The 144,179-nt window shown below is 40.9% G+C and overlaps 2 protein-coding genes across 2 annotated transcripts; one reads left to right on the forward strand and one right to left on the reverse strand.

Moving 5' to 3' along the window:
* Nucleotides 1–5,208: 5,208 nt before the first annotated feature.
* Nucleotides 5,209–95,721, reverse strand: MAP3K2 (mitogen-activated protein kinase kinase kinase 2). Its single transcript, XM_068545300.1, has 17 exons — nucleotides 95,233–95,721; nucleotides 42,794–42,862; nucleotides 38,191–38,309; nucleotides 37,478–37,518; nucleotides 35,860–35,959; nucleotides 30,645–30,758; nucleotides 30,383–30,470; nucleotides 26,896–27,026; nucleotides 25,884–25,963; nucleotides 24,528–24,595; nucleotides 24,258–24,350; nucleotides 23,335–23,541; nucleotides 21,755–21,903; nucleotides 21,241–21,372; nucleotides 16,744–16,873; nucleotides 12,023–12,200; nucleotides 5,209–8,667 (listed from the first exon to the last, which is right to left on the reverse strand). Exons 2-17 carry the CDS (start codon nucleotides 42,798–42,800, stop codon nucleotides 8,442–8,444), a joined length of 1,863 nt encoding a protein of 620 aa, XP_068401401.1. The 5' UTR covers nucleotides 42,801–42,862; nucleotides 95,233–95,721; the 3' UTR covers nucleotides 5,209–8,441.
* A 29,306-nt stretch (nucleotides 95,722–125,027) lies between these two features.
* On the forward strand, nucleotides 125,028–134,898 carry PROC (protein C, inactivator of coagulation factors Va and VIIIa). Its single transcript, XM_068544017.1, is given in 9 exon segments — nucleotides 125,028–125,073; nucleotides 126,423–126,509; nucleotides 127,876–128,042; nucleotides 129,457–129,481; nucleotides 129,601–129,836; nucleotides 129,838–129,979; nucleotides 131,912–132,060; nucleotides 132,956–133,073; nucleotides 134,220–134,898. Coding segments are annotated over 9 exon segments (1,548 nt in total). The 3' UTR covers nucleotides 134,798–134,898.
* The last annotated feature ends 9,281 nt before the right edge of the window (nucleotides 134,899–144,179 follow it).

A 144,179-nucleotide genomic window follows, 5' to 3' on the forward strand; every position in this document is an offset into this window, starting at 1 on the left:
AAGCACAATTTTGAATGAACACAAAGTCAAAATGTGCATGAAATGTGGCACACACCACACTGTATCTGGCTTCTGGTAGGTTTTTCTAATCATATCGGCTCCTTGTAACATAATAAGCTTAGTGACATTCAACTTCAACAGTGGACTTTATTCCTAACTTAAGTAATTTTACATGGTACCACATATTAAAAACAAGGTTTTCCTTAAGCACAACAACATTGTCAGATTGGAACTTTAATTCCCAGTTCTTTTTCTGCCACTTACTTAAAATACACAGTACGGTATAAAGACACAATGTATGTTTGGACATTTCTAAACCAATTTATAGTCAATTACAGAGAATCAGAATTTGTCAATATATTGTTTTATGAATGAGGTCTGACCTTGCCCAGTAAGAAAAAAACTGAAAGTTGAAATCTTTGGGGTAGAATAAAGGAAATATTCAAAAACAACAGTAGGACAGGCCAACAGCAACTGGAGATATAAAAACCTTGACATCTCTTCAAAATAATTTAGTTTCTCACATTTTTTCATAGTTCTGAGAATTCAAAGACTGTTTTAGTGGACAGTGTTTTTGCTACTGCTTAAAACCTATTTTTTTCTCTTAATTTGCATTTCATAGAATTCTCAGAGAGAATTCAATGTTGTTCTTTGCAAGAGTATTTTAATTGATAGATATCTAAGTAAATCTGCATCCAATTGTGGAAATACAAATACATTTTGAATGGTTAAAAACAAAATTAAAAAAATATTTTTGATCAGCCAGCTGAAAATATATTCATATAGTAAATAATCTCTCAGAAAGCTTTATATATATTTAATTATTCTAACTAAACAGTACCCTTATAAAACAAGTTCATAAAAATGTAGAAGTGAAAATAAGAAATTACTGGGATATATACATGTACCTACAGACAGAAAAAGACATCTCCACACACACATCCCCTGAAACACAGAGTTACAAGCATACTTTCCACTTAGTCATGGATTTTAGAATACACATAAAATCAGAAAGTGATGTTGAACTCCTGAGTTCTTCAACAAAGATAGAACCATAGATAAGTATACTTTGTAAAAGCAAGAAAGTCCATTTAAGTCAGTAATAGCAGTGCAGTTACTGACGGCTACATCTTGAAAGAAGTTTAAACGTAGAGACACAGACAGTAGTTCAATGCACGCATTCATGATGCTCATACACCCATCAACAATTATTGGTCAGAGTAGTAAATCAGTGTACAAATTAAACATTTCCAAAAATGTGCAAAAAAGTCAACCTTGATAGGAAAAGAACACCTTTGTACATAATTATAAACTGCCCAGCATTCAACTGAGGTTAAAAACGTTTACAGAGAGAAACTAATGGATTAAATATAGAGAATTTAATGGCTACATTTAAAAATGTACATTAGGTCAAAGGGTAAATTTACAAATTGATAATCATAGTTTGCAACAATTAAAAGTTTATTCTCAGATTTATCCAAGTTTGCTTTTATTTACAATGATATTTGAATAAAAAGAACCATGTGAAATGTAAGAGATGTCAGACATTAAAAGTTATTTTTGGTATTAACTCTTTTATAATGTTTCAGAATGCAGGGTAGCAAATTTTAAAACCAACAGCAATAGAAAAAATGTAAACCTTTTACTTACTAATTAAGATTGTATTAAAAACAACTGTTTGTTTTTAAAGAAGTATTCTTATCCTTAGACACTGTACTTTCACTTGAACAGGGTATATTGCAAGGGTTTGGCCCACTTTTTTTTTTTGCCCATAAACCTTTCCAGCTCAAATGTTTCCACTAGTTCTCTCTTCATATTCCAGGTGGAAAAAAGTCTTTGGAAAAAATGAGAACATGACAAATCCATTTTGGAGCCTAAGTATCTAATAGAGTTAGGATGTAATTTTGTTACTTATCTCTCCCCTCCAAGTAATGCTAATGCTAAAGTCACCAATTGTTAGTTACATAAATAAGTGAACACAAAAGTGCTTTTCAGTATAGTCACCAACTTTACTGTTCTCAGCTGGCATGAAGGACTCAGAAACCCTACCTGGGGACAAATTCTGCATGTATGCTGGAGAGCAGACTCGTCCTTACGTTCCAAAGTGTCTATGGCACAAAAAGTCCATAACCTACTTTTCTTCACAGCTTTCCTGAAATGCCCCTCAAGTCAAACACAAGTTCATAAATGCTAAGACATTAGGAAGAAAGTACGCCACCAACCTGAGGCATCATATGTCAATGTACATGCGTTTATGGTCAAGTGACATTAATAAGATTGGCACGTGTACAAACTCAAGCTCGTAATGTCTATATAGTTCCATAATAGTTGAAGTAAATTCCTGCGTGTCTAAATGCAAACACTGAGCACCTGTCTTTAACTTGAAGGATAGATTGAGATACAAATTCTACTAGTACCTGTTTTATCGTTTTTATACTATTAGCTTACAGGTGGGCAGAAGTAACAGTGCTAATCATTTTGGCTGTGTGTGCAGAGAATATAAAAGCTTTGGTTTAAAGTGATTCTGATAATACAGATTGTAAATACAAACAAGAAGTCATCAGGCATAGGGAATAATAGTACTCACTGATTTAATGCCTTTGCTGTTATTAACAAAAATATCATTACTGTCAATTAAAATGCACAATTATGAAAAATATGAAGAATTACATAAGAGACTGTATACAGGCAACAGGTAAAATTTATTCTTTTCTTTACGATAGCTACGACTCCTCCCTCGACCTTCTGAAACGAAACCATGTCTGCTCTCACTATAACCTAGAGAAGGTTCTCTAGACTCCCCTGAGAGCTCACTACCATCTACAGCTCTGAAAGGTGAGTACAGAGAGATGGTTGGCCCTGATACTTTCACACCTATTATGGCATCCTGTCCAGACTGTGGCAGAAGTTAAAGCAAAGCTAAAGACGACTATGAAGTAGGAACAGTGGCTTCACAGCACGCCTTCCCTAGCCAACCAAAAAAGAGGTAAAATTTCCTTTTGAACACTTGGTAAGCTAAGGAAGCTTGTTTTGATAATGTCTGGCAGAATTTCTATTCCAAAGAGCTCACGAAGAACTATGCAAAACCAATTACTTTCTACTTAAGAATTATATATAAGCTATTATACACACATACAAATTCAATTTTAATCTACTTTTAGCAACCAAGAGCTTGGCAATTTACAATAAATACCTTTATTAAACAACCGTTTGTACTAGCTACTTGTGGAAAATGTGCTGGCATTCCATCATCAGTAGGTCACACACATTTGAGCTGTTCTTCCAAGAACAGAGACTAATCTAACTGGACATTCACACCTTTCCTTCCTTCCCACCCCTGCCCCAACTCCAAACACACACACACACACACACACACGCACACGCACGCACACACACTTCACAGAAAAGTAAGGTGGAGTGAGTTTTAGTCAAAATGTTAGTTAGAAAGTAAGGATTAGAATTTGCTATCCCTGGATTTCTTGCTCATTGCCCTAAGTCTCATTGCCTTAACATCTGTAAACCACTTAAACGACCTCTTCAGGACAAAAGCCACCTTTCTAGTTCTGCTTTGAAAATCATAACTGAACCATGACATACAAAGAATTTGGACAGTGCCAGTGTGATTGAAAATCAAGTCATCAACCTGGAAAACAATTCACTATGTCTCTTTAGAATTAGAATACCTCTTTCTATCCTTATCTTAGGAATTTGTGTCTAGCAAAACTGCAATGTGTCTATCACAGAACAATGCTAATGTTTCTCTTCTAACATATTAAAAAAAAAAAAAAAAGAGGTAGAAAAGGGTAGGAGGAAGAAGCAGGCGTTAAGAAACATTTAAGGGCCAATACACAGTCTAAGGCCAAATCAAGTCTTGAAGCCTACTGATTTTGGAAAAACCTTCATTTCGGTGGGTAACTTGAATTATTATTGATATAAAACAAAATTAAGGCATACAGAGAAAAAGGCACTACAAAAAATTAACAATTAAATTGCTTTCCGTTGACATTTTAACCAATGTTAAAATTCAAATAAATATGAACAGTGCATTTGGAACTAAGGCCAAACTTCATATAAAACAATAAGATCTCAAGAAATTTTCCTGATCTTAGTATAAATAACACTGTTGACAGAATTCAATTTCTATCAAATGTTTTGGGTATTTTAACAATTTAGACCAAAAGAAAATATTTTTTTCTTTAAAGGAAAAAGCAGGAAAAAAGACTATGTAATGGAATAAATGCCCCCCATCACTGGAACTGTTTGAGCAGAGGCTGGGTTTTGTAAGAGGGAGTCCTGAGAGAGAGGCTGCTTGACCTACGTGGATCCCTCCAATTTGGGGATACTTTTAATTGCTGTTGTTAATGACATTTTAGTTTATAATAGCCAATGGTTACCCAAAATTGCTTTCCCTCACTTCATAAGAAATAACATTTTAAAACATCATTGCTGAACTTTCAGATTCAGGATATGCCATAAAAATAAGTAACTGTTTGCCCATTTTTCCTCCTAGACTGTGACCTCCTTAAGGATAAGTTAATTTAGTACCCGACATAATAAGCCACAATACTGAATAAGCAAATGAAAAGGATTCACCATATTAAAAAAAAAAAAAATCAATAGATTCCTATACTTGGTTGACACCAGGTGATTTTATATCACGCTATTGGTCCCAAAAGAAATCAGTGACAAAGAATTCTGCTGTGGGCCAAGGAGTTTGCATCTGGCGAACATCTTGGCTTTTGCACCCAAGCTTAGTTGTCCTATAAACTATTCAGATTTGATTTTCTCAACGATTTCATGTATCTTATAACAACTCCCTCTCAGAGATACGACACACCAGACCTGACATATATAAGAGCTGAAGTAGCGAAGAAAGCTACTCTAAAGAAATAGTTTCCTCTTTTTAACGTAGCTTCTACTGGGAATAAGATAAAGACTCCTTCAAGTGAAAGCCAATTCAATTTACTATGAAATAAGTTTTTTCTTTTATAGTTCAGCCTGTGCGTTAACATTCCAATCTCTTATATAAATTATGTAAGGTTGACTGTGCCTTTGAAAACTTTCTAAGGCAGTAGTCTTTCACCATTTTTCAGGTTAGAAACATGTTTTGTAAATGAGGAAAATTAAAGATAGTCATACTGAAAATTTCAAAGTCTGTATATTTTTAAATACATTTTAAAGAATTATCATCAAAACTTCCATTAGTCATTATGATATTTTTCAACCCTTTTATTCAATACACTTTGTTTGCAATGTAAAAGATCTTATATTTGGTCCAAGCCTAAATCATGCCATTTTGAATCTCTCAAGGCCTAAGTAGAAAGATATTTCCTGAAAAGCACATACAAGACTGCTAGTGAATCTTCTCCAGCACCAAAAAGTCTGCCACTATCAAAGCAGAATGCATTTTAAAGGCACAAAGTTAGCAGTCTGGTCATTTTCCAGCCTCAGCAAAGAAACATTACAGTATAGAAGAATCAGTTGTGCATTTAAAAAACAAAATACATTTAGAGTCATCTTAAAAAGTTCAAATTTCATTTGTTGATCCATACCATTATTAGAAAGAAAAAATTGGAGTGTTATTTTAACTGCCCCTGATAGAGGTGGTTCCTTTGAAAATTTTCTGTTTTAAATTTAATTTTGGTCTTTCATACCTCACCCCACTTTAAGCTTTTTTGTTCTAGTAGTTTTTATATATATTAACTTTTACTGTGGTTTTTGGTACCTTTACAACTTGTCTGAAATAAATTCACATCACATTTTTATATAACTCTGTAAACTATTAGTCTATTCTTAAGTCTTTACAATAAAGAACAATACTTTTCCATAGCTAATAATATTTTTTCTTATAAAACAAAGGTCTTGTGCAGCAGTGTTAAAGTAGTAGTTTCTTTTCAGGTGATTTTATTTTCTATAGCATTTCAAAAAGAAAAAGAAGACTGGAAAAAAAAGCAAACAATTTTGCTTTGGGTTTCACAGTCTCCCAAGATTTCTCTTTAAAGAGCATCTGTCTCATATTTTGCACTGCTGATTACCCTGACAGACCAAAAATGAGCCAAAAGGAAATCACAACCACACAATACAAAGAAACAAAGGAAAAGCCCACTGGTCCAGATACCATGATCTTGCTCAAGTAGAAGAGATGCCTTCACTCATAAAAGATAAAGAAATTATAATAGATCCACATCCTTGGGGACTATGTTTATAGCACAAGATTTGGCAGTTGATTTCCCAGGGGGGAGGAGGCCAGTAATTCACGTTCTTCCTTGCAAGCTGCTTCCTTTCGTTATAAGGGTAAGCGAGAAGCTTTAACAACTATATTTGTGCTTTGACTTCTTCTCAGACTAGCTAATGGAATTTCAAATATTCCTACAGGGAATGCCAGATAGGACCTTGATACAGTAAACCAAGATCTACTTAACTTCAGAAACAAAGTATTTTAAAAGAGTTCCTAAATGAGCATACCTTTTAGCAGAAAACAAAATACCTGAGTCCCTTATGAATCCCATGAAAGGCATCACAGTTAGGGCCTCCAAGAAGAATACTATTTTCTAGACCTTTAAAAATAAAGTACTTAGCATTTGCTTTAATACGTTGAAAAAAATTGCAAGTGGCCAAATTACTGATGTCATTCATGTTTTTCAGTAGCACAAGTCCCATCAGAGACAGTGGGAGTTTCCCAGCTGTCTCGTTCGCTTAATGTCCTTGTTCTTATACTAGAAATACCTGGCAGTTTTTAACCTTCCTATAAAGTAGCTAATACTTTGTTTTAATATGCCTTTCTTTTCCCACAATTATGAATTGACTTTTGAGGAAAGAATACACACAGATGACTGAGTTCAATAGGCTCCGTGTTTAAGTTCATTTTGTGTCTAAAATGGAAGTTACTGATTTGGGTGCAATATGCAGCTGGAAGGGAAAGGATTGTTACTGGCTGTCTGTTGAGACCTTTCACCCTCGACTTGAAGTAGTGGTATCTTCTCTTGTAAAACCCTCATTATGCATTACATCACTCTCTGAAACTTACTTTTTGCAAGGAACCTGCTTTGTAAACGGCCATTTTCGTTTATAACTGGGGCTGGTATGTATATCAGGGTTTCTCAACTTCGGCACTTTTCACATTTGGGGCAGGATAATTCTTTGTCGGGGGGCTGGACGCGCTGTTCTTGTATATTTTACTTTCTTTAGCAGCATCCCTGGCCTCTAACCACTAGATGCCTCTAGCATCCTCCTGGTTGTGACAACCAAAAATGTTTCCAGGCATTGCCACATGCCAAGCAAAACTATCCTCACCCCAGCTATGAAAACCACTGTTTTACATGCTAACTGTTTTTTGAGGTGCTTTAGTAGTCTGTGATCCAAAGAACAAGAACAAGGGTTTCATATCATGACGCTAGCTTTTAACACATGGCTACTCCAGGTTAAACTCTTACTTCCTAAACAATGTTATCTATGGGGAATCAGGAGCTAGAAACAGAAGGATATAGTATACATGATTTTGATTATTTCTCCTTCCCCTTGATTTTTGGGACTTTCCGCCTCGGGTAAAGAACACAGTTTAAAATACACTAAACAACACTTAGTTCTTCTTTTCATTATTTCTGTTGACTGGCAAATGTGGTCTCTTCTACTGCTTACACATTTAATTAGAGCAATCTCCTTTTGTCTTTTAATTTGGATTTGCTTATTGACTTCCCATATCTGTTTTAAAATAAAACAATATCTTTTCTTTTTTTAAGCAGAAAGCTATCCCTCAAGGTTTATAGATTCCAGTAACATGGATCTATTATAGTGTATTTGCTTATTATACTGGTTAGGATTAACAAACAAACATACCTCCTAGAGATTCATATTTTCTATCAAGAGTCCTACTGAGCAAAAAGCTTGGTAGACAGAGGTTAGGATCTAAAGAATACAGATACAAGAAGGAACCTATATTCTTTAAGCTGAGTACCTATCCTAAACTCAAGTTTAGGGCTCAACCCCACAAACAAGAATCTATTTTAAATACTATCACTAAAAACTACAAATTATACATCATTTTCTTCTCCTTGTTTTCCATGTCTCCCCATCACTGCCAATCTGTCAGTGACACAGGGAAAGACTCTACAATCTTTAGGTATTCCAAATGATCTTTTTGTACTAAAAAGAGTGACTATGTACTAAAGTGCTTTATGTCTCTGAACCACATCAGTACATTATAAAAATTAAAAAAAAAAAAAAAGTTTCAAGTTCTTGTAAGGGAAAAAAAGATTAAATATAAAAACTTTAGGATACTATTATTATTAATCAAATTTAACCAAGAATCAAGAGAAACACTTTCCCTCTTGTCTGTTTTTTCTCCCCCATCTCTCTTTTTTATAAAAAAGAAAAGTGCAGTCAGAGAGAAGGTGAACGAACAGATGGGAGCCGGGAAGAGGCACGGCAGAGGCTACTGGCTGCTAGTGATAGTGCACGAACATGTGCCTTAAAAGTTCGTCAGCGGAAGGTCTCAGTTTGGCCTCTACAAAGATCCGCTTGAGGAAGTCTCGAGTGTGGTCTGAGACGTGGGGTGGCAGCTTCGGGTTCGTTGGCTGAGTGGCGATTTTAAAGATGGCAGCCATTGCTTCAAATTCCGCCCAAGGAGGCTTCTCCGTTAGCATTTCCACCACAGTGCAGCCCACGCTCCTACGAAGAAATAAAAGAAAGACCTTACACAAACAGTATCATCATGAGGTCAGCTAACTAACTACAAAATGAGAAACAGGCGTGGAGTCCATATACATTTAAATACGACTTGGTTTCAAATGTAAAGTTTCGTTAAAAGGCTGTAAAAATTGAGCTCTACGGAGCCTCTGCGGCCGGGGTCGGGGTCGGGGTCCGGGGCCGGGGGTCGGGGCCGGGGCCGGGGCCGGGGCCGAGGGTCGGGGTCGGGGCCGGAGCCGGGCGGGCCACACGCCTCGGCAGCGGCGCCCTCGCCTCACTTCCGAGTTGCCGAGGCGCCGCCGCCGCCGCCGCCGCCGCCGCCGCCGCCGCCGCCGCCGCAACCCGGGCAGCCCCGCGGGGGTCCCCGGGCCGCCGCAAAGCGCCAAAAAGACGCAGGGGTGCCCGAGGCTTCGGCGGGCCCGGCCCGCAGCGCGGCCAGCACCCGACGGCGGGGACACCTGCCCCGCGCCCCGCGCCCCGCGCCCCCTCCCGGCACTGGAGGAGAATCCCCTCCGCTCCTGGCGTCGGGCGGACACTGAGGGCGCGAATGCAGACAACCTGAGAGAAGGCTTCGCGGCAGGAATGAGGCGATTAAAGATCGACTGACACGGAGACCTGACAGAAAGGGCTGGAGAAACGGGGTTTCCTGAATTTGAGGAGACATCTTTAAGTGAATTTATGTATTCTTAAGGACAAAATATGTCCACACTTGATGTGGTATCATTCCCACACCTGACAGATGAGGAAAGTCTGTTTTAAAGCTAAATATGCCTGCAGACACTACTGGACCTCCCAACAGGGATTTGTCAAGGGCAGAGGGCACTCAGAGGGGAAGCATTTCACGTATGCAGCCTTGAAGAAAAATTTATGTTTGCAGTCTAGACTTCCATGAATTCTGACAGTTGTAGAAGCAGATGGGAAACACTCAAATATTCCTCTTGTTGCACAGAAAAGTTAATTTGTGGTACCGGAAATTAATATTGTTTTATAATAACTGTTATTATTGAAATACTTCCTAGTGCATTTTATTGACTCTTCTTACTTCAACAGTTTAAACACCTATGCAAACTTAAAATGTGCTTTTCTTTCTGAAAGCTGGTATTGTTTTGAAAGAGCTTTGTAAATGTAAAGTAGTGAGAATTTCAATTTGGGTAAAATGTTTGCATAACTTCCAATATTTGAGGTTTGTTAAACTCAACTCTGGGCAATCAAAAATGAATAAAAAATAATGAGGAAATGAATAGGTGCTTCCCACCTTTTCCCAGGATAAGGGGAAAGAAATTTACCATATTTCTTTTTTTTAACTTCTTCTTTTGAATTGCTTTGAAGGCATGGTTTTTATTGCTTATTACTTTAGGCCTGTAGTTCTCAATCCTGACAATACTTCAAAAATCTTTGCCTGGGCCCCACTCTTGAGAGATCCTCATATAACTGTTCTGATATGGGCTTTGGGTATAGCTAGTTCTTAAGCACCAATCCTCCTCCTTCCCTCCATTCCTCAAACGTGTGGATAGGTTTGAGAACCGCTAGACTAACGGTGGTTTTTCCTGTTTAAAGAAGATAATCAATTTGAGCTTTGTTTTTATATTGCTCTGTTCATGGCTTTGTTACAACTGAATTAGTTATTACTCTTTCATTGTTAAATAAAGTAAGCAGGGCTTCCCTGGTGGTGCAGTGGTTAAGAATCCACCTGCCCATGCAGGGGACACGGGTTCAAGCCCTGGTCTGGGAAGATCCCATGTGCCACGGAGCAACTAAGCCCATGTGCCACAACTTCTGAGCCCGCACACCACAACTATTGAAGCCCGTGTGCGGAGAGCCCATGTTCCGCAACAAGAGAAGCCACCGCAATCAGAAGCCAGCATACCACAACGAAGAGTAGCACCCGCTCACTGCAAGTAGAGAAAGCCCGTGCGCAGCAATGAAGACCCAACAGAGCCAAAAATAAATAAATTTTAAAAAATAATAAAGTAAGCAGCCTGTGTTTGAGTTAAAAAAAAAAAAAAAAAAACAACCCTGTAGTTTAAACATAAAAATCAATGAAAATAAACTAAAATTTAAGCTCTCAAATTTGTTAGGCAAAGAATGTTATTCATTTTATAAATTTTGCTTTATATAATTCTCTAACCTGACATTGAATATAATTGTTTTTTGTCTTTATCTTACAAAGAATACAAATGCTAGAAATTCTTTGTCTTTAGGTGCCTAAAATGCATATCTCCCAAAAAAATTTCTCGGGGCTTCCCTGGTGGTGCAGTGGTTGGGAATCTGCCTGCCGTGCAGGGGACATGGGTTCAAGCCCTGGTCTGGGAAGATCCCACATGCCTTGGAGCAACTGGGCCCGTGCACCAGAGCTGCTGAGCCTGTGCTCTGGAGCCCATGAGCCACAACTACTGAGCCGGAATGCCGCAACTGCTGGGGCCTGTGCACCTAGAGCCCATGCTCCGCAGCGGGAGAGGCCACTACGATGAGAGGCCTGCACACTGCAGCGAAGAGTGGCCCCCCACTCGCCGCAACTAGAGAGAGCTCGTGTGCAGCAGCGAAGATCCAATGCAACCAAAAATAAATAAATTAAATAAATAAATTTAAAAAAAAATTTCTCAGTGGGAAGTAGGAAATGGCCATTTTATGTTCTAACTTAGAATTATTAAGTAATTAAAGGTTAACTGAATTATAAGACTAATAATAAAGATTAATTACTTTTAAAGTTCTTCAGGGAAATAAAATGAAGATAGCTTTCTAATGCTGAAATTTGCTCAAGAGGAAATCCTTCCTGGGACTTCCCTGGTGGCGCAGTGGTTAAGAATCTGCCTGCCAATGCAGGGGACATGGGTTCGATCCCTGGTCTGGGAAGATCCCACATGCCGTGGAGCAACTAAGCCCGTGTGCCACACCTACTGAAGCCCACGTGCCTAGAACCCATGTTCCGCAACAAGAGAAGCCACACCGCAGTGAGAGGCCCGTGCACTGCAACGAAGAGTAGCCCCCGCTTGCCACAGCTAGAGAAAGCCCGCACATAGCAAAGAAGATCCAACGCAACCAAAAATAAATGCATTAATTAATCAAAATAAATAAAAATAAAAATAAGTTGTCCTCTGTTTAAAAAAAAAAAAAAAAAGAGATCCTTCCTAAAGAATGGAAGACAGGTTCAAAAGCTCTATTTATTTAGTCACTTATTAAGCCTCAAACACACATAATTAAAATGATATTAATCCCTGTAATCCTGACATCCTATTTCAAAAGTACAAAAAATAAATTTACCTCAGTAAATTCCATCCTGGGTGGAAATATGTTAAGAAGGCATGTGCTTTCGGTCAAATCCCCCATCAAAACCTACCAGATATCTGCTTTTCTGCCATAGCCTTCTCCACTAATCACTTCAGGGCTCATCCAGTATGGTGTGCCTGTGACAGACTTCATTCCTGTCCCCGAAAGACAGATGGTTTGAAGCCGTTTGCTGGCCCCAAAATCTCCTAGTTTGACGTTGCCTGTTGAATCTCGCAGAATATTTGCGCCTAAAATAAGAAATATCCTCATTTCATTATTTTTATTGGCAATTTGGAATACAACATAAAAGAACGGCAGAAAATTACTTAGCAGACTCTTCAATCTGTCTCCAAAACCAGGCTGCTTTTCACCTTCCGAGCAGTACCTGGCATAATGCCAGTCATACAGTCAGTGTGCGTTAAAAATTTATTACATGAACACTGAATATTTAGAGTCACCTGTGTGATTCAAGACCTAAGAAGGTTCTCCCACCGAAAAGGACTGGTGCAAGTGGGAGGCGAGGATGAAAAAGAAGAGAAAGGGGGAAAGGACTACGAATGTGAAGTTCAGAGAAGGATGAAGAGAGCAGTAGCAGGCTCTTGGCCCCAATTTCTCTGTCATAAAGTAAGAAGCCCATGTCTATAGATTGTTTCCCTGAGGACCTAGCATCTCCTCAGAAACCTCTTAAGGGACCTTCATAATCAAAATTTTTTCATTCTTCATTCTCAATTTCTGTACAGTATATTTTAAATCTAATCTAAGCAAGCTTTGAGGTTTCTGTTTTAAAATTTCATTTACTTCTATAGTAAACTTTTAATTTTATTTATTATAAACTGACCTTGATAGCCTGGCTGAGGTGGTGTTTGCAGAGTCCTCCCCTGTAAAGTTACTCTTTCCCCTTTTTCCTACTTAGCTCTTTGGAAGAAGTTCACTATGTGTAAAGGAGTGAGAAGTTATGCTCCAGGCTTAGTAGTTACATATACTGGGAATTATTCTGCATGGGAGATTTGTCTCTTCTCTCCCATTTATTTATTCAACCATCCATTTCTATCAGTCTGAACACATGGATATTTATTTTATACTTTGGGTTATAATCCAATGACTTTTTGCTCAAGTTGTTCCAGCTTTGGTCATTGGGAGCTCTCTCTATTGGCTCCTGTGTCCCTCTGCTATACCTCAATCATTGTGTTCTTGCTTGATCTGATTTCTGGATTGTTTGTTTGTTTCTTAGTATCGTCTTACGTTCTGGTACTAGAGCATGCTCCAGGCTCACCTTGTGTATCTCCTGTACCACTTCTAGAATTCTACCACTTTCTCCAAGGAGCACTAGTTCCGTTTACTGAAGAATGGTATCAGAAACCAAGATCTAGGAGCTAGGTTCATGTACTTTTATTCTCTATTTCCCCCCCTTTATCATTCTTTAAACTCAATCTTTTTTCTGGGATTGTAAGTCTAGTTTCTTCATACATAAATTATTTCTATTCTCATTTTTAGCTTTTTCTATAAACTACCTGTTTTTAAATGAGCGGCGTATTAACTTATCTAATTTTAGTTTCTAAATTTTACCTCAATTATTTTTAAGTCTTCCTAACCTTAATCATATTTTATATTAAAAAAAAAAGATTCCCTATTTGTCCTTTTTTTTTTTTTTTTTTAATGGCCTCTAAGAAGGAGAGTGAACAGTGGAAAAGATCTGTATTATAGACGGGAGAGACTACAGACTGGCCATCCCCGCCATGAACTTCTGTACCTGTCTTTCTGTTCTCCCAGCAAATTTCCCAGTCTAGTCAATGAAGGCTTTCCAAAGCCTCTCTCCGGGGAGGGTTAAGGATCCATTCTCTGCATGCCATAAGCCTAAGTATGCCGTGGTACCAGTGACTCTCTAAGACAGCACTGCCTTTTTAACATCTCCTGCTGTCCAATTCTTAAAGAAGGACTCTGTCAAAAAAAGCCACCGTGTCTAAAATATTTAACCTGGGGAAGGACAAGAAACAAGCCAGTTTTTACTGGTTACCAGCTGGGAAGGAACAGGCCCAGGCAGGTCACAGACAGAGAGAGCTATCTCCGGGGAGTAATCACCAATGCTGAACCAACGGCCAACCATACAAAGGGCTGAGGAGAAAATGTATAGCCAGGTTCCCAATACAGTCATCTAATTTTTTAAAAACTTACTTTGGATATGTTAAAAGTAAGCTATGAAGGAGAGTTTTCAAATATACACAAAAGCAGACCGAACCGCATATGAACCCCTCACACAGCCCCAACCTCTTCCAGCCACTCCTCTTCCCCTCTCATACTATCTGAATCAGATGGAAGACGTCACGATCAATCAATAGTTCAGTCCATATCTTTAAAAGATAAAGACTCTTATCACACCTAAGAGAACAGACAGCAACTCCTTTAATATTATTAAATATACACTCAGTGGTTTTTTCAGTTTTTCTTTAAAAACAAAAAATCAGAATCCAAATAAGGTCCTTACATTGAGAATCACTAATACATCTTTTAAGTCTTTCCTAAAGTTCCCTCCAACCTTTTTTTTTTCCTTTGCAGTTTATGAAGAGTCTAAGCTGTCTGCCTATAGCTTTCTTATTGTCTAGATTTTGCTCAGTCCATCCCAAGGAGTCATTTAACATGTTCATCTGTTCTATATATATGTTCTATAATTCTCCAATTTGGTAGCTGAATCTAGAGGGTTGATCAGATTCAAGTTCAAAATTTTTTTTTTTGGCAAAACTACTTTGTAGATAATGATATAGTCTATGAATAGGAAGTATGTAATGATAGACTGTCTGTGTGAAGTGATGTTAACAGCTATTAATATTTAGTGCTTATGTCTACTAATCTGTTAGTCGTTGTAAAATGGTACTATTCTATCATTCCTGCTTCATTTGTTAGCCAAAATATTTTTATAAAGGTAAGTTTCCTTTCATCCACTATTTAGTCCTCAGCACAGTTCATAAAAGAAAGGTCCAATAAAGAAACCCTATTATGAAATAATGAGTTGGTTCCCTAGCAACAATGATCAATTAATTTTTACCCTAGGTTTCATTATGAACTCATAAGTCTAAACTTAAAAGGAATCAACTAGCTTTCCTTTGCCCTCGCCATTTAAAAACTGCTCATTATAAAAATTTAGGAAATACATAAAAAGTAAAAAGTATGCAGGAGAAAAACAACTATCACTCATTCTGCCACTTGGAAATAACCACTGTTAATCATGTAGAGATTGTTCTTCTAAGTCATACATTAATTTTACAAACTTGAGATCATACTGCTTTATCCAATTTTATACCTTACATTTTTCTTATCAATATATTTCCCCTATAATGATTTTAAATCAGCTTGTTTCCAACCTCCTCATTTTACTGGCAAGGTTAGAGGAGGATCCGCTTGGGGGGTAGTAGCTCCCCTCGGTTCCTTTACCTTATTATCAGGGGTAAAGAGAAACTGGCTTGAATAGATTATTCCTAATAGAATAATTCACAATCAAATCATTTTCCTATGTGTTTTTTTTTTTAATTGAAGTATGCTTGACCTACAACACTATGTTAGTTGCAAGGTGTACAACATTGTGATTCAATATTTCTGTACATTACAAAATGGTCACCACCTTATGTGGTTCTTTAAGCTTTCGGGTTTTGAACTTGATAGCTGAGGTCTGCCTAAGCTGGGTAGACCCTGAGGTGAAAGACAGGCTCCTGTTTCTTTCAGATCATGAGCCGTGCTGTCATCCCCTAAGACTCACTAGTAAGGTCCATTCGTTACATGTGATCTGGCTCAGGCATTCTGCAGCAGATCCCACTCTATGACCAGACACTGGTTAGGAATGTTCTCTTTAGCCTGAATATGGCCATATTCAGGGTGTGACATACCACAGAAAGGAAGTAAATTCCTGGTAGCTCATAAGAGCCCCTAGAAAGACCAATGAAAAAAAAAATTTCAATTTATTATTTATAAATGTGTGTTGTGTATTTGTTCATTATTCTCGTCAAATGATTGAATAAAGTGATCTTTATATTCGGGTCACAACCTGGTTTTTACAGAATGAAGCCTATCAGTGTGCTTTGCAGACAGAGTTTTATGACTCTCAAACTTATATACCTCCACCACTATTTTGTCTCACTTCATGCAGTTACCTTATGTAACTGATCCATGAAAACAGTTGAGTTTTTGAGTTTTAAAAAGTGAGCTTAACTGAGTTGCAGTTTATCAAAGCTCAGTCTTGGTCTCTCTTCTCATTCTCTCCCTTAGGTAATGAGGTCCATTCCCTCAGCTTTAAATATGATCTCAGCATAAAGTACGTCATCACCGTAACTAACTTTTGAGTGCTTTCTAGGTACCAAGAACGGTTTTAAGCATGTTATACGCATGAACTCATTTAATCCGTGTAAGAATCCTGTGAGCTGTTCACTATCATCACCCTCCTTAAAAATGAGGAACTGAGGCATAGAGAGATTGTCTCGTCTAAGGTCACACATCTGGTGATGGATAAAGCCTGAATCTGATTCAGGTCAAATTCAGAGCCCCTATTCTTAACCGCTATGTTCGAATGCCTGTGCGCTATGTGTGAAAACATGTCTCATTTTCATGCTCATTTGAACTTTACTGATTCTGTGAGCCCCAACAGGGGAGCTTCCCTCTTGTGGCGACCTGAACAACACGACTAGCTGGAACTGTTTTCCCCTGGTATTTTAAAGGTGCATGTATTAAATGTTGAATTTCTTAACCACAGCACATGTTTTGTTAAAAGAAAAGAACTGTGTACTTAAAAAATACCTCATTACTTACCTTTTATATCTCTATGAACAATCATATTACTGTGCAAATAATGGACTCCCTCCAGAATCTGACGGGTGTATTTCCTAGTCACATTCTCAGTAAGAGCTCCATATGCTTTTAGTTGGTCCTTAATTGAACCCTAGGATAAAAGAAAACGAAAGAAAACTATAGTATGGTTTGAAATGAAAACTATTAGTAAATCTTTATCTTTAAAGATGTGTACATGTATATTTATCTGTTATTCTTATCGACTGAATAAAGTGATCTTTATTTTATTTTTAACATCTTTATCGGAGTATAACTGCTTTACAATATTTTATTTATTTTTAATTGAAGTGTAGTTGACATACAATGTCATGTTAGCTTCAGGTGTATAACATAGTGATTCGACATTTAAATGCATTACAAAATGATCACCACGATGAGTCTGGTAACCATCTATCTCTGTACAAAGTTATTACAGTATTATTGACTATATTCCTTATGCTGTATATTACATTCCCATGACTTATTTATCTTAAAACTAGACATTTTAATTTGGAGAGTCCTAGTTCATGACTGGGAGGCTTTAATTGGAGAGCACAGGAATTCTCAGGAAGGACATTATATGCTATTAATTTAACATAAAACTCTACTATATTCCCTGACTAGAACTGTGGAAGGAAGCCTTTAAAACTATTCTTTGACTGATACCCTTGTTTCTATGACTATGCTGGTTCTATCTCCTGTTCCTTGCAACTGTATTTTTTAAAATTCTCCAGTACTTTTATCTTGCATTGCTTTTGCCCTGAATACATTTTTGATTTTCCTACTTGCTCTTCTATATACATCCTACTTTAATTTTATTTATTTTGTTCTTACTCTGTTTTTAAAACACAGTTTTATTGATACCTGCAAACTTACTTCTCAGGAGAAAGAATGGGTATGATTAGAAGATCTGAACACACGTGAGATTTTAAAGTTTTTCTTTTATATACTCACCATTTTAGTTCAAAACATGAGAAAAATATATTAAAAAGGAATTTCTAATTTTCTTACATGTTTTAGGCAGGATGAGGTACCATCTCTGAGAATAGGGAATCAATCTGAAGTGAGACATAGGCACTTGAATTTTGAAAAAGCTTCCCTGATGATTCCAATGTGCAAATTTGATAAATAATCACGACTTTAAAAGATGGAAATAAAATGCTTCCTGAGGGACAAAATCTTTTAGAGATAACATATCCGAATGTTCCTGTCTTTCCTTGAATTTTGGTAAACTGTGTACTTTGTCATATAAAAATAGATCCTTGGATTTTACAGGTTTAGCCATTTGCTGTTTCCACTATTCATGAGCAATCCCTGAAGGAACAGCAAGATGCAATTCTGCTGACCCCAACTTGCAAACACGTGTGGAAAGCCTTAGGCAGTGAGTGAACCCAGACAACCAGTCATACCTATAACTCAATGCGGCTTGTTCTTCAGTCAACTTATTATGTCTCTACTTGTAGTAATGCACAAAATAACACAGCTAGAACTGAGCTTTCCAAACCGTAAGCCCCCAGATACTTGTAGGCTGCAAATGAGTGTCAGACTTACAGATCCTCTGGGCCCTCAGGCAGCTGGGCCAGTGGCCCATGGTGCTAACAGCTCCATCAGTGTAGTCTGTTTACTGCTGTATAACATGAAAATATTATCTTCTTCAGTGTGAACAACTGGAATGGGCTGGAAAGCACTGTGTCAGATAAAAACAGTGTGTGTGTGTGTGTGTGTGTGTGTAAGAGTAACAGAGAGAAGTCAACTGCTAGGTCAGGTATTGGAAATAAAAGAAAGTTATGGTTCCGGTGTGAAAGTAGTTCTAGATAGACTAAGGAATGGAATGTTATGTTGGGAAAAACTGAAGAATGGAATGACAATTTTGGCAAAGCTTGAATCTAGGGCATAAAGGGGTCCATTATACCAAATTTAATGAAAGAAATTATATAGCATCATTTACAGACTTGGAGATTCACGGAAGTCTAGGAACATCTATGTCCATCCCATATATGCCATGGGCTTGCTGTACACATAATTCATTTAGATTGTCAGTGAACTATCATTAATTTAGTAACATGCTTTTCAAATTCAAGGAGTGATAACCTAGACTTTGAAAAGACAGCTGCCTTTACAAAACCTAATGAGAAACATGATCTAATGCCTTTTTCTGAATAGTCCTAGTTTAGTCTTAAGATTGCTAAATATATAAAGATTACCCATATCTCTATTTGCGATGTAAACTGGTTCTAACCAATGAGCCATTTTAATTAATTTTATCTTCAACAATCTGGGTCTCTATTCACATTTATTCATAGTTATTTCCTTATTTTTAATTTAAATATTTGTTGCACAAACAGTAATGGGAATCTGAATAAGAGAAAAGTCAATCACAATCCCAACATAATACATTTTCATTTTTCTAAATTTCTTCTGTTCTTGTCCAAATACAGATACTTTTAAAATATCATTACCAATATTAAAAAGCATCTTATATTCTTTTTCTCTAAGTACTTCCTCCAACTTTGCTACATGGGCTTCACAATTTTAATTTTTAATATATACTCTCTTGGACAATGCCATCATAATTTACTTCCACTGGGGGAACTGATATTTCCACTTTTTCCATCACAGATAGTACTAAAATAAAGGTTCACAGCTTTCTCCTTTTGGATTACTTCTGTAGACTAAATTTTTTTTTTTTTTTTTGTAGACTGAATTTTAAAAAACAATTTACACTGCCAACGTAATCTTTGAAAATAAAAAAGTAGCAATGATGAATATCAGTGGTGTCCCTATAAACAATTATTCATGAAGATAAAAATCAAAGTAAAATTTACTGTTGCTGTTGTAAGACCGAGGATGGTTTAAGACCATTACAATCAGCCTGTATTCGCAGGCCTCGCGTCTGGGGATTCAACCAACTGCTGACTGAAAATATCTGGAAAAAAAATTCCAGAAAGTTCCAAAAAGCAAAACTTGAATTTGCTGCACTGGCAACTATTTACATAGCATTTACATTGTAGTTGTAACTATTTACATGGCATTTACAGTGTATTAGTTATTATAAGTAATTAAGAGATGACAAAGTATATGGGAGGATATGCGTAGCTTATATGCAAATACTACACCATTATATAAAGGACTTAAGCATCTTTGGATTTTGATAGCCGTGGGAGGTCCTGGAACCAATTCCCTGGGGATACTGAGGGACAACTGTACTATGAGATACTGATCCACAGTTTTATTGATCCATAAGATTAAACTGCAACCTGTACATTCTACATACAATTCTAATAAGCTATTTCCTTAAAGACCCATAAATCAAGCCTTTTTCTAACATATACTGCCTATTATGAGAATGAATGTATTTTTAAGTGAGTAAATATACCACCATCTTGAAAATCATTAGTATTAGAATGTACTCTACAAATACTAAAAATAATGAAGAAGGAATGACAGAGTTTTTTGCAAATCACATTTTTCACCTCCCAATGAAATTACTGACTCAGGCAATGACTATCAATCTGTGTTAAAAACATTAGGTGGATGGTTGAAAAGGAACTGGATATTCCTATGTGCCACTGCTGTAAGCCCAGATTACTTTCTGGTCTTCAGGAAAAGACAAAACTTTACAATGGAAGAATCAGGACATCAATCACCCTAGTCAAGCAGTCAACCTTAGCATCACTACCAGTAGAACAACCAGAAACTGTATGTCTCCTAATGGGATGCACAGCATCATTTAGGATGCATGCGAATAAATGCTGAATTTGAATATAATTTAGATTTTAGATCTAACTTGGAGTTTACAGGAAATACGGGGGTAAACGAACAAACTAAACACCACCATGAGGATGCAAGGGGAGAAATCTATGAGATGAGACTGTCAACAGAACAACTAGTTTGGTCTCTTTCTTTTTTTTTTTCTTAACGTCTTTATTGGAGTATAATTGCTTTACAATGGTGTGTTAGTTTCCGCTTTATAACAAAGTGAATCAGCTATACCTATATGTATATCCCCATATCTCCTCCCTCTTGCGTCTTCCTCCCACCCTCTCTATCCCACCCCTCTAGGTGGTCACAAAGCACCAACAGCTTGGTCTCTTTGTCGAATCTGTCACCTAAAACTGTTCTAGATTAAAAGAGGAATAAGAGACATAGTAGCAAAATGTAATGTGTGGTCCTGGACTGAGTCCTGGTTTGGATAAGCCAGTTATTACAGGTTATCTTTAGGGCACTTAGGGAAATCTGAGTATAGACTGCTATGATGTCTGTAACCTATTTTAGTATACTTTAGTATTTTTAAAAACGAGTTAAAAAATACAAAGATAGATGAAGAAGACAGAAAATAAAATTATATTACCCATTTCTCATTTAAAACTCTTCCAAAATGTCCTTAACATTTTATAATCAAAGTTTTGTTGTTTTTCTTTATTCTCAACTAAGACTTTAAATAGAATATCTCTATTTTCAAAGGATGTACTAACTTACCCCTGGCATATATTCCATAAATATGGAAAGTGTTTTTTCTTGGGGATCCCTCAAACAGCCATAATACTGAACAATTCGCTCATGCAGCAAGTTTTTCAACAACTGAATTTCACACTCAAGTGCATTTACTTCCTGAAAGACAGAACTCACTGTTAAGTCTTTACAGCATGGCTAGTAAAAGCAAAAAAATTCTAACTTCATGGACCATCAAGGTGATTTCACTCTGAAATTTTCACTTCCCAAGGAATAAACATTTTAAAGTCTCTAAACAATAATAACTTTTGTAACAGTCCTTGATGGTATTGCTAAAGCAACACTAAATCACATTAGGAATATAACTGAGTACTAAAAGAGAAAAATCCATAGTACAAAGTAAACAAACATATCTAGTTATCTATTTTTTTTGCAAATAATTTGTATTGAGGAAAAACAAAAAATTCTATTATGTGTTATATTTATTTTAGTAAAAATGCTTCTTATAATGTGACAAAGTAGCTTATGCAGTGATTCTTACCTTGCTGGTCTCAGGGCTATCTGGGTCAAACTGAACTTGCTTAACAGCCAATTCTCTTCCTGTATCAACATCATAACAGAGGTAGACCCTGCCAAAGGCTCCCTGGCCAAGCAGTTTGCCCAATCTCCAGTTGGTTGGAGCACGAGGTGCTAAAAAAGAACATTTTCTTAAAATGGAATAGCCCAATGGCACACAATGGTTAAGGACTACTGCATTAGTGATATCCTTAATTGAATATGCTTGGATATTAAGGGAAAATCATGTTCATCCAAATTCATAACGATCATCATCTTTGAAAACTATAAGAACTCTAAACCCAAACAAGGTTCAGATCCCTATGACTAATTTTTTCCAGTGAGATTTTTTTTCACCTGATTATAAACGTAATAGCATTTTTCACTCAATTTAAGATGCCACTGATTAAGTAAGATGCACTACTTCTAATCTTTATTGCAGTAATATCTGTAATTAGTTTTTCAACTGCCTACAATGTAGAAAGCTGGAAAGACCATCGCTCTCATTCTAACAAGAGGAAATCTTGAAAGCAGCCAGCGGGGGGAAAAGCACACTATATACAGAGGAACAAAGATAAGAAATACAGCAGACTTCTCCTCAGAAAGTATACAAGCCAGAAGACAATGGAGAAATAACTTTAAAGTGCTGAAAGAAAAAAAACTGCCCAGAACTCTATACCCAGAAAAATATATCTTTCAAAAATAAAGGAGAAATATGAGTTTTTCAAACAAACAAAAGCTGAAAGAATTTATTACTAGTAGACTCGTACTACAAGAAAAGGTTAAAAACAATTCTTTGGGCAAAAGGAATTTGATACCTGACAGAATCTTGGATCTACATAAAGATCTACAGAAATAAACTGGAGGTATATTTAAAAGACATTCTTCTCCTATTTTTAATCACTTTAAAATACAGTTGTCTAAGGCAAAAATAGCAGCAATGTAGTGAGAGTCACAGATGTGAAAGTAAAATATGACAACACTAGCACAAAAGGGCGGAATTCAGAGTATAAAAATATTGCTGCAATAAATATCTTTGAGCATGAATCTTTTATACATTGCTTACATGATAAAGTTCAAATACTTCACAATCCGGCCTTAGTTACCATTCTAATTCTACTTCGACTGTTTCAAGTAAGATACCCTCTACTTCAGCCAAAAATGAACTATTCCCCATTTTCAGAATATATCATGGCCTCTTGCACATGTCACCTCCTTAACTGGTGAATTCCTATGCACATCATTCTCCCCATTAGATTACATCTTAGAGGCCATATTTGAAATCTCAGAGCTAAGCACTCAATAAGGATATGTGGAATGAATGAATGAATGACTTAATTGGTAACAATTTTCCAAATAAAAGCAAAGGACAGAATCATTTAAAGTAATAGCAGTAATACCATGCTTATACCTGACATTACAACCATCTTTAGAAATACCATTTTTACCTCTTTTGAGATTCTGGTCTCACCGTGAAGACTGGCTTGGTATTTATTCTTTTTTAATACTATAAAATTCTGCAAAGGCTCTGCTACACATTTCACTACGCCAATTTCTATTACTCACAGCGGCTGGGTGGGCTGATATCCATTACAGTCAAAGTAGGATTGTCTATGTCACTTCCCCTTCTTCTTATTCGACTCTCATCATACTCTGGGGTGAAGATACTGCTTCCACTACTAGTGCTTAAGGAGTGGTCTGTAGGACTGAAACTCACAGGAGACCGGAAGCTGGTCCCCTGGGTCCTTCTAGCTCTTGGAAAAGTTTTACGACCTACACAGTGAAAACAGAATTACCTTGCAACTTTTATTAATATATTATAATTAAAAGTATTTAAAATTTGTAACATGAGGAACAGAAATTTGTTCTGTGACTAGGCTAAGAAACTAAAACAGCAATTATTTGATTATATGTTTTAAACTTAAGAATAGTATTTTTTAAGAGTGCAAAGAAGTATCTTTGTTAACACTGAATCATGAAGTAAAAACTAAAAACACAAAGAAGAGAAAAGTGAAAGCAGAAATGAAAAGTGGGGAAAAAAGAAACAGAATCTGAATATAAATTCAAATAACCTCTTATGTTAACACACACACATTCATAAAAGCATAGAACTTCCTCAGTTTTGTATAAAAAGGAGAAAAAATATATTTTATTCTCATTTCCAATAATGATTTAAAATACAAAATAAAAATTGGAAAGTTTATAGGCAGCAATTTTTTTTTCCTTAAAAGGACAATGCAAGTAGGCATTTCAACATCAAGGAATAGTTTTCTAATTAATACCATTTTTAACTACTCCTTTTTTTTTCTAAGGGAAAGATAAGTATTATGAGGTAAGTTGGCATAAAGCTAAGATGTTATTGTCGTTTTAATTATGATCCAATATCTTTAAAAAAAGTTTTAAGCAGAAAACTAAGTGATATAGGAACAAGTTTATTTTTATTGTTTCTGAGATTTTTAACAAACTGTTCTTTGATCTAATAAACTTACCATCATTATAGTCTTGATGATGATATGAAACATGATACCTTCTTGGATATGTTCCTCCTTTTCCAAATTTCTCAAAGATAGGGTTATCATAGTCTATTAAGACACACAAGAAAGTTGTATACAAGTTATACAAAAGTCAAATATTTCCAATGATGAACAACACATTTACTCATTTTTATTTGATTTTTTTAAAAAAGTTCCCTCGCCCTCCCAGCCAAAAGATTATTCAATGACATAACATTTAAACATTTAGAATGTGAACAGTCTAACCTGAAAATTCCTGATGATTATCTGGGTAGCTCTGGGCCCTAGGCATTCGTGATTTTGGATAGCTCTCTCTAAAAGTAGAAAAAGTCTTGTTATTTCAAGACAAAATATTTAAGACATTTAAAAAAATCTTTATGCAATACCAATATCTATCTGTATGTATGTGTATATATACATACATATATAAAATAACATATATTTTTATATATACATACATACATACACACACACATACATATATATACACATATATACGCTCTCTCTGAAACATTAACTGAGAAAGGGGGAACTTCTTTTCAAACACTTATTTGGTACGTGCACCGCAAAAAGCCTGGCTTTTAAAATTAACCCACAGAGTACAGTGGTAAGAATACATTTTGGAATTACAGATGCATGGAAATACCTGTGTTTCAATCCTAGCTCTGCCACTTAAACTAGCTATTGCAACCTTGGCAAATCACCTTTCTGAGACTATTTCCGCATTTATAACAAGGAGATAATAATGTCTAACTCATCAATTTTATACTTATCTACCTCAGGACAGTGTCTTTCAAGTATTAAGTACTCAATATATAGCTTTCACAACACAATTTCCCTGAATTTCTTAAATGTTTTAAATATCTATCTTGAGATAGACATGGGCACAGACAAAGGTTTCATGTATATGGGTAACAAAAAATTAAGTGTAAAGTTCCATACAATATTAGTTATATTTTCCAAATTTGCTTTCATAAAGCAATTCCAGAGGAGATTAAATAGGTCATGATCTTAATAAAGATACTGACTTTACATGCTACAGGTGAACACTGTCCGATTGAGACCAAGAGAGAGGGAGCACTTGTAACCAAAAATTCACAGATGCAACTTGCCCCAGCTTATATTCCTGAACAGTTGTCTCACAAAAGTACTTAAACTTTAATTGACCAAAATACTGGGACATAATTATCAAGAATATATGTTATTTATAATTTGGTGCCAGAATGAACATAATCCTGAACAGGTGCAACAACTCAAGAATCTCCAAAACAAAACCTATTATGAAAAATTTGACAGCAGTTTCACCAACACAGGTTTAAAAGTAAACGTACATAAATTCTAAGTTTGCCTTTAGTTTCAAACACAATTTAGCAAGCAGGAAACTCAAAATATTATAATCAGATATCATTTTAACTAAAAAAGATACCGAGCCCATGAAGTTAAGAAATTTGTCCAAACTGAAAAAATCAATTTGCCGTAAGTATAGATGAGTAACAACTACATTGCTCTGAATGTAGCACAAAAGAGTTGATACTTCGACACGTTATATATATGCATATTTACCCATATATATTAAAAAACAAAAACTACAATCAACATTACCCATCCAGAGGGCTATCAAGTGATGGACAACTCCCTGAGCCAGAATTTTCAGGGCTGCTTAAAGATAATGGGTCCAGCATCTAGAAAAATAAATGGGTCCACCTTGAGTCTGCATGATATAACCAGAAGTTACTGTTTTTTAAAAACAGCTTTATTGAGATATAATTCATGTATCACAAAATTCACCCATTTAAAGCATACAGTGCAGTTCAGTGGTTAATATTGAGAATGTATAACCCTCACCATAATCTCAGAACACTTTCAGTACCCAAAAAAGAAACTCCATCTCCAACAGCAGTCATCCCCAGAGTTATTCATTTTTAAATGTTTTAAAAGTAGTTGTCCTTGTAGGTAGGCTACAACTTCAAAATTTACTAACAGAAAAATAGGAATTTTCTATCTCTTTCTCTCTGGATTATTATCTAAATAATTAAAAGCTAAAACACTTTACATAATTTTATTTACTGAAAACTGAACAAAGGGGCAACCCAAATGGAAACAAATGACACCATGACTGCTACATGATTAGAAAATGTAAACTCCTGCAATAATATAAGCAGCCAATGTAATGTTAAGAAAACAATAGCAAATCCATGAAAATACTTCAATACCACAAAACTTTAAAAAACATTTTTAAATGTTTTAGAAAGTAGACAAACCTCAGCTTCACAAAGTTAAATATTTATAGTTTTACTGTGTCTTTCAAATGTTAATTTAAAAAAATCCGAATGTTAATCTCAGGATTATAAACAAATGCATTCATTCACTTATGGATGAGCAACGTAAGAGAATCAGCCTCATTCCACCTTCTTTATACGTGAATGCACACAGACACATGTAAATTAGCGGGGTTTTCCTATAGTTCTACTACTTTGTTCGCTTATAAAGGAAGATATGGGATTGGAGAAGAGGTAAAACAAATACCCCCTCCTCCATATACCTGCCAAACCACACTATTCCCTGACAACATCCCTTTAAATGAAATTAAAAACCACATCCAAATTTTGCTTACTTGGTCCATGCTCTCTGGAATGAACTCTCCTTCACTGTTGATACTGGTAAATGACCCATTCCGGGCAACCTGGTGTAATTCATCTGGAATGTATCCAGGGGGAGGGGAGCTTCTATCTCTACTAGTGGGACCTCAAAGGAGAAAAATTATATGATTTTATAAATTCCAGCAGGGAACCAATTCTTGTTTTAATTAAATATACACTCAAAATTTCTGGACTATAATACGAATGCTTTTAGCAACTGAAACCTAGTTTTTATTAAAGCTTATCAGAGCACTCATGTCTGTAAAACTTCAAATGTTTTTATTCCTTTCTAAACTCCCACCTACTGTAATTATTAACCTTATTGTAATATTCACTTCCATTTTTTAGGTGGTATGTTCTTCTGACTGCTGGCAACTGCATTATGAGTATTGTATTGATAATACAATAAAGATTTTTAGACAAATGCCACTGCTTCTGCACTTTCAAAGGTCACTTGTACCCTGGTATATGTTACCCTTTAATGTAATTTATGGAAGGCATCATGATGTAGTGGAAAGAATATGGGCTTTACAGTCCAACCTCAATTTAAATCTCAGTTCCAGTTATTTACCAGCTCTGCGTCTTTGGGAAAGTTATCCAATCGCCATGAACCTGTTTCCTCATCTGTAAACATGGGACTAAATCTCTCCTTTGCAAGGGTGTTGTGATGGCAAAATTATTCATAATGAACATATGCTGTGCACATCTGTCTACATGATGTTCCTTCCATTGCCACTCTTTAATCTTTAGAAACCTAAAGTGAGGTTACTTCTTAGTCATTTAGTCAACATTAGAATGTTTCCAATTTGGAATCCTGGATTTTATTCTTGGGTACTTAAAATTAGGCTTTTGGCGGCAAGCCATATTCCTGGAATTTAAATTTCTTCATAGTTTAGAAAATTAGAGAATCTAATATAGTTCATCTAATTATGCTATGTTTATTAACACAGTTTCTCAGCTTTCCTCCTTATTTTTTGAAATTAAACTATAAAAAAGATATGATGAAATCATGTGAGCATTTGAGTTCTGGTCAGATTTAAAGCAAAAAAGGCTTCTGCCTCATGTAAAGGGGTCACTGTAAGTACGTGTCGGCATTTGTTAGTGAAGAGATAGGGAGAAAGAGAACAAAATGATTATCAAGAGATATGCATGAAAAAGATAATTTTTCTACACGGGACTCCAAAATTATTAGGAACTATTGAGCCAGTGGTTGATTTGGGCTTTGTAACCACTATGATCACAATGTCCCTAATATTTTTATTTCTTCCATATGACCCTATTTATAAACGAAGATAAATATACTCATTATTCGAAGCAGTATAGGGAAGAAAAACAGCTTAGAAAATTTCTTCATCTTCTTAATTGCTAACCCATTTTTTTGAACCTTTGTTACTAATAGGTACGCCAATGCACTCTTGGTCAAAACCTCCACACCAGCATATACTCCCATCCCAAAGGAAGTTCTTCCTCTATCTTTTGTAAAAATAATTGAAGGAGATAATGATCAATAAATAAGGAAAAAAGATAATGGTCATATCTATCAAAGCCATTTCAAGTTTAAAGAGGTGCCAAGAAAAGACTAGTAAATTTTATACTTTACAATTTCCAGTTTCTTCTTATGCTGGCACTGAAGTCAAACAAGAATATTTATTAGTAGAATAACAGTGAGACATTCAGTACAGTTTTAAATCAAAATGAATTTAAAATGTCAATTTAACTAATGTATTTAGCTTGTTCTGTCTAATGCAACTAAGATGAATTAGCAATTTTTTACTTTAAAATGATAGGTACTATAATGATAAGAAAAAGGATAAAGAAATAAATGTATGATTAATAATAGTCATGCTTTCTAGTTTGAAAAGCAAAATGTAGTTTAAAAGTGTTCTCTCAGGGACTTCCCTGGTGGTGCAGTGGTTAAGAATCTGCCTGCCAATGCAGGGGACACAGGTTCGAGCCCGGGTCTGGGAAGATCCCACGTGCCACAGAGCAACTAAGCCCGTGCACCACAACTACTGAGCCTACGCTCTAGAGCCTGTGAGCCACAACTACTGAGCCCTTGCGCCACAACTACTGAGCCCTTGCGCCACAACTACTGAGGCCTGTGCACCTAGAGCCCGTGCTCTGCAACAAGAGAAGCCACCACGATGAGAAGCCCAGGCACCACAAGGAAGAGTAGCCCCTGCTCACCGCAACTAGAGAAAGCCCATGTGCAGCAATGAAGACCCAACGCAGCCAAAAATAAATAAATAAATAAATAAATTTATTAAAAAGAAAAAAAAGTGTTCTCTCAATTGACTGCTACAACAATCCCATGATTTAAAGATGAGGACAATGTTAGTGGTCTCAGGTTAATTATAGAGCTGGCATTTGAATTCAGGTACCCCTAATGTTCTTTCATCAAAAATTTAAATTATATCAAAAAACATCCAAATGAAGACAAGCAATTTTTATTTTACTTGTATATTATCTCTGCTGCTCATACTTCCAACACTTCTCAAACCCAAAGTAAGACAAAAGACAGACACTTAGAAGGAAGTAGTCATAAAAAAAGCTTTTGGGCAACAAAACAGAAGATGAATAACAGATTTTTTTGGTTGGTTCACATGCTAATTTAATCTTTTCTTTCATTACTAACAATCCTCTTCTATCACCAGTCTTAGATTCCCTTCCTGCTTCCTCCCTATTCATCTGTTTTATGTCTCCTACTTCCCCCTTTAAATCCATCCCTCACATATGTTTTCATGCTACCTTTAATACTCATATTCACTGCCCTGTTAAAAAGATTTATAAGTGTTTTTCGAGCAATGAAATGTTTTTATCATATAAAAATGTAGATTATCAATGTTTTATACAAATTGAAGAAGATACACGGAACTGGGGAGTTCAGAGCACCTCTGCCCAGCCTATGCCTCTCTAATAGGCCTCCTTTAAAAAAAGAAAAAAAAGGCACACAGGATCCATTTTTCTTTTTACCATAAACTTAAATATAAGTGTATTTTTAATGACTAATAAAGTAATTATAAAACATAATCTGGAAATTCTTAGCAATCTTTATTTTGGTAGCATTCTTGGCAATAACTAAAACTCAGAGAAAGGTTTATGAACTTAGTCCATCCATTAATTTTAATATGTTAGAATTACTTCATTTAATTTTTTTCCCTTCAGCTTATTTGTACAATTAAAACGCTTTTGAGGTTTTCTTTTAACTTGTTAAACATCAAAATACCCTGGGTATATAAAGAAAGGAAATATTTAAACTGGAGACTGCTGATCGTGTAATACTTGACATTAACTTTTCAAGGGACATCAGATACCAGAGCATAGTTAACTGAACTAAATTACAAAGAGTACAGAGATAGGCTGCTATTTATCAGGATTATGTTTAGGTGTTGCCCTACCTTAAAGGATGGAGATGAAACCAAGAAATCACCCATTTCATGATTTCGACACTAGCTTTCTTACCTACTACAGAAAGTCTTTTTTTCCTCTCTGCTCCAAATACTGTGTTATCCAAATCTTCTAGTGATGGCAATGGCTCTAAATTAGTAGCCTAGGAAGAAAAAAAGAAGATTCATGCTATTCTTCCCCTTTAGGGCTTTAATCAGAATCCTTTCCCCTACCAAATATAACCCAGGCATTCTATGTAACTATGTTTCATATATTGACTTTTACAAGCATAAATCCTATAATCCTCACTGAAAAAAAAAAAAATCCCAATTCATACCTGTGTACTTCCGTTTATTACAAGTAATATTTTGAGGCTCTTCATATGAATACTACGATCCAGCAGTTCCACAGCTTTGTCCAAGTCATCTTGGGTGGTTAATGGAATCACCAACTAAACAAAAGGGAACATAAGAATTATGTAGCCATCTCACCAGGTCAAGTCCTCCCGGGAGCATCTCCATTACTATGGATTTATAAATCTCAAAATACCTTGCTCTTTGATTTGTCAGTATAATGAAATTCTGAATGAATACATGTATCTAGATTGTTTTGCTCTTCCCATCCTACCATCGCTAAAATCATGAGTATGGATTAATAAATTTTTTTGCTTTACTGAACATTAAATTCTTCTAGAAAACACATTTAAAGGTTAAAGATCAATTTTCTAGGATATTTCCGTAATATTATTAAACTTAAGTTATAATATCTTCACCTCAAAACAGCATTAAGGAACATACACAAAAACTATGTAAAATAACAGTACTATCTTTTATCTGCATTGATGAAAGGTTTACTTTTTTTATAGCAACCACAGATTCTCGTCCTCACCCGGTATGCTTACCAACATACAAAATACAATGAGCATCAGTGACGGATGCCATGGAGGGGTGCCTCCACTAATGTACCTGCAATCTACAGCCTACCTGGCGCTCTTATCTCTGACTTGACCACTACAGTCTAAAACAAGTAAGCTAAATGGGTGAGCCATCCTACAGTAACGCCTGAATGTTGAAATCTGCTTTCATTAGTCCTCTCATGGATCAGATGTTATAAGGGACAAAAGCACCTGAACAGCCTGTGAGGAAAAAAGCATGATTCATACTACTTAACAAAATACTTCTTTTTTTAAAAATGTAAACTTAGTAGCTTAAGATGACTTTGTCAATAATCTTCAAAGTACATTCCGTTTCACTGAAAGGACAGAATAAAAACAAGTGAACATATTCCATACTTGTGAGCCGGCACTAACTAACACAGTATATAAGCCAATCAAACGTAAAGGCCTAGTTAGTTAAGGGTCCTCTACAGTACAAATATCTTGCAGGTAAGGACTCCCCCTAAGCCAGCAATGAACACAGAGCACATCAAAAACCAAATACTTGGTAAATATTGTTTAATAAATATCATAGGGTAAAAGCTTCATCTGCACCCAAACCCACTAGCTGACATGGTGTGCATTCATTCTCCGTAGATTTCTTTATGAAAACTATTCCTTGTTTTAAGAAAGGCTGCCAGACACAAATACAAAGCAGAACTAATGTGAATTACATCATACAATCTGCTTACATTTACTTACTCTGTACTTGAAATTATATTCCCAATTTCTGTTCATATAGCTAGTTTTATACTGTCACAATTTAGCTACTATCAGGCCTTTTTTTCCCTGTGATAATTTTTTTCTAATAACAAAAAGAATATTAACTGTTTGGTATCATAGCACAAGTCTGATCTACTTAATTAAATTCCTTTCATTTTCCTATCAATCATGAACCATATTGGTACACCTTGTTCCCATCTTTAACAGTTTTTAAATTATATTTTAAGCACTAGAAAACATTTTAAAGCAATGAAGAGGATTGTTTTGCCAACTTTTCATTTAGGGGGAAACCTGAATGTTTACTTTAACTACACATTATTTATAATTGGATTGTTTACTTCTCCAAGATACTGCTGCTTTGGCAGTAAAAAAGCACTAATTTAAATCACAGCAACAAAGTATGAACATAAATGATTCCGCTCTTCTTTAGCTTACGAAAGTGAAATCTGGCCATTCTGGAGTACCTGCAGTGGCAGCCTGGACTACTGTCTATATATCGCTGATGTAATCCCTCATATGTGCTGAGATCACTCATTACAAATTTTAAAACAAAGACTAAGAGTCACGAACAAGTCCCACCCTACCTAAATTATACTCAATAAGTCACCCAACATTTCCCTGCTTGGTGAATTCATTTTGGCCTCACTCATAAAATCTATTTGCCTCTGGCTTATTACTGATAAATCCAGTTGTATGTTAATAAAAATCATTTCTGGAAAGGAAACTAAAAATTAAGTCCAAAACCCCGTTAAATAGAACCTAAATTTGAAATAAGTTAATTATCTTCCTAACTTTACATAGTGAAACATGAAAACTGTCTATAAAAAGCCTTGTCCTCCTCTACCCATCTAAAATGGGAAAGGTCTTAGAAAATCCACTTACTTTTGCCTGCACACCCCCATTTATCTCCTGTGACAATACACACACACCCGACACTTTATTAGATAAAGAGTTGCCTAACTCACAGATCCAACCAATCCCAGCTTAAATTTGCTTGTTTCCATTCTGGCAAACCAGAAGTTATAGTCTTTTAGAACAGAGGATTTTATATTACACGAGAAAAAAAAAATTTATAGAACTGGAAAAACAAGCAGTCTAAATGAGTTTTTAACTTGTCTACAAGTCCACGAAACTAATAACCCTTGTTAAGTCTTTCCCTAGTGCCCCCAGTGTCCAAGGACATGCCCTGGGCTTGTCATGATGTGAATCAGGACATGGTTAACTCACAGAATCTCACAGAAACTCAGAGTTGCAAGACAATTTTAAACAATGTAATGTTACCCCAATGCCTCCTCCACCACATTTCTGCCAAGAGGCCACCCAGCGTAATGGCAAAACCACTCTCAGAAATCCTTTAGAAAGCATGAGAAAAAGAAACTGAAATGGAGACATTTTCCAATTTTTAGACAATGGGAGAGGGTTCCTAAAACTACAGATCAATTAGCTTGATGTCAATGCTCAAGAAAACCCTAGAAAAAATTATATGCAGGCACCCCTTGTTTTAGTGTGCTTCACTTTACTGCACTTCACAGATACCGTGTTTTTTACAAATTAAAGGCCTGTGGCACCCCTGCCGCAAGTCTACTGGCACCATTTCTCCAATAGCATTTACTCCCCTTATGTCTCTGTGTCACATGTTGGTAATTCTTCCTAATATTTCAAACTTTGTCATTATTATTACAATTGTTATGGTGATCTATGATCAGTGATCTTTGATGTTACTATTACAAAAAGATTACAGTTTGCTGAAGGCTAAGATGATGGTTAGAATTTTTTAGCAATAAAAGTATTTTTAAGTAAGATTTTTTTTTTAGACATAATGCTATTGCACATTTAAGAGACTATATTATAATGTAAGCATAACTTTTATATGCACTGGGAAACCAAACAATTCATGTGACTAGTTGTATTACAATAGTCACTTTATTGTAGTGGTCTGGAACTGAACCTGCAGTATCTCCAAGGTATGCCTATAAACAAATTGGGAGAACTCAGAAAATAAACAGTAATTTTAGGAGCTCAGACAGGTACAATAGGAACAAATCATGTCAAACTAACTTCATTTTTCTTGATAGAACTACTAAGTTCACAGATTAAGACAATATTGTAGTCAATGTATCTTGGCATTTGAAAGTTTTCCATGATACAATTTTAGACCAAACAAAACCAAAACAAAGATATAACTGGGTTCCTTAGAATCATACCATGAGATAAAGATTCAAGTATGCTTATAAAAGATACTAGGAAACACTGATAGGGGAATGGGGAAGACAGGGAAGAGAAGGAGCCCCATAAAGGGTATATACTATCCAGCACTTACCACAGTTGGTAAGTGGGGCCCATCCATCCCCACCTCCCACCACATCCTTGAGCCTCGTATCGCCAATCCCAATTCCCCACCACCACCATATGTACTTCAGCTTACACCCTATAGCCATACCTCTGAAAAGCCCTCAGAGTCTCAGGGGCTGGCAGATGGAAATCAGGCCAGCACAAACAGAAATAAATATCAAGATAGGGCCAGGCAACAAGAGGTGTTCATGGCTAACTGAAAACCCAAAAAAGTATTTGAAAAATAACATTTTAAGGTATTACCACAGTATAATACTCATCACTTTGTTCAGAAATATTATTTGGATATGGATTTTTACTTTATCAAAATATTTTCCACTTTCAGCTATAAGTGGTTTCTTTAGACAAGCTACATTAGCATGTTCTTTTGCTTTAAAATAACAATAATTCATTTGAAAATCTAATATTTCAAATATTTTTATTAGCACAATGCTTTAATATTTGCAAAGTACTTTCACATTTTCTCAAATTAATTTTTACTGAACTTTCCACTGTCACTCCATTCCCGCTGACACTTTTTCTATTCCTGACACACAAGTCTTTTCCATCTTAGGATCTCCGTATGCTCTGCTCTCGAGCTGCTCTCTCTGTCAGGAATGTTGTTCCCCTCAAACTCTTTGCAGGGTTGGCTTTTCATACTTCAAATCTCAACAACTAAATAGTACCACCTCATTCAGCTCTTCCTTAGTACCACCTAAATAGGACACCTACTGCCCTTGCCTTTATCCTTTATCATAACACTTTATGCATTTCCTTCAAAGAACTTCACATATTTAAACAATTCAATTGTTAACTGTCTGCTTCTACCACAAGTCCATAAACTCCATGAGGGGCTGTAATTCATAAATCATAGCCATCATGCCTGGCAAATTCAACAGTATTTTTCGACAGGGAAAAAAACCAAATTAACCAATTAACTAAATTGTCCCCAAAATTTTTTAAATCTCAAGATCTTGATCTGAGATCACAGGACTTGAAAGAAATCTCAGAGATTTGCAATCCAAATTTTACAGAAGGTTCAAAAGGGATTCCCCAGAACACAGAGCTCCTGAATGTCATGGTGAGCCCTTAAGATTACAAGTACTGACTCCCAAACATAAACATGATGATCTAATCACGTCCTTACAAACATGAAAGTAATCCTTTAAGCTTTAACTAAACTGTCCAACTACCAAAGCTCTGTTGACTCTGTAGACAAGTATACATATATAACTGGGTTCTTTAGAATTCCTTAGAGAGTTCATCAATAAAGAACAAAGAGTAAAAATAAAACACAAATAAGCAGCAAACCTCTAAGTAATACATATATGTCCTCCTTTAATAGATTCTCAATTATTTGCACAGTAGCACCTTTCAATATCTTCCACAATGAAAAAACTCATTTTAATAAGTTAAACTTTACTTCTGTTATCTTATTCTTCTCTAAAATACCATATCCTTATCAAGCCCCAAATAAAAGCACAACCATCCTAAAACAATCTCTTAAATAAACACACTGTTTTCCAAAATAAGAACTATTGAAAGTTAAACTGTACATGTTTACCTCATTATTGGTATAATGTAGGTCCATAGACTGTCCAAAGGCAATTTTAGCTTTAGACCTCAGATCTTCCAGTTTAACTGGTCTGGGAAACTGAAGGATTCTATATAGACAGAATTTTTATATATTTTATTTTCTTAGGCATAGTTAAACAACTTACTTGCAACAGTTATCGCTTGGATAGAGAAATATAAAATTAAGTTAAAATGTAAACATTCACTTAAACACTACAATGGCACATTTTTGATCAAGTGCACCAATATTTCAATACAAAGTTCAAGAACTCTGAAGTTTGTTCTATCTTAATAAAAATTATAAAAAGGAAATTCTCTAAATGTTCTGCACTTTATAATTTGTGCTGCAAGTGTTATATGAACATAAAAGAGCAATGTAAAATGTTCATTGAGGAAAGTGATTAAACTTAACTATGTGACATCCATATGATGAAATGCATCGAAACTGTTAAAAAGAATAAAGCTGTTCTCCAGGGATCCAAATTTTGATTCCTGTACCCTTATCAACTCAACATTTCTGAGCACATACATATATCATGTAAGCATATCTCCCCCAGATAAATATCTTTAAAGGGTTAAAATTTTAAAATTCTAGAATTTTCTTCGTATTTCACAAAGGATTGACTTGTGTTGCCCCTGGGCACCATGCACCTAAGCTTGGAGACTATTCTACTAGACCGTAGGTTTTGTAACAGGAGGGATCATGTCTATTTCACTTACTTTATTCCCTTCATAGCCTAACATATAGTAAGTACTCAATAAATAGTGCTCAATGAATAAAAAAAAAATTGAGAAAATATCCATAAAGAATTGTAAATAGGAAAAAAGTAGATTGTACAATACATGTATGGTATATCTGGTATGTTCCCCCCCCCTCCTTTTTTTAAACATCTCCGTGTAAAACATTTTTACATCTTCAGGTTGTATGATTTATGAGCCTTTTAAAATTCCTTAAAATGGTTAGATCTTTCATTAAATTAATTTAATGAGACACTAGTAATAGAAATAAAATCCCATCTTCTCTAACTCCTATTAGGTCTTGTTTAGCAATTCTGTTGTCAACCACCACTACTACGACTTCCACCATTCCACTGAGATACAGATACCCAGTTGAAGGCTAGGCTTCCACCTCCGCTAAGTAATTTGTAGTCACCATTCCAACTCACTTTCCTCAATGTTATTAATTAAATACAGGTCATATGATTAAAGTCTCTTGGGAATGATCAAAATTGTGAATTTAAGTCCATGCACCTAAATTCTATATGGTATCTGAAGGGATGATACAATTATAATAAGGAGAAATATATTTAATTTCCACTGAGTAAAAATTTTAAAAAATGGTAATATTTAAAACTGCATTATGCAATGACCTTATTTATTTCCTAGTACTGCAAAGTAAAAACATTAATCATTTCTGATGTTTAGCCTGAATTTTGACAGGTTCTATCTTAAGTCCAAGTACACATTACAGTTACCAAGGACTATTCCATTCTCAATTTGTAAGCCATGAACCTTCATTAAAATTCTAAAAACAACCTCTAATGGTCTTAACTAGGACATGCATTTGATTATATCAATAAACCAACATATAATGTTTCCTTCCTTACCTTTTTTCTCCTCTGTGTTCAAATTTGACTCGGACATCATTCTGTAATGAAATAATAAATCATTTCAGAGATCAGATAAAATTTCCAGAATTTCTAAACCACTTTTTTCTTAGTCACTCATTTAAAATAGAGCAGAGGGGGAAGAAGGTTTCATTTTCAGTGTCAACTCCAATCAATTGATAGTGTCTACCAAAGAGCTGAGCTGAGAACTAGGTTGCTGAATCTGGGCTCAACAGGAAAGAGCACCAAGGTCTATTAGTGATGGCATCATGGGTCTGCGACATTTGCTAATTCTGTTAGAGGGCAATATAGAATACTGTATTTCCACTTTTTATGTTAGACATCCCAAACAAATTTTATATTATACTCCAATAAAAATTAATTAAAAAAAGAATCAAAATGATCTTCATCTGTAAATATACAGAATAATAGACTATTTTAAATAAGAACCACTTGCTTGTGTTACGTGCCTTAAGAATTGGATGAAACATCAACTCTAGAGAGAAGTTACCACATTAAATGAAACTACCATTTAACAAAACAAAACAAAACAGACACCCTATGGAAAAATGTATGACAAACAACAAAATACTTGATTCGAAAGTGTAAAAGCTAATCGCTTTAAACAAACCCTCTATACGATTAGGATATTCAAAGAAAGTAATTCATAGAATAATAATATATATTTATTACAATATTATTGAGACAAATACCTGCTTTTTTGGTGATAAGGATTTTGCTTTTCTGGTTTCCTGTAAGGATAATGCTGGTCGACTGGCCTTATGAAGAACAGCCAAATCTTGCATGATTGAGTTCAAAGCTTGCTGATCATCTAGGTATTTTTAAAATAACATATACACAGAATTGTAATTTCAATATGTATTTATCATAGGCATCAATACAAAATTTATAGTAAAATTTAATGCAAAAATACATTAATTTAATGCAAAAAAATGCATCTAGAACATTTTCAATGCCTACATTCCTGCTATTTTGGTGAAATAAAAATTTAGTTATTTAAAAACTGAAGACAAGTAACATTAAAACTGCACTAGACTCAAGCATTTGCATCATACTTGCACAGGTGTTCACACGAGACATTTATAAGGCAAGTAAAGTCATTCTGATGCTTCTAGTGATGTAACATCCTAGCATATGGGTCAGAACAGCCCTGTTATGACAAATTCTTTTCTATGACTCCTAAACAAAACATCAACAAGACATCTAAAATCTTAATTAAAACAAGTGGGGAAAAAATAAACAACTTTCTATAAATACCATCATTATTTAACATTTATGTTCAAAGTATGGAATTCCTTTTAGAGTTTTTCTCTTTCATCGATACTTCAAGTCAGAAACAAAGAAACGCTTTATAGGTGGATGAAGACCTACTGATACTTGGAAGTGTTTTTTTTTTAACTTCTTCACCATAACGTTCAACAAGACTACATTTAACAGACAAACTAATGGTCTCAGCCACTAACAACTTAAAAGGTATCAATGCAAGAAAAAAGTAATGAATCCATAAAACTGAATGAAAGGATCATGAACCATGAACTTTTAATCTCTTCCAAACACATCAAAGATTTCTTTCTAAGACTATAAGCATAAGCCTCCTAGTAATGTCAATTATATGATCTCTGGAAAACTTCAGAGACAATTTAATTGATTTTCACTAGTAAATCAACTCTACTAATGATAATCAACAATTGGTAAATAAAGAAACTGAGGGACTTTACAGCTTACATTTTAAAATGTAACCATTTTGGTGAAGAATAATTTATGTTCCAGAGCAGTAGTAATTAAAACATGCTTTACCCTGTAAAGGGAGATCATTAAAAAGAATGTGGCAATGGGGCTTCCCTGGTGGTGCAGTGGTTGAGAATCCGCCTGCCAATGCAGGGGACACGGGTTCGAGCCCTGGTCTGGGAAGATCCCACATGCCGTGGAGCAACTAAGCCCGTGCGCCACAACTACTGAGCCTGCGCGTCTGGAGCCTGTGCTCCACAACAAGAGAGGCCGCGATAGTGAGAGGCCCGCGCACCGCAATGAAGAGTGGCCCCCGCTTGCCGCAACTAGAGAAAGCCCTCGCACAGAAACGAAGACCCAACACAGCCAAAAATAAATAAATCAAATTAAAAAAGAAAAAAGAATGTGGCAAGTCAATGGCTTCATCAGTCTTTCAAAGACACAAATAGCTGACTTCTCTAACGTGTTAATTTTTTATAACACTCAATATATTCTGTTCTACAGTGAAAAAACTTGCATATTAAAATTAAAATAATGGCTCCAAAGGTTTTGTTAATAAATTCCAGGTCTGGAGAAAATTTTAATCCTTCACAAAGTATTCTTTGTAAAATAAAATTTCTATATAATATTAGCTTAGCCAAACAGTAACTGAGCCAGATGGGTATAATGTAATCACAACATGTGTACTGTATATGGGTCCAAGCCAGATTATGTCATTTATTGATAAAAATAAATCCTCCCTTAGGAAAAGAATAAGCTGAAAATGATCTGAACTGGAATAAAATTATCTGATGTAGCCTTAAGAAAAGTAAGACCCTTAATTCTATACTGGGGAAAGGAAAACTCTTAAACATATCTATGTTTTAATTATTTTCTTCATTAAACACTTGAATTTAGGCATTTTCACAATATTTAATGTTTAACATTATATGTTTAATATTATAACACCAAAATAAATAAATGCCTGGGAAGCCTTTGGCTTAAATCTCTTATCACATTTACATATACTAACTTCCTTGTTTAAAAAAATGAATACCGTTTTCTATAGTACATGTAAAGAAGTAAAGAGAGCCATTTGAATAAAAGTAACTTCTTAGGGAGATGACATACAACTGAAGGGTTATTTAATTGAATTCCTTCTTTTTCTGGAATGAAGGAGAATCAGATGGTAAATAAGTACCCAGCAGGTAACTTACTTTTGATAAGATGTAAGCTAACAAATCCCCAAAGGATCAAGCAAAGTGGTGAACATACACTACAAGCACTACTCCTAGACTGTTTTACTCTATTAAGAATCTCTATGGTGGTTACAGGTACTAGGAAAATTAGACAGGTTATAAACAACATAGGATCATGAGTTGAGAGGATGGCAGAGAGGATGCTTGAAGGATACCAGAGCCTGACCAACAGTCACACAGGAGAAGCAGTGTATTTCTGACACACGTTAAAAGGACAGTGAGTTGAGCAGAAAACCGGAAAATACTTGGGAAATAATTTCAAATAAAAAATTTATCAGAAATGTTTAATTTGATATCTTATATTCTTATTTTACTTTAAAAGTACAGGAGAAAATCTTAAACCAAAAATTCAAATATCTGTGACACACTTTTAAATATTCATAGTTTCTTGTGACTAGCTTTGTACATGTTTTTAAGCAATGACTGATCTTTGCATACTATAAGTATCATTTGAGAAGTATGGTGTAAATCAATTTAATATAAAGTTCAGACTGCAAGTCAGAGCAACAAAAATGAAAAGTTGGTATGAATTCAGTAAAAGGATATCCAATTTGGAATTGGAGGTGAAGGTGACAAAAGTGGAGAATTTGGACCACATGACGGCACTGCACTCATGGTTAAAAAAGGAGAAAGTAGGGCTTCCCTGGTGGTACAGTGGTTAAGAATCCGCCTGCCAATGCAGGGGACATGGGTTCGAGCCCTGGTCCAGAAAGATCCCACATGCCGCGGAGCAACTAAGCCCATGTGCCACAACTACTGAGCCTGCACTCTAGAGCCAGCAAGTCAAAACTACTGAGCCCATGCGCCTAGAACCCGTGCTCCTCAACAAGAGAAGCCACTGCAATGAGAAGCCTGCGCACCACAACGAAGAGTAGCCCCCACTCGCCGCAACTAGAGAAAGCCTGCGTGCAGCAGTGAAAACCCAACGCAGCCAAAAATAAAAAAATTTAAATAAATAAATAAATAAATAAATAAAAGAGACAGTAGAAGAGAAATTTAGAAAGTAGGAAGGTGGAGGTTTGTTTTACACACTTGGCCATGAGCAGACACACTGAAAGTGTGCTAGCCCTTCCACTAAAGAACACAGCCAAATTAAAGCTCCTTGGCCTAAATGCCGTGTATATACATATACGAGTGACTAATATATATTTTTTAATTTATTTATTTATTTTTGGCTGCGTTGGGTCTTCGTTGCTGCACACAGGTTTTCTCTAGTTGCAGCGAGCAGGGGCTACTCTTCGTTGTGGTGCACAGACTTCTCATTGCGGTGGCTTCTCTTGTTGCAGAGCACCAGGCCAAGAGCACATGGGCTTTGGTAGTTGTGGCTCACGGGCTTAGTTGCTCTGTGGCATGTGGGATCTTCCCGGCCCAGGGCTTGAACCCGTGTCCCCTGCATTGGCAGGTGGATTCTTAACCACTGCGCCACCAGGGAAGCCCCAGCAGGCAGATTCTTAATCACTGCACCAACCAGGGAAATCCGAGTGACTAATATTGATACATTTGTTAAGCAAGTGGTAGGAAAAGTGTGACAAAGACAAACATTGGCAAATACATGTCAGCATTAAGATATCGTTATAAGATACTGGTCTAAGTTTAAAACCTTAGCTTCCAACTACCCAGTCCATTTTTCCCCATTTAAGATCGGACAGGCCAGTTGCTCCATTTGTTTCTAGTGTTTCACTGTCCAGTCCCTGCCTCACATTGGAATGCTCAACCCCAAGGAGAAAAGAGAAGAAAAGAAAGAAAAGAGAGTAAAGAAGAAAACAAAATGATATATAAACTGAACACCCACAATCCATTCCCATACTTTAGCCTCTCTTTCCATTAACATTATGACACCATAGGAAATTCACAAGAGTTGTAAAACATATCCTCTTCGAGCACCAATGATTTACTGCTCTATTCTTTTATAAAGTTTTATGATTTATTATTTTTATGCAGTTATTTTCCTTAGCCTATCTATATTATTACACTGTTGAGTAATTAAAACAATTCATTCTTCAGCATTTATTCAACCTTTAAAAGTCAGGTTTCTTTACTAAGTATTCTCTCTGGCCATCAGGTTCTAAGAAAATCACAATCCATCTTAACAGTTTATTTTGAATGTCCATACTATGTCCTGCATAAACTGGTTATCCCAAAACTGTAAAAGTCAACACAAAAAGTGCTTTAATTGAAAATCTATTAAGTAAATAAATGTAAATATTACATAAATCTACTTAATCATAAAATTTCTTCATAAAAAGCTTATCATACACACAGAGAAAAAGTTTTCCTTCCCATTTTATCCTTTAATTATAGATGAGAAATGCTTTTAGTTGGAACTCACCCATCATGGCAACCAGCTTGACTATTTGAAAATTAGGGAAATGGTTCTCTCATCAGCATTCTCTATTGCCTAAGAATATAAAAAGATGAACACGTTAATAAGATGAAGAAAGAGAAGAGATAGCCACAAAAAGAAAAAAGTCAGTATAAATAACACTAATGTGAATGTACAATGTTAATACTTTACACATTTTGCTGGGGAGAAGTGCTTTCTTTTTTCCAGATATTCAATTATTGAGAAGGAACTGAAAATCATTATTATTTTAAATTAAATTTACCTCAGTATTTTTCAGGTTCCTATCTATCTAAGCTAAAGCAAAACAAAACGACACGTTTTTTGAGAGTCAAAAAACTTAAGAGATAATCTAATAAACTCAAGTTCCGGGACTTCCCTGTTGATCCAGTGGATAAGAATCCGCCTTCCAATGCAGGGGACGCAGGTTTGATCCCTGGTAGGGGAACCAGGATCCCACATGCAGCGGGGCAACTAAGCTGGCATGCCACAACTACTGAGCCCACGTGCTCTGGAGCCCGCGCATCACAACTAGAGAGAAGTTCGCACACCGCAACTAAGACCCAACGCAGCCAAAAATAAATAAATATCAAAACAAAAACAAAAACAAAACTGAAGTTCCCACAGGGCAATGGCAGATATAAAGATTGAGTGGCAAATGTCATATTTAGAGACATCAACAAAATAGTAAAGGCCTACAAATCTCCATAAAAGAAAATATTATCACAATCAACAAAAAGGAATTAACCAAAAGCTTGCAGCAATCTGGGCAGCATTTAGGAGTCACAGTAAAAAGAGAACCTTGTGGCATTCTGACCTTCCCTATTCCTATCTTCCTGCCCCTTACTCCCAGCTCCAAAGTAGCAATCTAAACCAACAGCCCACAGTCACCATGAAAATGAGCAGCCTGGCAGCAACTGGAAAGGGCAGAATGTAACTGGAATGCCTTCAAAGTCTGATTCCAAAAAAACTGTCATTATTTGACCTATCTAATGGTTGGCTGATAGACCCCATTTGAAAGGCTGCCTTTATTTAACCTGACTCAAAGCTTTTCCATTGCAAAGAACTTGGAGTGTTTGCTGAAATCAATCAGGGACAACATATCTCAACTGTCTGAGGAAGGGGAAAATAGTTGGGCAAACAATAGGATAAGAAAAAAATTTTTTAGAAAAGCTGAGGAATGAGATGTCAACAGGGAACTTTGAAAAGCTCCAACAGACTCCTGGGACTCTAGAAGGTACACAAATGCCCAAGGCTGTTGCTTACTCAAGAAAGGCCTAAGAAGGCCCTCGGCTTTCACCTCTGACTAACTCTGAGGCTCTGTGTAGCAGTAAGTAAAGGATAAGGTGGAGTTGTAAATGCCTGGGAGAATGTTAAAGGCCAGCCCCAACACACACAGAAAACCACTCAAAAAAGACTTCAAGACGAGACTTATCTGTTCCAAGTATCTAAGGAAATCTCTGTCTAATCATTAGCTGACAGCTAAACTAAGAGCAGTCTTCAGTGACCATATATGACAAAGAATACAGACTTTAAAAAGTGAGTTCTGAAATGTCACTAAACAAACAAATAAGAACAATAAACAAAAAACACTGGGGAGGGGACTTCCCTGGTGGTCCAGTGGTTAAGACTCCATGTTCCCAATGCAGGGGGCAGAGGTTTAATCCCCGGTCAGGGAACTAAGATCCGGCATGCTGCGTGGTACAGCCAAAAAACAAACAAACAAACAAACAAAAAACCACTGGGGAGGGAGAAGAATCTGATTTCCAGAGGTGGCCCATTATAATATTTTAAATGTCCAGTTTTCAAGAAAAAAATGAGACATACAAAGATATTAGTCCATACACAGAGAAAAAGCAATCAACAGAAACTGACCCTGAGGAAGCCTAAATGTCAGACTAACTAGACACATACCAAAATTCCAGATTCCCAGATGAAAAGCAAGTGTTCAGCATAAACTATATTGTTTGTATAAGCAGCTTAGGTACAATAAGCCATTCTTAACAGTTAGGCAGGTGGGAACTCTCTTGAAATCCAAGTTCCCAGATGCCAGCCAATGATAAGCAGTTCATTCCAAGGATAAGCGGTGAGGCTATGTTAACTCTTTTCTATACAAACAGCAGAAGGAAATTAAAAGACAAATTTAAAGAAACTGCATAAAGCAATAACTATAAGCATGTTGTTGGGTGTACAATATATAGATATAATTTGTACAACAATATACACAAATTTCCCTTTGTATAGTACAAAGGAAAGAGGAGGGATGGAGTTAAAAGGAAAGTTTTGTATGCCACTCTAATTAAGTGGCATTAACTCAAACTACATTGTTTTAAGTTGAGATGTTAATTTTAATCCCCAGGTCAAGGACTGAAGAATACATTTTTTCTTTAACATCTTTATTGGAGTATAATTGCTTTACAATGGTGTGTTAGTTTCTGCTTTATAACAAAGTGAATCAGTTATACATATACATATGTTCCCATATCTCGTCCCTCTTGCGTCTCCCTCCCTCCCACCCTACCTATCCCACCCCTCTAGGTGGTCACAAAGCACCGAGCTGATCTCCCTGTGCTATGCGGCTGCTTCCCACTATATACACTACCAAATGTAAGAATACATTTTTTTAAATGGCAAAAGAAATGAGAGAATTAAAATAGCACACAACAAAATATCTATTTAACACAAAGAAGGCAGTAATGGAGGAATGAGGAACAAAAACAACAAAAAAGATACAAAACACATAGAACACAAACATAAAATGGCAGAAGTAATCTTACCTTATGTGTAATTATATTAAATATAAGAGGAATGAACAAACCCGTTAAAAGGCAGAGATTAGCAGACTAGGTTAAAAAACATGATCTAACTATATGTTGTCTACATCAGACACATTATAGATTCAGGCACAAAACAGGCTGAAAGTAAAAGACTGTAAAAAGATATACCATGCAAACAGTAGACAAAGGAGACATAGCTATACTAATAGCAGACAAAATAGAATATATTATACACAAGCACTGAATATGAAACTGTGATTAAAAATCTTCCAACAAACAAAAGCCCAGGACCAGATGGCTTCACAGGCAAATTCTATCAAACATTTACAGAAGAGCTAACACCTATCTTTCTCAAACTCTTCCAAAATTTGGCAGAGGGAGGAACACTCCCAACCTCATTCTACAGGGCCACCATCACCCTGATACCAAAACCAGACAAAGATGTCACAAAGAAAGAAAACTACAGGCCAATATCACTGATGAACATAGAGGCCAATATCACTGATGAACATAGATGCAAAAATCCTCAACAGAATACTAGCAAACAGAATCCAACAGCACATTAAAAGGATCATACACCCTGATTAAGTAGGGTTTATCCCAGGAATGCAAGGATTCTTCAATATACACAAATCAATCAATGTGATACACCATATTAACAAATTGAAGGAGAAAAACCGTATGATCATCAAAATAGATGCAGAAAAAGCTTCTGACAAAATTCAACACCCATTTATGATAAAAACCCTCCAGAAAGTACGCATAGAGAGAACTTACCTCAACATAAAAAAGGCCATATATGACAAACCCACAGCCAATATCGTTCTCAATGGTGAAAACTGAAACCATTTCCACTAAGATCAGAAACAAGACAAGGTTGCCCACTCTCACCACTATTATTCAACATAGTCTTGGAAGTGTTAGCCACAGCAATCAGAGAAGAAAAAGAAATAAAAGGAATCCAAATCAGAAAAGAAGAAGTAAAACTGTCACTGTTTGCAGATGACATGATACTATACATAGAGAATCCTAAAGATGCTACCAGAAAACTACTAGAGCTAATCAATGAATTTCGTAAAGTAGCAGGATACAAAATTAATGCACAGAAATCTCTGGCATTCCTATACACTAATGACGAAAAATCTGAAAGAGAAATTAAGGAAACATTCCCATTTGCCATTGCAACAAAAAGAATAAAATATCTAGGAATAAACCTACCTACGGAGACAAAAGACCTGTATGCAGAAAACTATAAGACAATGATGAAAGAAATTAAAGATGATACAAACAGATGGAGAGATACACCATGTTCTTGGATTAGAAGAATCAACATTGTGACAATGACTATACCTCTCAAAACAATCTACACATTCAGTGCAATCCCTATCAAACTACCAATGGCATTTTTCACAGAACTAGAACAAAAAATTGTACAATTTGTATGGAAACACAAAAGACCCTGAATAGCAAAAGCAATCTTGAGAAAGAAAAACGGAGCTGGAGGAATCAGACTCCCTGACTTCAGACTATACTACAAAGCTACAGTAATCAAGACAGTATGGTACTGGCACAAAACGAGAAATATAGATCAATGGAACAGGATAGAAAGCCCAGAGATAAACTCACGCACATATGGTCACCTTATCTTTGATAAAGGAGGCAAGAATATACAATGGAGAAAAGACAGCCTCTTCAATAAGTGGTGCTGGGAAAACTGGACAGCTACATGTAAAAGAATGACATTAGAACACTCCCTAACACCATACACAAAAATAAACTCAAAATGGATTAAAGACCTAAATGTAAGGCCAGACACTATAAAACTCTTAGAGGAAAACATAGGAAGAACACTCTTTGACATAAATCACAGTGAGATTCTTTTTGACCCACCTCCTAGAGAAAGGGAAATGAAAACAAAAATAAACAAATGGGACCTAATGAAACTTGAAAGCTTTTGCACAGCAAAGGAAACCATAAACAAGACGAAAAGACAACCCTCAGAATCGGAGAAAATATTTGCAAATGAAGCAACTGACAAAGGATTAATCTCCAAAATGTACAAGCAGCTCATGCAGCTCAATATCAAAAAAAACAAACAACAATCCAAAAATGGGCAGAAGACCTAAACAGACATTTCTCCAAAGAAGATATACAGATTGCCAACAAACACATGAAAGGATGCTCAACATCACTAATCATTAGAGAAATGCAAATCAAAACTACAATGAAGTTTCACCTCACACCAGTTAGAATGGCCATCATCAAAAAGTCTACAAACAATAAATGCTGGAGAGGGTGTGGAGAAAAGGGGACCCTCTTGCACTGTTGGTGGGAATGTAAATTGATACAGCCACTATGGAGAACATTATGGAGGTTCCTTAAAAAACTAAAAATAGAACTACCATATGACCCAGTAATCCCACTACTGGGCATATACCCTGAGAAAACCATAATTCAAAAAAAATCATGTACCACAGTATTCACTGCAGCACTATTTACAATAGCCAGGACATGGAAGCAACCTAAGTGTCCATCGACAGATGAATGGATAAAGAAGATATGGCACATATATACAATGGAATATTACTCAGCCATAAAAAGAAACAAAATTGAGTTATTTGTAGTGAGTTGGATGGATCTAGAGTCTGTCATACCGAGTAAGTCAGAAAGAGAAAAACAAATACCGTATGCTAACACATATATATGGAATCTTAAAAAAAGAAAAAATGGTTCTGAAGAACCTACGGGCAGAACAGGAATAAAGACGTAGATGTGGAGAGTGGACTTGAGGACACAGGGATGGGGGGGTGAGCCGGGACAAGGTGAGAGAGTGGCATGGACATATATACACTACCAAATGTAGAATAGGATGGCTGGTGGGAAGCAGCTGCATAGAACAGCGAGATCAGCTTGGTGCTTTGTGACCACCTAGAGAGGTGGGATAGGGACGGTGGGAGGGTGACACAAGAGGAAGAGGATATGGGGTATGTGTATATATATGGCTGATTCACTTTGTTATACAGCAGAAGCTAACGCACCACTGTAGAGCAATTATATTCCAATAAAGATGTTGGGAAAAAAAAAGCATCATTATGATGTGAGAGCCACCATCATCCATTTTAAAAGTACAAGACAAGCTCTTTAACAATCAGACATTTTACATCATTCCTTTTACTCCTTGAAATTATATTTCCATTTCACTTCCCCCACAGAATTTTATCCTGATGTAATACATTGATATTTTTATGCTTGACAGTCTTTTATTGATCAGTCTCTTCATGTATCACAGCAACAAAACATGTATACAAATTTGTTTAAAATGTTTCCTATAACTGCAAATAATAAATAATTATTAAATATAAAAAATAATATATTACAAAATCATTATTAGTGGCAAATAAGGACATTTATAGTGAAAAAATTACCAACTTATCAACACGATATAGTAATTATGAACATGTATGCACCTAACAACAGATTCTCAAAATGCATGGGAAAAAAAAAAGATAGACTTGAAATAAACAATTCAAATATAACAGTTGGAGATTTCAATGCCTCATTTTCAATACTGGATAAAACAAGTAAACAGAAAATCAATGAAAAATGAAGACTTAAATAATGCTATAATATGCTATACAGATAAAATAATGCTATATAGATACAGAGCACTATATCTATAGAACACTCAACCCCAAAACAGAAAAATACACATTTTTCTCAAATACATGTACAACATTTTCCAGGACAGACCACTTGTTAGGCAATAAAACTGATCTCAGTAAGTATAAATAGATTGAAGAAATATGATGTATATTCCCTGACAACAATGCAATGAAATGAGAAACTGATAATAGAAGGAAATTTGGGGAATTTACAAATATGTGAAAATTAAACAACACATTCCTGAAGAACCAATGGAACAAAAAAGAAGTCACATGGAAAATTAGAAAATGCTTTGAGAAGAATGAAAATAAAAACAAAACATACTGAAAATTATTGGATACACCTAAAGTACAACTTAAAGATAAATTTATAACTGTTGGGAACTCCCCGGCAGTCCAGTGGTTAGGACTCAGCACTTTCACTGCCGTGGCCTGGGTTCAATCCCTGGTGGGGGAACTAAGATCTCGCAAGCCATGCAGCATGGCCCCCTCCAAAAAAAAGAGAGAGAGAGAGAAATTTGTAACTGTTAGTGTTTATATTAAAAAAAAAAGAAAGATCTCAAATCAATAAACTAAACTTCTACCTTAAAACACCAAAAAAAGACGAGCATGTTAAACCCAAGGCAAGTAGAAAGAAAGAAACAATAAGGATTAGAAGTGGAAACAAACCAAAAAAATAAAAACACAATCGAAATTTTTTGAATCAATGAAACAATGGTTCTTTGAAAAGATCAATAAAATTGACAAAACTTTAGCTAGATTAACCAAGGAAAAAAAGAGGGAAGATACAAATATCTAAATGCAGGAATTAAAGGAGAATTACTACCAACCTTACAGAAATAAAAAGGATAAGGGAATACTATGAAGAACTGTATATCAATGGATTAGATCACCTGGATGAAATAAAGAGATTGAATTAGAAATTTTAAAACTTTTCACAAATAAAAAGTCCTAACCCAGATAGATGGCTTCAAACATTTAAGAAAGAATTACCACCAATTATTTAAAAAAAAAAAATACTGAACCTAGTATTACTCTGATAACCAAACCAGACAAACACGTTACAAGAGAAAACTACAGATTGGTAACTTTGTGAATATAGAAAAATCCTCAACAAAATACTAGCAAACCTAATCCAGAACATTAAAAAAGGGGACTCTACACCATGAACATTTAGGATATATCCCACAAAAGCAAGGTAGGTTCAGCATACAAAAATCAATGTAATAAACCACACTGATAGAATAAAAGACAGAAAGATACATGATCATCTCAACAGACAAAGAAAATGCAAGTGCCAAAATCCAACTGCCTACTCAAAAGACTAGGAAGAAAAGGAAATTTCCTCCAGCTGATAAAGGGGATCCATGAAAAACCCACAGCTAATATCATACTTAATGATGAAAAACTGCATATGTGCCCCCTAAGATCAGGGACAAGCAAGGATGTCCAGTCTTGCCGCTCATATTTAATACTGTACTGCAGGTCCTAGTCAGAATATGAGGCAAGAAAATGAAATCAAAGGAATCCAGACTGGATAAGAAGCAAAACTATCCCTATTTGCAGTTGACAATCTTGTATACAGAAAATCTAAGAAGTTCACATAAACAATATTAGAGCTAATGAATGAGTTCAGCACAGTTGCAGGATACAAGATCAACACTGAAAAATCAGTTGTATTTCTATACACTAGCACTGAACAATACAGAAATAAAATTTAGAAATAAATTCCATTTATAACAGCATCAAAAGAATAACAAAAAGTCTGTACACTGGAAACTATAAAACATTATTGAAAGAAACTGAAACAGATCTAAATGTATGGAAAGACATCCCATGTTCATGGATTGGAAAAAATATTTTTAAGGTGACAAAACTCTCAAAGTGATCTACAGATTCATTATAAAGCAGAAACTAACACACCACTGTTAAAGCAATTATACTCTAAAAAAAAAAAAAGTGATCTACAGATTCAATGCAATCTCTATCAAAATCCTCTATCAAAATTCCAATGGCCTTTCTTTGCAGAAATGGAAAAGCTGATCTTTAAATTCATATGGAGCTACAAGAGACCCTGAAGAGCTAAAACAATATTGAAAAAGAAAAATAAAGTTGGAGGACTCACACTTCCTGATTTTAAAAATTACTACAAAATTATAGCAATCAAAACAGTGGGGGTACTGACATAAGGAGAGAGACTGGTGGAATAGAAATGAGAGTCCAGAAATAAACCCAAACATCTATAGTCAAATGATTTTTGACAAGGGTGACAAGACAATGGGGGAAAGAACATTCTTCAATAACAGGTGCTGGACAACTGGATATCCACATGCCAAAGCATGAAGTTGGACCCCTACTTCAAATGATATGTAAAAATTAATTCAAAATGGATCAAAGACTAAATGGAAAAGCTAAATCTATAAAACTCTTAGAAGGGAACAGAGGTATAAACATCATTTTCTACCAACCACCCTTAGTTTTTAAATGCAGAACTTACCTAAAGTGAACAAATTTTAAATATACATTTTACATATGCATTTATTTACCCACATAACCACCAAACAGATAAAAAATATAGACATTTCTGGGACCCATAAAGGCTCCTTTGTACCCATTCCCAGTCACCCTTTCCCCACAAGGGTAACCATCGTCTTGACATTTATTGCCATAGATTAGTTTTGCCTTTTAAAATTTCATGTTAGTTGAATCATACAAGACAAACTCTTTGTATTTTTTTCTTTTTTTTTTTTTTTTGGCCACACTGTGCAGCTTGCAGGATCTTAGTTCCCCGACCAGCGACTGAACCCACGACCTTGGCAGTGAAAGCATGGAGTCCTAACCAATGGACCACCAGGGAATTCCCTGTATTTATTTTCACTTGATATCTTATGTCTCTGAAATTCTTCCACATTATCTGTATAAGTATTTTGTTCACTTTCATTGCTGTGTAATATTCCATTATAAGCCTATACCTCAACTAATTTACCCATTCGACTACTGATGGACATGAAGGTTGTTTCCAGTTACTGGCTATTACAAATAAAACTTCTATGAACCTCTTTGAACATGCCTTTTGGTAAACATAAATACATATTTCTGTTGGATATATACCCAAGGAGGGAACTGCTAGATCTCTAAGACATGCATATAGTTAGCTTTAGCAGTTATGGCCGAACATTTCTTCAAAGTGATTGTGTTAAATATATATACTCTCACCAGCAATGTAAGAGAGTTCCAGTTCTTCCACATCCTCAGCAACACTATTAGTCATTCTGGTGGTTGTGTAATATCTCACTATAGTTTTAATTTACATTTATCTGATGATTAATGATGTTGAGTACCATTTTCATTGGTTTACTGGCCCCTTTGATATCCTCTTTTGTAAAACGACTGCTTACGTATCTTGCACATTTTAAAATTTTAGATACAAAAACTTTGTTGGATATGTTCATTATGGTCTGTGTCTTCTCCTTACACTCTGTTTATGATATCTTCACTCTAACAAATTTAATGGAGTCAGTAAGTATACAGTGGAGAATTTGGGCAAGTCCTTGATGAGGTGATCAAAATTAACATCACATATAAAGGACGGATGAACATCCTGTGTCTCTAGATGTGATACTCTGAGAAGGACACAACATAAACTAAGCAGTTTTCTGAGAATGTATAACCTAAATACAATTCATAAAGAAACTTTAGACAAATAAAAAATAAGAAACATTGTATTTAAACAAAAAGGGAGATTGCATTCCTCAAAAATGCCAGTGAGACAGAAGTCAAAGAAGGGCTATGGAAATGTTGCAGATTCAAGGAGAGTAAAGAGACATGGCAACTTAATCCATCCTGACCCTAGACTGGATCCTGTACTAGAGGGGAACAATGCTATAAAGACCATTATTAGGTCAACTGACAAAACTGGAATATGCACAGTTACTATTTATTCAGAAAGGCTACATTCCAGTTACTACTGTCTCTGCTATCCTTTTTCATTTTATTCCCAACATCAGAGCCTTTATTATTTGCATAATAAATGATAAAAATGTGCATGTGTGTTCTGGTGGTGATTAACTGGCATGAAAGATATTAGAAATGAGTTTTCATTCATGAAACTGGTGGGGTTCAAATAAGTAGACCGGCTAAAATACCAAAGAAACACTCCTCTACTCTTGCATGAACAACATATTCTTTACTCTCTTTTTAAAATTTTTAGAATGTTTTTACTGAATTATAGTTGATTTACGCCGCTAGTTTCTGGTGTACAGCAAAGGGATTCAGTCACACATATATATATACATATTCTTTTTCATATTCTTTTGGTTTATTACAGGATACTGATTATAGTTTATTATGGTTCCCTGTGCTATACAGAACCATTTTTAAAATCTATTTTATATAGATTAGCTTGAATCTGCTAATCCCAAACTCCTAATTTATCCCTCCCCACCCCCTTTCCCGTTTAGTAACCACAAGTTTGTTTTCTATGTCTGTGAGCCTGTTTCTGTTCCGTAAGTACGTTCGTTTGTGTCATATTTTAGATTCCACATATAAGTAATACCACATGATATTTGTCTTTCTCTGCCTAACTTACTTCACTTAATATGATAATCTCTAGGTCCATCCATGTTGCTGCAAATGGCATTATTTCACTCTTTTTTATGGCTGAGTAGTATTCCAGTGTGTATATATACCACATCTTCTTTATCCATTCATCTGTCAATGGACATTTAGGTTGTTTCCATGTCTTGGCTGTTGTAAATAGTGCTACTATGAACACTGGGGTGCATGCATCTTTTTGTCCCAATGTATGTCCAGGAATGGGATTGCTGGATCATATGGCAATTCTATTTTTAGTTTTTTAAGGAACTCCATACTGTTTTCCATAGTGGATGCACCAATTTACATTCCCACCAACAGTGTAGGAGGGTTCCCTTTTCTTCACACCCTCTCTAGCATTTGTTATTTGTAGACTTTTTTTTTTTTTTTTTTTAATGGCTGTGTTGGGTCCTCGTTTCTGTGTGAGGGCCTTCTCCAGTTGTGGTAAACGGGGGCCACTCTTCACCACAGTGCGCGGGCCTCTCACTATCACAGCCTCTCTTGTTGCGGAGCACAGGCTCCAGATGCGCAGGCTCAGTAATTGTGGCTCACGGGCCTAGTTGCTCCGCGGCATGTGGGATCTTCCCAGACCAGGGCTCGAACCCGTGTCCCCTGTATTGGCAGGCAGACTCTCAACCACTGCGCCACCAGGGAAGCCCCTGTAGACTTTTTAACGATGGCCATTCTGACCGGTGTGAGGTGGTACCTCATTGTAGTTTTGATTTGCATTTCTCTAATAATTAGCAATTTGAGCATCTTTTTATGTGCCTGTTGGCCATCTGTACGTCTTCTTTGGAGAAATGTCTGTTTAGGTCTTCTGCCCACTTTCTGACTGGGTTGTTTCTTTTCTTGTTATTGAGCTGTATGAGCTGTTTGTATATTTTGGAAATTAAGCACTGGTAGGTCGCATCATTTGCAAATATTTTCTCCCAGTCCATAGGTTGTCTTTTCATTCTGTTTATGGTTTCCTTTGCTGTGCAAAAGCTTATAAGTTTGATTACATCACATTTGTTTATTTTTGCTTTTATTTCTATTGCCTTGGGAGACTGACCTAAACACTGGTATGATTTATGTCAGACAATGTTTTGCCTGTGTTCTCTTATAGGAGTTTCATGGTGTTATATCTTATATTTAAGTCTTTAAGCCATCTTGAGTTTATTTTTGTGTGTGGTGTGAGGGTGTGTTCTAACTTCATTGATTTACATACGGCTGTCCAGTTTTCCCAACACCACTTGCTGAACAGACTGTCTTTTTCCCACTGTATATTCTTGCCTTCTTTGTCGAAGATTAACTGACCGTAGGTGTGTTGGTTTATTTCTGTAAAAGCCTATATTCTTAAAGATAGTGCCAAGGTCAGTCATTCATTTTGAGGATTCTGGTTATTTGATGCCACCAATAAGATTAACCAACTCCTGCCTCTACAGTTTTGTTGCATCTATATATCAAGTGAATCTTTCATGCAAGTATGGCTGAAGTAACTTAAGGAGAGAAAGTTGGGAAGTTAACATGTTTACAAAGCAAATGGCACTTACTATTTTTGAACTTGCTTGCTAATAAATGTTGGCGAAATAAAAGTCTACTATATTTGGCAGAATTTAGTCTAAGGTTTACTTTCATTATAAGCCAATAAAGTACAAGGAAGCAGCTGATCTTCACTTAACTTCATTGACTGGTAGCTACTTTTATTTACCTAAAAGAACACAGTAATTGTGCATAACCAATTTGACTTTGTTCAATTCACAACACCCAACTTAGGGCCTCTGCACTTGCTTTTTCTACATCTAAGAGTCTTTCCCCAAGTCCTTAAATGGCTGCTCATGTCTACTGACCATCCAATATAAAATATTTCTCCCACCCACTCAATTATTTTTTTTACATCATCCTAGTTTTGCTTCTTGATAGAACTTATCATGACACAAAAATACTTCTAATTTAGTTAATTTACTTATTTATTGTATCTCCACCCCCAATGGCACACAAGAGCCTTAAGAACAGAGACTTTATTGATATGGTTGATTACTGCATCTCCTATGCACAGGACAGTGCCTGGCTCATAGAAGGTGTTGAGTATTTTAAAATGAAAGACAGAAAGCAAAAAAGTGGGAGGTGGGGGATAAGAGAAGAGAGAAGTTAGCTGGCAAAGATAAAAACCTAAATCTAAAAGAACAGGGAAAAAAATAATAATAAAAGAACAGGGGAAAAAAGGTCTACACAAATACTCACACTGTAAGAAAATGAGCAAGACATTAGTAAGACAGTTTTGCACCCCACACTCAAAAAGCCCATGGACCAATAAAGAAAAGAGGAAAAGACACTGCTGTAGTGTCATGCATGTTAACAGAGATATGTCACTAAAATATAGGTAAGAAATACCCAACTGTGTGACAGTATTTTGCCATACTGTACTATGACTAATTACTTAAAGTGCATTTCATTATAATTAAGCACACCCCCATCCGCAAGCAGATCATGAATTCACTGAGATCAAACCAAATGTTATGTAACTCTTTATCCTCACCAACAAACAGCAGTCAAAACTGGTACTCAATCTAAATTTGTTAAACTGTTCTAACAAGATTTTAATCATTTCACGTTTATAGAAAACTAATAATGATTAGAAGACTCTGTCCTGATATGAATAAATTACAAGTTAAATGAGATCTATGAAAGTGGTGTATGAGAAGCTGACAGTAAATTGAGAGCATCTCATGACATTTCAGCCTATAAAGATTCAGTCTAAGCAAAGATGACCTATATTCTATGTATCATGTAAAAAAGTTTTTAAAAATTTTTATTGTATGTGGCTTTATTTTCCAAAATACATCCTTTGTCCTGGAATCATTCTCATTCCAGGATCTAATCAAAATACACTTAAAACAAAGTAACCTATTTCTGAAACTCAATAATTCTAACAACTTTCTCAAACACTAAACCCACAAAAATATATGCTAAAAATGAAAACTATAATTTATATTAAAATATCATTAACACTCTATAATCTTCTGAAGCTTTCCAAACAAAATAATTTACACTGACCGCACATTTCATGTCACTCACAACCTATCTAAGGTCTTTATCTAAAATCATTTAGGCTTAGACTAGGGAAAAGCCTTTATATCACAGTGTTCCTCACTGTCCAAAACCTCACTTATTAAGCATTCACTTCAACAAGGTGGCATACTGAAAACTTGTATTCATGTTCTTGTGTAATGTCCTCCTGTTAAGCACAACTGGACCTAGTGACTCTCTTTTTAACAAAAAGAACAGGAAAAAAATGATGAGATGTCGTCTCTGAAATTAGGTTACAAGAAGACTGACTTCTATCTTGCTCTCTCTCTCTCTCGGTAGCACCCTCTGAAGAAAGCCAGACAACATTCTGTAAGCTGCCCTATGGAAAGGCTCACATGGCAAAGAAACAATATCTCGCCCAACATCCAACAGGGACTTAAGCCTGCCAACAGCCAACTGAATGAGGAAGCAGGTCACACCCCAAGTGAGCCTTAAAATGACTACAGCATGGCCAAAAAACTCACTGCAGCCTTGTAAGGAATCCAGAGCCAAAAGTACCCAGATAAGCTGTGCTCTGATTCCTGCTCCACATAAACTGTGAGATAACAAATGCTTGCTGTTTTAAACCCCTGAGTTTTGAGGAAACTTCTCATGCAGAATAGATAATTAACACAGAGGCAAAAATTAACTTTTTATATCTATGTAAATGTTGATTGATATTTCCAGACAAAAATAAAATACTAACTAAACAGAGATGTATGAGCTATAAAGTGATGTCATTCTAACAATACAAATGCCATTCTGCCTATACATATACACTTATATACTTTAAATCTTTAAAGTATATTTAAAATACTTACACTTTTATTTAATATGTTATTACTTAAGATTCATAAAATAGAGAGGACATTTTTGATGCATGGAGTGTCTTTCTGTCAAAGACAGAACTAAATGGATTCACTGCAGCATTATTTATAGGAGTAAAAAGTGGAACCAACCCAAATATCCATCACCTGAGGAACTGATACGAAAAATGTGGTATATCTATACAGTAGACTATTATTAGGCAATATAAAGAAATAAGATACTCAGGAGTGACATCAGCAACATGATGGACTATGAAGCTCCAAGCCCTTATTCCCCCACAGAACATTTAAAATCAGCCGAAAGCTGGTGAAATAAGAGCTCTGGAAAACAGTTAAACTAGGAGCTCTGGAAAACAGTTAAACAACTACAACAACCAAGTAAATATCTAATCAAGTAAAAGCTACATTCAAAACAGAAACAAATTTTGGGGCTTCCCTGGTGGCGCAGTGGTTGAGAATCTGCCTGCCAATGCAGGGGACACACAGGTTCGAGCCCTGGTCCGGGAAGATCCCACATGCTGTAGAGCAGCTGAGCCTGTGTGCCACAACTACTGAGCCTGCACTCTAGGGCCTGCAAGCCACAACTACTGAAGCCCGTGCACCTAGAGCCCGTGCTCCGCAACAAGAGAAACTATCACAATGAGAAACCCGCGCACCGCAACGAAGAGTAGCCCCTGCTCACCGCAACTAGAGAAAGCCCGTGCACAGCAACAAAGACCCAACACAGCCAAAAATAAATAAATAAATAAAATTATTTAAAAAAAAATTTTTTTTGGTGGCATTTTTATTTGACCTTGCTCCACCCCCTCCCTACACACTCTTGGTCTGGAGCAAACAGCCTGGTTCCCAAATCCCTCCCCCAAACTAGAGGGAACAAAGCAAATTTCTTTGCAGTGTTCTAAGCTGCTGGGAGCTGCTTGAAGGACTGACTGCTCTCTGTTGTACCTAACTCAGAACTCAGATGGCAAAGATGCCAGTACTATGTGGGTAAACTGCAGGGGGCCTACAGACCTGCAGATGCCTGGAACAAAAGATTATGATACATACAACAGATCATCTAGGGCCCTGAGGAGAAGATTCAAGGGGAAGATTCTTCGGAAATTTAAGACCTTTAAAAGCAGTTGTGGGGACTTCCTTGGCAGTCCAGTGGTTAAGAGTCTGCACTTCCACGGCAGGGGACGCAGGTTCAATCCCTGGCCAGGCAACTAAGACCGCACATGTGGTGTGGCCAAAAATAAATAAATTTTTTTTAAAAAACGAGTGTCAGATATAGCAGAAAGGTCAGAATTTGGGGTACAAGATGCGGGACAGTGGGACCCCGTTAACCTCCGTTGGAGGTTAATGGTAGAGAGACTGGGATCAGCATTTAAAAAAAAAAAAAAAAAAAAAAAAGCAGTTGTGGATATGGGGGAACTGAAGACATCACATGGAGATTTAGCAAAAGGTATGCCCAGAAAAGGCCTGAGAAGACAAAAAGCCTTCACACTGGGCTGATCCTAAGCCCCAAAGCACACTCGGCTTATTAGTGAAAGACTGGTCTGACAGACACAGAACAAGTCTGCAAAGGCAGGGAGAAGTGATCATTTTTTCAAATGATTAATTTTCAACATAAAATGACAAAGCATACAAAAAACAGGAGAACATGGCCCATTCAAAGGAAGAAAAATAAAGTGGCAAAACCAGCCCTAGAGAAGCATAGGTGATGAACTTACTGGATAAAGACTTTAAAACAACTGTCCTAAATATGTTTAAAAAGCTAAAAGAAAACACAAAGAAAAAAAGAAACAAGGAAAACAATATATAAACAAAATTACATTATCAACAACAAAAAAATTACAAAAGGGAACCACACAAATTCCAGAGCTGAAAAATAAAATAAAGGGGTTCAACAGTAGACTTGAGTAAAAAGACAAATCAGCAAACTTAAATATAGAACATTTGAAATTATCAAGGCTGAGGAATAGAAAAATATAATAAAGAAAAGTGAACAGAGCCTAAGGAACTTATGGGACACCATCAAGCAGACCAATATATCAATATAAACATTATAGGAGTCTGAGAAGAAAAGAGAGTGAAAGGGGCAGAGAGATTACCTGAAGAAGTAATGGCCAAAAACTTGCCAAATGTGATAGAAGACACGAATTTACAAATCCAAGGAGTTCAATAAATTCCAAGTAGGACAACCCAGGCAGATCTACACCAAGACACAATATAATCAAACTGTTGAAAGACAGACAGAATCTTGAAAGCAGCTAGAGAAAATTCACTCATCATGTAGATCCTCAAAAAGATTACCAGTAGAAAGTGTGGAGGCCACAAGACAGTGGGATAATACATTAAAAGTGCTAAAAGAAACAAAATGCCAACGAAGAATTCTGTATCTACCAAGAGCTAAGGAAGTTCATTACTATTAGTACTGCCCTACAAGAAATGCTATGGAATTTCTTCATATTCAAATGAAAAAACACCAGACAGTAACTCTAAGATATATGAAGATAAAGACCTCCCGTAAAGGTAAATACATGGGCAAATATAAAAACCGGCATTACTGCAATATTGGTCTGTAACTTCACTTTTTATTTTCTATAGGATATAAAAGACAAACGCACAAAAATAATTTTAAATTTACGTTAATGGGAACACAATGCATAAAAACGTGATTTGTGACACTGACAATAAACAGGGATGAACAGAGCTATATAGAAGTAGAGTTTTCATATGTGATTGAAGTTAAGTTGATTTCAATTCAAAACAAACTGTTATAACTTTAGGATGTTATATGCAACCTCATGGTAACCACACACACACACACACACACACAAACCCAACAGAACATAGATTTAAAAAAAAAAAAAAGGTGAGAAAAATCAAACTGCATCACTACAGAAAAATCAACTAAACACAAAGATAGGCAGAGATGGAGGAAATGAGGGACAAAAAAATACAAAAATACAAAAAACAAAATGCCTTCTCTATCAGTAATTACTTTATCTGTAAAGTAATTAAGCATTCCAATCAACAGGCACAGATCGGCAGAACGAACTTAAAAAGCATGATGCTCCTGTATGCTGTCTACAAGAGACTCACTTTAGATCTAACGACACAATAGGTTTAATGTGAAAGGACAGAGAAAGATATTCCGTGCAAATAGAAAGAGAAGAAAACCAGAGTGGCTATACTAATATCAAACAGAACAGACTGTAAGTCAAAAATTGTTACAAGAGACAAAGAAGAACATTAAACACTAACAAAAGGGTCAATTCATGAAAAAGATATAACAATGATAAACATCAGCACTCCAAAATATATGAAGCAAACTGATAGAATTAAAGAAACAAATAGACATACTTAAACAATAACAACAGTTCACTCAATACCCCACTTTCAATAATGGATAGAACAACCACACAGATCAATAAGCCAACAGAAGACTTAAACAACACTACGAGCAATTAGACCTAACAGACATATACAGAACACTCCACCCCAAAACAGAATATATATTCTTCTCAACTCCACATGGAATATTCTCTAGGATAGATCATATGTTAGTCCACAAAAAAAGTCTTAAAAATTTAGTAAGATTGAACTCAAAATATTTTTTCCAAGCACAATGAATGAAACTAGAAATCAATAGCAGAAGAAAAACTGGAAAAGTAACAAATATGTAGAAATTAAACAGCAAACTCTTAATCAGCCAAAGAAGTCAAAGGAGAAATCATAAGGGAAATTAGAAAATATCCAGAAACAAGTGAAAATGAAAACACAACATACCAACACTTTTGGGATGCAGTAAAAGCAATGCTAAGGGAGAAATTTATAGCTGTAAACACACACATTAAAAAAAAAGATTTCAAGGGACTTCCCTGGTGGCGCAGTGGTTAAGAATCTGCCTGCCAATGCAGGAGACACAGGTTCAAGCCCTGGTCCGGGAAGATCCCGCATGCCACGGAGCAACTGAGCCCGTGTGCCACAACTACTGAGCCTGTGCCCTAGAGCCCACAAGCCACAACTACTGAGCCTGCGTGCTGCAACTACTGAAGCCCATGCGCCTAGAGCCTGTGCTCCGCAACAAGAGAAGCCACCACAGTGAGAAGCCCGCGGACCGCAACGAAGAGTAGCCCCCGCTCACCGAGCAACAAAGACCCAACACAGCCAAAAATTAAATAAGTAAATAAATAAATTTAAAAAAAAATAAAGATTTCAAATCAATGACCTAACTCTACATCCTGAGGAACTAGAAAAAGAACAAACTAAACCCAAAGCTAGCAAAAGGAAAGAGATAATAAAGATCAGAGCAGAGAGAAGCAAAACAGAGAAGAGATAAACAACAGAGAAAAATCAATAAAACCAAGAGTTGATTCTTCAAAAAGATCAACAAAATGGACAAATCTTTAGCTAGACAAAGAAAAAAGAAAAGATTCGAATAACTAGAATCAAAAATGAAAGAGGGAACATTACAGAAATGAAAAGGATCAGGGAATTCCCTGGCAGTCCAGTGGTTAGGACTCCATGCTTGCACTTGCACTGCAGGGAGTGCAAGGGACTGATCCCTGGTTGGGGAACTAAGATCCCACATGCCATGTAGCATTGCCAAAAAAAAAAAAAAAAACCCTCCAAACAAGAGAAGCCCAGGGACTTCCCTGGTGGCACAGTGGTTAAGAATCTGCCTGCCAACGCAGGGGACACGGGTTTGAGCCCTGGTCCAGGAAGATCCCACATACCGCGGAGCAACTAAGCCCATACGCCACAACTACTGAGCCTGCGCTCTAGAGTCTGCGAGCCACAACTACTGAGCCCATGTGCTGCAGCTACTGAAGCCTGCATGCTGAGAGCCTGTGATCCGCAACAAGAGAAGCCACCGCAATGAGAAGCCCGTGCACTGCAACAAAGAGTAGCCCCCACTCACCGCAACTAGAGAAAGCCCGCGCACAGCAATGAAGACCCAACGCAGCCAAAAATAAAATAAATAGATAAATTTATAAAAAAAAGAAAAGCCCAGATCCAAATGGAAGGAACACTTCCTAACTCACTGGATGAGGCCAATATTACCCTGATACCAAAATCAGACAAAGCCATTACAGAAAAACTATAGACCAATTATCTCTTATGAATACTGATGCAAAAATCCTCAACAAAGTACTAGGAAACCAAACTAAGCGACATATTAAAAGGAGTATTCATCACAACCAAGTGGGATGGATTATTAAAAGGCAGGATGTGGCTTCCCTGGTGGCACAGTGGTTGAGAATCTGCCTGCCAATGCAGGGGACACGGGTTCGAGCCCTGGTCTGGGAAGATCCCACATGCCGCGGAGCAACTGGGCCCGTGAGCCACAACTACTGAGCCTGCGCGTCTGGAGCCTGTGCTCCGCAACAAGAGAGGCAGCGATAGTGAGAGGCCCGCGTACCGCGATGAAGAGTGGCCCCCGCTTGCCGCAACTAGAGAAAGCCCTCGCACAGAAACGAAGACCCAACACAGCCAAAAAGAAATTAATTAATTAATTAATTTAAAAGCCTTTAAAAAAAAAAAAGGCAGGATGGTTCAACAAATGAAAAGTCAATGTAATATATCACATCAGTGGAAGGAAGGGGAAAAAACACACAATCATCTCAACTGATGCAGAAAAAGCATTTAACAAAATTCAATACTCTTTCATGATAAAAACACTCAACAAACTAGCAACAGAAGGAAACTTCCTAAACATAATAAACATCATATAAGAAAAACCTATACCCAACATCATACGCAATTGTGAAAGACTGAAAGCATTTCCCCTTAGCTTTTCCTGGTTGAGATTAGGAACAAGACACAGATGCCCACTTTGCCACTTTTATTCAACATAGCATTGGAAGTTGTAGTAAGAGCAATTAGGCATGAAAAGAAATAGGCCTCCAAATCAGAATGAAGTAAGTAAAATGATCTCTGTTTGAAGGTGACATTATCTTATATGTAGAAATACCTAAAGACTGTACAAACACACACACACACACAGAGTGCTGGAGCTAATAAACAAATTCAACAACACTGCAGGATACAAAATCAACACACAAAAATCAGTTACATTTCTATACACTATGAACAATCTGAAAACAAAATTAAGAAAATTCCATTTACAATAGCATCAAAAAGAATAAAATACTTAGAAATTAACTTAACCAAGGCAGTGAAAGACTTATACAATGAAAACTACCGAATGCTGCTGAAATAAATTAAAAAGACATAAATAAATGGAAACACATCCCATGTTCATGGATGAGAAAACTTAATACTAAGATGTCAATACTATCCAAAGTGATCTACATATTCAATGCAATCCTTATCAAAATCCCAATGATTTTTTTTTTTTGCGGAAATAGAAAACCCATCCAAAAGTTCATAAGGAATCTCAAAGGATGCCAAATAGCCAAAACAATCCTGAAAGAGAACAAAATAGGAGGACTCACACTTCCTGATTTCAAAACGCACTACAAAGTTACAGTAATCAAAACAACACGTGGTGCTGGCATAAAGACCAATGGAATAGAGTCCAGAATTAAACCCTTGTATATTTGGTCAAATAACTTTTGACAAGGGTGCCAAGACTATGTAACAGGGAAAGAACAGTTTTTTAAACATTTGGTGATGGGAAAACTAGACATTCACATGCAAAAAAAAAAAAAAAAAGTAGCCTTACTTTACACCAAATACAAAAATTACCTTAAAATGGATCATAAACCTAAATGTAAGAGCTAAAACTGTAAAACTCTTAAAATATAGAGGGAAAGAAAGCTTCATTTCTGCAACAATGTCTTGGATGTGACACCAAAAGCACAGTCAACAAAAGAAAAAATAGATAAACTGAAGTTCATCAAAATTTAAAACATCTCATGGATGAACCTGGAGGACACTATGTTAAGTGAAACAATCCAGTCATAGAAAGACAAATAACGCATGATTCCACTTATATGAGGTATCTAAAACAGTCAAATTCATAGAAGCAGAGAATAAAGTAGTTGTGGGGTTGGGGGGCCAGCAGGTGGTGAAAATGGGGCATTGTTATTCAATGTATATAAAGTTTCAGTTATGCTGATGATTAAGTTCTAGAGATCTGCTGTACAACACCTGAAGTTATTAATATGGTATTGTGCACTTAAAATTTTGTTAAAAAGGTAAATATGTTAAGTGCTCTTACCACCACCAAAAAAAAGGGGGGGAGGGGGACACAAGGAATTTGGGGGAGGTGTTGGATATGTCTATTACTCTGATAGTGGTGATGGTATCATGGGTGTTCATATATGTCCAAACTCATAAAATTGTATACATTAAATACATGCAGTTATATTTTATCAATTACACCTCAATATAACTGTTTAAAAAATTTTAAACTTCTGTGCCTCAAAGGACACAATCAGCAGGGTGAAAAGGAATGCGAGAAACTATTTGCAAACCATTTATCTGATAAGAGGTTAACGTCCAAATATATAAAGAACTCTTACAATTCAACAACAAAAAAACAAATAACATGATTAAAAAGTGGGCAAAGGACTTGAATAGACATTTCTCCAAAGAAGGTATACAAATGGCCAGTAAGAATATGAAAAGATGCTCAATATCACTAATCATTAGGGAAACTAATGCAAATCAAAACCACAATGAAATACCATCTCACACCCATAACAATGGCTACTATCAAGAAAAAAGAAAATAATAAATGTTGGCAAAGATGTGGAGAAATTGGAACTCTTATGTACTGTTGGTGGGAATGTAAAATGGTGCAGTCACTATGGAAAACAGTATGGTGGTTCCTCAAAAAATTAAAAACTAAGTTACCATATGATCCAGCAATTCCACTTCTGGGTATATACCCACAAGAATTGAAAGCAGGGACTCAAACAGGTTTTTATACTTCCATTTTCATAGGAGCATTATTTACAATAAGCAAAATGTTAAAAGCAACCCAAGCGCTCACTGACAGATGAATGGATAAACAAAACATGGTGTATATGTATACAATGAAGTATTATTCAGCCTTAAAAAGGAAGTAGATTTTGACATATGCTACAACATGGATAAACTTTAAGGACATGTTACTAAGTGAAATAAGCCAGCCAACAAAAATACAAATACTGTATGATTCTACTTATTTGAGGTACCTAGAGTAATCAAATTCATACAGACATAAATGAGAAAGGTGGTTGTCAGGGGCTGGGGTCAGAAGAAAAGGAGGAGTTTTTGTTTAATGGGTCTAGAGTTTCAGTTTTGCAAGATGAAAAGAGTTCTAGAAAAGGACGGTGGTGATGGTTGTACAACAATGCTAATATATTTAATGCCACTGCACTGTACACTTAAAAAAATAGCGACGACAGTAAATTTTAAGTTATTTTTATTTTACTACAATTTTAAAAATACCAAAGAAACACCCCAAAACACTTACTTCTTGCAAAATCCCAACAAGACTCAAATCTAAACTTAATGATCCTACACTGTGCTTTCCTTGAAATGCAACCTTTTTTTTTTTTTGGCCGCATTGGATCTTTGTTGCTGCGTGCGGGCTTTCTCTAGTTGTGGCGAGTGAGGACTACTCTTCATTGCAGTGCGTGGGCTTCTCATTGTGGTGGCTTCTCTTGTTGCAGAGCATGGGCTCTAGGCGCGCGGGCTTCAGTAGTTGTGGCACACGGGCTTAGTAGTTGTGGCGCATGGGCTTAGTTGCTCCGCGGCATGTGGGATCTTCCTGGACCAAGGCTCGAACCTGTGTCCCCTGCATTGGCAGGCAGATTCTTAACTACTGCACCACCAGGGAAGTCCCGCAACCATTTACTTTTAAAATGTAGGGTTTTAATTTTTATTTTAAATGATCTACTAACATTGTAAATACCTCCATTTCGTACGCTTTGAGGACTACCATTCACTAATGTCTTAAAAAAAATTGTTAAGCGTCCACTCACTATGTGCCACATATACTGTAGTAAACAAAGTCCCTGTACTCTTGGGACTTTGTATACAAGTGAATACAAAGTGCCAATGAAGAAAACAAACTCAGTGAATGAGTAAATAGGTAAGCTCTCTAAAAACTGAGAAGGTATCAGTCTGAAGAAGAGTCAGTGGGAAAACTCTCAAGGCTAAAGAATAGCACACACAAATGCCCAAAAAGCTTAGCATGCTCCAGGAACTGTAGGAAGGACTGTGTGGTCAGTATTTTACAAAGCAAAGGGGGAGTGGCAAGAAATAAACTGAAAATGTAAGCTACAGCCACTACCAAGAAAGTTCATAAAGGAGTTTGACTATCATATATAATACAGTAGAAAGCCAATAAGTGGTTTTAAGCAAAGATATGATTTGATTTGGGGTTTTTTCTTTGTTTGGTTGCATTTGTTTTTGTTTTGATTTGTTTTTAAATATCACATTGGGGGACCTCCCTGGTGGTCCAGTGGTTAAGACTCCACACTCCCGATGCAGGGGGCCCGGGTTCGATCCCTGGTCAGGGAACTAGATCCCACATGCCACAACTAAAGATCCCGCATGCCGCAACGAAGATCCCGCATGTAGCAACAAAGTATCTCGTGTGCCACAACTAAAGACCCCGTGCAGCCAAATAAATATAAATAAATAAATAAATATTAAAAATTAATAAATATCACATTGGCTGGTGAATAAATGTAACAGCCAAAATGTGTATCACTCATAGAATGGACACACTATAAATTCAGGCACTGAATGTTATTTAGTTGGTTCATTTGCATTACTACAGATACATGTAACAAAACATGGATATTTATTCATATTGAGCAAACAATGCTTGAAGTTAAAAACATATGTTGAGCAAAAAAGCAAACAAAAAAGAATGCTTACAGTGTGTTTTCATTTGTAAAAGAGGGAAGGGATGACTTTACAGTGCAGATATATAACAAGTACTACCTCAGCCAGGTGACCAAGGTCAACATTACAGTGATAAATCAAGTTTATACTCAACCTTTAATATGATGTTATCAAATATGATGAAAATGGCACTTTACCTTTGTGGTGTTCCTCCAAGAACTCATAAACTAAGTAATATGAGAAAACATCAGTCAAAATGAAATTTGAGAGACAGTCTATGAAATACCTGATCAATATTCTTCAAATCTGTCAAGGTCATTAAAAACAAGGAATGTTTGAGAAACTACCACAATCCAGAGGAATTAAGGCATTATAAAAACCAAATGTAATCTGGCATCCTAGATGGGATCCTGGAATGGAGAAAGGACAACAAAATCTGAATATGAGATTAATAATGATGTATCAATATTGATTCCTTACTTGTGACAAATGTATCATAATAACATAAGATGTTAACAACATAGAAACTGGGTGCAGAATACAAGAACCCTCTGAACTACCTAAAAGTTTCCTGTAAAACTAAAACATTCCCAAACTCAAAAAATTATTTAAAGAATGAACTGTAAGAGAAACAGAAGCAGCAAAAACAGTTATAAGGTTACTTAAGGTCCAGAAGGAGACGACGGTATATTAAAGTGTTTAGAATAATATGGCAGTAGGGAAGATGGAGGGAAAAAAAAGGATTCATGGTATATTTTGAGGACAAAATAAAAAGAGCTTGGACTTCCAGTTAATGCGGAATAAAAAGGTCAGCAAATCCTCTTCTCCAAAAATAAGAATAAAACTGGACAAATTGCCAAAAATAACTGTTTCAGGGATTTGGAAATTGCCAAAAGATAAACAACAAATTGAGAAGTATTTATTCAGGGAAAACTACCAGAACTTCAGGTAAAGCAGTGGGAGTCAGCAGATTCCCAACACTAGCCCAGTTTGGTCTACATAAGAACTTTCAACAGGGCAGAGCTGGCCCTGAAATTCAGCAACTCTTTGCTAAAGGGATTGACTTGATTTGGTGTGAAAGATGAAAAGCCACGCTGAGTGACACTGTCAATAAAAGGAAAAAACAGGGTAAAAATGAACAGGGAAAACCAGTAGCTCTGCTAGGAGGAGGAAGAAAGGCTCTCAGCTGGGGGCAAAGGCAGACCAGTCAAAAATTTAATGAGAAGATCTTGAAAATGAGAGAGCCACAGAAGTGCTGGATGAACTCTACAAATCCCTGGCTGACTAGGAAACTATGGGCATATGTAGACAGAGGAAACCCAAGAGGGCCAGGTACAAAGTAAAAAGTAAGGTCCACTTGGCTACTGCCTTAAATTTGCACTCTCCAATTCACACACATCCACCAGAAGATGGCTGAAGCCTTACAGGCTTGAGGTATTTGAGTGTAACCTCTGCCCAATCACTGACTGACCACTAAGTTATGCAGTCACAGGGCAACCCTTAGGAAGCCTGGCTTTAAAAATACAAACAGAAAAACAAACAAAAATAACTAAGCAAATACAATAACAGCCAAACAAGCATGGGCAACAATGTATTCCACGGATTAAGTAGAAGCAAGTTGGTTTAAAAAAAAAAAATCCCAATCCAGAGATCCTACAATGTATTTATCTAATATGTCTAGTTCTCAAAAAAAAAAAAAAAAAGTGAAGCAAGCAAAGACAGAGAAAAGTGGGACCCATACTTAAGATTAAAAAAAAAAAAAAGCTATCAGTAGAAATGGACTCTGGGTAGGCTAAAATGTTGGAATTAGCAAAGACTTCAAGGCAGCTATTATAAATATATTTAAAAGAATTAAAGGAAAATCTAGAGAAAATTATTCCATAAATAGGAAACATCAATAAATAGAAACTATAAAAAAAGAACTAAAATGGAAATTCTAGAGGTGAAAAATACCATATCCAAATGTGAAGTGTATCAGATGGACTCAACGGTAAATCTGAGATGGCAGAAGAAAGAATTAAACTCCACAAAGAGATCAATAGTAGTCATCTAATCTGAAGAACAGAGAGAAAAAAGACTGAAGGAAAATTAGCAAAGTCTCAGAGACCTGTGAGACATTAAGCAGATGAACACATTTTAATGCATGTCCCACAAGGAAAGAAGAAGAAAAAAGTGGACAGAAAAAAATATCTGAAGAAGCAATGGCTGAAAAGTTCCCAAATTTCTTGAAAAACAGGAATCTACAGATCCAAGAAGCTCAATAAACTCTAAACACAATAAATATCAAGAGATCAACACCTAAAATTTTTTTTAAAGTCATTTGAAAAATCTTAAAAAAAAAGAGATTCACACCTAGACACACATTATAATTAAACTACAGAAAGCCAAACATAAAGAACATCTTAAAAGCTGAAAGAGAAAATAACTCATTTTGCTAGAGAGGAAAAATACAACTACTAACTTCTATCACAAATAACTGAGTCAGAAGAAGGTGGAATGGCATGTGTAATGACAAAAATAAAACAAGAACACAAATATCAAGCAAGAATCATATATTCAGCAAGACTATGCTTCAAAATGGAAGGTGAAATAAAGACATTCTTAGACAAACAAACACTGAGAGAATTCACTGCAAGAAGAATTGCTTTATAAGAGTAAGGGGGGACTTCCCTGGTGGTCCAGTGGTAAAGAATCCACCTTCCAATGCAGGGAATGCAGGTTTCATCCCTGGCTGGGGAACTAAGATCCCACATGCTGCAGGGCAACTAAGCCCACGCACCACAACTACTGAGCTCGCACGCCTCAACAAGAGAGCCCACGTGCCACAAACTACAGAGCCCACGCGCTCTGGAGCTTAAGCACCACAATGAGAGAGAAAATCTGCCCGCCACAACTAGAGAGAAGCCCACACGCCACAACGAAGAGCCCACACCACAACGAAAGATCCCACACACCTCAATGAAGATCCCGTATACTGCAACTAAGACCCGATGCAGCCAAAAAAAAAAAAAAAAGAGGCAATAAATTAAAAAAAAGAAAAGAAAGAAATACTAAGGTGAGTTCTTCAGACTGAGAAGTGACATCAGATGAGGTAACTCAAATCCAATAGACAAAATGAAGCACACTAGAAAGAAATATGAGAGTAAGTTTGAGGATTATTAAAATGTTTTCTTTTTTTCTTCTCTTAAGCTCCTTAAAAAACATATGATTGTATTAAGCTAATTCACACACACGCACACACACAGACCATTCCACCCATTAATGGCAGATTACACATTCTTTTCAAGCACCCATGGTACATTCACCAAGGTAGACCTGGGCCATATCCTGGGCCACAGAATAAATTTCAACACACTTAAAAGAATTAAAATCATATAAACTATGTTCTCTGACCACAGTGGAAGCAATCCAGAAAGTACTAACAGAAAGACAACAAGAAAATCTTCAAACATTTGGAAGTGAAACAACATACTTAAAGAATAATCTGCAGCTAAAAGAGAAAGTCTCAACAAATTTTCAAGTATATAGAACTAAACGGAAATACAACATGTAAAACTATGTAAAACACAGGCAAAGAAGTGGTGAGAGGAAAAATTATAGCACCATGCTGGGCTGCTATTACACCTGTCTCTGCCCACCCAACAACTGCTCCATCTAATGTCTTTGGGGGTCTTGCAAATATGGAAAGGGGTAAGGCAAGAATGAACCTTGTGGTGTGGAATTGGGATTGAAGGTATCATCGTAAGTCACGGTTTTGAAATATGTCAAAAAACAGATATAGATGTACACAAACACACACATTTGTACCTATATATGTTTTAAAGCTTTGTCTATGGAGACCTGGAAGCAGTGACATCCTACTCACAATAAGTACACCTGCTAGATGTTGGTTTCTAAACACCAATCTCCACTAAGAGGAATGAAGCCTCCTTGAAAATATGGGTTATTTCCATGTATGAATCAGGTAACTGCAAAGGAAGCCTAGAACATCTTACTGTGCCAGGAAGAAAGTATGCAAAGAATCATGGGACATGTCAAAAGGACACAGGAACGACCTTGAAGGGGCTCCCACTAGCCAAATATGGGACAATTTGGGTTTCAAAATAAATAATGATCGATTACAACCCACTGAACAAAAAAGGAATCCATGAGTCCACAGACACATCATTAAAAAATGAATCAATAAATGGGAGAAGAGGAAGAAGACTTTCCTTTTTCCTGACATTCAAAGCACGGGTTATTGAATGTAGACTTATAAATTATAATAATGAAATTACAAGATCATTATTTGGCAGTCATCAGTAGTAATAATTCAGCCAAGAAAAATCAATAAATGCTAAAACTAGTGGGTGAAGTGATGAGGAATGAGATACTTAGTCTCAAAATATCTTTCCCCCCAATGTTTATTAATTATAAAGGAAAAAAGTACCTTTTTTAGTAGAAATCTGGCAGAAAGCTTAGTTAAGTAATCAATTAACATCACCAGTAATGGGCAAATTAAAATCATTTACACCTGATGGGATGCATTGAGAAGACTATCACATCACCTCTGTGATGTTCCTGCCAAAAATACATAACCTAAATTGAATCATAGGGGAAGCATCAGACAAACCTCAACTGAGGAATATTTTAAGAGTCAACTACTCTATAAATTTCAAAACTATCAAGATCATGAAAGTCAAGGAAACATGGAAGAATTGTTCCAGACAGGAAAACACTAAATACAAAATGTGATCCTCGATTGAATTGTGTTGCTAAAAAGGACATTACTGAGACCACTGGCAAAACCTGAATGGGTTCTGTGGATTAGATGATACTATTCTATCAGTGATAACTTCATGATTTTGATGGCTGTATTCCAGATATGTAAGAAAATGCCCTTGCTGATAGCAATTACAAACTAAAGTGTTCTGGAGTGATGGAGCCTCATGCTGGCAACTTAGTCTCAAATGATTAGAAAAGAAACTTCTTTACAACCATTTCTGCAACTTTTGAAAATTTCTAAAGAAAAAATTTTAAACTAACAAAGTTGGGAAAATATAAACATTACTGTTCCTCCCCAGTCTTCACTATCTCATCAAAAAAGCATCTCTATTTTTCCAGCTGTTCAAGACAAAAATTTTGGGATAGCCCTGATTCCTTTCATTTTTTCATTCTACATTCCAACCCGTCAGCAAATCCTGTTAGCTTGTCCTTAAATATATATCTCCACAACTACCATTCCATTCCAAGGCATGATCATCTCTTGTGTGGGTTACTGCAATACCTTCCCATCTAACCAGCCTGTTTTCACTCCAAACCCTCATACAGCAATGAGAGTGATTTTTTTTTTAAGTCAGTGGATAAATAAACTATGACACATTCAAGCAATAGAATATTCAGTGCTAAAAGAAATGAGCTCTCAAGCCATGAAAAAGACATGGAGGAACCTTAAATGCATATTATAACTGAAAAAAGCCAATCTGAAAGGGCTGTATACTGTATGACTCCAACCATATGACATTCTGGATAAGGCAAAACTATGGAGACAGTAAAGAGATCTGTGGCTGCCAGTGGCAGCCAGGGAAGGAGGGAGGAAGGGATGAATAGGTGGACCACAGAAGATTTTTAGACCACAGAAGATTCTGTAGGGTATTGTAATAATAGTAGATATATGTCATTATAAATTTGTCAGGACTCATTCAATAAATAACACAAAGAGTGAACCCCAATGTAAACTATGGACTTCAATGAATAAGAATGTATCGGGACTTCCCTGGTGGTCCAGTGGTTAAGACTCCACAATGCAGGGGGCCCGGGTTCGATCCCTGGTCAGGGAACTAGAACCCGCATGCCGCAACTAAAGATCCCGCACATGCTGCAACTAAGACCCGGCGCAGCCAAATATAAACAAACAAATAAATATTTTTTAAAAAAGAATGTATCAATACAGGCTCATCAAATGTAACAAATGTATCAATATCACACTAATGCAAAACGTTAATAATAGGGAAAACTGGGAGGGGGTGAGGAGGTAAATGGGAACTCTGTACTTTATGATCAATTTTTCTGTAAACCTAAAACTGCTAAAAAAAAAAAAAAAAAGTAAAATTCCTTCCTTTTCACATTCGGAAAGGAGGGGGGGAAAAATACAATGAGATTCCAAAAGAATGGCCATATGAAGTACTGGCAAGGATGTTGTGCAACAAAAACATCCACATTGCTGGTAAGAATGTCAAACGGTACAACCACCTTATGAAACAGTTTGGCAAAATCTTACAACCCATCCATTCCACTCCTACGCACTTACTCAAGAAAAATGAAAGCGTATGTCCACACCAATACTAGTACACAAGTGCTCATAGAAGCGTTATGTGTAATAGCCCCAAACTGGAAACTCAAATGTCCATCACCAGGTGTATAGTTAATTTATGGTGACAAAAAACAGATCATTGGTTGCCTAAGGACAATGGAAAGAGGCAAGACAGTGATGGGACTACAAAAGGGCATGAAGAAGCTTCTGGGGGTGGTGGATATGTTCACTATCTTGATGGGGTGATGGTTTTACAGGTGTGTATGTCCAATTTTACCAAATCACATACTTTAAATGTGTAGTCTGTCAATTATCTCAATCCAGCTACAAATTTTATTCTATAATGCTACTAGCACTGCAACTCTGACCACTGACTTTAAGCCAATTTATAAGTTACACAAGTCTCACTACCTTATAGACACCCCTTGCTTTTGATTTTTAAAAAATTACGCAGACTTGTGGCCCCTTTATTTGCCAGACTACAAATGAATTCTGACTCGAAAAAAATAAAATCTGCCATCATTTGTCAGACACATCCCAATTTCAGGTATTCAAAAATTCGGAAGACAATTTCAAAGGAGTACTTCCCCAGTAATATTGGTCACTTCCAGTTAGGAAGAACTGGGTAGCTAGCTGGGTGGTGAGAGTTGCACTGTATATCTTTTCATAGTTTCTGAACTTTGTACCATATTATCTACTCAAAACCATATAAAGATCAAATTTAAAGAGAACTTTAAAAGTGTTCCCAAAACATCTTAAGTACTGATATAATAACAATACATAGCCTCCTAGAATGATTAAAGAAAGTACTTACCTAGATGCAATAAATTTGGTTAATTCTTAATAACTTAATAGCGCTAGCTCTAATGTAATTTCAAACTGGTTGAATGATCACCCTCATGTGCAGGCAATCATTTGTAAACAGGCCTGCACATCCTCAGAAAGGCAGAGAAAAATCTAATGTCCATCTAGTGGTCCCTGTTGTCATGATAATCATCATATTTAGGATGTTTTTGCTTCCTTTCTGTTATCAAGTTCTAAAAGACTTTTTCGTTAATAAAATGTTTTATTATTTCTTGAACTGACATTTCAAAAGAACATGTAGTTTATCTGGCAAATCAAATTTGAGTTTTCACATTTCCTTGGGAAGCAGAGTATTGTAGTAGAATGTTTTAGAGTCACACAGGGACTTGCATTCATAACTCTGGCCATTCTGAATACAATCAGAGTATTCATGGTCTTGTTTATAAAATGAAGATATCAGAGGTCATATTCCAGGTTTGTTTTAAGCACTGAATAAGATGATACGTATAGCACCTAACACAAATACCTAACATAGAGATTCTAACTTAATAGATGTCAGTTGCCTTCTCTTCCACCAAACAACTCAGAGCTAAAGGCAGGTTAAATTCTAAAAAGCAAATTCTAATTTTTCTCCTTTTTTAAGTATAACACAGTAACAATATATTTGTGATCTGTAACATTATGCCATACTCACCTGCATTTTAACATTCAACAGGTCATGCTCCCTATAAAAATAAAAATAGCAAGCATAGTGGTTAGGAGCTCAGACTGTGGAGCCAAACTGCCTGGGTTTGAAATCTGCATCTGCCACTCACTAGCTGTGTAATCTTAGGCAAATGACTCTATCTCTCTTTGCCTTAATTTTCTTATCTGTAACAGGAAGATTTATATAGGTATAATCATCACCAGATTGCCATGGAAATTAAACAAGTTAATGTTCGTAAAGTGCTAAGAATGGGCCTAGCATATAGTAATAATTATGTAAATGTTTGTTAAAATTAAGTTGATATAGTAAGGGTTTTTTTTTCTCTTTCTTAGTTCTTAAATCATACTAAGAATGTTGGGGAATTTATTTTAAATGTCTACAAAGCTTAAGTCTTTTCTACATTTTATTAAATGGATCTTAAAGGAGAATGGGGTAGCTCTTCAGTCAATACTCTAAGAAATTTGGGCCTTTTTAAAAACTTTCGGGACTTCCCTGGTGGCGCAGTGGTTAAGAATCTGCCTGCAATGCAGGGGACACGGGTTCGAGCCCTGGTCCGGGAAGATCCCACATGCCACAGAGCAACTAAGCCCGGGAGCCACAACTACTGAGCCTGCTCTCTAGAGCCTGCGTGCCACAACTACTGAGCCTGCGTGCCACAACTACTGAAGCCCATGCACCTAGAACCTGTGCTCCGCAACAAGAGAAGCCACCTCAATGAGAAGCCCACGCATCGCAACAAAGAGTAGCCCCCGCTCGCGGCAACCAGAGAAAGCCCGCAGGCAGCAACGAAAACCCAACGCAGCCAAAAAAAAAATAACATCTCTCAAATCACTGTAGGCTGATGTAGATGTATCTGTACCCTGACTGGCATTCCCTGATATTTCTATCATGCACTAGAGAGGAAAAAACTCAACATTAGTTCACCAAAAATATCACAAAATTCCCTGACAATAATGATAATGATGGCTCTCAAAGCCCACTTCCTCATCTATGAAATGGGGACAGTAACTGTGCCTACTTCATGTGATTATTATAAGGCTTAAATGGAACATCTGTAAAGCACCCAGAACAATACCAAAGCATAGCGAACACTCAAAAAAATAAGAAGTTTACTTATTAAGTTCAGCTTTGGAACCCACACAACCTTATTCAGAATCCACTCTTACATGCTACATTATATTGCCTCTCATTTGTCCACCAACACTTAGCCCCTGCCTACTGTGTACCAATATGCTCCCCTCGCTAATCTCCTGGATTTTAAAAACGACAAAACACCAAATTCTAAAATACTGATGTCTTTTTAAAATTCTAAAATCTATCCAAAGCTTAAAAAATAAGCAAATACGTATACCTTATACTGGTATAATAAAATCACGGCCAGGGTTATATTCGAACTAGGATTATGCTGAGCACACTCATTTTGCTGGTAGCAGTCGGACACTTTCTATTGCTTATATAAAACAAAACTGCCAAATAATATGAAACGCAGTACTTCTCAGTCAGAACTCTGAATTCAATATATATTGCCAGAACCTCAAACTCCAACATAAAACCCCAAGGCTGGCCAATTTTCATCAAATCAATTCCCATAATCCCTTTCATTTCATGCTTTGTAAAAAAGTTTTGTGTACCGGGCTGTGTCCTCATGATACAGTAAGCTCCTGGAGGGCAAGAAAGATTACTTACAAATCTTTGTATCTCCTGAAGCACCTAAAAGCACTCTGTAAATAGCTAGGCCATTAACAAATACCTTAAACCTCAAATTTGAATCTCTTTACTACCACAACATAACACAGCACACACCTGTTTCAGTCAATCCAATCTACCTGCCTTCCCCAAAGGACTTGATAGATCCTACTTCCTGGGCCTTGGCTTCTGTTCATCCCCTGAACGCCCATTTCCGCCTCCTCTTTAGGAATTCATACTCCTAACATTCATCTCAAAACAACTTATTCACGAAACCTTTTCCAATTAACTTAATTGCCACTCTGAGCACTTTGCCCCCTATTTCCCCAATTTCTGGGCATGATCTACTACATATCCAATTTGAAAATTTAAAATTTTTGTCCACTGTGGCTTTTGCCATGTTTTCATTAGGCTAAGCTGACATTTAGGTGTCCTTCATTCCTGTAAGATCAAGAGTATTATGACTATCACTATTCAATTAAATACAGCTTCAGTATTTCAATATTATATTACTATCTATACTTTTGTACTTAATTTTATTTTTATATTTTATAATATATTATCTGTGATATTCCCATGGTACTTTGTATTTGCACATATGTATAGTAAACCGTTAAGTCTCAGGTTGCTAAGGACAGTCCCAGTTTATTTTTTAACATCTTTATTGGAGTATAATTGCTTTACAATAGTGTGTTAGTTTCTGCTTTATAACAAAGTGAATCAGCTATACATATACATATATCCCCAAATCTCCTCCCTCTTGAGTCTCCCTCCCACTCTCCCTATCCCACCACTCTAGGTGGTCACAAAGCACCGAGCTGATCTCCCTGTGCTATGTGGCTGCTTCCCACTAGCTATCTATTTTACATTTGGTAGTGTATATATGTCCATGCCACTCTCTTCATCCCAGCATACCCTTCCCCATCCCCATGTCCTCAAGTCCATTCTCTATGTCTGCGTCTTTATTCCTGTTCTTCCCCTAGTTCTTCAGTAGCTTTCTTTTCTTTTTTAAGATTTTATATATATGTGTTAGCATACGGTATTAGTTTTTCTTTCTGACTTACTTCACTCTGTACGACAGACTCTAGGTCCATTCACCTCACTACAAATAACTCAATTTTGTTTCCTTTTATGGCTAAGTAATATTCCACGGTATATATGTGCCACATCTTCTATATCCATTCATCTGTCGATGGACACTTAGGTTGCTTCCCTGTCCTGGCTATTGTAAATAGAGCTGCAACGAACATTTTGGTACATGACTCTTTTTGAATTATGGCTTTCTCAGGGTATATGCCCAGTAGTGGGATTGCTGGGTCGTATGGTAGTTCTATTTTTAGTTTTCTAAGGAACCTCCACAATGTTCTCCATAGTGGCTGTATCAAGTTACATTCCCACCAAGAGTGCAAGAGGGTTCCCTTTTCTCCACACCCTCTCCAGCATTTATTGTTTGTAGATTTTTTGACGATGGCCATTCTGACTGGTGTGAGGTGAAACCTCATTGTAGTTGTGATTTGCATTTCTCTAATGATTAGTGACGTTGAGCATCCTTTCATGTGTTTGTTGGCAATCTATATATCTTCTTTGGAGAAATGTCTATTTAGGTCTTCTGCCCATTTTAGGATTGGGTTGTTTGTTTTTTTGATATTGACTGCATGACCTGATTGTAAATTTTGGAGATTAATGCTTTGTCAGTTGCTTCATTTGCAAATATTTTCTCCCATTCTGAGGACTGTCTTTTTGTCTTGCTTATGTTATCCTCTGCTGTGCAAAAGCTTTTAAGTTTCATTAGGTCCCACTTGTTTATTTTTGGTTTTATTTCTATTTCTCTACGAGGTGGGTCAAAAAGGATCTTGCTGTGATTTATGTCATAGAGTGTTCTGCCCATGTTTTCCTCTAAGAGCTTTATAGTGTCTGGCCTTACATTTAGGTCTTTAATCCATTTTGAGTTTATATTTATGTATGGTGTTAGGCAGTGTTCTAACTTCACTCTTTTACATGTAGCTGTCCAGTTTTCCCAGCACCACTTATTGAAGAGACTGTCTTTTCTCCAATGTATATTCTTGCCTCCTTTATCAAAAATAACATAACCATATGTGCGTGGGTTTATCTCTGGGCTTTCTATCCTGCTCCATTGATCTATATTTCTGTTTTTGTGCCAGTACCATACTGTCTTGATTACTGTAACTTTGTAGTATAGTCTGAAGTCAGGGAGCCTGATTCCTCCAGCTCCGTTTTTCTTTCTCAAGATTGCTTTGGCTATTCAGGGACTTTTGTGTTTCCATACAAACTGTGAAATTTTTTGTTCTAGTTCTGTGAAAAATGCCATTGGTAGTTTGATAGGGATTGCACTGAATGTGTAGATTGTTTTGAGAGGTATAGTCATTTTCACAATGTTGATTCTTCCAATCCAAGAACATGGTGTATCTCTCCATCTGTTTGTATCATCTTTAATTTCTTTCATCAGTGTCTTATAGTTTTCTGCATACAGGTCTTTTGTCTCCTTAGGTAGGTTTATTCCTAGGTATCTTATTCTTTTTGTTGCAATGGTAAATGGGAGTGTTTCCTTAATTTCTCCTTCAGATTTTTCATCATTAGTGTATAGGAATGCAAGAGATTTCTGTGCATTAATTTTGTATCCTGCTACTTCACCAAATTCACTGATTAGCTCTAGTATTTTTCTGGTAGCATCTTTAGGATTCTCTATGTATAGTATCATGTCATCTGCAAACAGTGACAGCTTTCCTTCTTGTTTTCCACCTTGGATTCCTTTTATTTCTTTTTCTTCTCTGATCGCCATGGGTAAAACTTCTAAAACTATGTTGAATAATAATGGTGAGAGTGGACAACCTTGTCTTGTTACTGATCTTAGAGAAAATGGTTTCAGTTTTTCACCACTGAGAACAATGCTGGCTGTGGGTTTGTCATATATGGCCTTTATCATGTTGAGGTAAGTTCCCTCTATGCCTACTTTCTGGAGGGTTTTATCATAAATGGGTGTTAAATTTTGTCAAAAGCTTTTTCTGCATCTATTGAAATGATCATACGGTTTTTCTCCTTCAATTTTTTAATATGGTGTATCACATTGATTGATTTGCATATATTGAAGAATCCTTGCACTCCTGGGATAAACCCCACTTGATCATGGTGTATGATCCTTTTAATGCGCTGTTGGATTCTGTTTGCTAGTATTCTCTTGCGGATTTTTTGCATCTATGTTCATCAGTGATATTGGCTTGTAGTTTTCTTTCTTTGTGACATCTTTGTCTGGTTTTGGCATCAGGGTGATGGTGGCCTTGTCAAATGAGTTTGCGAGTGTTCCTCCCTCTGCTATATTGTGGAAGAGTTTGAGAAGGATAGGTGTTAGCTCGTCTCTAAATGTTTCATAGAATTCGCCTGTGAAGCCATCTGGTCCTGGGCTTTTGTTTGTTGGAAGATTTTTAATCACAGTTTCAATTTCAGTGCTTGTGACTGGTCTGTTTGTATTCTCTATTTCTTCCTGGTTCAGCCTCGGAAGGTTGTGCTTTTCTAAGAATTTATCCGGTTCTTCCAGGTTGTCCATTTTATTGGCATATAGTCACTTGTAGTAATCTCTCATGATCCTCTGTATTTCTGCAGTGTCAGTTGTTACTTCTCCTTTTTCAGTTCTAATTCTATTGATTTGAGTGTTCTCCCTTTTTTTCTTGATGAGTCTGGCTAATGGTTTATCAATTTTGTTTATCTTTTCAAAGAACCAGCTTTTAGTTTTACTGATCTTTGCTACTGTTTCCTTCATTTCTTTTTCATTTATTTCTGATCTGACCTTTATGATTTCTTTCCTTCTGCTAACTTTGGGGTTTTATTGTTCTTCTTTCTCTAACTGCTTTAGGCGTAAGTTTAGGTTGTCTGAGATGTTTTTTGTTTCTTGAGGTAGGACTGTATTGCTATAAACTTCCCTCTTGGAACTGCCTTTGCTCCATCGCATAGGTTTTGGGTCATCGTGTTTTGTCATTTGTTTCTAGGTATTTTTTGATTTCCTCTTTGATTTCTTCAGTGATCTCTTGGTTATTTAGTAGTGCATTGTTTAGCCTCCATGTGTTTGTATTTTTTACATTTTCCTGTAATTGATATCTAGTCTCATAGCGTTGCGGTCAGAAAAGATACTTGATATGATTTCAATTTTCTTAAATTTACCAAGGCTTGATTTGTGTCCCAAGATATGATCTATCCTGGAGAATGTTCCATGAGCACTTGAGAAGAAAGTGTACTCTGTGGTTTTTGGATGGAATGTCCTATAAATATCAATTAAGTCCATCTTGTTTAATGTATCATTTAAAGCTTGTGTTTCCTTATTTATTTTCATTTTGGATGATCTGTCCATTGGTGAAAGTGGGGTGTTAAAGTCCCCTACTATGATTGTGTTGATTTCCCCTTTTATGGTCATTAGCATTTGCCTTATGTATTGAGGTGCTTCTATGTTGGGTGCATAAATATTTACAATTGTTATATCTTCTTCTTGGATTGATCCCTTGATCATTCTGTAGTGTCCTTCTTTGTCTCTTGTAATAGTCTTTACCGTAAAGTCTATTTTATCTGATATGAGAACTGCTACTCCAGCTTTCTTTTGATTTCCATTTGCAGGGAATATCTTTTTCCATCCCCTCACTTTCAGTCTATAAGTGTCCCTTGGTCTGAAGTGGGTCTCTTGTAGACAGCATATATGTGGGTCTTTTTTTTGTATCCATTCAGCCACTCTGTGTCTTTTGGTTGGAGCATTTAATCCATTTACATCTAAGGTAGTTATCGATATGTATTACTATTTTCTTAATTGTTTTGGCTTTGTTATTATAGGTCTTTTCCTTCTCTTGTGCTTCCTGCCTAGAGAAGTTCCTTTAGCATTTGTTGTAAAGCTGGTTTGGTGGTACTGAATTCTCGCAGCTTTTGCTTGTCTGTAAAGGTTTTAATTTCTCCATCAAATCTGAATGAGATCCTTGTTGGGTAGAGTAATCTTGGTTGTAGGTTTTTCCCTTTCATCACTTTAAATATGTCCTGCCACTCCCTTCTGGCTTGCAGAGTTTCTGCTGAACGATCAGCTGTTAACCTCACGGGGATTCCCTTGTATGTTATTTTTTGTTTCTCCCTTGCTGCTTTTAATATTTTTTCTTTCTATTTAATTTTTGATAGGTTGATTAATATGTGTCTTGGAGTATTTCTCCTTGGATTTACCCTGTATGGGACTCTCTGCACTTTCTGGACTTGATTGACTATTTCCTTTCCCATATTAGGGAAGTTTTCAACTATAATCTCTTCAAATACTTTCTCAGTCCCTATCTTTTCCTCTTCTTCTACTGGGCCCCGTATAATTTGAATGTTGGTCCGTTGAAGGTTGTCCCAGAGGTCTCTGAGACTGCCCTCAATTCTTTTCATTCTTTTTTCTTTATTCTGCTCTGCAGTAGTTATTTCCACTATTTTATCTTCCAGGTCACTTATCCATTCTTCTCCCTCAGTTATTCTGCTATTGATTCCGTCTAGAGAATTTTTAATTTCATTTCTTGTGTTGTTCATCAGTTTGTTTGCTCTTTAGTTCTTCTAGCTCCTTGTTAAACGTTTCTTGTATTTTCTCCATTCTATTTCCAAGATTTGGAATCATCTTTACTATCACTACTCTGAAATCTTTTTCAGGTAGAGTGCCTATTTCCTCTTCATTTGTTTAGTCTGGTGGGTTTTCACCTTGCTCCTTCATCTGCTGTGTTTCTCTGTCTCCTCATTTTGCTTAACTTACTGTTTGGGGTCTCCTTTTCACAGGCTGCAGGTTTGTAGTTCCTGTTGTTTTTGGTGTCTGCCCCCAGTGGCTAAGGTTGGTTCAGTGGGTTGTGTAGGCTTCCTGGTGGAGGAGACTGGTGCCTGTGTTCTGGTGGGTAAGGCTGGATCTTGTCTTTATGGTGGGCAGGACCGCGTCCAGTGGTGTGTTTTGGGGAGTCTGTGACCTTATTATGATTTTAGGCAGCCTCTCTGCTAATGAGTGGGGTTGTGTTCCTGTCTTGCTAGTTGTTTGGCGTAAGGTGTCCAGCACTGTAGTTGCTGGTCGTTGAGTGGACCTGGGTCTTAGCGTTGTGATGGAGATCTCTGAAAGAGCTTTCGCTGTTTGATATTATGTGGAGCCGGGAGGCCTCTGGTGGACCAATGTCCTGAACTTGGCTCTCCCACCTCAGAGGCACAGGCCTGACACCCAGCCAGAGCACCAAGACTCTGTCAGCCACACGGCTCAGAGGAAAAGGGAGGGAGGGAGGGAGAGAGAAGAAAAAAAGAAAGAGAAGGAGAAAAGGAAGGAAGGAAGGGAGAGAGAGAGAGAGAGAAAGAAAAAAAGGAAGATTAGGAAGGAAGGAAGGAGAGAAAGGAAAAAAGGAAGGAAGGAAGAGAAAGAAATAAAGAAGAGAAAGGAAAAAAGAAAGAAAGAAAGAAGGAAGAGAAAGGAAAAAGGAAGGAAGAAAGAAAAAAAGGAAGGAAGAGAGAGAAAGAAAAAAGGAAGGAAGAGAAAGAAAGAAAAAGAAAGAAAAAGAAAGAAGGAGAGAAGGAAGGAAGGAAGGGAGAGAGCGAGAAAGAAAAAAAGGAAGATCAGGAAGGAAGGAAAGAAGGAAGGAAGGAGAGAAAGGAAAAAAGGAAGGAAGGAAGAGAAAGATGGAAGAGAAAGGAAAAAAGAAAGGAAGAGAAAGAAACAAAGAAAAGAAAGAAGGAAGAGAGAGAAAGGAAAAAGGAAGGAAGGAAGAAAGAAAGGAAGGAAGAGCGAGAGAGAAAGAAAAAAGAAAGGAAGAGAAAGAAAGAAAAAGAACGAAAGAAAGAAAGAAAGGAAGGAAGAAAAGAAAGAAAAAGAAAAGAAAGTTATTAAAATAAAAAAATAAACAAAGTAATAAAAAAAAAAGTCAAGAAGAGAGCAACCAAACCAAAAAACAAATCCACCAATGATAACAATCGCTAAAAAACTATACTTAAAAAGAAAAAAAAAAAAACCCAACATGGACAGACAGAACCCTAGGACAAATGGTAAAAGCAAAGCTACACAGATAAAATCACACAAAGTCCACCAACTCAATTTTCGGATGTTCTGTTGTCTATTCAGGTATTCCAGACATGCAGAATTCATCAAGTTGATTGTGGAGATCTAATCCACTGCTCCTGAGGCTCCTGGAAGAGATTTCCCTTTCTCTTCTTTGTTCACACAGCTCCTGGGGTTCAGCTTTGGATTTGGCCCCGCCTCTGCATGTAGGTCGCCTGAGGGCATCTGTTCTTTGCTCAGACAGGACGGGGTTAAAGTGTGGCAGAGGCCGACGTGATGGTGCAACAGCCTGAGGCGCGCCGTGCGTCCTCCCGGGGAAGTTGTCCCTGGATCATGGGACCCTGGCAGTGGAGGGCTGCACAGGCTCCCAGGAGGGGCGGTGTGGAGAGTGACCTGTGCTTGCACACAGGCTTCTTAGTGGCTGCAGCAGCAGCCTTAGCATTTCATGCCCGCCGCTGGTGTCCGCGCTGATAGCCGCAGCTCGCAACCATCTCTGGAGCTCGTTTAGGCGGTGCTCTGAATCCCCTCTCCTCACACACCCCAAAGCAATGGCCTCTTCTTGCCTCTTAGGCAGGTCCAGACTTTTTCCCGGACTCCCTCCCAGCTAGCTGTGGCGCACTAGTTCCCTTCAGGCTGTGTTCACGCAGCCAACCCCAGTCCTCTCCCTGGGATCTGAACTCCGAGGGCAAAGCCTCAGCTCCCAGCTCCCACCCGCCCCGGCGGGTGAGCAGACAAGCCTCTCGGGCTGGTGAGTGCTGGTTGGTACCGATCCTCTACGCGGGAATCTCTCCGCTTTGCCCTCTGCACGTCTGTTGCTGTGCCCTCTTCCGTGGCTCCAAAGCTTCCCCCCGTCACCACCCATCTCCACCAGTGAAGGGGCTTCCTAGTGTGTCGAAACTTTTCCTCCTTCACAGCTCCCTCCCAGAGGTGCGGGTCCCATCCCTATTCTTTGGTCTCTGTTTTTTTCTTTTTTCTTTTACCCTACCCAGGTACGTAGGGAGTTTCTTGCCTTTTGGGAAGTCTGAGGTCTTCTGCCAGCGTTCAGTAGGTGTTCTGTAGGAATTGTTCCACATGTAGATGTATTTCTGATGTATTTGTGGGGAGGAACGTGACCTCCACGTCTTACTCCTCTGTCATCTTGCAGGTCTTTCCCAGTTTATTTTTGTTGCTCCAAGATCATTATTAAAATACCATCCTTTCACTCTTAAAAGTAGCCCAGTTTGGATAACTAATTATGAGGTCACCCTAATATGTCTGTCTCTCCCCAACCAGAATGGAGTCTATGACTACAGGGACAATGATCAATTTATTTATCTTCAGTGTTAACACAGAGAAGGTAGTCAAACATTTTAGTAATAACTGCGCACATGAACAACTAGATAACAAACTTATTAAAAGCTTATTTTACTGATTCCTAAGACATTCCTAAGATTTTTCAATAAACATTCAGTGAATTTAAAAATTAAAATAGAAAGAAAAAAAAATGTGAATACTTCCATTAAAAAATCACTTATATACTCCAACAACACAATGAAAAAATTATCATTAATAAAACATCCATACAGCCTTTTAGGTCTGATTATACAAGAGAAAACAGACTGGAATACTATCTTCAAAATGCTGAGGGAAAAATAACTGCCAATCTAGACTTTCACTCACAACTAAAACGTCATTCAAGAACAAGAGTTAAAAATTTCCAACAAACAGAAATCGTAATTTATCACCAACAGACCCTTCTTAGTTGAGGAACTTCTAAAGGATATACTTTGTAAAGAAGGAAAGTGATTCCAGGAGAACAAAAGCTGGCAAAAAATTGGTAAACATGGTTAACTTACACAAATATTAATTGTATTAAAAGAATAAAATGCATAATTCGAGGAACTGAAAAATAACAAGGTAGAATTATTGTACCAAATGACTATAACAAAAGGAGGGACTCATCCATAGTGGCCTTCTTCTGGAAGCTTGTCCCTTCTACCACCACCACCTCCAACCACCCACTTGATTACTAAGTGTCACCAAATTAGCTCAGTGTGGTCCCACACCATAACTGATGGTCCAGAGGTGGGCAACTGGCCCAAGCAGAAGCAAACACGGACAATCTTTAGAAACTATAAACAGATTACCAAAAGCAAAGAGTGGAGTCAACAGGTCCCAAATTGTGTTAATGAAGTGCTACATGCCTTGTCCGTGTCTCCTCCTATTTCTGCTGTCTGAAATGCTTCCTCCCTTTTTCTACTTGTCTAAACAAGGACCCAGCTTAAGCCTCCCCTACCCCCCTCATCTGGGCATCTTTCCTTCTATAAATAAGAAGTGGAAAATAATTAACCTCTGTGGACTGCCAGTGTACTAGGAATTTCACATACATTACCGCTTAACCTTAACTGCCCTGGAATGACAGCACTTGCTGTCTCTCCGCTCATCACAGCAGTCATTCTTCTTAAAGGATATTACCTTATTTAACAGCTTCCCAACCATGCTTTATGTTTACATGTGTTGTCTGCAGCTTGACTATAACATTCTCAAATACAGGAACCATGTCTTCTACTTCATTCTTATCTCCACTCATCTACTCTACTTCTCCCCTTTCGAAATACACCCTTCCTATTTCTCAATCCCTTCTCATTACTACCGCAACTACTACCAATAACAAAAGCTACTATTTACAATATTTTACATTGTGCTGACACTGCTAAATGCTTTACAAACATTTCATTTAATCCTCACAATAATCCTGTAAAGTAGGTATTATCTCCCCATTTCACAGAGGAAGAAAAAGGCCTGGAGATTTTAAAGAACTTGCTCTCTCACAGGAGGATGAACCTAGATCTATAAAATATCACTGCGGACTCCCGCAACTACCACATTCCCGACTGTGGTTTCCCACCCCCCACTCTCACCTGCAGTGACAGTTTGTACCATGTCAACTTTTAAGTTCAAACTACATTTCCCAGAATCCTCTTCCCACATGGTTCCAGGTTAGAGCTGGCCAAAGATGGAAATTACTCTCGGAAGATTATGGTTAGATGCAGAGTTGCCAGAAGATTGCACCGTGTCTCTGCTCTCCCCTGTACTGCATGCAGCTCTTCTTCCTGATTGCCAACCCTGCTGACCAAACAGCAACCTCAGCCCCACCACCAAAAGCCTGACAGAAGACCACAGAAGAGGTAGCTATGCAGAGGCAACAGCTTTCCATACTTTCCACCAGCTCTACTGTGCAGTCCCACTCCAGCAGCTGGGCATACCTAGCTTCTCAGATTCACCTGCAAACTCTGACTTGCCCACTGCACCACTGCTTCAGGAAGACTGATTAGTGACTTCTCTGATCTGCCGATTCCTCCTTACAGACTCTGGTTTCCAAGTTTCTCCCACAACTCCGTAAGTTCTTCCTCCTTTCATAAATCCCTTAATTCCATAATACCATAGCAGTTCTTCTTCTGTGATTGACTCCTAACCCATGCAACTGCTCAAGCCTCCCCCCATCTACTGACCAAGATCTCTGCAACTTTCCCTTTTGAAATCTTCCTGCATAACCAAATCTAGGCCACTCAGTCCTTTCATAATCTCCAATCAAGCCTTCTTTTATAGGTTCTGAGCTGCCCATCTTTGAAAACAGGCTGAAGTGTCCCTCATTCTAAAGAAGCTGTATCTCCCTTACTTGATCCTCCCATTTGCAAAAGAGCAAGATTTACATGAGAGAAAACACTAGAGTTTAGTGTTAATCAGATTAACAAAAGCCAATACCAATTTATTAACTAAGGATAAAATAAGCTAAGCACTCTTAAGGTACTTCTGTGCTTTGGTTAGAGATGTGAAGATGGAGAAAGAAAGAATAAGGATACAGAAAGATTCTGAGGGAAAAAAAAATTTGCTGAGGTATAATTTGTCCCAAATGTTTTTTCCATTGGGAAGTAGAAAGCTTCATTCTTTTATGTAATCGTTTTGGACTTATCCAAGTACATCCATAAATTATTTTAAAATTTCTAGTGGGCATAAAAGACTGCATGTACAAGTTTTCCAATACTTTTTTTTTTCCTTTTCCAGAAAGATCTTCCCTCCCTTTTGGCTAAAGTATTTCCAAAAATGTATTTCACTAGTCTTGGCTCCCCATTCATGAGAATAATGTAGTTCTTCTCTGTTATTTTCTAGGGTTCAATGCTTACTATCCTGGATTTTATCACTAAACTGATCTATGAGTGATTCTGATTTCTATCGCATCAGTCCTGAAGTTATTCATTCACTCTTTCAACAAGTATTTACTGAGAGCCTACTATAGGTTACCATAGTTCAACACAAGGTACTTGGCTATAAACTACCTTTAAGTAAAAAATCTCATTCTGACAAATTAATCACATTTAAAGAGAGCTATTTATCTTCCAAATGCTGCCCTATAACTAACCTTCCCTGGACTGTTGTCATCTTAACAACCTCCTAACCAAAAAAACTTAAATCTCTTTTGACTCTTTACTATTTTCTATTATGTTGAGGATCTCACAGAATCAGAGACTAGACAGGTCCTTAAGAAATTAACTAGGGCAACTTTTTCAAATTCAGAAATGTTGAAGTGGGCTTCCCTGGTGGCACAGTGGTTAAGAATCCACCTGCCAATGCAGGGGACAGGGGTTCGAGCCCTGGCCGGAAGATCCTACATGCCACGGAGCAACTAAGCCCATGTGCCACAACTACTGAGCCTGCGCTCTAGAGCCCGTGAGCCACAACTACTGAGCCTGTGCACCACAACTACTGAAGCCCACGTGCCTAGAGCCCGTGCTCCGCAACGAGAAGCCACCGCAATGAGAAGCCTGCGCTCCGCAATGAAGAGTAGCCCCCGCTTGCCACGACTAGAGAAAGCCCGCACGCAGCAACGAAGACCCAATGCAGCCAAAAATAAACAAAAATTTAAAATAAAAGTTTTTTTTTAAAAAAAGAAATGTTGAAGTCACTTTATCACAGTCTATTTCTAATTAATGGCAGATTTAAGACTGAACTCAGGCTTCCTACCTACCATCAGTGTTCAACAAACAGCATGAAATACAGTTTGTAGTTTGTGGTACTCACTTCAGGAATACTAGGCAAGATACATCCCTGAGTAAACCTTCTAACCCTAAGGCAGTATGCAACAGTCCATGACTATGGGACATAACTTTGAGATGCTGATTAATATATATTACATGATCTTAAGAACACATAACTCATCTATCCTTTCTCATATCATCGGGCAAGATTTATATATGCAGGTACATGGTGGTTTGGGGGTGAAGTCAATAGAATGCAGGCAGGTACTGCTCACAGGTCAGACGGTTAATGTTGCACCATCTCTCAAAGTAGATCTTCATCAACACTAAGGCAAGCTACCTTCTACTTCTTTCATTTCCTTTTAATGTCTAAGCAAATCAGAAAGTTTGTAAATATAGTTTGACATTATTTCACACTATACAATAAAATATTACTAATTTTACAAAGCAGTCAACAGGCTACTTAAAAATGCCTAAACTGATTTAAAAATACATTTAAAAAGTCATCATATAAATCATGATATTAATTCTCCTTAAAGTTAGGCAGAGGACATTGGTCTCATTTCTTTCATATTAAAACAAAAGAACAAAATATTTTGGGTTAATTTAAAACTCCACAAATACGATTAAAATGTAGCCAAGTCAGTCAAACTTAAGAGTAATCACAAACTTATCAAATAATGATAATGATAATGAAGCATCTTCAAGTCACAAATCTAAAATACAATATGAGTTGGAAGTATTTAACAATAGCACAGAAACAACTAAAAACTGGCTTCACCTTAGACTGCAGATCTGTTCTCAAAGACTTAAAAAAATAATAAATATTATCTCATATTCTCCCACTAGCTCCTCGTAATAATTTTCAAAAACTTTTCGAGGGACTTCCCCCATGGCGCAAGTCTCTGTGCTCCCAATGCAGGGGGCCTGGGTTCAATCCCTGGTCAAGGAAATAGATCCCACATGCATGCCGCAACTAAGAGTTCACATACCACAACTAAGAAGCCCGCGTGCCGCAACTAAGGATCCCGCCTGCCACAACTAAGACCTGGTGCAACCAAATAAATAAATAAAATTTTTTAAAAAAAAAACAACTTTGGGCTTCCCTGGTGGCGCAGTGGTTGAGAATCTGCCTGCTAATGCAGGGGACACGGGTTCGAGCCCTGGTCTGGGAAGATCCCACATGCCGCGGAGCAACTGGGCCCATGAGCCACAACTACTGAGCCTGTGAGTCTGGAGCCCGTGCTCTGCAACAAGAGAGGCCATGATAGTGAGAGGCCCGCGCACCGCGATGAAGAGTGGCTCCCGCCTGCCACAACTAGAGAAAGCCCTAGCACAGAAACGAAGACCCAACATAGCAATCAATCAATCAATCAATCAATAAATCTTTAATAAAGAAGGCTAAAATTAAAAAAAAAACAACAACAACAACAACTTTTCCACAGCCTTGCCTCTGTGGTAGTGCTGTTCACAAACACTTAATTTTCTCCTCGGCATATGGAAGTATTTTATTGAACTTCCCCACCCTGTTCAACTCAGGCAGGCACCACCTTTTAAGACTCCTATAACAGTGCAAAAGGAGGTCTCTTCTGTCAACTCCCTATGCATTTAATAAACATTTGGCAACAGGCATTGTGCTCGGTGTTGGGGCACCAAAATCAACAAAACACTGCCTCTGTCCTTGAAGAGCCAACTTCCCAGTGGAAGGCACAGAGATGTGCACAGTGCAATGCGGTCAGTGGGTGGTCGAGGCAGGTGCAGAGTGCTCAGGGAGCATTCTGCCTGAGGTAGTAGCGCTGAGGGGACCCAATCTGGGAATTATCAAAAGAATACTGATAAAATCATATCTTAAACTATTCTTTTAAATGGTCATTATTAATAATTAAAGTCCACACTAAATGACTAACTGCATGCAAACTGGGGGAAAAACTCTAGAAAAAACTTCTGAAGTTTATAAACCCCACAGCGCTTTTTAAATTTATGGTACTATGAATCTCAAGCGTAACACTCTTGAACACTTATAAGAAAGGTGGTGAGCTAGTTACCAGAGGAACTCCAAAGAAGATTCTACCCCTATCCTCCTGACAAAGTATGCATAACAAAAAAAGTAAGCAACAAGGGTTAAGTAACAATAAAGGCAACAACACAAGAGATGTTACAAAGCAAATATGTGATTAACCAGAATGAGAAACAGTCAGCCAATGTTCCTAATAAATCCCAAGGATATCCTAGATAAAAGACGAAATTATACAGACATGTTTCTTATAAATGTGTGTGTATAAAGAGGTATACCTCTGCACAACGCTTGAGAATAAGGGAGAAGTTTTTTAACTTCCATATATACAGTTCATCCTGTTTATAAAAGAGATGTGTGGAAAACCTTCATGTAAACTTGCTTCATGAATTAAATCATATTTTTAATGAGAAAATGTGTTACTTAAGTAAGTTCTATTATGAACCCTTCATTAAAACAATCACCTACTAAATGTCAGTTAATTCGTTGGGAAATAAATTCAATTTTATATTACACACAGTTGATTTATTTCTATGTGGCTTAATTAAAGTGAGGTTTGCCTCTAAATGTAACCAACATGTCTCATTATCAGAAATTCACAAATGTTTACTAACAATCATTATGATGTAAGAATACAGGGTGAAATTTAAAAACTTATAACCCTTGCACTTCACAGAATGGTAGAATTAGGCCTAGAGTTTAGATCTTCTGATTCTCAATCCAGTGCTCCTTTGCATTACACCAGAAAACAGACAGTTTTGTCAAAACGTTTTCTAGTAAAGCCATTCTCCCTTTATTGTATTTCTGGCTATTCCTGTGCAACAAATACTGGCTAAGAAAAACTGAAAAGAAACACTCTCCTTGAGGGAATTCCCTGGTGGTCCAGTGGTTAGGATTCCACGCTTTTACTGCCAAGGGCCTGGGTTCAATCCCTTGTCGAGGAGCTAAGATCTCACAAGCCACACAAGCTACGTGGCACAGCCAAAAACAAAAAAAAACAACACACACACACACTCACACTCCTTGAGACAGACAAAAGAGTACAGGAAAGGACAGGCATTGAATTTTTCCCATTTTTCTCGGGCCAGGTTTCTTTTTATTCATAAGAGGAGATACCTTGAATTCATGATTAAAAATCTTTAAAATCCTAGAAATCAGAACCTAACATAGCTGCATAGATTTTTACAATTCCTGTGATGTTGTTACTATCTATAGACCAACAAAAGATTGTTAACATTGAAATTCAAAAGTTACCTTGACAAGGATCAGCAATAGATGCAGCAATACATAAAACTATTAGGTGAAAGATTACTGGAGAACAGGCCAGCACTAGAGTGCTAATTTATCATGCCAGCCTACTTGCCAACTGCAATGGGGAAAATATACCTCACCTTAACCCCCATAACCAAGTGATCAAACTCAGCATCACAAATAACAGGACTTGACAATATACATCCCCTGATGGGAAGCAATATAAGGAACACAGCAACACTCAGTAGTTATTCTTGCCCAAAATATTTAATTTGAAACTAATCAATCCTTTAAACCTAACTTACAGTTAGTGTAGGGGGAAAAGAGGAACATGCTAAATGACACGAGGGAAGAATATCAGACAAATCCAGAATGTGACTCATTTTATAAGGTAACTGGCTTGATCTCTGAAACAAAACAAAACAAACAAAAAAACCCACCATTTTAAAAGGGAGAGGTAATGGGACTTCCCTGGCATTCCAGTGGTTAAGACTCCGCACTTCCACTGCAGGGGGCACGGGTTCGATCCCTGGTCAGGGAACTAAGATCCCACATACCATGCGGCACAGCCAAAAAACAGATCGACAGAGAAATAAAAAATAAAAATAAATAAAAGGGGGAGGTGAGGCTGTTCTAGATTCAAAGAGATCAAAGAGACTTAACCAAATGCAGTGAATAAACCTTGATGGGATCCTGGTTTGGTGGGATTGAGTATAAAAAGCCGTAAAAGACCGTGCAGCACAAATGGGGAGATTTAAACATGGATAGATACTAGATTACATTAAAAAATGATCAATAAGAAACTATTAACTACCAATAAAAAGTATTAACTAAGAAAGTTAACAATAATGGTATTTTGGCTATGTAAGAAAATGTCCTTATCTTTGGAGATGCAAGCCGACATATTTAGGGGTAAAGTGTCATAATGTCTACAGCTTAGTTTTCAAATGGTATGGCCAAAAATAATATACGCGTATTTATACACAAAACAAATACGGCAAGATGTCAACAAATGAAACTAGAGAGTTATCATACGGATGTTCAATATTACCAACTTCCTGTGTACTTGAAATTGTTTTATAATAAAAAGTTGGGGCTGGGTTTGGGGGTGGTGGTGGGAGGGAGCCTAGAGAGCTCCAATTCTACAGGGGGAAAAAAAAAAAAATCAACCTGACACCAAAGCTGTGGGCACTGCCTAGAACCAAACATGATTTCATTTTAATATAGCATCTATTAAATATAGTTTACCCCTTTGGTAGCAATAAGGTAAACTAGGAATGAAAGTTCCAACTAAAACACTGCTTAAAAGATTGAATCTATAATGTAATACAATTATTTAAGATAAATCTTTAATAGTTATTTCTTTCAAGAGAGACACATGGAGAGCATGACTGGATAAGCATTCTACAATGATATTATATTCAACAAGACTCACCATACATTTATATTTTAACCAAACAACAAATCAATCTGTGAACCATCCACTTCTTAACTATATAATTCGACCTTTTCTCTACAGACATTACAAAGACATTCAACTACAAATTTTCTTAAACCTGATAATATACTAAAAGAAATCATAAAGTACTACAATTTTGGGCATCAATAGGTTTCTTAAACATTTACAACTATGCATGAAGCTTTAACTACTCAAAGGGATTTATCAACACTTTCTTCTGTAAAGAGAAATGTAAAGAACTTTAGTTTTTCCCTAACCATAACCAAAGAAACAGTACAGGCCAATGTTAAAATGAGAATTTCAGTTAGTTTATAAACACTCATTAGTTGCTACATATAAAGGAAAGAAAAATATCACACCATTAAAAGATAACTTTTTACAATATTCTACACATTAAATTTTGACACTCCACTCAGAAATATTGCACAAATTAACGCACAAATTACTAAGCGTGTTGCCATTGCCACATAATCCAGCAACAAATTTTGCAATAAGGAAATCTCAAGGAAATCACCCAACTGCGAGTTCCCTGTACGCATCAAGAATTACACAAGTAAAATTGTAACTTTTCAAGAAACATGGAGTTTTACCAAATCTATTTCTTCTTTTTGATAAGAGAGGAAATATTTTCTGCTCATTCAGTCCCACTTTAAAAAAAAAAGGTAAAGGTGCATGGAGTCACCTTTTAAAAGTAATTTTTTTAAAAAAGAGCCAAGAAAATCATCTGGCTAGGCTGCAGCAAAACACATCGAACAGCCTACATTACGGGCAAATGAACTCTACCTATGTATTTAGAATTTACTCCCAAGAAGAAACTTTCCAGCTATTCTCATTTTCCTCACAAATTTATTTTCGCAAGACCCAGAAATACGAGTCTACAGAAAAGACATCATATTCGAATCAAGACTTTCCCAGATTACCAAACTGCACGACCTTGGGCAAGTTCCTGAATCTGAGCCTCGATTTTTTCAACTGTAAAATGGGGAGACACGTACCCACCTCACTGGGCTTCGAAGGTGAAGTGAGACAACGCACGACAAATACCGGGCGCGCATTAAGTGATAAGTGCTAGCTAAACGGTCCGTAAACAGAAAGGGGCCTCGACCCTAACCACTAGTGAACCACGCGGTAACAGGGCAAAGACAAGCACTTTCTCGCTCACTGCATATAACATTTCTGCTTCTGCCAAGGACCAGGGACAATCTTCCTTCCCAAAGCCCTGCAGAGTACGCGTCTGACAGCTCCACCGCCCAGCAGTCTAGTTCGCTCAGACCTGGACTTCAGGACAGGATGCAGGGGGCCCGAAACCCGCCCACCCGGAGCGAGGCAACCACCTAGCGAAACCTCCGCCCCGGGAGCAGCGCACAGGCCGGCGGCGGCCCCCTCCCCACGTCCGGCCCGCACCCCCGCCCCCGCCCCCGCCCCCACCCCCACACACATGCGCGCGCCCGAGCACACGTACCGGCCGCTCCGCGGGGACATAGGGAGCCGCAGGCCCACCCCTCCGCCCCCGCGCGGCCTGTCACCGCGCCCCCCGGTCGGGGGAGGCTGCGGGCCCCCGGGAGCCGGAGGGGCGCACGAGGAGTCGGGCGCGGGCCGGGGGGCCAGGCCCGTCCCTCCTTCACATGGAGCCCGGGCCGGGCGCGTGGACCGTGGCGGCCGGCCGGAGCCTCTCAGAGCCCCTCGGTGCTTCTCGCCGCCGCGGCCCGGAGGCCCGCGGGAAGCTGGGTAGGAAAGGAGGAAGCCGCGGCCGTGCGCCGCCGAGGCCGGAGAAGGGGCGGGAGCGGCGACTCCGCGGCTGGGAGCGCCGGGCCTCCCGGTCGTGGTCGCCGCCGCCGCCGCCGCGGGCCGCAGGACCCCCGAACGCCGCACCCAGCGGCCGCACCGCCCTCGTCAGGAGCCGCTGCTGAGGGCAGCCCGGCCGCCACTACACACGGACCCGTGACGTCGGGCGTAGCGCGGCACACGTCACGGCCGGCTCGCTCGTGCCCGCGCAGCCCTCCGCCTGTCGGGAGCGGAACCCGCCGTGGGCGCGCGCCCGCCTGGAGCGCCGCGCGCAGACCGAGGAGAGCGTGTCCGCGCCTGCGCAGTGGCCGGTTGCGTCCACGCACGTCCCGCTGCCCACGCCCGCTCCGCCGTGCGCAGATGCCCGGCCCGGGCCCGGCTGCCGCGCCCGCTTGTACTTAGGTCGTAGCTACCGGTTCCCGGCCGGTGAGCCGCGCGCACACACACGCGCGCAGGCATCTCGGTCCCCTCGCATCTGCGGGAGTCTTCGGCGCCGAGATTCCAAAGCAAACCTCGAAAAGGGTCTCCCGCGTGGCTTCGGGCAGAGCGGGGGCAGCAGAGCAAGAAGAGGCTGCGACCCACTTCGAGTCCATGGCCAGTCGTTTGCAGGCGAAAAGCCATCTGCCTCTTCATTTTTGGATCTGGTTTCAGAATTTTTTCCTAAAGGACTTACGAAATTCTTGTCGGCTTGTCACCTGACCGTAAACCACCCCCCTGGAGATCAGCCTTCTAAGTTTTATAGTTGTTTTCTGTTTAGTTATTACACATATGTATTCGAGGTCGGCCTAGCAAGTATTACTTTTTCAGTTTAACAGATGTGGAAATCTCGGCCCAGAGAGATGAGTTGACACCCCACCCCCAGAACTCGTGGCAGGGTCTAAACCCCAATCTCTTTCACCGAATCCATTTTCACTCCCTCTCGCCCCGCGGGATAAAATACAAATTCATCGTGCTAGCGTTGGAGGCCTCTGTGATGTGACTAACGTACATTCCTATTGTTTTCAGCCCACACTACTCTGATCCGGAAAGTATCTGTCCCGCCCCATCTCTTCTTTCCTCAAATACCCCCTTAACAACTTCCTGTGCCATTTCTCCTCTCTCTCAGCATCTGCTTGGTTTCTCGGTACGTTGTGGGTCTCACCCGCTTCCTGACTTTTCCAGACCGAGAGTTGGGGGCGGCACCCACCCAGAGGTAAGCAACTGCCCCAACTCAGGGCCCTAGAGGGCAGGGGAGCTGGCATCCGTGGGGCAGGGACTGAGGAGGAGGATGTTATGTAATAAAATATCTGGATCCCCTTCGTGGAATTTTTATTACAGACCCATTAGCGGTGTTGTCAAAGGAGCAGGAACAGAGATGTTCATTGGCAGGTTTTTGTAACAGTGAAAGCCTGGAAACCTAAATGACTATAAGACTGAGCTGACAGTGGTTCATCTGCTCTGCGGAGGATTAGGCAGCCAACACAAAGAAGGGCTAATGCTGAAGGACTTCAAAAATACACAGCTAAATAGAAAAGCAGACTGCTCCCACTAATTTAAGAAGTGGAGGAATTTTAAGCTTACATACGCATAAAATCAGTCTTTAAGATTGCTTTTGGTTCTAACATCTAAGCCTGGTAGACCACAGAAAAAAAGGATCTCAGTATGCTTGGGCAGGATTTAAATCTTAAACTTCTATATTGTTTTGAACAATTCCTGGCCTGACCACATAGCAGGCGCTCAATAAATACTTGTTTACTAAATAATCTAGAGATGGAGATGGATTTTTCTTCACACCTCTGCTCACTCCTTCCCTCCCTACCTGGGGACTTCATCCACCACTGGTTCCTTAGAAACACCCCACGTGTACATTAATAATAGTCTCTTTTTTCTTTTTCTCCAGTCTCTTTTTACATTGGTGAGACTCTTGCTTAGACGTTAAATTTCTGGCATCCTGGGTTACTGTGGTATATATGATTACAAATTAGTGATCTCAGGCTTTCTTTTCCTGGATGAAACCTTCATCGCACAAATATTTGTTGCTTTTGCCTCCCTGCTCTGTGCCTGGGATTACAATGATAAAGTGGTAGTCCCCATCCTCTCCCAGGAACTCAGAATCTTGTGAGGAGAGCAGACTGGTAAACGAATCATTATAATACCGAGTGACATGCCCTATAGCAGGATGTTTATGAGGTGCCACAGCAGTGGAGAGGAAGATGGCACAGGGGTACCCAAGAAGTGAAGGAAAACTTGCGAGAGGAGGCATGATGTGTTTGTTTTCTGTTGCTGCATAACAAACGACCAGAGACTTAGTGGCTTCAAACAACACCTGTTTATTCGCTCACGGTTCTGTAGGTCAGAAGTTTGCACAGCATCCTGGCTGGGTTCTCTGGTCAGCATCACAGGCTGAAAGCAAGATGTCAGCTGGGCTGAGTGCTCATCTGAAGTCCCTGGGAAAGATCTGCTTCCAACCTCATTCTTGTTGGCAGAATTTGGTTCCTGGTGGTTGTAGAGTCGAGGTCCCCATTTCCTTGCAGGCAGTCAGCCAGAGCTTGCTGTGGGCTCCTAGAGCCCACTGGCATTCCTTGCCGTGTGATCCCCTCCATCCTGAAAGCCAACAGCAGAGGATGTCTTGCACACCAGATCCCCCTATACATGTTGAATATCTGACTTTCTCTTTTGCTACCAGCCAGAGGAAACTGTCTGCCTTTAAAGAGTGCATGTGATTAGATCAGGCCCACCCAGACCCACTGTCCTACAACATAACTTAACCATAGGAGTACAGCTCATTGCATTCACAGTAGCCGGGGGTTATGCAGGCCACGTCCACCAATGGGCAGGAATTTTCAGGGACACAGGAGAATCCTGCGCACCACACATGGTGAGCTAAAACTTGGTTCAGGGTAGTTATTTGCTGGGAGAAATAAGGATGGAGGAGTGGGCATTCCCAAGCAGAGGGAATCAAGTCTGCACAAGCTTGGAGGTGTAAAAGAACATGCCCTGTCCAGGGAATGGCAAGAGTTGCTGGCCTTGGGGTGTTGGAAGAGATGCAGGCAGGGGGTAAGGCAGAGAAGGAAGAGAGCAAAGGCAAGGGTGTTGGAGCGGGCTAAAGATCTTAAGTAAGGAGGTGAAGGTGTAAACCACAGCAGTGACTGTGAAAGTGATTTGAAGAATGTCGGTTGAGATGCATTCAGCTGCAAGGAACAAAACACCCGGACCAAAAACAGCTTAAACAGTGAAGTTTATGTTCTCACCTAACAGAAATCCAATAGATGGGTCCAAAGTTGGTTAGGGCTGTGAATTGTTATCTCTGCAGTCAGAAGATGGCTGCCTCAGCTTCAAACATTATGACCTCCCACTCAGGAAAGAGGGTAAAGTGTCTTTCTCTCGTCTCTCTCTCTCTGTCTTCATTTTTTGTTTTTGTTTTGTTTTGGCCACACTGTGCAGCTTGTGGGATCTTAGTTCCCTGACCAGGGATTGAACCCGGCACCATGGTAGTGAAAGTGCCAAGTCCTAACCACTGGACCGCCAGGGAAGTCCCTCTCTCTCTTTTTAATGAATATTTAATTTTAGAATAGTTTTAGATTTACAGAAAAATTAAGAAGATAGTACAGAGAGTTCCCATATACCCCACACCCAGTTTCCTCTATTATTCATATCTTACATTAAAATGGTACATTTGTCACAATTAGGGAACCAATATTGATACATTATCATTAACTAAAGTCCGTACTTTATTCAGATTTCCTTAGTTTTTACTTAATGTCCCTTTTCTGTTTCAGAATCCTATCCGGGACACCATGTTACTCTTAGTCATCATGCCTCCTTAGGCTCTCTTGGCCATGACTTCCCTTGTTTTGGATGACCTTGACAGTTCTGCAGAGTACTAGTCAGGTGTTTTGTAGAATATCCCTTCACTGTGGTATGTCTGCTGTTTTTCTAGTGATTAGACCAGGGTTATGGGTTTGGGGGATGCAGAGCACAGAGGTAACGTGCCATTCTCACCACAGCCTGTCAAGGATACATCCTATCCACATGATTTATGACTGTTGAGCTTGACCTTGATTGCCTGTTTGAGGTCTGGTTTGTCAGGTTTCTACAGTCTTTTTGCCCCCCTTTCCATACTGTACTCTCTGCAGAGGAGTCACCGTGCTCACACCTGAGGAGTGGGGAGATATGCTCCACTCCCTGGAATGCAGAGTATCGGACATGAGTTCCATAGAATTCTTCTGCGTGGGAGATGTGTCCCTTCTACCTCAGTTACTTACTTATACAGTCATTTATTTACATTACTATGAACTCACGGGTATTTATGTTTTACTCTGGTTTATAACCCAGTACCACATTATTTTGTTCAAGTAGCTCCAGGTTTGGGCATTAGGAGATCTTTCCATCAACTCCTGTGACCCTTTGACATACCCCCATCACTGTGCAGGTTTTGTTTTGTTTTTGTTTTTGTTTTACTTTTTTGAGCACTCCCTTACTTTCTTGCCTTAACAGATGTGCCAGATTCATCTTGATTATTTCCTGCCCCAGTCCTAGATTCAGCCATTTCTCCAAGGAGCCCTGTTTCCTTTTATTGGGGAATGACATTAGAAACAAAGATCTGAGGCTGGGTATGCTTGGGACTCTCTTTTCATTAAGGATGATCTCACATCAGCCCCCCTCCCCCACAGAAGACTGCCTCTTTTGTTTTTGCAGCAAGGTCAGCTAATGGTGGCCCCAAATTCATCCTTTTCTTTCCCAAGTCATCAGATTTTAGCTGAGTACATAGGCCCCCCATAATAAAGAGTTCATTTCCCAGTCTCCCTTGCAGCTAAATGTGGCTGTGTGACTAAGTAAGTACTGGCTAAAGGGAAATCAGTGGAAGTGTCTATTCCAAGTACTTGCCTTGAGAGACCCTTCCTCGGCAGACCACCGCTTTTGCCCCTCCGTCTTCATCCTCTCCTCCATTCTGGAATACCTCCTGGCCATCTTGGAGAGTGAGGACAAGGGGCCACACACAGGAATGGTGGAGCTGGAAGCAGAGCCCCCTTCCCAGTCTGTACTTTCTCATGAGAGAGGAGTAAATACCTGTCACCAGTAGAGAACCTACTCCTAATAGCATCTCATTGGCAGGAGCTGGGCCACGTGCCTGTGCCTGCAAAGGACTCGGCTTTGCTAGGATGGCTTCAGCCCACATGAGGCCCACACTGGGGCTGGGCACGCTGCCAGGCCACATCTGGACAGAAAGCCAGGTTAGGTTACAGGGGAGCCAAGGGATGGATGGCTGTTGCATAGCGGCCGACAGTGTCTGCCTGAGAAGCGCGTGGAGAGTCAGGACTCGGGGAGCCAGGGCAGGACCCCTGAGCGTATCTCGTACTCTGTAAATGATCTGTGGCGTGTCTATTATTCTCATCATCCTCAGGGCAGTCGTGGTGGAAACTCACTTTGCTGTTTCAAAAAGTAAAACATTAGTAAGGTGAATCTCCTGATCGAAGTGCACAGTGCTTCCACAACCAAAGAAAAGTCATTCTGGGATTTCTGCTTCTTGGAACTGCCCGAGAAGTTTTCTGAGTTTGGTAAAAGGCCATATGAAGGATTTCTAACAGAGGATTATCTTGAATTTTCTGTGATCTTGATCATCTCCAATTCTTTTGTTTATCTGTTGCTAATACATACATTTCTTTAAAATTATATTTGTTACATATTTTCTGCTACACATAGTAATAGAAAATGTGGAAAGCACAAGAGAAAAAACCCTCTAATTCCTTCTGTAGCTGTATTTCCATCCAATCTTTTCTCTTTGCGCAGATCTTTGTTGAGGGGGTGTTTTTTATTTTTAGATACATTTTTAGATAGTTTTCAGGTAGTTGTGCGTGTAATTTTATATCCTGCTTTTTTCACTTAACACAGCGTTAAGTAGTTTGACTTTATTTTCCTTATACTTGCAAACAGAAATTTGAATCGCTGGTATATATACTTAAAACTTTGCCTTTATTCTCATCTTTTTAATGAAAAATGTTCATAAAATGGGTATATGTGGAGCCAATGACAGCTTCTTGGCTGCTGTGGAACACATTAGAGAGAGATTTCTTTTTGCCCTTAGTGTTTGAGGCCAAGAGAGAGCGACCACGGGAGATCCCCAATGCTAACCTAAGCCTGAGAAGTGAACCTCACACTACAGGGAATGACTGTCCCTTTCGCATCCCCTTAGCCCTTGTCCCAGCCTGAGCTAATTTTGCTTACGGTGCCAAAGGAATATTATGGATTACCGTTGGGGGAGAACTTCCTATTTTGGAAAAGGACCCATACGTATTTAAATCATATGGTTTATCCGCATTAGTGCATTCTAAGACTTTATAGTAAAAGATATGCTTTTAAGACATCAAACTGTGAACAATAATAACCAGATTTTTTAGCAGGTGGCTGTTTGCTTGGGGCCTCCTGGTGGCCCCGCCACTGCGGCAGCCACTGCCCCCTGTCACACACACACACCACGGGCTCCTCGCTTCTGACTTCTGTCAGCACGAGGACTGGCTGATCTTTCCCTTCCTCCTGTTTTTACCGTCTCCTTATTCTCTTCCTGTTCCTCTTTCTCCTTCTCTTTCTGCCTCTTCCCCACTCCCTTTAATTCACCAAGTATTATTAGTTATTTTTCACAAACATCCTGAGTAGCTCAGCAGAATTATTATTCTCATTTGCCTCTGAGGAAAAAGTGGCAGAGAAAGGTTGGGGTTACTGTCACCACGCCCCTGGGACACCTCATGAAGCAGCCCTGAACTGGAGTCCACCTGTCCGGTGGACAGGTGCCTGATGTCTCACGTGGCTCCCTGATGCCAGGTCCCTCCCTGATTGCCTAACGCCCGGGGGTTCCTCCCAGCACCGGGGCTCTGCTCTCCAGATTCAGCCTCGTCATCCCTGAAACCATTGGTCCTTCACTCCAAGCCTTCCCAGCCCCCTCTCAGAGCTGCTCTGCAGGACTCAAAGCCCCCGCGGTGCACCATCAAGGGGGCTGGCACCAGCATAGGTGAGTTAAGGGTCAGTCATCTTCATCCTTAGGGCTCATCACACCCCTCAACCCAGTGTGACGTAGCTCCTTCGGCAGATGGTTTCTACAAGTCAAATCACAAGGGTTGGGGTCCTTTCTTCCACTGGTTCTTCATCAGAGGCCAGCCTAGCTGAAGCTGAGCGGGGCAGGGTTCAGTGTCCCAAGAGACAGCGGTGCCACTGAACCTTCAGGCCCTCCAGACTGCTCAGACCAGTCTCAGAGAGCAGGGCTCCCTGGGCCCTCAAACAGTGGCCGCCCTGCCGTGGCCAGGCCTGGTGGCTCTGGCCAGGCTGAGCCACACAGAACCCTGGAGCTAGCAGACACCGGTGCCCGCTCTTCGGAGCCCACCTTGCTCAGCATCCTCATCTGAAGACAGAAGAAGGCATCCTGCCCCAGGACTGTGGTGGACACCGCGGGGTAAGGCATGTGGAAGCCACTGGAAATGGACAGCACTTGTCCCCACCTGCTGCCCACAGAAAGCCCAGCACTGCCCCCTCCCCACTAGACTAAGAGCCGGCGAGCCCTTCAGAATGGAGGGCTTCCAGCACGACCGGCACGCATGGCCATTTTCAGGGAGACCAACTCTGAGATTGTGTCCCCACGAGATGAGTCACCACCTCTCATTCCTGGAGTCACGTGGATAATCAGGCTCTCATGAGCCAGCTGACAGTCAGCCTTAAGCACAGCACAGGGTCCGTGCCAGGAGAAATCTGGGCAGCTTTCTGTCGCCATGGGAGACACAACCTACCACCTGGAGTCCCTGAGACGACCCTTCCCCCGCTGGGCCTGCCCCCGCTCTCCCTGACCCTCTACCACCGTCCTTGAGAACCAGCCTCTCAGGTCCTCTGCCCTGGAAGTAATTCACGCCAAAGCAAGAAGACCTGAAAGATGTTATCCCTGGAGGTTTATAAAATTATGAAGCTGTAGAGAGATTGCTGAGCAGACAGACTGCACTGTGATTGGTCTGGCTTGGATTCCCGCAGCCAGCGAACCTGGCTCTTCCTACAGATTCCCTTACAGGCCGATGCCTGACTTCGCTGAGCCCTCACTTGCAAGTCCAGTCTCTGGTCCACACCTTTCACCTAACCCTGCTGCCTTAAGATCCCTTAGCTTGGGGGGGCCTAGAAGTCAGATATCCCAGTGATGATGAATATGTCTAATGCCCTGGTCTTGGTTTCTGTTTGCCATTCTCCACTAAGGGGACCAGGGCTGGTGCAGAAGTGTGAGAGCCTGGACCATCGTACACCAGAGAGTAAGGAAGCGCTCAGAAAACCCTGAGGGTGTGTTAAAAGGACTCAGGAGTCAGCTTAAAGGGACTGCTTCTGGCCAAATGTGGGACATGGTGAACATTAAAACAGTGATAGTAATGAATTCTATCCCATATCATAAGATAACCCATGGGGCATACTGACACATGAAGGACCAGCAGAAGAATGTCAACCAACAAATGTAAAAGGAATGGTGGAGTCAGGAAATTCACGTTGGATATTCAGACTGGTGGGTGAAAGCTTGATGAGGGACAGGATACTTATTTCAAAGTCTCTCCTCTCAAGCTATTAATTACAAAGGGGAAATGGTCACTTTACAGTGGAGAAATCCGGCAAACACCACCTTTACCAAACAAACACCCTGCAGCCCTGCCGTTGAAGCTTCCAGAAGTCACCTGCTGAAGTGCCCTCCAGGAGTGACCTTTGTCCCTGTGCATATGGTGTGCTCAGCAACTTGTGCTCAGTGTCAGGCTATGACTTGAATGCAGCTGAATTCAGCCCACGTACACGTCACTACAGTGATTACTAACCAAAGAGGTACTTTCAACTCAAAAAATACCTGTTTTCTATGGGTGGCCACTTGGCATACAGGTCAGACCTGACTTTGAATTTCTGCCAAACTGTGGGAGCGCAGGCAAGCTGCTTCACCTCTCTGAGCTTCACTCCTCCATCTATATAATGGAGATGATAATAATAATACCTATTGAATGAATCAGCAATTCCACTCCTAGCATTTCCTCAAGAGAAATGAAATCGTATGTCCACACAAAGGCTTGTACACGTTATGTTCATAGCTGCTTTTTTCATGATAGCCCCAAACCAGAAACAATCCAACTATTCATCAACTGGTTAGCAAAGAAAGGAACAAACCAAGGCTCGTATGAATGAATTTCGAATGCGGTATGCTAAGTGAAAGAAGCCAGACAGAAGACTTCAGAGTACGGGATTCCATTTATATGAAAGTCTAGAGGTAAAGCTATAGTGGTCAGTGGTTGCCAGGGGCCAAGAGGGGAGGATTGTCTACAGAGGGGTGATGGGAATGCTCTATGTCATGAACATTGTGGTGGCGGTGATTAAAAGCTTGTATACTTTTGTCAAAACTCATCAAATTGTACACATAAAATTGCTGAATTTTGTTGTATGTCAATTAAGCCTAATAAAACTGATTTTAAAATACCTGCATTACAGTGTCGCTGTGAGGGTTAATGGAATGATATCTATGCAGCCCCAAGTTCAGTGCCTGAGTAGGACAGGAGTCCTAAAATAATAGCTGCTAACTGCGCGCGCAGTCTTCGGCCAAGCAGGCAAGTGTGCAGACAAGAGGCTGCCCAGGGAGCCACCCTCTCAAGACGTTCCCAGCTAAACTGAGTAACCGCGTGATGCGAGGTGGAGTAAGGAAAGCGCGGGTGCGCAGGTCCGAGGAGAGGAGCCGCGGAGTCCTGCAGACCCACGCAGGGCGCTGTCACCGCCCTCGGGGCACCAAGAGCAGCAGAAGCCCCTCGTGCCCCTGGGAAATGGGCACGCGCTCTCATCGTGGAGCCGTCCTGTGTCCACCGATTCGGCCTCAGGGAGCCCTGCCCGGGCACCACCTCACCCAGCCGAAATGGTGAAAGTCCACGCTGCCTGCCGCCGCCCACGCCTTGGGCCGCCCGCCCCTCCCTCCACCCTGCCCCTCGTAGCCTCGTCCCATTCGTCGCCCAGGCAGAGCCCCGCATCCACCCCGGGAAGTCCGCATCACTCCGGTCTGGAAGCTCTTAGCCCGAGGGTCAAACCTTCTGCCCCAGGGAAAGCCGGAGGGAAGGCTGCGGGGCCGGGGCTGGAGGGGAGGGGCAGGGGAAAGACAGCAGCGCCATAGACAGCCTCACTGTTAACAGCGAGGGATCCCAGAGTGTTTATGTGTGTTGTGTCTTGTTGCTTGGCAACCAGGTCTGGGCCGCGAGCAGGCTGGGGAGGAGGGGGTCTCCTTGCTGGAGTGGGTTGCTGTGACTCATCCCTGCACGCTGTGGCCCCTGGGACTAGGTTGCCAGGTACACGTCGTTTCAGGCCGGGTGCAGCCAGCCAGGGCTCTTCCTGTGGAACCGAGTCTGGAGCAGGACCAGCTCCTGGGAGGAACATGGGCCGCATAGTCAGACCACCACTGGGCCCCGGGTTCTGCCAGCTGTGTAGCGTTGGGCAAGTCCCTTAACCTCTCTGACCTCAGCCTGCTCATCTGTAAATGAAGAGTATGAGATCACATTTAGAGTGACTCCTAACTGGGGGCTTACAACAGACTTTAAATACATGACCTCGTTCACACTTACCCCTCCCCCCACTTGACAATGAGGAAACTGTAGTCCAGGGCAAAGTTGACTAACTTTCCTAAAATCACCTAATTTGTAGGTGGAAGAAGCAGGATTCCAATTGGACCTGTGTGCTTCAGCACCCTGCCTTTTCACTGTGACACCCCACCTCAAGTGCTCAGATACCTGGCCCCTCCAAGGGGTTCAGGGACTGAGTTCCTGGGCTCAGCCTGAAGCGATTCTCCAGGGCAGACCCTCAGAGGATGGAGGGCTGGAGAATTCCCTCTGACATCAGGGCCAGGTCTCAGACTAGCACGGATGGTCCCTGCACTTGGCCGGGAGAGGCTGCAGCTGCCTTCAGGCCTCAGCCTGCCTCCTCTCACTGGAAAGCTGGCTTCTCATTGCGGTGGCTTCTCTTGTTGCGGCACCAGGGATCGAACCCGTGTCCCCTGCACTGGCAGGCGGATTCCCAACCACTGTGCCACCAGGGAAGTCCCCCCTTTTCTATTCCTGAGTCACCTTACCGGGTGTCTTCCAAGTGCTGCAGGTTTTCAGATTTTGACCAGTTTCCTTAGAGCTGCAGGAATCTCTTGAGTCAGGGTAAAGGATACAGATCTGGCCATGTCACTCTGTTACAGACCACGGTTCTTGGCCTCCTTAATAAATAGAAATTGATAAGAGGCCAGGCAAGGCTTTACTGGAGCCCCTGCTAGAGCAGGAGGGAGCGAGAACAAGTAACAGGTTCCCTTGCTTGCTCACTCCCCAAGGTGAGGGGGGGCGAGCTGGTTCCTTATATGGGGTGAGGGTAGGGGTGTGCCCAGGGGTCGGGCCGGAGGGGTGGCTGAGGTGGTCTGCCCACCCCTTTGGTGGTGGTGTGTGCAGGGGGCATGCGCAGTACCCTACTTTTACTCCCAGCTCTTCAGAAGTGGCAGCTGGGATTTTGGTCTTTTTGTATCGTATTGTCCATAATTTGCCCCAGCTGCCCATGCACACAGTTATTTTTAGTTTCTTTGTATTTAGTTTCTCATAGTTTCTTTGTATCTGTTGCAAACATCACTGAGGAGACGTTTGTCCAGGTGCAAGCACTGCAGCAAAGTGTCCCAGGTCCCAGGTCCCAGCCTGTTTCAATTCCCCTTCACAGAGCACCTCGGTGGCCTCCTTGCCCACAGGATGAAGTTTAAACTCCATCGTGTGGCAGGCGGACAAGGCTTCCATCCTAGGGCTTCAGCATCTCCAGCCCGTCTTGTCATTCTCATCACGCCCTGCTCTCCAGACCCCAAATCCTCAACCAGTCCCACCTCTCAGGCCTGCATGTCCCCCACAGACTGTCTCCTCTCCTCCCTCTCCCTCGGCAGGCCTCCCCGCCATGCTCTCCTGAAGCCCTCCCCAGCCTCCCTGTGCTGGATGCTTCCCAGGCTCACTAGGACTCAGGCAGGTAGGTCTTAGCTGCCCCATTTTACAGGGGAGGAAACTGAGGCTCAGGAAGATGACTTTCCAACTGTCACACTCCTGTCCTGCCAGGCTGACAGCCCTCACTCCCACCCCGTTCATCTCTGTCACTGCAAGGTCCTCTGTGGCTGCTTCTACGGCTGCCTCCCGATGAGACCGAAAGCACCCCAATGGCAAAGTACCCCACCTCCATCGTGCATGCCTGCTTCTGCCTAGGACCAGCTGTGCGTATTTGCTGAGTAAGTGGATGCATGGGTAGGTGAAGGACAAAATGTTTATTTTATCTTAAACAGCCTAAAGCCTCCAACATTAGGAATTTGAGTCTATCGATATAAGGGCAGGAAATCTCTGGTTCATGACCCTTAGGCTAATTTCATCCAGCTCTGGACACTTTTTAAAACTATACTCTTATTATTCAGACCTATTTCTCCCCAGTAGCTGTAAAAATGTAGCATTGTTTTAAAGGCCATAAGCAAATGTATCCTAAAAAGGCGCAGCAGTTTGGGCCCTCACTCCCCTAATTAGGGCCTCAGTTTCCCTGTTTGCACAACAAGAAGCTGGCCCAGAGAGGTGTTTTTCAAACTGCAGGTCCTGATCCATTCATTGGTATGTTGTGAAATCAAAGTAGGGGGAAATAACCTGCATGGGGTAGAAAGTATCACACATGACAAGAGTGACTATTGTCTTGTGAAATTTTAAGTTGAATGTGTGTCTCTATGGTAGGACATCTTGTAAAATATATTTTTTATTTTTTACTGTGGGTGACAATCAGAAGAGTTTGAAAGCCCCTCTCCCTCTGAGACCCGAGGCTTTCATCATTCGGAACTGGAGTGCAGGTGGACCGCTCCCCCCCCCCCACACACACACACAAACACTTTTTGTGGTGGGTGAACCCCACTGTAACAATCCATCCACATCCCCTCCGCTGTTCTTCAGTTTGAGAAAAAGGAAACAATATAGACATTGTTAAAGAAAAAAACCGAATAGATCTTTTCTGTTGTTTTAAAAATAATAGATGATGTGGTTTAAAAAAACAAAAACAATTCAAGCAGTACTGATGCAAGGGAAAAAAGAAAAATCATCCTCTCCCTTTCAACTCCCGGCCCCAGGTGCACCCCAGAGGCAAGCTCTGCTGCGTGGAGCCCACTGGAGGGGCACTGCCGCTCTGAATCCATCCTTTTATCTGAATGGAGGCCAGGTCCCCACAGGTGCTCCCAGCCAAGGACTGAGGGACCAAGCTGCCCTCCCTCGCTCTGGTTCGCTCTCAGTCTCACGGTCTGTGTGCCCCCTGCCTCTCTTCTCGGCCCTGCACAGTTTGCCCCTCGCCTTCCCAAGCTGCCCCAATGGCAGCCCAGTTCTGCATTTTCATTTAACCAAGTTAAATCTGACTCATGCTTAGATCTTACTTTCTAAATACGTTTTCCAGTGAAACAAACCAGGGCTCCCAGAGAAAGGGTTGATCGCAGCGCTGGAGCAGGGAAAGTACAAGATAAGCCTGCAACATCTTGTGTCAGACAATAAGGAAGTGCTCCAAGGAATGATGGGGGCACATCATAGACACAGGGACCAACTCAAAGGAGCTCCCAATAGCCAAATGTGGTGCAATCTGAGCAAAAATAAAAAGGTAATAGTAATGGACTATAAGCTGTAGAATGAAATAAACATCCACAAGTCCATACAGATATACAAATAATGGAATAAATACATAAGTGGGGGAAGGAGACAGCTCTTTTCTACAGCAGAATTCCAAAGAACAAATGTAGAAAGAACAGTGGTAATAGGAAAATCACCATTTGGTTAAAAAAAAAAAAAAACACAGTAATAACTCTTGCAAACAAGAATCACTGATGGAGGACTTCCCTGGTGGCGCAGTGGTTGAGAATCTGCCTGCCAATGCAGGGGACAAGGGTTCGATCCCTGGTCCGGGAAGATCCCACATGCCGTGGAGCAACTAAGCCCGTGCGCCACAACTACTGCGCCTGTGCTCTAGAGACTGCGAGCCACAACTACTGAGCCCACGTGCCACAACTACTGAAGCCCATGCGCCTAGAGCCCATACTCCGCAACAAGAGAAGCCACCGCAATGAGAAGCCCGCGCACCGCAACGAAGAGTAGCCCCCACTCGCCGCAACTAGAGAAAGCCTGTGCACAGCAATGAAGACCCAATGCAGCTATAAATAAATAAATTTAAAAAAAAAATCACTGATGGATGCTAAAATTAGAAGGAAAATGTAAGAGGAGAAACAGGATATTTACATAGTCATAAAGCTTCTCCCCACAGGATGTTTATTAATTACAAAGGAAAACAGTAACTTTACAGTGGAGAAACCTCAGGAAGACATCACTTTAACTAAGTGATCAAAGTTACCATGACTAGTACAGGTGTACCTGGGAGATATTTTGGTTTGGGTTGCAGACCGCTGCAACAAAGTGAATATTGCTATAAAGCGAGTCACACTTTATTTTCCCAGTGCATACAAACATTATGTTCACACTATACCTTAGTCAATTAAGTGTGCAATAGCATTATGTCTAAAAAAAACAATGTACATACCTTAATTTAAACATACTTCATTGCTAAAAAAGTGCTACCTTCTGGGCTTTCAGCGAGTGGTAGTAGGAACGTGAAAGGTCAATGACCACAGACAACCACAACAAATATAATAGTAAGGAAAAGTCTGAACTATTGTGAGAATTGCCAAAACGTGACACAGAGACACAAAGTGAGCAAATGCTGTTGGAAAAATGGTGCCACAAGACTTACTTGATGCTGGGTTGCCACAAACTTTCAGTTTGTGAAAAATGCAATAAAGGGCAATACAGCAAAGAGCAATAAAACGAGGTATTCCTGTAATTAGACACATCAACAAGACCTCATGTGGTGTCCTGAGACAGGCACAACATTGCTTCCATGGCAATGCATATTGCCCAAAATGCATAACCTCAATCTATGAATGAAAAAACATCAGACAAACCCAAAGTGAGGAATGTCTTACAAAACAACTGGCCAAAGTGCCACAGTGACAAGGACTGTGGAACTGTCCCAGATGGGAGGAGACCCAGGAGACATGACATGTGGGATTTTCAAAATAAAAAGACTGGGTGCTGGTAGCCAGCATCAGAAGGGTACAGCCTACAGGATGGCAAATCACTCAACTCAGGGCTGCCCCGAATGCTAGTTCTTTGGCTTCATCCCAGGGGCAGAGCTGAGGGTGGTCGAGTTGTCCATGGGGAGGGGGAGGGAAGGGGGAGTGGGAGGAAGGCCAAGTACGTGAACTTGGTGGTGGGTACAGGACTGTTACATTTGTTCCTGACACCTCGGTGTAGGTTTGAAATGTTTTTAATAAAAATTTTGAAGTAACAACAGAATTCAAACACCACAGTGAAAAGTCTTCTTCCCATCCCCAAGTTCCTCACCTCCCCCACCCCACCTCCCTTCCCCCCTCCTAGGTTATCACAGTTACAGAGGATTCAATGCACATCAGATAATAACAAACAGGTATGTGTATTTATTGCCCGTAGAGGTTGGGGGCTCTGTCTTCGGTCACACGAAGTCAAGGAGGGTCATGACGGGTGAGAGCCAGGAAGCTTCTGCCAACAGGTGAAGAAGGTCCTTTCCTGCTGCTGTGTTTTGTATTGCAGACAGAAAAGACAGATATGTCTGGATACCATCAAACACATTGGTGTTGCACTAATAGGTAGGTCAAAACATCAACTGAGTGTTTCATGATCATCAATTTTTAAAAATAGGAAAGATATTCTAAGTAAAAAGGGGAATACAGTAGATGAAACAAGATGGACAAAACGTTCATTGTGAAGCTGAGGGACGGGTACATGGAAGCTGATTACATTATTCTACTTTTCTGTGTTTGAGACTTCCCACAATAGTTTCTGTATATCTCCTAGGCAGCTTTTCTTTCCATTAAAAAAAAATAAAAAGTGAGAGAGAGAGAGAAAGGAATAGACAATGGCAAGAGTGCATCACTGTATTAAGGGTCGTTTTTGTGAAACTTTGTTACCATGTAAAACGTATTTCTTACTGAGGGTTGAGGGCTTGTCGTTATTTTTTTAAAGTTTGAAAAAGACTACCTTAAGCCACAACTGTCAGAAGGCTAGAACCTGGATCACCAAGACAGTTTGCCCCAGGCTGCAAGCCATAGGGCATGTCACGTTCCTGGGATCCACCAGGCAATACATGCGCAGGCCTGACTTCCTTGAAACTTGATTCGAAGACTAGTTGTTTAATGGGTAACCAGGGACGACAACCACTCAGCTTGGGGGGGTGTGGTCCCATGGGGGACCCTGCCACACCGCAGGGTACAGGGCTCCCAGGGGTGGTGTGGGACTGCCCCAGGGCCTAGCAAGTTCAACCACAGAGGAGGCTAAGGGCGCCTGTGCCGAGGGCTCTCCCGCCAGCTGACAAACCCTGGGGTAGCTTAGCTGGGCTGGAACGGTTCCCAGCGTGGGCATCCCCCCTCAGGCCGGAGCCGCCCACCCCAGCCCAGGACGTGCTCTCTGCAGACCAAGCTGCCTTCTTAACAGCCGGGCGGGGCGCGCCTTCTGTGAAAGGTGCGGAGTCTAGGCTCTGGGGGCCACACAGCCCCTCACAACTGCTCCGTCCTGCAGCTGTCGTGCAAAGCAGTCATGGAAAATACATAAACAAATAAGCACTGCTGTTCCAATAAAAATTTTCATGGACGCTGAGGCTTGAATTTTATATAATTTTGTTTCTTACAAAATAAATCATTTTGGGGGACTTAACCATGAAAATATGTAAAAATCAATTTAGCTCCTGGGCTGAACAGAAACATCAGATGCTGGATTTGGCCCGCAGGCCACAGGTTGCAAACCCTTGCTTTGGAAGTGGCCCTCCTTTCCTCCCTCTCCCCCATCCCTCCCTCCCTCCTCCCCCGCTCTCCGCTCCGGGTCCCCGACTGCAGCCCAGACGCGGCGGCCGGCGGTCAGGGGGCGCTGACTCACAGGCTGACTCAGCGGCAGGCGCGCAGCCAGCACACGCCCGGACTGGGCGGCGGGGCGCCGGGCGGGCTGGCGGCCGGCCGGCCGGCGGCGCTGCCCTCGGAGGTAGGGGCGTGGCGGCGGCCGCGCAGGGGACGGAGCGGCGCGGGCCCGGGCGCACGCCTCGCCGCAGGAGCAGCCTTGCGGGGCCGGGCAACCCGCGCTGCCGGGCGCGGTGGCCTCGCCAGAGCCTGCGCCCCGAAGGACGACGGCCCCCGGCGCAGGACAGGCCCGGAAGACGCCGGGCGCACGGGGGCGGTGACCGGGAGGGAGGCCCGGGCTGCGCAGGTCCCTTGGGGCCAGTCCCCGGCCGGGAGAGGCTGGGGCGCCGGCCCCGCCCACCTCTTCACACGCCCCCTCCCGGAATTCCAGCCACGCCCCCGCCCCCGTCCTCCACCCCGCCCCGGTCCTTCGCCCCCGCGGTCCAGCCGGGGCTGGCCTCCTCCAGGCAACCTTCCCACGGGGCCTCCTCGGGGCTAGGTAGGGCCCGCTCCAGGGTTGCCTGGGGAACCTCCCTCCTGGCACCTTCGACGTCGCTGTCCGCCTGCCTGTTTTGTGACAGGCTTCATCAGCAGACTGTGAGCCCCTGGAGGGCAGCGACCGGGTCTCAGTTGACTCTGCATCCCTGGGGCTTAAACACAGCCCAGGCAGAGGAGGAGGTGGACTTCTATTCAAGTGACCAACTTTAGAGATCCCACCTGAGACACATCCATACCAGATCCCCCAAACCGATAATAATATAATAGGTAAAAAATAAGACACTTATTTGTTATACCCAGAGTAATATAATATGTAAGAAAATTCTACAAGTACATATCTGTATTACTTTAACATAGAAATATGAACAAAGCGTTTATTTGAAATGATATCTATTAGAATTACACATTTTATATGTGTAATATGAAAAATAGGTGTCTATTTGAAATGATATATTCTGTATTTACTTCTCTGTTACATAACTGCTATTGTTTAAACAAAACAATAGGATTAGTAACAATTAATAATTAAGAGTAGGACAAATTAAGCAAATAATATGTATGAGAAAGGAATAGGAAAATAGTTTTATAATGTTTCTTTCCTCTGACAGGGCAATTTATTTTAACCCATTATAGATTACTTAAATTTTGTATTAAGATACATACATATGAAAGGCTATGTACTATATGATTGCAACCATATGACATTCTGGAAAAGGCAGAACTATGATCAGTAGCTTCCAGGGGTTGGGGAGAGGGGGTTAGTGCCAGGGATGAATAGGTGAAGCACAATATCAAGAGTGAATCCTAATGTAAGCTATGGGTTTTGGCTGATGATGTTATGTCAATGCAGGTTCATAGTTGTAACAGATGCACCACTGCTGTGGGGATGTTGATAATGGGAGGGGCTGCACATGTGTAGGGACAGGGGGTGTATGAGAAATCTCTGTAATTTCCCCCTTGATTTTGCTGTGAACCTAAAACTGCTCTACAAAATAAATTTTTAAAAAATACATGTAAGACTTTTAAAAGGGAGAATGTAAATATAATAGGACTAATTAAACAGATATTACCAGTATTTAATTTTTAAAAATAACGACATTTCTGTTCTATGATACAAAGGCTCTTTTTACCTCTATTTCCTTGCCTGCAGCCTTTAGGAAACGCTTCTTTTGTGTAGTGATCAAACTGAATGTGGTCAAACATAAAATTCTTTGACTTGCAACCCTGCTGTTATTAAGCGCACTTTGCACTGATTCCAGCTGTCAGTCCAATGTGATGGCACCAAGCTAACGATTCTCTCAACAAAATCATTTGAGCTTGGAACATTTAGGGTCTTACTAACAGCAGCAAGTTTTTAGACTGTAGGGATTAGTTTCCAGATCTCCAAAAATGTCCATCCGCTTCGTACCTACAGGCTGGTTTTGGTAGATAAGTTATTTGTCAGCTCCTTTGCATCTATAAATTCATTATGTAGGATATTCGTGTCTAAAATGTCCTTTTTAGACATTTTGAAGCACTCTGGATGTCGTAAGTTAAACCTCTCAGGGAAAATGATTTTAAAGCACAGTGATATTTGAACTTAGGAAATTAAAGTTGAATGACAAATAATTTCCAGTTTTAGTAAAGAAATGATAAAATCCTGTTTAAATTCGTTGTCCTTTTCTGGTGACATTTTGTTTTATTTCCCCCAAGGTGAGTCACTTTTCATTATGAGTTTTTGTCACTACCTACACATCACATTGAACAACTCAGGGGCAGTCAGCTCACCCATTTTTAGGGTCCACATGGCCTCTTCAAACATCATCAGTTTTAGAGGAACAGTTTTTTAAATTAATTAACTTATTTATTTATTTATTTATTTATTTATTTATTTATTTATTTATCTATCTATTTATTTATTTATTTATTTTTGGCTGTGTTGGGTCTTCATTGCTGCGCGCAGGCTTCCTCTAATTGCGGTGAGCGGGGGCTACTCTTCGTTGCAGTGCACAGGCTTCTCATTGTGGTGGCTTCTCTTGCTGCGGAGCATGGGCTCTTGGTGCGCGGGCTTCAATAGTTGTGGCGTGTGGTCTCAGTAGTTGTGGCATGCCGGCTGCAGAAAGTGTGATTGTTGGTAGTGTCTGATAGATTCAGCTCTACATCATAAAGAGCCAACACATCTGTTATCAAAATTTTTCTCCTTTTTCTCACTCACAGGATATTTCAGTTACAGCCTCTGAATGAGGAAATGTAACTTTACTCAGTTTCGTTGAACAGTGAAAGGAGCAATACGTTCATTCTTGTGGCAGGCCCAAGCTAATTAAATGGCCACTGTTTTTCTTTTTTTTATATTGAGGTATAGTTTTGTTTTGTTTTTGTTTTTTGGTCGTGTGGCATGCGGGATCTTAGTTCCCTGACCAGGGATAGAACCTGTGCGCCCTGCAGCGGAAGTGCGGAGTCTTAACCACTGGACCGCCAGGGAAGTCCTATTGAGGTATAGTTGATATACAATATTTATAAGTTTCAGATGTACAACATAATAATTCACAATTTTAAAGGTTATATTCCATTTATAGTTATCATAAAATACTGGCTGTATTCCGTGTGTTGTACAATATATTCTTTTTTTTTTAATGGTATTAATTTTTTTTTTTTTTACAAATTTATTTATTGATTGATTTTTGGCTGTGTTGGTCTTCGTTGCTGCACGCAGGCTTTCTCTAGTTGTGGTGAGCGGGGGCTACTCTTTGTTGCGGTGCACGGGCTTCTCATTGTGTTGGCTTCTCTTGTTGCAGAGCACGGGCTCTAGGCGCGTGGGCTTCAGTAGTTGTAGCACGCGGGCTCAGTTGTTGTGGCTCACAGGCTCCAGAGCGCAGGCTCAGTAGTTGTGGCACACAGGCTTAGTTGCTCTGCGGCATGTGGGATCTTCCCAGACCAGGGCTCGAACCTATGTCCCCTGCATTGGCAGGTGGATTCTTAACCACTGCGCCATCAGGGAAGCCCCGTACAATATATTCTTGAAGCTTATTTATTTTATACATAGTGGTTTGTGCTTCTTAATCCCCTATCCCTAGCATGCCCCTTCCCCATTCCCTCTCCCCACTGGTAACCACTAGTTTATTCTCTACATCTGAGAGTCTGTTTCTTTTTTGTTATATTCACTAGTTTGTTGTATTTCTTAGATTCCACATATAAGTGATATATACAGTATTTGTCTTTTTCTGTCTGACTTGTTTCACTTAGCATAATGCCCTCCAAGTCCATCCATGTTGTTTCAAATGGCATTATTTCATTCTTTTTTATAGCTGAGTAATATTCCATTGTATATATATATATATATATATACCACATCTTCTTTATTCATTCATCTGTCAATGGACACTTAGGTTACTTCCATGTCTTGGCTATTGTAAATAATGCTGCTATGAACATAATGGTGCATGTATTTTTTCAAAGTGTGGTTTCCTTTGGATATATGCCCAGGAGTGGGATTGCTGAGTCATACGGTAGCTCTATTTTTAGTTTTTTGAGAAACTGCCATACTGTTTTCCATAATGGCTTCACCAGTTTACATTCCCACCAACAAGTGTACAAAGGTTCCCTTTTCTTCATATCCTCACCAACATTTGTTATTTGTGTTCTTGTTGATGATAGCCATTCTGACAAGTGTGAGGTAACATCTCACTGTGGTTTTAATTTGGGTTTCTCTGATGATTAATGATGTTGAACATTTTTTCATGTGCCTGTTGGCCATCTGTTTGTCTTCTTTGGAGAAATGTCTATTTAGGTCTCCTGCCCATTTTTTTAATCAGGTTTTTTTTTTTTTTTTTTTGATGTTGAGTTGTATAAGCTGTTTATATATTTTGGATATTAACCCCTTATCTGTCATATCACTTTCAAATATTTTCTCCATTCAGGTTGTCTTTTTATTTTGTTGATGGTTTCCTTTGCTGCACAAAAGCTTCTAAGTTTAATTAGGTCCCATTTGTTTATTTTTACCTTTATTTCCTTTGCTTTAGGAGACAGATTCAAAAAAATATTGCTATGATTTATGTCAAAGAGTGTTCTGCCTATGTTTTCTTCTAGGAGTTGTATGGTTTCTGGTCTTACATTTAGGTCTTTGAGCTTATTTTTGTATATGGTGTTAGAGAATGTTCTAATTTCATACTCTTACGTGTAGCTGTCCAATTTTCCCAGCACCTCTTATTTTTTAAATTAATTAATTAATTAGGTTGTGCTGGGTCTTAGTTGCAGCAGGTGGGCTCGTTAGTTGCAGCTCGCAGGTTCCTTAGTTGCGGCTTGCAGGCTTCTTAGCTGCAGCACATGGGCTCCTTAGTTGTGGCATGCAAACTCTTAGTTGCAGCATGCATGTGGGATCTAGTTCCCTGACCAGGGATCAAACCTGGGTCCCCCTCATTGGGAGCGCGGAGGCTTAACCACTGCGCCACCAGGGATGTCCTTTCCCAGTACCTCTTATTGAAGAGACTGTCTTTTCTCCATTGTATATTCTTGCCTCCTTTGTCATAGATTAATTGAAAATAAGTGAATGGGTTTATTTTTGAGCTCTCTATTCTGTTTCATTGATCTATGTGCCTGTTTTTGTTCCAGTACCATGCTGTTTTGATTACTGTAGCTTTGTAGTATAGTCTGAAGTCAGGGAGCGTGATTCCTCCAGCAGCCACTATTTTCAACTGCGAATTGTTGTTTTGGGGGGAGGCCAAAAAACCCTTTTGATTAATTCAGAAGCACTTGCCTGTCTCATTGGGGACTTGTGAGAATCAGTTTCTACATGTGCTTTCACATTCCTTTTTCCATCATGCCCATCCCAAATTCTTTTCTGCATACTGTGCAGTATGCTCTTTTTGATTTTTTACCTCCCTAACCCAGTTGTACGTGTTATGCCAGCTGTCATTAAAGTGACATAGTCATTTAGCCTTCTAAATGACCATCATGTCTGGTTCCTGCTGGCATTGACTGGTATTGTCATCGTTTTCATTTTCATTATTCAAACTCTTAAAAAACATGGCCACAATATTCACCATGTTAAAAATTAAACTAGCACTGTCTCGACACAAATCATAACAGTCAGTCCACAGGCAAAGTGGATGTTCATGCTTTAGATTACAGTGCACTTAAGTTGAATCACTAGGCAGCGGGGGTGGTGGTGGTTTATAATGGATGATCCACTATCAGGAACTGCAAGTCGTGGTTGCCATCATCAGCAACAGAGACTAGGGAAAGTGCTATGTCCATTTGGCACTAAAACCATTGTGGCTTTCAGCCTCTCTTTTGGGGGTCACCTTTGGGTTTTGTACCTTTCCCCTAACCTTCTGTGCCCATCACTGAAAACTGGGAGTTTTCTCATCCCAGGGAAGAGTTTACCCAATGTCGGACTTTTAGTGCTAAAATCAGGACAGTCCTAGACACACCAGGTTGGTTGGTCACTCTAGCAAATGCTTGCAGGATCAAGAGCTCAGTCTCAATATAAATACTGTATGACATCACTAATGAGTGAAAAAAAAAACAACCAACTCATAGACTAAGGAAACAGACTGGTGGTTGCCAGAAGGTGGGGGCTGGGCAGGGGAAATGGGTGAAGGTGGTCAGTTATAAGATAAATAAGTTCTGGGGATGTAATGTACAGCATGATAACTATAGTTAACAATGCTGTATTGCATATATGAAAGTTGCAATGAGAGTAGATCTTAAAAGTTCACATCACAAGAAAAAAATTGTAACTAGGTGAGGTGACAGATATTAACTAAACTTATTGTGGTGATCATTTTGCAATATATACATATCTCAAATCATTATGTTGTATACCTTATATTAATATGTTATATGTTAATTGCATCTCAATAAAACTGCAAAAAGAGAAATGTCTCCATATTAAAAAATCAATTGTATTTCTATATACTAGCAACAAACAATTGTAAATTGTAATCTGTAAAATGCCATTTACAATAGCATTTTAAAAACATGAGTTAAGTAGGGATAAATTTAACAGAATATATTCAAGACTGACGCACTGAAAGCTATCAAACTTTGGTGAGAGAAATTAACAAAGACCTAAAAAAAAAAAAAATGGAGAGAAATACCATGTTAATAGATCAGAAGACTCAATACTGAGATGTCTTTTCTCCCCAGATTGTTCTATAGCATCAACTCAACCCCAATCAAAATTCCAGCAAGCATTTTTTTTGGTAGAAATTGACAAGCTGATCCTAAAATGTGTGTAGAAATGCAAAGGACCTAGAATAGCCAAAACAATTTTGAAAAAGAACAAAGAGGATTTACACTGCCTGATTTCATGACTCACTGGAATCTTGTAACAGTGGTCAAGCAATTAAGACAGTATGATGAAGGCATAAGGAGGAACAGATAGATCAATAGAATAAAATAAAGTGCAGACGTAGACACGTGCATATATGGTCAATTGATTTTTGACAAAGTACTGAGGCAATTCAATGGGGAAATGATAGTGTTTGCCACAAATGGTGCTGGAACAACTAGATATCCATAGGGAAAAAAAAAAAAAGAACCAATCCCTGCCTCACACCATATATAAAAATTAATAAATTCAAAATGGGTTGGAGATCCAAAAGTAAAAGCTAAAACCATAAAGCTTCTAGAAGAAAACGTAAGAGAAAACCTTTGTGACCTATGTGATCTAAGGCAAAGATTTCTTAGGTAGGACACAAAAACACAAACTATAAAAAATATTGATAATTGGACTTCATCAAAATTAAAAATATTTGCTCATGAAAAGACACTGTTAAGTAATAAAAGACAAACCATCAACTGAAAGAAAATTTTATTTATGTGACAAAGGACTTGTTGCCAGAATATATAAAAATTCTCAAAACTCAGTTTAAAAAATAGGTCAAAGATTTTTTTTTTTTTTTTTATTTATGACTGTGTTGAGTCTTCGTTTCTGTGCGAGGGCTTTCTCTAGTTGCGGCAAGTGGGGACCACTCTTCATCGCGGTGCGCGGGCCTCTCACCATCGCGGCCTCTCTTGTTGCAGAGCACAGGCTCTAGACGCGCAGGCTCAGTAGTTGTGGCTCACGGGCCTAGTTGCTCCGCAGCACGTGGGATCTTCCCAGACCAGGCTCGAACCCGTGTCCCCTGCATTGGCAGGCAGATTCTCAACCACTGCGCCACCAGGGAAGCCCCAGGTCAAAGATTTAAACAGTAACATAACCAAAGAAGATATATGAATGGCAAGTAAGCACATGAAAAGATGCTTAACATCATTAGTGATTAGGGAAATAAAAATTCAAGCTACAATGCGATACTACAATTCACCTATTAGAATAGCTAACAGTTAATAAACAAAACCCAAAGAACTGACCACACCAAATGCTGGGCAGGATGCAGAGCAGTTAGAACATTTGTATGTTGCTGGTGGGAATGCAAAATAATATAAGCCACTTTTGATAACAGTTTTGCTCTCTTTCTTTTTTTTTTTAACAAAAGTAAACATGTACTTACCACATGACTCAGCAATCCCATTCCTAGATACTTGCCCACAGGAAATGAAAACATATACCCACACAAAGACCTGTGCGTGAATGTTCTAGCAGTTTTATTTAACAATAGCCAAGAAGTGGCAAAAGGATAACAAATTGTGGTACCTCCGTATAATGGAAACTACTCAGCAAAAAAAAGAAACTGCTGATACACACATCAACATGGATAAATCTGAAAAGCTTCATGTTGAATGAAAGAAGCCAGTTTTAAAAAGGCTACATACTGTAAGGATTCCATTTATATGCCATTCTACAAAAAACAACAGAAATCAGATCAGTGATTGCCAGGGGCTGTGGGTGTTAGAAATGTCCCATTTAATTATTGTGCTGGTGGTTACACTATTACAGACATCTGTCAAAACAAACAGAACTGTTCATTCAAGAAGAGTGAATTTTACTGCATGTAAATTATACCTCAAACCTATTTTTTAAAAAAAGAATGAAAAAAAAAGAAGAATGAAATAATGCCATTTGCAGCAACATGGATGGACCTAAGTGAGTCCGTGGATGGACTCACTAAGTGGAGTGAGTCAGCCAGAGAAAGACAAATATCATATGATATCACTTATATGTGGAATCTAAAGAAATGATGCAGATGAACTTGTTTATAGAACAGAAACCGACTCACAGACTTAGAGGGCAGGCTTGTGGTTGCCAAGGGGGAGAGGCGGGGGAGGGATGAAGTGGGAGGTTAAGACTGGCATATGCACGCTACCATATGTAAAACAGATAATCAACAAGGGTCTACTGTATAGCACAGGGAACTATACTCAAGACTCTGTAGTAACCTATTTGGGAAAAAAATCTGAAAAAGAATAGATATATGAATATGTATAACTAAATCACTTTGCTGTGCACCTGAAACTAACACAACATTGTGAATCAACTATACTCCAATATAAAATTTTTAAAAAAAGAATCAATGTGTCCTTATGCTGTTGACATCATTTCCCCTGGGGGGTTTGATCCTCACCTTCTCTCTGGGATATTTGGGGAGCCACAAGAGAAAATTGTTGTCGATTAATCGATCACCTGTTAAGTCTCAGGCCCACCTTGTAGAAACTATTTGATCCTCATAACAACCACCTGAGGTGGATGCTATTCTTGGCCTCGTTTACAGAGTAGAAATTGGGGCCCAGGGAAGTTAAACAGCCCAGCCAGGAAGGAGCCAAGATGAGGCTTAAACCCACGTAAGCCTGACCCCGAAGATGAGTTTTTGAACACCCCACTGCTGGATGCCATCTGATAATTGTGACTTTCTGTTTCCGCACACACACACACCTTTGCTTCTTGTTCCTTCACCTGGGCCCTCACAAATTCAGGGAATTCCCTGCACACAGACGTCCTTCCTGTCTCTCAATCACCTCTGGCTGGGATGCCTAAATTCTGCTCTAGCATCTGGAGTCGACCTGACAGAATTCGGGCCCATGTGGGGTGACTCACACCTGGGAAGAGAAACCCCAGAGTCAGACAAGGTCAGTCATCCGCGCCCACCAAGCCCGTTGAAGCTGCACCTTGGAACAGCGGTCTGGACCCTTCTGAGGGACCAGAGCAGCGCCCCCTGCTGGAAGCCTGTTGCAGGTGAGCAGAGACGCCGGATTCCAGGCTGCACCTGGACTCTCCAGGTGATGCCAGGCTTTCAGAGCCAGCAGAACTCGGCAATAGCTGGTGGCGTGGACCTTCCCTGCTTCAGGGAGGTGAACCGGGCCTCCTGCGCCGGCAGCCAATGCGGAGGCGGTGATGCAGGCACCCGCACTGCAGCGCCCCAGGAGGCCAACAGCAGAAAGGGCAAGAGGAGCCCTCCTGACCTCCGGACGGCCTTCCAGGCCTTTGCGGACCCCAGCACTGGTCACTCCTCCCACTGCAGGCGCTCTGGCTCTTCTGGGTGCCAGTGGGCATCTGGGCTGGTTTGGAAGGGGGTGCCTCGGGCAGAGTCCCTTATTCTTGGTCAGGGTCTGTGGTGGACCCTACATAGACGTCACATGGAGCTGATCTCCTGGGCTAGGCTGGGGAGCAGGTGGGAGGCGAGGAGGTGGTGGGGAAGAGAAGATGGGCAGGAGTCCCTGTGAACACACACAGCGCCTGGCACTTGGCAGGCGGGGTGACGGGTGGCAGGCGGTGGAGTGGAGGTGATGCCGCAGACCCATGGGGGAGGACCCTGGAGCAAGCACAGGGGTGCAGGAGGCATTTTCACACATTCCTCAGCTTGCAAGCCTCCCCTCTTGCGTGGTCAGGCACGTCGTCTCCATGCTTCCTACCCGAGTCGACAGGACCGTGACTTCCCTTCTCCAAGCAGTGGCCCCAGACCCTACAAACAGCCGCTGGCTCCCCACTTCCTAGAGGCTCCATCCCAAACTCTGTCCCCTCCCCCTCCCCACCTGAGGGCCCTTCCTCTTTTACCTGGGTCCTGCCTGCCCTCTGATGTCCAGCTGAAGCTCTGCGTCCTCCAGGCAGCCTTCCCTGACCATCCCACTTGTGCTGATTTCCCTCTCCTCGGAATTCCACAAGCTTCGCCATCCGCACCTGTCACCTGGCCTCCGCCCAGTGGGTCTGCCTTGTTAGACGTTCACCCTGTTCCTCTGGTCTTCTCCAGTGGGCCGTGTGGGCAGCACAAGGGCCTTGTACTCCACAGCCGGGCACGGTGCTGTACCCCAGTAGGAGGTGTCTGGTTGCAAGGAGACTTAAGGAAAGAGGGGGTTTCCCAGGAGCGCAGGGGGACTGCCATGAAGCCAGAGGCAGGATACGCCCCAGTCATGACGAGGTAGGCTGCTACCGCCCGCCCGCAGCCCGCCCGAGACTCTCAGCCTCTGTCTGCACGTTCTACATCTTCCCTCTCATCAGCCTCGTCCGCTTTAGTCTGAAACGTCAGTGCCCAGCCTCTGGCTTCAAAATCTGAGTCCAGGGACTTGCCTGGTGGTCCAGTGGTTAAGACTCCGTGCTTCCACTGCAGGGGGCGCAGGTTTGATCCCTGGTCGGGGAACTAAGATCCCGCATGCCGCACGGTGTGGCCAAAAAATTAAAAAATTAAAAAATCTGTGAGTCCAGTGCTCACAGTGAAATAAGGCTCTAATGCCCTACGCCTGGGGGCTGAGGGGGAGAATCTGATGGACTCCCGGGTCAGGGGACTTCCTGGTGCCGTCACCAGAGGCCAGCAGGGCAGGGTCACATGAGCCGTTCAGGGGCTGGGACTTTGAGGAGTTTGGTCAAGTCCTCCAAGGAGGGAGTGGGGTTTGCAAGAAGTGGGGACATCCCCGGTACAGGAAGGAAGATACGGAATAAACTCTGACGGACCGCAGGGCCAGGGCAGAGGCTCTAGGTCGACCCCTTTACTTCTGCTCCTGCCCTTTCTGGCAAACCGGTCAAGAACTGACTGCAGCCTTTTCGGAATCCTGTTTATTTTTCTCACTTGCTCACAGAAGTGGCCAAGAGGTGCTGGGAAGACCTGAGTTCTAATCCAGGCCCGCCGCTTACCAGCTCCGTGAATTTGGGCAAGTGACAAAAGATTCCTGAGCGTCCTCATCTGCAAAATCGAGGTTATGGGAATAGTCATGTGCAGTCGTGTGTGCGTGTGTGTGGGCTTGGGGGGCAGTTACCGGTGCGGCTGGAGCTGAGAGTTTAGCCGAGTGCTTGGCACCTATGTGGTAGGGACCCTGAGAGGCATATCTTTTCATGTTTTTTTTTTTATAAATTTATTTAGTTATTTTTGGCTGCATTGGGTCTTCATTGCTGAGTGGGCTTTCTCTAGTTGCGGCGAGCGGGGGCTACTCTTCATTGTGTTGCATGGGCTTCTCGTTGCAGTGGCTTCTCTTGTTGCGGAGCATGGGCTCTAGGCACGCGGGCTCAGTAGTTGTGGCTCGCGGGCTCTAGAGCACAGGCTCAGTAGGTGTGGCACACGGGCTTAGTTGCTCCGCGGCATGTGGGATCTTCCCGGACCAGGGCTCGAACCCGTGTCCCCTGCATCGGCAGGCAGATTCTTAACCACTGCACCACCAAGGAAGTCCCTCTTTTCATGTTTTACATCAAACCTTCATGATGTAATCAGGATGGCCGGCCATTGAGTAATTAACAATGTTTCTTTTCTTTTACACTGACACATGAAATAGATGCATCTTATAACTAATGGCATCCTAGATTTGGTGAAATATCATTACCGGTTGTGCTGATCTGAGGCAAACTGCAGTATCTCCGGGTAAAAATGTCCCCATCAGCTAAAGGGGGACAATGTCCCTCCTTCAGCCAGCCACTATGAGGCTAAAATGAGGCCACGTCCGTAGACAGTTTTGACGTTGCCCGGCCCTTCCCTCCTTCCCTCCTGCAGGCACCACTGATGGGCACAGGTGGGCTTGGGGCAGACAGAGCGGTCCCGAGCTGGGAACTTGTTTGTTTATCTGTGGAGAGGGAGGCCTCAGCACCGAGGGCCAAGCAAATATTTGCAGTTATGGATTAACTCGAGGTCCAGGCTGTCATGGCGGCAGGAGGGCGACCTTGCAGTTTCTCGGCGGTCCACCCCAGTAAGTCCCCTTCGAGGCAGGTCTGTGAGTGGGGCCGCAGGAGGGTGAGCAGGGCTGAAGTTGGACTCTTCTAGCCAGGGTCTGAGAGGCTGGCTGGAGCTTGGGGTAAAGGAAATCTGGGCTCTGCCACCAGCCAGGCCAAGGCTCTGGCTGGCATTCCTCAGGCTGGGGTGCCATGGTTCCCAGGGGCCTTCCTCCCAGACTTTGAGGGAAGTGGAAGTCGGCTGAGGGCCTCCAGACCCCAGAGCCATCGCCAGAGGCAGCTTGGAGCCCGGGGCCCTCCAGGCTCCCCACCACAGCCTCACCTCTGCTTCTAAACCCTTTAAACAAATGTCAGAATCAGCCTCAGAGGGAGTCGGCAAAGTGGAAAATGAGGTTAGACGGGGAGGGGGGTGCCGGTGGGGAACCCACTCAGCCTGGGGGGGCAGCGGGGGCTCCTAGGTTTCCGGCCAGCAGGGCTACCTCTGTGGCCTTGTGGTGCGCCTGGTGGTTTGCGGCAGGGGTTAAGGTTCCAGGCCTGGAGCCACACAGGCCTGAGCTCAAGCACTAGCTCTTCCGCTTCCTGGCTGCGGGTGTTTAATAAGCGATTTCTCTCCTGTGAGCCTCAATCCCCCACTCTGTGAAATGGGGTGACAACATTAATACCTACCTCTCGGGTGGTGGTGAGCCTTCGCTGAGATAATAGTAGCTCATGCTTACTGAGCATTTGCTATGTGCAAACCTATTCAACAGCTTTATGTAGATTAACTCATTTAATTCTCGCAACAACCCTCTGGGGCAGCAATACAGTTTTTCCATCCATTTTACAAATGAGGCAACTGAGGAGCAGTTAGGGGTCTTGCCCGACAATCCTGTCCTGGCGCTGGGATTTGCACCAGGCGCTCTGACTTGGTGGCCTGTCCTCTGAACCATGTACAAATTTCTTGAAAGACACCGGGACTGTCCAATAAATGTCAGTTATTATTCTTAACCTGACCTTTAGATTAGCAGAGGCGTCACCCCCCGAATCCTCACCGAGGGAGGGCAGGAACATTGTGGGTGCACCTGCCCATCACCCTTCTGTGCCGAGTCCCCTTTGATCTTCACCAGGTCACTGCCCCTTCCACTTCCTCTCTTCACCCTGCAGGCTCGGGTCGTGTGACCTTAGCCCCATATAGACAAGGGGACTGAGGCGCCACGTGGGTGTCTGAATAGTGAACAGGGACCCCCCCCCCCCCCACCCCAGCTTTTGCCCTGGCGATCAGCACACACAGGAGGCCGGTTCATTCAGCTCCCACCCGGGGCCGGCGGAGGGGGCGGAGCGGGGGGCTGGCGGGGCTGCCGGAAGCTCAGAAGTCCTCCTCAGACAGGTGGCAGCAACTTCAGAATGTGGCAGCTTACAAGCCTCTTATTGTTCGTGACCATCTGGGGAATTTCCAGCACACCAGTTCCTCCTGGTAAGGCCACTCTCCCACCCCCCTCCTCGGGGACCCTCGGGGTCTTCACACCTTTCACCATCTCCCCTGAGCCTCAGGGCGAGAGGAGACGAGAGGCGGACCTGAGGGCACAGGGATAAATTAACTGAGGGGAACACAGCAGCAGGCCGCAGCTCAGCGGCTGAGTCCTGTGGTAATGGCAGGGAGCCCCCGAGGTCACGTCCTTCCTCCTACCTGGGGGGTGGGTCATAGAGTCCCCTGGGGTCTTCCCACTCCACCGCTCCTTCCCTCAACTGTGAGAGCGCCAGGCCCCGCTGCCACGCAAACTGCCCCAGAGCAGCCCGTCCTCCTAAAATGCTCACCTGCTGGCCGCTACCCTGCCCCAACCCCTCCCCTGGTCCCCACGGCCAAGGGACCAGGATGTGGAGAGGAGGAGGCCAGGATGCTGGGGGAGGGGGGCCTGCGGGACAGATGTGCTACCTGGTTTCTTAGGCGGCCCTCCCCCCACACCGCCTGCAGCCACCATGGGCTGTTCCTTCCATGTATGCCTCTTCCTGAGCTGCTCATCCGCCTGGCGGCCCTTCCTCCCCACCCCCAGCCCCGGTTCCTACCTGCGGTCCTCTTGGCTCCGATGTCCAGACTCAGTCAGGCACATCTTCCCTTCCTGAGGATGCCCTTCCTGGCCTTGGCATCCTCGAGCCTCTCTTGCTCACTCCCCTGCCTTGGTCCCTGCACCCCAGCTGTCCCCCTGCCCCCAAGGCAGACACCTCTCAGAGCCCAGGAGACATTCAGCGATGCTCCCTGGGTGGCAGGTCTGCCATTGTCCAGGTGTGCCTGCCCTAGGGGAGGAGCATGGGAAATGCTCCATGAGGGGGAGGGGGAGGAGGAGAGGGCAGGGAGGATGGAGGGACGGCGTCAAGATGGGCTTGCACAAGGTGTATTTGGAGAACAACAAGACCCATTTACCTTTGCAGTATAATAATAACAACAGCAGCAGCACGTGGCGTTTGTCACTGGCTGCTCATTTCCGCGCCAGGCACTGTACTAAGTGTTTTACATGATTATCTCATCCTCATTTTTTGATGAATAAACTGAAGTTTAGAGAGGTAAAGACATGGGCTCAAGGTCACACGGAGGTCGGGCTGGGTTCGGAGGGAGGGAGGTCTGTCGGTCTCAGTGCACGCACTGTGAATGGTCAAGTGTCCTGTCCTCCGATGGCCGGCCACCTGCTTCGGGAGGAGGAGGAGAGCAGGGGAGGAGGAGAGGGTATCGGTACCTGGAATTATAATCCCGAGGGACCCAAGACGAAAACCTCCCCAGGGACTCCCCAGCCGGGCCCCCTCACTGCGGGCCCCCCACCAATGCGAGCTCCCTGTGACCCTCCCAGACTCAGTGTTCTCCAGCCACCAGCGTGCCCACCAGGTGCTGCGGATCCGCAAACGTGCCAACACCTTCCTGGAGGAGCTGCGGCCCGGCAGCCTGGAGCGCGAGTGCAGAGAGGAGACCTGTGAATTTGAGGAGGCTCGGGAGATTTTCCAAAACATGGAAGACACAGTACGGCCGCCCGACTGGGTGCAGAGCGTGAGGCTCAGGGGTGGGACCTGGAGGAGCAGCCGGGGGCCCCTTGGGAGTCCTGGGAAGCAGTGGGCACCAGCCCCTTACCCTCCCAGCTTGCCAGGGGTGCAGCAGTGGAGTGAACGGCCCTATGGTCTTGGTCAGGGCACATGGGACTCCAAGAAACAGAACTCTGCAATGAGCGTGAGAAGCGTCTGGGGAAGCCTTAGGCTGGGATTCCCACCCAATCCCACTGGAGGTAGTTCAGTCCCCCTCTCCACCTGCAACTGGCCACCACGGCCTCCCCTCTTCTCTCTCCCTCTGATCAGAAGGCCACCACCCCTGCTTCCACCCTGCACCTGCTGACCAGGTGACCCAAGACTCCCTGATGTCTGGGCACACACACTCACTCTGTGCCTTAGATACTGCAGGGGTGAAATCTGACTGCTCAGCGGATCCAAGGAAAGGGTCTGTGTCCTCTCTGGCCCCCAGGGCCCTGTGGCGGTGGCCCTGAGGTGGTAGGATGCACTCGGTAAGGGAGGTGGCTTCCTGATACGAGGCTCAGACCCCCTCCAGCACCCAGCGCTCACTTTAGCGACCAGGACCTGGGGTTGTGCCACCACCTGGGTCCCCTTCAAGCTGTCTGTAGGCATGCCCTTCCCACTCAGCTCTCACGGCTGAAGGGGGAGCTCTGGGTGGCCTCCTCTCTTGCCCTCAGCCACCATCTCCACTGCCTCTTTCCCCAAATGGTCTCCTCAGCAGATGCCAAGATGATTTTCTGCAGGCACAGCCTGGGCACATCACACCCCTCCCGGGCCTCCCCCCGCCACCTCGCCCAGGGTCTCCCAGGCCAGCAGGGAGCTTTCGGCCTGGGCATCAAGCAGTGGATCTCAGGGACTGGTGGTCCCAGCCCAGTAGCAGAAGTGCCACCAGAGAGCTGGTTAGAAAAGCAGACTTTCTGAACCGGCAAGCTGTGCCTCACGTCCTGCTCCACACTCAGCTCTGAGGACACGGGCTCAGGGAAAGACTAGACGCCCAGCGCCTGGAGGGATGGAGCTGGAAGCAGGCAGAGCACCCTGCGGGGGCGGGGGGGGCGGATTGGGGTCCCTTCCTTTGCAGAGGCTGCTGTGGTAGCAGCCAGCGCCCAGAGGACGCTTCCAGCTGCACGGGCGGGGGACGGGGGGCGCGTATGGGATGTGGGGTGGAGATGGGCAGAGGGGCGAGGAGCCTGGCCTTTCTCAGGGTGCAGCTGCCCAGAGGCTGGGGTTGACCCCTCTTTGTGTGGAAGCCCTTCCCTTCCCTGCCCGCTTAGATGCTGCCTGCCGGACCTGGGCCAGCCCGGGGAGGGGCCCTGGGGGCTCCCCATCTACATAGGTGGGCTGATGGCCCCTGACGCCGCCCCTTCTCTCCGCAGATGGCCTTCTGGTCCAAGTACCACGGTGAGTGAGCTCCAGACCCCTGGCCGCGGTGCCCGTGCCCCTCGAGGTCTCTGGGCCGCTGGGGGGACGGGGACGGGGCCGGCGGACCCCCGTGATCCCCTCCTTACCCCTCGTCGCAGACGGGGACCAGTGCGCGGCCCCGCCGCCGGCGCACCCGTGCGACAGCCCGTGCTGCGGGCGCGGCACGTGCATCGACGGCCTGGGCGGCTTCCGCTGCGACTGCGCGCAGGGCTGGGAGGGCCGCTTCTGCCTTCAAGGTGAGGGGCGGCGGGCGGCGGGCCGGGGAGCTCCCCGGGGCCGGGGGCGGGGCCGGGCGCGCAGAGCGCCGCGCTCTCTCGGCGCCCTCCCGCCGGTCCCCCGCAGAGGCTCGCTTCTCCAACTGCTCGGCGGAGAACGGCGGCTGCGCGCACTATTGCTTGGAGGAGGAGGACAGGCGCCACTGCCGCTGCGCGCCCGGCTACCGCCTGGGGGACGACCACCTGCTCTGCGAGCCCAAGGGTGAGCCGCAGATGGGGGACAGCGCGGGGCGCCCGGGCGGTGAGCAAGCCACAGTGCCGAGTCCCAGGCGAAGGAGACGGGCCGCCCCGACGGAGAGGGAGGGTGCCCTCGGCGGGTGTCCTGCCCGCTCTTGCCCTCGCTTGCCCGCCTTCCTCCATGGGGCCGCTGCTCACGTTGGGGGCGTCGCCTGGAGCAGGAGCCCAGAGGTAGCGCATCTCCCCAGGCCGGAGCGGGTGGGGAGGGCACGCCTCCAGCATCCTCCTCATCTCTCTTGCCGGCTTTACTTCCGCCTTCACCTCTGGCTGCTGTGAGGAGAGACAGGAACCGTGTTTCTGCCTTCTCTTCTACTTTCCTTTTTATACGTTTAAATTTCTATCAGATTTATATACTTACACAACAGCCGGAGTTTCACAACTCTTACCATGATTTCAGCAGGTTGTTCCTGCGTGTGCATCTTCTTGCATTCACTGTGCCGCGCCCTTTTCATGGAAATGCGTGTCTTCTAGCTCTAGGAACATTTCTGTAGTTATTTCCTTGATGGCCTGCCCTGTGCTTTCTCTGTTCTCTCTTTCTGCACCTCCTAATCAGATCTCTTTCCCCGGATTGATCTTCTAGTTTTATTATCTCATTATCTCTTCTATTTTCCATATCTTTGACTTTGTGTTCTTCTTTCAGGGAACTTTCCACAACTTTATATTCCAGTCCTTTTACTGAAAAAAAAAAAAAAAAACAACTTACTATTCCTTTTAAAGTAATTAGACATTCACAGAAAGTTGCAAAGAAATGCCTGGTGGACCTGTTGGCTGGTGGGCTTTCCTGTGAGACCATCTGAAGGCCCAGGTCACTGGCAGAACCCCTATTGCCCAGATTCTTAGGTCTTTAGGCCATTTTCTGAGAGGAATCCTCCAAGCTCATGCTTGGGTGGTCCCAGCCTGGCTTCCAGCCCCCTGGGGAGAGTAGGGGGAAGAGGAACTGGCATCTGCCCCGTCTGCAGATGTCTGCGTGACTCCCTCTGGTCAGCCTTGCGTGTCACTCTTTCCTGTGGCGGTGCCTGGAGTCCCCAGGCCTCTGGTTCACCCTCTGCGGAGAATACACCTAGGGTCTTCTGCAGGGGTCAGAGAGGAGAGTCAAGCCACTGATGAGGGGTCGAGACAGAAGCCTAGGGCTCTAGCAGTTTCTTTGACAAGCTCTCAACATTCCTGCTGTAGCCCCACCTGCACAGCTTCTTCAGAGACACATGGAGGCTTCCTGGGCGTTTGCGTTGCCAAGCAGCCTGCTCCCAGCGTCTCCTACTACTGGCTGAGGTTTCGGCTTTCTCAGTCGGCCAAGTCAGTTACCGTGTCCCTCTGCTGTCCAGCTTCTGGGATCTTGTCGCTGTTGTTTCATCTCCATTTTCTGTCACTATGCAATCCCCCTGCTGATGGTTTCCCACTGCTTCTTGCGAGTCTAAATCTCCCAACCCAGCCTGAATGGCCCTGGCCCACCTCCCAGCCCTCCGTTCTGTTCAGTGCTCTCTCCTCTGGGCTCAGGAGCCACTCGGAGGCTCTCTGGGCGTGCCCACCTCCTCCTCCCCATAAGTCCTTACCTCTGTTACGAGCTCGGCAGTGTCCCAGCACGAGACCTTACTTGTGCATCTCAGGGATTACTCCCAACAGCCCTGGGGTGTCCCAACTCTGAGAACTTTAACGACCTGACCAAGGGCACACCGCTAGGTAGAGATGCTGCTTGGTCTGACTCTTGCCATTAAGTGGCGCTGTTCGTTACCCGACTGACCAACCCGAGAGGCTTTGCAAGTTGATAGAATTGAGTGTCTGAGCATCATTTATCCTACAAGGCAGCAAAGGAGGCTGCTGGCAGGAGGGGGACAGAGATGGGAGGGCAGTCTCGGGAACAGTGCCCAGCGGGCACTCAGCAGCCTCCCCCTGTCTTCAGTGACGTTCCCTTGTGGGAGGCCAGGGAAGCGAATGGAGAAGAAACGCAAGAACTTGAAACGTGACACAGACCAAGTAGACCAAGAAGGCCAACTAGATCCACGGCTCATCAGTGGGCAGGAGGCCGGATGGGGAGAGAGCCCCTGGCAGGTGAGAGGAGAGAGAGGCAGCGGCTCAGCAGCTGGGTCAGGAGTCACTGCGCCCAGTTCCCGCTCAGGAGGCACCAGTGGGAAGGGATGTGCAGCCTTTGCTTGGGGGGTGGGGGGGGGTGGCAGTGCTAAGGGTAGAGGGTTCCAGGGAAAGACGGTGCTAACCCGATGGGAGAAGGCAGGGTGGGCTGGGCACCGGGGGCCGAGGGGGAATATGCAGGAAGGAGAGGTATAGCTTTTAAAAAGAGCTGGAAAGATAATGCTCTGCTGGTGGTATTGGAGGCAGAGACCTGGCTGAGGGGAGCGGTGTTTTGCGTGGGAAAGGGCTGGGAGGCAGGGTTGACCTCTGAGTACCTCTCCAGCCCCCCCCCCCATGGGAACTAACACTTATTTGGTCCCCATCTCTGCCAGGCACTGGGGTGGGGGGATTGCCCAGAGATCAATAAGCAGGAGACTGGCAGGTCTTGGGGAGCTCACAGCCCCCAGGAGGTTCAGGCTCCTGAACACTCAGCAACCCAATGGGACCAGAGCCGGCCGGCAGGACAGGGACAGAGGGAACCCGGAGAGGACTCCCAAGGCAGCCTGGGGGCCCCAAAGGCTTCTCAAAGGACTCGAGGACCAGCCTGAGCCCCCGAGGGTGAGAAGAACTCTCTGGAGGCTGCTGAGGATGATTATAGGAACAGCACAGGCAAAGGCGGGGAGATACCCTGGAACAGGCAAACTCCACCAAACATGCAGGAAAGAAAATGCCAAAAAAGTCCACGCGCGTGTGACCAGGGAACCCAGGGAAGACCTATTTATGCAGCTAGTGCCCGGGGCTGTGCTGAGACCGGGGGCCCTGACACGGAGCTGCCCGAAGGCCACGTGGTGCCGTCACTGCCCACCCCCCACCACAGGTGGTCCTGCTGGACTCGAAGAAGAAGCTGGCCTGCGGGGCGGTGCTCGTTCACGTCTCCTGGGTGCTGACAGCGGCCCACTGCTTGGAAGACCGCAAGAAGCTCATCGTCAGGCTCGGTGCGGGCTGGAACCAGGCCGGAGGGGTGGCCCAGATGGGCTGGCCAGGTTTGGGGAGCCTGGTCTCCGGGGTGCTTGAGCAAGAGGACACCAGAGCCGCACAGAAGGCATCTGGGGGGAGGAGGCCCGTGTGCTCCCTCCCCGCCGCTCCTGTGGCGGCATTTTAGACACAGTGACACCAGGTAGTTTGCACGTAAGGGCTTCTCTTCGAATCTGGTGCCCAGGTGCTTACACACGTGTGTTTGCCAGTGAGGAGGTTGCACACATACTTGTGTCTTCGCTCTCACTATGTGGAGTGGCCGTGTGTGTGGACCTGCGGCACCCTGGGGTGCAGAGACCCAGAAGGCATCCTCAGGGCCACGCTTCCCACAGGTGCACAGGGATGGACTGCGCAGGGGGCCCTGGCATCTGGCACAGCAGCCAGCTGCCCCCCTGCAACAGCCCGGGGCTCCCCGAGCCTAGACCCCACTCTCTACCAATTTCTGGGGGGCGGGGGTTCTCTCACTCCAATCTTTATGCAAAAAAAAGAAGGCAAAGATATGTACTGAGAGTGAATGACCAGATTCACACACCCTGCCTTCACACCCAGCACAACCGGAGGCCAGTGGCCTCCAGCGGGGCTGGGCTTGGAGGCAGAGCCCTCACCCCCCTTTCCAGGAACCAACAGCCTCGTCTGAGAAGACCTCGTGTCTTGTGTGTGGTCCAGATCTTTCCTCCCTGGTGGAGCCTGTGTCCGGCTGGCCCTCCTCTCTGGGTCCTGCTATTCCTGCCCCGCCCCCATCTCGGCAGGTGTCCCATGTTCTCTTTGCGGCTCTGGTCTGTGTCCCAGGTCTCCAGGGAGCTTCAGGCTTCCCTGCTGACTGCCCACCCCTGGTCACTTCCCAGGCCTCACTGCTCCATCTATGAGCCAGTCCTGAATTCAGACCAGCGTTGTGCCTCTTTAGGACCGACACTCACGGGCTGTTGCCCCTGATAGGGACCAGAGGCACAGCCCCGTGGCCCAGGACAGTGCCGGGCATACGCGGTGACCACTCCTGCGGTCCCTCCACGAGGGCCTGCAGGAGCATGGCAGCCACGTTGGCTTCAGGGGGCCCCAGGGGAGCGAGGCTTCCGCAGGCCCACTCTGACAGCCCCTCTGCCCTGCAGGGGAGTATGACCTGCGGCGCTGGGAGAAGTGGGAGGTGGACCTGGACATCAAGGAGGTCTTCGTCCACCCCAACTACACCAAGAGCACCAGCGACAATGACATCGCCCTGCTCCGCCTGGCCCGGCCCGCCACTCTCTCGCAGACCATTGTGCCCATCTGCCTCCCAGACAGTGGCCTGTCGGAGCGTGAGCTCACCCAGGTCGGCCAGGAGACGGTGGTGACAGGCTGGGGCTACCGCAGCGAGGCCAAGAGAAACCGCACCTTCGTCCTCAACTTCGTCAAGGTCCCCCTGGTCCCGCACAACATGTGCGTCCTGGCCATGCAAAACAAGATCTCCGAGAACATGCTGTGCGCCGGCATCCTGGGGGACCCGCGGGATGCCTGTGAGGGCGACAGCGGGGGGCCTATGGTCGTCTCCTTCCGCGGCACCTGGTTCCTGGTGGGCCTGGTGAGCTGGGGCGAGGGCTGCGGGCGCCTCAACAACTACGGTGTTTACACCAAAGTCAGCCGTTACCTCGACTGGATCCACGGCTACATCAACCCTAAGGAGGCCCCCCTCGAGAGCCAGGTGCCTTAGCATCTCCCCCACTTGTGTCTGGACCCCAGAGGACACACTTGGACGGGGGCTGGGTTGTTGAATGGCCAAGATGTTGGACATTAAAAAGGGCATGCAGCAAGCACAGCAGCTATGGCTCTGTCTGTCTTTCCAACCCTTTTCTGGGCTGTTCTGGAGGGAAGTACTTTTGGAGCATTTACTGCACGCCCCACACTTTATGAACTGAATCTTATTTACCTTCCATAGCAACTACTCTGTGGGGTGGGGAGGAGAAGACCCAAGGTTTGTGGCGTCTAAAGCCGGTAAAATTTGGGGGAGCTCGCTTTATGAAAAAGAATAAAAAATGGGACTACGAAACTGGGAGAGCCCCTCCCAGGGCTTTGGAAGGGGCCTGTGTGAGTCAGGGGTCCTGACAGTAAAGCCAGCTCTGAAGGTAGAGACTGCAGCTCATATTATGGGTGAAGAAACTGAGCTTCAGGAAGGTTTGCATTGTGGAGCCAAAACTCAAACTAAGTTTGACTCCCAAGCCAGGGCCCTTCAGGCCGTCCCCCACTCTTCCTGCTGGCTCTGGAGGCCAGCATCAGCCTGTGCGGGGAGGAGCCAGAGACCCAGAGGGGTTGGTTCAGCCCAGAATGAACTCATGCTGTAGGTGGGGAAGCTGTTTAAGAACAATGCCACACAATCGTGAATAGCGGTAAGCTATTGACTCTGTCTTGACCCGGCCTTATAGGCATAACAGGATGAGCGAGAGAAATCAGTTAGGATGCACCCGACAAAAAGGGAGAGTGGTGAGACAGAGCCGAGGCAATTAGTCTAAGTCATTAAATTAGTCTAACTCTCCGTGTGCCTTGGCAAGTCACTTCTGTTCTCTGGGCGTCAGTAAAATGAAAAGATTAGATTGAGAGCAGTGGTTCTCAACCTTCACTGTACTTTAGAATCTCCTGGGGGCTGGGGATGTGCGTGAGGGCTTTCAAAGACATCTACATCCAGTTTCACCTGCAGAGATTCTGGCTTAGATGATTTAGGGTGGGGAACCAAAACACTGATATTTTTAAAACTCCCCAGGTCATTTTAATGTGTGACTAGGGTTGAAAGCCACTGGACAAAAGGAACTTTAAGGACCTTTTCTGCTTGTGGTGCCAAGACACTCAGGGCCAATGAGGATAGAGAAAGTATAGCACAAATCAGTCAACGGTACAGGAGGCCTTGACTTATGATTACATCCCGCTTGTTGGAACCACAGCTGCTGCTTACAGACCGGGGGGGACACCAGGACCCACTGAGTTCTATAAGTGCAACACAAGGAAAGAGGCATGGCTGAGAAGGAGGCTGCAGGATCTGTCTCCTTAGGGCCTGGGAAAGGGTAGGTGGGACTGCTTGGAGGTGGAAGGAAGCCAGGCCTGGGGCTGGAACCATCTGCTGATCAGTGCCTAAGGCCAGCGACCCCAACACTTGCAGTGGGACATGATGGATTGAAAGAGTGACAGCATGTTGAGGTCTTTGCCCTTGTTAAAGATTCCCCAGGTGAGTCTCCTGTCAAGGTGGTAAACTAGCGTGGGAGAGAGAACTTCTGGCATCCCAGCCTGAAGAGATCTGCTGACCTCTCCGGTGAAACTAGTGAAAATTATTAAAACAAACAAATAAACAAAGTCTCTGGAAACGGTCCTAAGAGCAAACAAAACAAGAACAAAAATACAACTTTTAAACCAACATAAGAAAACTTGATCTGTCCACAGAAAGCAAAGAAGGAGAATAAAAGTAAATGAGCAGCACGTAAAAATCAATGGTATTTCTACATGTTAATGATAAACATGTGGAAACCAAAATTAAAACCACAATACCACTTCCAATCACTCTAAAGAAAATGAAGTACTTAGATTTAAATATAACAAACATGTACCAGATCTGTGTGATGACATTTACAAAATGCTAATGAAAGAAGTTAAAGAATACCTAAATACATAGAGAAACAATGGAAGCCTCAACACAGTAAAGATGTCAATTTTCCCAAAATTGAGCTATAGGTTTAACACAATTCATAGAAAAATCTCAACATGGTTTTTTTGTAAACAAGCTTACTATTATATATATATATATATATGTTATATGTATGGAAAGGCAAATGACCTTGAGTAGCTAAAACACTTTAGAAAAAGAAGAACAAATTAGGAGAAATCATTCTACCCAGTGTCATGGATTATAATCTAACTACAGTGAACAAGATTGTGTGGTATTGGTGGAGGGAGAGACACATAGCTGAATGGAATGGAATAGAGAATCCAGAAATAGACTCACACAGCCATGGCCATCTGATTTTTTTACAAAGATGCAAAAGCAATTCGATGGAAGAAGGAGACCCTTGTCAACACATGGTGCTGGTACAATGGGGCATTGACAGGCCAAAAAATGAACACAAAAATTATACAAAAATTAACTCAATATGAACTTACATACAAAAACTATAAAATGAAACAAGAAGAAAGTACAGTTAATGGAAACTATGGAGTAAGATGGAAATAATAAGGATAAATGTAACTGGGTTAAACTTATCAATATAAAGAAAGAACTTTCAGAATAAAAAATAAACCTGACAATATATTATTTACAGACAGCGTAAAAACAAAAAACACTGGAAGACTGAAAATAATATTAGAAATTCCACATTGATTTGAATGAAAAGAAAGCTAAGATAGTGATTTTAATAACTGATAATATGGCAATCAAGGAAAAAATATCACAAACAACAAGGATGGACATTAAATACTGACAAAAGAATCAATCATGTATAAAGGTATAATCATGATAAAATAATATATGCCTCTAACAATATAACCTCAAAATATTTATAAGCCAACAATTGACAGAAGTGCAGGGAGAAGTAAGCAATTGTATTTGGAAATTTAAAAGAACTCTCTCAAAACCAATACATTAAACAGATTAAAAAATAAATGGATATATAGAAGATTTTGGACAATAAAATTAATATGCTTTTTTCTAGCCTGCTAGGAGCATTTACAAAAATATACTGGACCATGAAGGAAGCCTCAATAAATTCCAGGGGCTCAATGTGATATAAAACATATCCTCTAGTAAAAAGGCAATGAAAATAGAAATTAATAACAAAAAGTAGTTTTAATTTATTTGGACCCTCCCCTTTTTTTCTTGATGAGTCTGGCTAAAGGTTCATCAATTTTGTTTATCTTTTCAAAGAATTAGCTTTTAGTTTCATTGATCTGTCTATTGTGTTTTTTAAAAAGTCTCTCATTTATTTCCGCTCTGGTTTTTATGATTTATTTACTTTTACTAACTTCGGGTTTTTTCATTCTTCTTTTCCTAATTCCTTTAGGTGTAAGGTTAGATTGTTTATTTGAGAATTTTCTTTTTCCCTGAGGTATGCTTGTATCTCTATAAACTTCCCTTTTAGAACTGCTTTTGCTGTATCCCATAGATTTTGGATCATTTGGCTTCAGGCATTTTTTTATTTCTTCTTTGATTTTTTTCAGTGATCCATTGGTGAGCATATTGTTTAGTCTCCACATGTGTGTGTTTGTGTGTGTGTGTGTGTGTTTGTAATTGATTTCTAGTCTCATAGTGTTGTGGTTGGAAAATATACTTGGTATGATTTCAGTTTTCTTAAATTTACTGAGACTTGTTTTGTGGCCTAGCATGTGATCTATCCTGGAGAATGTTCTATGTGCACTTGAAAAGAATGTGCATTCTGCTGCTTTTGGATGGAATATTCTGTATATGACTGGTAAGTTCATCTAATCTAATGTATTGTTTAAGGCCAATGTTTTCATATTGATTTTCTGTCCAGATGATCTGTCCATTGATGTAAGTGGGGTGTGCAAGTCCCCCACTATGACTGTGTTACTGCCAGTTTCTCCTTTTATGTCTGTTAACATTTGCCTTATATATTGAGGTGCTCCTATGCTGGGTGCATATATATTTACGATTGTTATATCTTCTTGGATTGATTCCTTGAGCATTACATAATATCCTTCTTTGTCTCATGTTACAGTCTTTTAAAGTCTATTTTGTCTGATGTAAGTATTGCTGAATGGATGAAAACTCAAGCCTCATCTATATGCTGTCTACAAGAGACACTTCAGCTTTAAGGGCACAGCATAGATTGAAAGTGAAGGGATGGAAAAAGATATTCCATGCAAAAGGAAACCCCCCCAAAAAAATAATAAGCTGGGGTAACTTTACCTATATTAGACAAAATGGACTTCTTTTTTCTTTTTTGGCTGCACTGCACGGCTTAAAGAATCTTAGTTCCCTGACCAAGGATCGAACCCATGCCCTCTGCAGTGACAGCAGGGAGTCCTAACCACTGGACTGCCAGGGAATTCCCAGCAAAATAGACTTTTTAAGACAAAAACTGTAAAAAGGTCATTACATAATGATAAAGGGGCCAATCCAACAAGAGGATATAATGTTTGTAAGTATTTCTGCACCAACATTGGAAGTCCTAAATATATAAAGCAGATATTAACAGACCTAAAGGGAGAAAGAGACAGCAATAAAATAATAGTAGGGGACTTTAATACCACACTTTCATTAAAGTAATAGATCCTCTAGAGAGAAAATCAATAAGAAAACATTGACCTTAAACAACACATTAGACAAGATGAACTTAACAGATGTATACAGAATATTCCAACCAAAAGCAACAGAATACACATTTTTCTCAAGCGTACAAGTGAACATTCTCCAGGATAGGTTACACATTAGGCCACAAAACAAGTCCTAATAAATTCAAGAAGATTGAAATCATACCAAGCAGATTTTCCAACCATAATTGTATGACACTAGAAATCAATTCCAAGAGGAAACCTGAAAAATTCACAAATATGTGGAGATTAAACAACATGCCAATCAACAACCAAGGGATTAAAGAAGAAATCAAAAGAGAAAGCAAAAAATACCTCGAGACAAATGAAAATGGAGATACAAGACACCAAAACTTGTGGATGCAGCTTTTAAGAGGGAAGTTCATAACTAACTGTACACCTTAAGGAACAAGAAAAAGAAAACCAAACAAAGCCCAAATTTAGTAGAAGGAAGGAAATAACAAAGAATGGAAATAAATGAAACAGATACTAAAAAAATAATAGAAAAGATCAATGAAAATTAACGCTGGTTTTTTGAAAACATAAATTTGACAAACCTTTAACTAGACTGCCCAAGAAGAGAGAGGACTCAAATAGATAAAATCAGAAATGGAAGAAAAGACATTACAACTGATACTATAGAAATACAAAGGAGTATAAGACACTACTATGAACAGTTATTCAACCACAAATTGGACAACCCATAAGAAGTGGATAAATTCCTAGAAACATATAAACTACCAAGACTGAATCATGAAGAAACAGAAAATCTGAACAGATCAATTACTAGTAAGGAGATTGAATCAGTAATCAAAACCCCCCCAACAAAGAAAAGTTCAAGGCCAGATGAGTTCACAGGTATCTCTACCAAACATTCAAAGAAGAATTAATACCAATCCTTCTCAAACCCATCCAAAAAACTGAAGAGAACACTTTCAAATTCATTGCATGAGGTCAGCATTACCTAATACCAAAACCAGACGACACCACAAGAAAAGGCCATTACAGACCAATATCTCTGATGAACACAGATGCAAAAACTTCAACAAAATATTAGCAAACTGAATTCAATAATACATTAAAAGGAGCATACACCATTATCAAGTGGGATTTTTTTTTTTTTTGGCCATGCCATGCGGCATGTTGGATCTTAATTCCCCGACCAGGGATCGAATCCACACCCCCTACATTGGAAGTGCAGAGTCTTAACCACTGCACTGCCAGGTTAAGTCCCTCAAGTGGGATTTAATTCCAGGTTGTAAGAATGGTTCCATCTGCAATTCAATCAATGTGTTACACCACACTAACAAAATGAAGGATAAATGATTATCTCAATAGATGCAGAAAAAAGCCTTTGACAAAATTCAATATCCATTTATGATAAAAACTCTCAACAAAGCGGATATAGAGGGAATGTGCCTCAACATAATAAAGGCCACATATGACAAGCCCACAGCTAACATCATACTCAGGGGTGAAAATCTGAAAGCTTTTTGTTTAGATTTGGACTAAGACAAGGATGCCCACTCTCACCACTTTTATTCAGCATAGTATTGGAAGTCCTAGCCAGAGCAATTAGGCAAGAAAAAGAAACAAAAGGCATCCAAATTGGAAAGGAAGAATTAAAACTGTTACTATTTGCAGATGACATGATATTATATATAGAAAACCTTAAAGACATCACCAAAAAAAAAAGAACTGTTAAAACTAATCAACAAATTCAATAAAGTTGCAGAATAGAAAATGAACATACAAAAACCTGTTGCTATTATATATACTATCAGAAATGAACTATCAGAAAGAGAAATTAAGAAAACGGTCCCATTTATAATGTATCAAAAAGAATATTTCTTAGGAATAAATTTAACCCAGGAGGTGAAAGACCTGTACACTGAAAACTATAAGACATTGATGAAAAAAACTGAAGACACAAATAAATGAAAAGATATTCTGTGCTCATGGATTGGAAAAATTAATATTGTTAAAATGCTCATACTACCCAAAGCAATCTACAGATTCCTATCAAAAATGAAATTCCCTTGGAAATTCCAAAGACATTTTTCACAGAAATAGAAAAAAAAAAACCCAAAAACATCCTAAAGTTTGTATGGAACAACAAAAGAACCCGAATAGCCAAAGCAATCTTGAGACAGAAGAACAAAACTGAAGGCATCATACTTCCTGATTTCGAACAGTATGGTATTGGCATAAATACAGACACAAAGGTCAATGGAATAGAATAGAAAGCCCAGAAATGAACCCACAAATACATAGTCCATTAATTTATGACAAAGGAGCCAAGAATACACAATGGGGAAAGGACAGTTTCTTCAATAAATGGTGTTGGAAAAATTGGACAGCCACATGAAAAGAATGAAACTGGACCACTGTCTTATACCTTACACAATATAAATTCAAAATGGATTAAAGACTTTAATGTAAGACCTGAAACCATAAAACTCATGGAAGAAAACATAGGCAGTAAGCTCCTTCACATGAGTCTTGGTGATGATTTTTTTGGATTTGATACCAAAAACAAAGGCAAGAAAAGCAAAAATAGGTGGAACTACATCAAACTAAAAAGCATCTGCACAGCAAAGGAAACAATCAACAAAATGAAAAGACAACTTACTGAATAGGAGAAGATATTTGCAAATCATATATCTGATAAGAGGTTAATATCCAAAATATGCAAAGAGCCCATACAACCCAATATCAAAAAACCAAATAATCTGATATAAAAATGGGCAGAGGATCTGAATAGACATTTTTCCAAAGAAGACATACAGATCGCCAACAGGTACATGAAAATGTGCTCAACATTACTAAGCACCAGGGAAATGCAAATCAAAACCATAATGAGGTGTCACCTCATATCTGTTAGAATGGTTATTATCAAAAAGACAAGAAATAACATGTGTTGGCAAGGATGTAAAGAAAAGGGAACACTTGTGCACTGTTGCTGGGAATGTAAATTGGTGCAGCCACTATGGCAAAACAGTATTGAGGATGCTCAAAAAATTAAAAATAGAACTACCATATGAGCCAGCAATCCCATTTCTGGGGATTTATCCAAAGGAAACGAAAACACTAACCCGAAAAGATACACACACCCCCAGGTTCATTGCAGCATTATTTACAATAGCCAAGACTTGGAAACAACTTAATTTCCATCAATGGATGAATAGATAGAGAAAATATGAGACAGGTAGGTAGATAGATAGATAGATATGAGATAGAAATATAAAATGTGAGATACACACACACACACACACACACACACACACACCATGGGGATGTAATGTACAGCATGGTGACTATAGTTAACAATATGTATTGTGTATTTGAAAGTTGCTAAGAGAATAGATCTTAAATGTTCTCATCACAAGGAAAAAACATTGTAACTGTGTGGTGATGGATGTTAACTAGATTTATATATACTGCAAATATATACAAATATTGAATCATTATTTTGTACACCTGAAACTAATATAATGTTATACGTCAATTATATCTCAATAAAAAAATAAAGACAGAAAGAAAAGGGAGGGAATTAGGAAGTATTTTATTTTAAGCTAATAAATTTGAAAACATACATGAAATAGATACAATACTGAAAAAATACAAAGTACAAATGCTGATGCAAGAAGAAAATTGAAGTGGTGAAAGCCATTCCCACTTCCCCTCAAAAGCTTCAGCCACATGTTGTTTTGTGTGTGTGAGTTCTACCAAACTTTTTTAAAAATATTTATTTATTTATTTATTTGGTTGCATTGGGTCTTAGTTGCGGCAGGCGGGCTCCTTAGTTGCAGCTCACTGGCTCCTTAGTTGCGGCATGCAAACTCTTAGTTGAGGCATGCATGCGGGATCTAGTTCCTGGACCAGGGACCGAGCCCGAGCCCCCTGCATTGGGAGCGTGGAGTCTTTACCACTGCACCACCAGGGAAGTCCCTAAGAAACTCTTAAAGAACAGAAAGTTCCCATCTTAAACAAGTTTGCTCCCCAAAATGAGCAAAAGGAGCAAAACAGTACAACAGGTGCGCAGCTCATTTTACATTTAGTGCCTTAGTCATTTCCCAGTTGATGGCCTAGGACTCGCTGAGGTAAGCTCCTCCCTCCCCTCCTTTCCTTCATGCAAATCCAGGACTGATGGTCACAGTAACTAAAACCTTTTCAGAGAAGGCAAAGGTCAGCCAAGGCTGAAGTCAGCTGTGAAAGTGGAAGAGTTCAGTTTTCCAGTGGAAGCTGGCCAGGCAGAGAACCCCACGCTGGGGATGCTGGAGCGAGGGGCTGGGGGTTCTGCCTCCTAGGAGCCCTCCAACCCAGCTTCACCTGGAAGGACAGATGGGAAACTGCTGACAAAAGTGAGGCCAAAGGACCACAGTGAGCTGGGGAGAGACCGCAGGGCGCTGGCAGGAGCTGGGAGGCAACGGTCCAGGAACAGGTGGGCCAAGTCTCAGGGGAGGCCAGGAGAGCCTGGGTGGCAAGACGGGCCCCAAGAGCTGTCCCAGGAGAGGCCACAGGTCAGGGTGACGGTGGCCGTATTGAATACTTTCACTGCAGCTGACCGTGTGATGGAAATCTCACGGCAACCAGAGGGGCGAACTGCTGACTGTCCCCGTTTTGATGAGGAGGAAAGAGCCTAGAGGGGATGCCTAAGTTGTCCCTATCGGGGGAGTCCGGCTGGGGGTGTGGCTGGCTCCAAAGTCCCTGCTCTGTCCTCTGTGACACGGAGCCAGGTCGCAGGTGAAAGAGGAGTCGTGTACGGTTGGGCAGTGGCAGGACCT

Source organism: Eschrichtius robustus, chromosome 5, assembly GCF_028021215.1.
Source record: "Eschrichtius robustus isolate mEscRob2 chromosome 5, mEscRob2.pri, whole genome shotgun sequence".
Taxonomy (NCBI): domain Eukaryota; kingdom Metazoa; phylum Chordata; class Mammalia; order Artiodactyla; family Eschrichtiidae; genus Eschrichtius; species Eschrichtius robustus.

Excerpts from the sequence above, each read along its gene's own strand:
- MAP3K2 (XM_068545300.1), bottom strand. Across the intron at positions 30,759-35,859 it reads TACATTATACCAATAATGAG|TTGGTGATTCCATTAACCAC; the intron begins GTAAACATGTAC and ends CCTTTTGTTTAG. Across the intron at positions 8,668-12,022 it reads GGCAGAAAAGCAGATATCTG|GAGCGTGGGCTGCACTGTGG; the intron begins GTAGGTTTTGAT and ends ATTTCTTCGTAG.